At 46.3% G+C, this 134,168-nt stretch overlaps 2 protein-coding genes across 2 annotated transcripts; one reads left to right on the top strand and one right to left on the bottom strand.

The window, feature by feature from the left end:
* Window positions 1-54,028: 54,028 nt before the first annotated feature.
* LOC144102610 (uncharacterized) lies at window positions 54,029-105,024 on the bottom strand. Its single transcript, XM_077635836.1, has 8 exons — window positions 104,751-105,024; window positions 98,578-98,800; window positions 95,026-95,179; window positions 87,397-87,506; window positions 87,074-87,212; window positions 66,807-67,001; window positions 57,805-57,936; window positions 54,029-54,193 (listed from the first exon to the last, which is right to left on the bottom strand). The coding sequence occupies exons 1-8, from the start codon at window positions 105,022-105,024 to the stop codon at window positions 54,029-54,031; spliced, it is 1,392 nt and encodes a 463-aa protein (XP_077491962.1).
* Window positions 105,025-119,824: 14,800 nt separating this feature from the next.
* LOC144102609 (uncharacterized) lies at window positions 119,825-120,889 on the top strand. Its single transcript, XM_077635835.1, has 2 exons — window positions 119,825-119,938; window positions 120,569-120,889. Exons 1-2 carry the CDS (start codon window positions 119,825-119,827, stop codon window positions 120,887-120,889), a joined length of 435 nt encoding a protein of 144 aa, XP_077491961.1.
* Window positions 120,890-134,168: the final 13,279 nt, after the last annotated feature.

Here is a 134,168-nt window from a genome sequence, read left to right as displayed (position 1 = left end):
GGAGTCACGGAGACATTCGTTCGTGCTTGCTGCATGACGTCACTTTCCGTGGGCATTTCCTGCGTGGCGACATCTTTCACGTAGAGGTCCTGTCACGTGACCTTGCACTGGCATAGTCTTGTTCATGACAACACATTTTATCTTGGATTTTCTGTCTCCTGATGCTTATAACTAGTTCAGTCATCACTTCTGTTGTTGACAACATTGATCACATTATCCGGTGAATCCGACTAGCCAACCTTTAGTAATCCGAGACGAAGTGAATGACTTTTGATGTATTAATTGTATATTCTTAGTGTATTTTAATGTAGCGTAAGGTATTTAATGTATATTTTTAGTATACGTTTAATGTATTTAGTGTATATTTTTAGCATATTTTTAATGTAATAATTGTACAGTTTTAGTATATATTTAAATATTGAATGTGTATTTTAAGTATATTTTAATGTATTTGTTGTGTATTTTAGTATATTTTTAATGTATAATAAATATATAAGTGGACAGAAGATGTATTTTTGATGCATTTGTAAGAATGTTCAGAATTGTACTCCTAGCATACTTAGAAAGCATTCATACTGCAGTTTTAGCATAGGGACAAAAATGCGGAATAAATACGAAATTAATAAATGTGTTCGAAATGAATTTTTAGCGTAGCCTTTTTCTGCTAAGGGTCCGGAAATCGAAGATAACAAATTCAAGGAGAAGACGGCGATTTATAATAATTACCTTGTGGGCAAACCTTTATCAACTCGTAGCACGAGAGGCTGAGGAGATCACAGAATGGTCTAGACATCGGACTACGACGCTACGTTGTTTGCACCGGCGATGCTTTTAATAATACCCAGGGGTGTGTTATGCCAGAGCTTTCTTGCGCCTCCATCCATTCACTGAAAATAGTCGAGGATTCTTCAGGCAGGTGCAGCTTTTTGTGAGCTTCGTGTTCGGCTTCATAGCGAGCTTCAGTTGCACGGCTATTTTTGGACAACGTCAAATTGAGTTTGCCTGAAGAAGGCGTTAAAGATATTGTAGATTTCTACCGTTGGCCACTGCGATGTTCTTGCGTTTAAAATACACGCTCGTGTGAACAGATTGAGAGAGAAACCTCAAAAGTCGAGAGGGTGGACTTCCAAGGTTCAGTCGTCCCTCCAATTGCATCGCTTCGTGGTGTCCCGCTGGATGACGCCCTTGTTTTTGCCGAGTGAATATGATGAGTTGTGCTTTTTAGAAAAGGCATATTGTTGTTTTTCAGTAATCCATTCATGGCGAAGTTAAGAATTCTGAAAATACTCCGTGAGCGACACGGAACAATGTATACCTTTGGTCATAGCCACAGTGCTAATAATGCAATTTTATGCCTTGTTTTGGAAAACAGGAGAAAATAGCTTTCCTATACTAGCCTGCGACGTATGAAGTGATGCACCTATCGAAGATCCTTGAAAGCATTACGCGAAATTTGATTGTATTCAATACGGCTCGCAAAGGTGCACTTTTTTATGGTCGCGAAACTGTTTTCTTGACGCATCGCGAAAACAGCATCGGCTTCATGCTTTTGGGTGATGTAACTAATACTTTGAGAAGCACCGAAGTTTTCATCATTAGCCATCAAAGTTTTTGCACATACAGAGCTGAGTTTAAGTGCAGTGCAGTTTCCGATTCACTCTCCTCACATTCTTGCCGTGAAACAATGGTGGACATTTTGCTCTCTTCAGTGAGTTTTGCAGAAATAGGATCCCGAATAGCTACAGTCCACGAATAGTTGAAATAAGTGAAGAAATTAAATGCACTTCAGCCACATCAAGGCTGTGTATATTAGTCGCTTTTCGCCTAAGTCCCTTTTTTACTAATTAGCATGAAAAGCCTAAGCGAATTTTAGAAACTTCCAAAAGTTTTGAAAAGCATAATGCCAGATTTCGCTTAGATGACGTCTGAACACTTGCGAAACGCGACTGGTTCGCGTGGTTTATATGTTAAGCTCTCCTGTAAACTTCTAGTTTGCTTATAACGGAAGGTCCGGGTTAGGTTGTACCCACAGGAGTTCAATTAACGGCAACGAAGGTCCCAATGCGAGAAATGTTTTCCGCTTTAATTATATCGTAATGCAGCCGCTGTGTCAGAGATTGAACTTGGGGCTGAACGAAAAGCCCTATTCACTGACTCACCACAACAGGCCTTGTATGTATTGGATTTTAACATACCTCAATGCTCTACGGTATACAGCTTGCTGAAAGTTTTCGTTGTGCCTGCAATGAGAACATGTTTTGTATTCACGTATATGAATAAATATATCAAGAAATGTTCACGATAACTAAAAAAATTGCGAAACACAATGAACCCGTCATTCAGCTGTAATGATATGAAACTTAGAAATTGGCGGAAGTAAGCTCCGGAGTTCATGTGTTATGAGCAGTTCCATTCTGTCAAGATATCGTGGGCGGCTGTGGTGTAGGTTGGCGCCGAAGTTACAATTAATCGGGCCAACCTGCGCACCACTGCAGTCTCCGTAAGTTCGGAGGGGGAGGAGCGACAAACTTCTCCACCCCGCGTGCGAAAGATTGTGATTCGACTGCTGACCGCCGATAGGGGCCACGCCTGATTAGTCGTTGACCGGAGGCATGAGGCGTAGGCAAGTTCCGTAGCGAATAAATTTAATTAGGCAAACAACAACCAAGTATCACAATATGCCCGACAAGGTAGCGCCGTACACTGACGTGACGCCAATAACACAAGCTCCAATTGAACACGTTAACACAACAATTAACACAAAGAAAGAAACCATTGTCAGTAAAGCAGCTGAATGGGCTAGTTGGTTTTGCATCTTGGTGAAAAAACAGCGCACAAGCAGACACAGACAGAAAGAAGGGGACAAGCTTGTCCCCTTCTTTCTGTCTGTGTCTGCTTGTGCGCTGTTTTTTCACCAAGAAGAAAGAAACATCAGGGCTATTGCTATAAAAAAATGTTACGAGACGGAAATACAGTACAAAGGATTACAACGAGAAATACAGAAAGCAAAAATACAAAGACAAAAGAGTTGAAGTGAGTGGTGAGAAACGATGGCTTAGCTGCGGAGTGGCAAGGTCCGGTCGCAGAGAGCGTCGGGCTGCGGTTGCTCGTCGCGGGGCTGATGGGGGCTTGAGGATACGGGCGAACTTGGGCCTCGCGTCTTCGGGACCACCGTCGCCGCGCTCAACGCGTCAGATCTCCGCCTAGGCTCCTTGCCGACCACTTCCCTGGCTCACCTCACTCATGACCGCACGCACCGAAATCTCCAGACCAACTGGCAGCGCGCGGCGTTCCCATCGCCCCCTTCGCATGGCAAAGAATGAAAAAAAACAACAACACAGGGAAAAAAAAGACTCTTCAGGAGCCACGCACAGAGGAATGCAGCTCCCAAAAAGAAAAAAAAATAACACATGAAGGAATGTCAAAAGAATTCGGCACAATGCCTTAATCCTACGAGGAGTCATTGGGGGCCGCGAACAGTGCCAGGGCATTCAATCCGCTTCTGCTGTTCCCAACACGTGCAAGCGCTTGCCACCTGTATGGCAACAATGCTAGGAGGGGGGTAGTTTTGAGTGACCCCTCCAGCGCTATGGTGAGAATGCCGTTCCCCCGCGGGGGAGGGGGAAAAAGTCGTCGACGCCGCTCCGCGACATGTTTCTGGGAAACAAAGGTCAAAGCTGGACAGGGCAGGCATGAACTTCGTGACACATTCTTTTTCTGGGATGTGAACCCCCCGCAGTTTGTCATTTTGCCTCGTTTTGAGCAGTTGCTAATTTTATCGGGAGATAAAAAGTAAGAGTGCTTGAAGTGTGATGAAAAAAAAATCTCTCTGGCTATCGAATGCCACTGAAATGTCTGCGGCTTCTAATATGCTGCAGTTACTCTCCACCAACAATAAAACAAATATTTCCGTTACCTAAAATCTCTACATAAGTAAAAAAAACGAGGCCACTTTTCAAATTTTACGAGCCATACATAATATGCCATGGTTAATACGGGTGTACCAGTAATGATGGCCACCAGAAGAGCTTTCTCATCCAGTGAAAGGTACTGGTGAAGGCTGCTAGCTGTTTTCCCTCAACTTTAAGAACTCTCTGACAGATAAGAAATTGTTCCAGGCCAAGAACATTGTTACCGACACTGCGGAAAATAATACCCATTTAAAGGAGTTTTCAGGTGTCTATAACTCGCACCCTTGCACCCGGCCCAGATGGGAGTCTTGGTGTTTTCATACACCTTGCACGCGGAGTGTTTCGCGCCGAAACACTCCGCGGGCTGGTTACCAGCCCGCGGAGTGTCATTGTGGTCAGTGTTGTCATTTTCGGGCTGGTAACCAGCCCGAAAATGACAAGTGACCTAAAGGTGTTCGGGCGGCTCGAACGCTATTACCGCCGAGCCATTTGCATTTTAGCGCTTCTTAAACACCTACACCCTACAGGAAAAATGCGCGCGATGGGTTTGATATTTTGTTCCCACTTTCATTGCTTGTCTTAAGTGTTCTTTAAATTTACCATTATAACACTTACATAATGCAATATGCCTATATAACTGGAGCGCTTCATAGCAGTAGACAGGCTTTGCGCCAGCAAAAACCATTTATTGACTCGGAAATCACAATACTGCAGAAAGGTGGAATATTTTTATTGTCAGAACAAAGACATCCACAAAGCACAAGAACTTTCGCCAATGAATTCTTTAATGCCATCCAAGGAACGACTGCAGCATGGCTGCTTTATTGGTGTTATGGTGCTTCAGAAATACAAGTCAATTGCAGTTACATCTACCTCTTAATTTTTTCAGAGGAAACGATCAAAAATTCATGCCTGTGCATCATTATTAACCAGCCTGAAGAAGGCTTGGACTGTGACACTAACTCCCAGGATTAGCTTCTTAGCTTCTACACAAACATAAGGTAGCTTATGCTGAACATCCATAATCTTGACAGTATGGCAGTTGTAGAGTGAACCGCAGCGGTGAGCCTGCTGAGTAGTCATCCTCCCTCGACGAAGTGGTTCTCAGCCACTTCAGGATTTCGTTCGCAGAACTGCATGCATGGTGCTAGTCGGCATTTTACACAAAAAGAGTACATTTCATACGAGTTTACATTGCTACATGATCCTTATAAAATGCCAACATACTTCTCATTAATGATGTGTGATATTATGCATGCTAACGCTAACAGAGGGTAAAAAATATGCCCATATGGCAAGCAAGCGCCAGCTATTATTTCCTAAACCATTCCAATGAGGCCATTGTGGTTTGAGAGAAAATAGCCCTAAACGGTAGCTAGAAAGCGACCTGTTAGGAAATGAATTGAAGGTAATCAGGTGATGCAGTTAATTCTGCACGAATTGCTACAAGCTAGTGCGAACCCTTCGCCTTGCTGGAGAGTGAACTGATTATAAATGGCGCAAAACACCACGACAACAGACGAAAATATAGGGCACTTTATGCTTTACAATCACACCAACAACAAGTCAGGTGTAACGTTCACTGTGACAGAAGAAAATATAGTATCTGTGTCAAAGTCAGCGATGCAACCCTTTCCATGACAGTGGTCCGCTTCAACGCAACGCAAAGCATGCATTCATCATTATACCAAGTATGTGATAACTCGAATGGCTCAACAGTGCCAAGTTAACATATCTTTTGTGTCTGCAATCAGTAAATTTAAAAGCCATTAAGAAAAATTTGCACAAGGTCACTAAACTATTTCACAGAAAGGCGCCGGGGCAGTTGGAGCATGATTTTTGGCAAAACCGCGCAGGGTAACAGGACACCTGCGACAAGATGACACGGATACAGCGCTGACTAACACCTGAGGAGTTTATTGCGTTGCTCACAATAAATACAGGAAACGCCGCCCAAAATACCGAGAACGAAGGTCATGGAATCAACATCTTGTGACTTCTCTCGTGATTATTTACCAATATGTAATCACGGAATATATCCGTGACTGGATTATATATCCAGTCAATTTCTTTGCTCATTAACATTAGGGATGATGTGCTTACGTAGGTTGAGACATTTCTGTATACGATACACACCTTACATATCTCGCGCATGAGCTAGTGATTATATTTCCTTAAAATTTGACAACATCGAAAGTGCGGAATGCATTCACTGTACAACACGTGTCTTGCTTGCTTGCTTCCATATCCTGTCTGTGTTGCCGAAATGCTCTATTAGACAAATGTTAACATGCCGGCCTTTTTTTTTTCAAGATATGATGCTCTGCATGACAAACGCATTTTGTAAACCAATTCACTGTCGCATCCTGTGAATTTCTCTCTTTGCTTCGTCTTACACTGGGCGGTCTTTGAAGCACCTTTGCTGGGTGCGTTGCATATTAAGTTCACAGCATCCCGACTGACCACTTTCTTTAAGGCATGGCTGATACCGTGCACATATGGCATGACAGCTAACTTCCGTCTTCTTTCTGAAGCCTCATTGGGGTAGATCAGCAAATTTCTTTCATTAACTTGAAGGCAAGGCTGCAGATGAGGTCATCTGGGAAACTAGCTTCACGTAACCGTGTCAGTTGGGCCTCGACACTTTTCTGCTGACTGTCAATACGCAATCTATTTAGGACATTTTTCAGTGCGTCTGTAGCCACAGCATTTTTTTCGACGGCAGAAGATACCACAAGCATATATGGGCCTCTGATGTACAGTCATAGATCGAGAAACTGAAACTGTACCTCCACTGGCATTTCTTAGGTCAACTCAAAGTTGGCAAGAACTTCGGAGGTCATAAAGATATCATCAATGTGTCTGTGTTGCCCTTGGTTAACTTGAGGATTACTGGGAAGGTGCACACAAATCGGAAGGTCGTTTTCATATTCGTGCCACGAAAAGCTTCTACTAGTTGACGATCTTGACATGCAGATCAGCAAAAGGTCACTGAGAATTGGTGTTAGGCAGGAACAGGTGCGTACTCCTTGCCACTGAATGTACAGATCATCAATAAACTTCACAAAGGTGAACACAAATAGATGGTTAACAACTCCAGGAATCCATCCGCATTGTTTCTGGAATTGTACTGCTCACATGGAATCAATGCCTTCTCTTACCATGTCAAACAAGGCGGTATGTGGCAGCGTGTAATGTGTCTAAGTCCTTGATTACAATGGAGTAGACACTTCTTCTGGACGGCTGTTCGAGAGGAATGCAGACGTTTCTGGCTTCTTTGCCAGGAAAAGATCTACAACGGTGAGCAATGAGAGAAATTCTTGCAGATACCACCCTAAGAGTTGCTCCCACGATCCTTGTTCACAGGCAATTGCACCAAAAGGTCAGTTATCCTTTTGTGTTTCTGCCGTAAAGAAGGCATAGGCCCTCACCCTTCTTCACAACAGGCCCTAGTTTGGTCAATTTGTTGGCTTCACACAAGTTTTTGCGCTTCGTTCTTCAATGTTTGGCACTTGACCTTCTTTTGCAGCTTGTAGAATTTCTTTACAATGGCTTCATTTGTTTTCGCAGAAAGTAGCTGAAATTAGTATGCAACACGCCCAGCAAAGGTGCTTCAAAGAGCCCCGTGTTAGACGAAGCACAGAGGCAAATTCACAGTATGCGACAGTGACTTAGTGTACAAGATCTCACTGTCATGAGGAGCATCATATGTTGGGAATTAAGGTCGGTGTGTCAACATACATCTAATGGAACATGTCGGCAACACAGACAGGACAAAGCAGCAATGTAGCAGTGCACTTGTCAGACTATGGGTGCCATCCACAATTTCTAGAATGCAAAATTATGAGGAGATATAATCGATAGCTCACGCGCGACATATACCAGACTTACATCATGCATAAGAATTTTTCAACCTGCGTAAGCACATGGTCAGTAATATTAACGAAAAAATAAATTGACTCGCTGGATAAAAAATCACAACAGATGTGGCAAAATGATGATTCCATGACTTTCCTCCTCTGCATTTTGGAAGATGCTTCCAGTATTTATTTTGAGCAAAGCAATAAATTCGTCAGTTGTTAGTCAGCGTTATATCTGTGTCTTGAATGTGTCCTGTCACCGAGCGTGATGTTTCGCAAAGACTAAAATACTGTCACACATTCTTAAGAGACGAACTCTAGATCTGTAAAATGACAACAAGGGGTCCGAAGCAGATGTTTGCTTTCTGCACCCACTCTTGAAGAAATACATACACATAAACGTACGCATTTGGAGATCACACAATGCTAGCCGTGGCATCACAATGTTCACAACAAACAAGTCAGGCACATTTTTTACTCCACTAGTTCTGGTTTCCCTTTCTACATGCACCATATAGTGAACGAAAGTACGAACTAGAAATATAGAATAAATCAATTTACAAACATCGCTACTGTAAAATGGTGTTAACAAATGGCCACATTCATCCTTAGGAGAGATCTGCATTTCATCTGCCGTTACATATGAAACATGAAAATACCAAACAGCCGGATGAACGAATAAAATTTTCTCGAAAATTCAGCAAAGGTACATACAGTCATACCACTCCACTGGTTCAGTTGAGTATACTGCTCAGGAGCAGCAGTATCCGTACGGGGCGAATGCCTGCACCAAAAATTAGTTACAAAGCAATAGAAATTTGCACACAAGAGGCCAAGTAAACGGCATGATATGGAACCATTACAATTATGCAAGCAGAAAAAATTGCATTCTACCTACACTCCAATATGAATCAAGCTACAAAAATATCATAAAAGCGCCTTCAATCAGCACCCAGCTGGCATTTAAATGTAGTTTCGTCATTCCATGCCAACTGATCCAGACTTAGTACTCAACCATCTTCGATTTCTTTAAAAAAATAATGCCTTAGTGCATTACTATGACAAACAGTAGCCCAGCTTCTTTCTGGCAGAATAAATGTTTTGTGTCGCGGCCGCCATCTCACGTTTCGAAGTGGTAGCCAAACCTAGCCTTGCAAAAACTTTGCAAAAAAAAAAACATTGTTATGCATCACTATGCAACTTCTTTTATATAAGTAAAAATTATTGCGATTTCATATGCAGTAAATTGAACTTATTTTGTTTTCAACCAAACATGGAAGAAGGTACAAAACATGAAAAATTGAAATTGTATGTCAAATTTTATGCTCTCACAGCAGTTATTCCAACTACTTTTCTAAGCTGTCCAGAAGGCGAAAAAGGCGATAAAAATGTTTCAGAGAGCAAAAGACATAAGGCATGTCCGCAAAAGAATTCTAAAGTTGAGGAAATTTGCATCTTGAGACATTCAGCAGTCTATTCCATAATTAGGTGATCTTAAATTATGAAACGAAGTTGCACAATGTCATTTAATGGCATTTATTTCTAGAAGTTTAATACGAGCATTTTTGTTTTAAGTGACAAAACAATTTTGCAAGTTGAGTCCCTGCGTTAAACATCTGACATTTCTCCGTGCCTTCTCCTCACTGCAACATATTTTGCTACCGGCTGCAATTATACACATAACCAGCACTCCACTGCTCGAATATAATGGTGTGCTGGGGTTCAATGCCGCCAGGTTCGGCAATACAGAAACCTGCTGAAGGTACATTTACGAAAAGTAAAAATGAGGTGGCCGGATGGCAGAACTGCTATTATTCCTCAACACAAACAGTACTGAGCCGTCAGGCACATTTTGCGGTCTGTCCAATCAGAGTTAAAAACCTCCAATACCATGAAAATGATTTCAATTTTTGAGTGGAATGGACTTTATCGCCACGTCACATGCGAAGACTGCTGGTGACTGCACTGGAGGAACTGTGAGGCCCTTGGCAGCAACAGAAAGTATTCACAGGCCATACAAAGGTCAAATACTGCTCTATGAGCTGTTTACATGGGTGAACAAAACTATAAAGTGTGTTGCAGCACTCTGGGTGCTCCAACAAATGATTGAAGTAAATGAAGGTGGTCTCGCTAGGCAGTTTACAAGGGCACAATCATTAAGAGGTATATGCAAGTTTCACCATAGCGAGCCTTTATCTCTCTCTCAATGGTGCATGCTGCACTTACATCATGCTCGAGTTGAAAGTGACAAAATGTGAATTAAAATGCCAACGGACCTTTCAAACCCCAAATATGAAGAGCATCCACCTGGAGCACCATGCAGCGAGCAATGCTGGGATTGAACACAAGGACACAAATTGCAAATTTATTTCTTGCTTAAAAGAAAAATTGTTCCAATTAAACTTTCAGAAATAAATCCCACTGCTATTAGAAAACAAATGAAGACCACGTCCCCTTGCAACAGATGGCTGAATATGCCTCAAAAATAGAATTTTTTCGCTGACAGGGCTTACATGTTTTTGATCTCTGAAACATTTTTATCAGCTTCTTTGCCTTTTGTTTTTGCTGTGCTGAGTTTTATGGCACATAGGCAACTGAGGCCATCATGCGCCAAGCACAAGCTATTGGAATAGTTTTTTGTTGAATATTATAGAAATCTAAGAAGAATCATCCACATATTTGGCACTTATTCGTTTAATGCAGGGTTTCAGAAAACTACATTAAACAACACACAAATTTGTTTGCAACAATCCTGTGCTGACTACAAACTAGCAAGAATGTACAAATAAATGAGGGCACGGTTAGGCTATGTACAGGTGCCCCAAAAGTAATACGGAGCACGCGAGCGGCGGCCGAAATGGAAAAAACTGCATGCCAGCGGGCTCTATCAGCAGATGCGCAGTAAAGAGCGAGGGTACGTCGGCACATCCGTCGGACCCATCTCGACAACTTGATGCTCGCGTTATCGCTGCCACGAGCGAAGCTATGCTGCTACCGTCACTGCTCGCCAGGGGCACTTTCAATACATGATGCATGGGTTTGCTGTTTGTTCGCGCCGTGTAGAAAGTTGGAGTTCGGCAGCTTGCGCTTTTTGCTTTTTCAGGAATGCCACCATATTCAGCCTGCGGGTACCGCCGTGGCTCGTTCTTCGCTTCGCAGCGAGTTTGTGACAATTAAAACAGAGAAAACTTCACGAAGTACGCAGAACGGGAAGACGACACGCTGAGCTAACAACTGATCGTCTTCCCTTTCTGCGTCCTTCCCTCAGCACAGATTTGTTTTCGTACACTGGAGGAAAAAAAGAAACAGAACACGAGGTTGTCGCTTATTCAGTCGTCCGCGATCGGCTATATTTTGCGAACATGTAAGAAGAAAAGGGCAACAGGGTGGAGTCGATTAAAAAAAAAAAAACTTTCAAAGGCACTTTTTATGCAAACTTAAACTTTAATGCAGGGTAAAGCTCCCGCTCACGCTGATGATATCGGCCATGCGCCGAGGAAGGGACTCGTATAAAGAGTCGACTTATCCGGGTTGCTCTTGGAGGTTGTCCCATTCCGTCTTGACTGCCTCCCAGAGGTCATCTGGACGCGTGCTGTGATTCATACGCGACAGACTACTTTTCAAAGTTCCCCAAACGTTCTCAATGATGTTCATATCGGCGCCTTTTGGAGTCCACTCCAATAGCTGCACAGCCCGTTCCTCAAGCAAGGCCTTCACAACTCGCGCATTGTGGACGGGGCTGTAGTCTTGCTGCAGGAGGAATATTCCATCTTTAAATTGCCCGTCCAACGCGTACGGGATGAGATGGTGGTCCAGGACGTCGCAGTAGCTGGCTCCGTTAAACTTTGATGGCAGTCTAATAAGGGGGCCGAGGCCTTCTGCACTGACAGATCCCCAGACGTTCATGGCACAACGACCACTGCTGACTACTTGCATCGTGAAGTCGGGTAGGTACCTATGTGCGAAAAAATAATGCGTTGATCAGCTCCTACGCAATATATATTTAAAAAGACTAATTTACCTCAAAACCTCGATTGTCAGGCTATGGTAAAAGAAAAAACCCTTTTGGCTCATAAAACTTAAATAACTGCTGCAAGAGGACTAGCGAAGAAAAAGTTTCATTTCTCTACTTGTACTCGCACATGGCTTACTATGCTTTAGACCGCTGTGCTCTTTACTTCACACAAATCAGTCTTATTCGGACATACCTGCAATTGCATGGACGCCAAACACGCCGCTGCTGGTCCCATCTTGAAGAGAATGTTGACTCATCTGTAAAGATCACTTGTCGCCAGTCGTCCACAGTCCACTGCTCATGGACGCGAGCAAATGCAAAGCGCTGTTCCTTTTGTCTTGCCGTCAAATACGGTTTCTGCACCGCCACATATCCACTTAATCCGGCTTCCTGGAGACGGTTTCGAATGGTGTTCAGACTGATGTCTAGGCTGAGGGCATCTCGAATTTCTTTTGCACTTTGAAAGGGATCCGCAACGACTGCAGCGACGATCAGTTGGTCAGCCTCAGCCGAAGTGCACCGCTCGCGACCTGGATGGGGAGCATCGCCAAGGCGGCCGCCTTCATCCCTGTAAGCTTGTATTATACGATTAACTGCAGTCATCGACCTTCCAGTCCTGCGGCATATTTCCCGTTGCGGTACACCCTGCGTGCACAGAAGAACAATTTCGCGCCTAACTTCCAATGGAACTCGGGGCGGCATTTTTCGTCAAGTGGGGATTTCTGCAACGTTCGTTGATATATATGTGCGTGTGGGCGTGTCTTGCAAAATGCGTCTAGCCTTTTCATCGATTATCAAGGCGACAGCATTAACGAAGCCAGCTCCTGCGACGTTCTCGACCACAATCTTATCCCATATGACTCGGACGGCCTTTTTAACGATGATGTAGTCTTCCAGCATCAAGACTATAGTGCCGTCCACATTGCGCGAGTCATGAATGTCTTGCTGGAAGAACGGGCTGTGCTGCTGTTGGAGTGGACCGAAAGGACGCCGATTTGAAAAGTGAGGTAGTTTGGTGAACGTTGGAAAGCAATCTATTTCGTATCAGCCTCAGAACGAGTCCAGATGACCTTTGGGTGGGAGGCTGTAAGAATATATGAGACAACCTCCGAAAGCGACGTCGACTCCTTCTACGAGTCTGATGATAATGAATTTTTATGTAGCGAGAGCATCTGTGGCCAAAGAGTGCCATGGCACAAAGTTGTTTGTTCTACTCAAGGTGGGGTGAAAGACCCATTTCCCAAGCATTTCATCCGAAAGAAGCCGAGCACCAGGCAGGGGAAAGCTTGTACCGTATCACCGGTGGGTACCAAGCGGCGCTGGGGATCGAACCCCGCCCCCCCCCCCGCATGTGAGGCGGATGCTCAAACGACTATAGGCCACCGCTGCGGTGGTTATAAGAGTCTCTTTTTTGGCACTTGGCCTGTCGTCAACCTGCGGGTGGGCTTTACCGGTTATGAAACTGTTGAGTTTTCATAAAACGGCCCCTTTGGAGGCTTTTTTTAATCTGTTTCCTTCCTGCCATTCATTCCTACATTTATTCATTTAACTCTTTGTTCTCTAGTGTAAGAAAGTCAATTTGTCTTGAAGAAATTGGTCTGGAGTTATTCGCCCACTTGCTAAGTTTTGAGCACCTATTTTTATCAAAGACAGCACTTGCATGCCATTGTTTTTTTTTAATGCGTTCCCTAGAGCGAAGCAAAATTTACACCGCATTTAGGAAAGCGTTACACGAGAGTTTGTACTCGTCAGCACACAAACTCGCCACCAAGTGAAGCGCAAGCTTCGGCTGTCATGCAGACAAAGATGATAAAATTCCTGTTGAAGCGTAAGGCGCACGGTGCCAACGGCAAACATTTATGCATGGCCCGGACGAACGACAAAGCCTTGCATGCGTTATTGAAAGCACCCCTGGCGAGCCCGTGGTGGCGATAACGCGAGCATCAAGTTGTCGAGATGGGTCAGCCGGATGTGCCGACGCCCCCTCGCTCTTAGCGGCGAATCTGCTGGTAGAACGCGCTGGCATGCAGTTTTTTTCATTTCGGCCACTGCTCGCGTGCTCCTTATTACTTTTGGGGCACCTGTACCCTGTTTCATGAAGCCGCTTGATGAAGAAAAGATGGGAAAGTGGCCCAAAAGAGAACCTAACATACAACATAAAAAAATCTTGGTGCAAAACTTAAACGCACCATTGCTTCCATACTGCTCATGAATATTTCCCAGTGGCAACAAGGTGAAAGCTGTGGGCTCCCATGCGGATGTTTCCCCTGCAGACATACATTTAATACCATCATGAATAATTACGTCACTATGGCCAAACAATGAACTTTTAAGAACTTGAAAACGCAAGCAAAATATACCTAGCTTGAACAGCACAGGATTCCTTAATATCGGTGTCGTTCTAAAACAACTACAAACCAAAATAGATGGCAGCGTCAACAAATTGCAAGGCTGCCTGATGCACAAAACGACCGGCAGTCAGCGTCTGTGCAGCTGACAAAATTAAATGTTTCTAAGACGACACGCTTACGCAATGCATTTTAAGCAGAGATAACGTACAGTCCCTACGCACAGCCGCAAAAATTACTACACACGAATAAACCGTAGGCCAAGAAATTAGACGAAACGGCTTTAAATTTGACAGAACGCGCATAGTGGAGCTCTTAAGCAGCATGCGGCACCATTCTGCAACATTCGTCTCGTCAAAACAAAAACAGAGCTGTGTGCACAATGATTCTCGGAGAACTCTGTTCAGCGCTGCTTCTCTTCCTAGGATACAAGGAAAGAGCGGCCTGTCACACTGCAAATCTTGGCACTTAGGTACTTAGAAACGGCAAGCCGTGAGACCGCTCTTACATAGCATATGCTTTGTAAAATGGGAACCAGCATGCATAAAGAAATAGGATTGCTTACCATTCGAGGCAGGTGCGTAGTAGTGCTAAGCTGCTGTACGTCTCCACATCACGGCAACGCTTGTCTTTTTCACTAACGCCGACGTAAGGACAACGATTGCTACATTGCAAATACATTCTGGCTCATGAACACGCGCACATAATAACATCGCCCGTGCTTTCTGACTTAAAATGTTTACAATGTGAGCGAGCGCCGCCCTTTCTGCCAATCTAAAACAAAGAAACGCATTCGGCAGAGCGGCTGCTTCTGTCCTGATACGTCGTATACGGTACTTGGACAGCAGTGAACCAACCTACACACTTTTTCAGTTATATATGCACTCTAAAAACACCTCAGTTCACTACGGTACCTCAAAAAACGCGGTCAAAAATGCGGTCTCGTGCACCGCTGAAGTACACATAGAACGACGCCATAACGTGCAGGCTGGAAAAAATAAAATGGCCAGGCTTAGCTTGGTTAAGCCAAGAATGCGTTGCATATCTCGATGGAGTTCCGTGCTGCTCCGTTGACTCGATAGGCTATTGACTCGATCGCCATTGAAACTGCCCGTGTAGCAGCGCTCGATCGCCTTTGAGTCGATAGACTATCGGTTCGAAGGCCCTCGAAATGTCCGTGTGACAGGGGTATATATAAGACTGTCCCGGCGAAGGAGCGCAGCTCTTTTATACATATGCCGTGACGTAAATCATAGCGCAGCGCCCCTAGCGGGAGGAGCGGGAGTCAGGTGGTAGCTGCGGCCGCGCGCGACCGCGCCAGTTGGGGCCCAGCTTTTCCTCCGTGACGTCACGCGCCGGCGCAGCGCCCCTAGAGGGAGGAGCGGGAGTCAGGTAGTGGCGGCGGCCGCGCGCGACCGCGCGAGTTGGGGCCCAGCTTTTCCTCCGTGATGTCACGCGCCGGCGCAGCGCCCCTGGCGGGAGGAGCGGGAGTCAGGTGGTGGCTGCGGCCGCGCGCGACCGCGCGAGTTGGGGCCCAGCTCTTCCTCCGGCTGTCGTGACGTCACGTCACGTGGTTGCGCTAAAGGTCAATGGTGGCTGCCCGGCCGCGCCCAAGGGCTGAACTGAGTGATTGCAATATGCAACGCATAAAAATAACTCAGCAAACGCCCGACGGTACCGGTGGCCGCCTAGCGGCAGAAATTCAGTTTCGCTTTCAGTTTTCACTTCCAATGTGTACGGGAGCTGGAATGCATTTGCAGCATCGGAGCAGCATACACAGCCATTGCTAACAGTTGCCAGTTATGGAGAATAAGAAGCGATTAAACATGCTATATTTCTTCGGATTGAAATGTTACCATGAAATGGCCCCCTTTCCGATTCTTTTTACTTTCACTCCAGCAGCTGCATTTCGAGGGTGGCAAAATATACAACAAAAAATTGTAGCCTATGTCATCGAAGAAAGAGGAGGGGAGCATAAAATGTATGGCAGGCAAAGCTTAGCATATTCTAGGACGGCTCCCTCCGGAACCGATATCCCGGAATGCTCCCGCAGAAGTTGGGACGTTGTCTTCGGAAGGGGTTCCTTCACAAGTTCGACATATTCGGCGGCTGTGTTTTTGTAGTGCGGTCCTACGGCAGCGTTCGTGCGAACACGCATAACATGGATCTGTGGCATGGACTAAATGGCGGTTTTAGGTACTCTTTCATGGATGCGTCATGTCTGTTTGCTGTTTACCGCAAGCCGGTGCGCACGGGCCTTCTCAGCGTCCCGTCTGCACGCACGTCTTCCTGGCACCGCGGCTCGAGTGGAGAGACCGCTCGGCTTACGCGCTGCGCTTGTAACCGAGCAATCTTCGAACGTCCGCGCAAGGCATTCGTGGTGACGTGGTTCAGAGAGGCGGGAGAGGGTCTGGAGGGTGCCGTGGTTTATGTTATATAGGCATAATGCCTTTAGGTTTGCAGCATTGCTCTTCATAAAATTAAATGAATCAACAAATCGCAGCGGTGATTGACAGCAACGCGTACCGAAGAGAGGGCAGAATGCGGACTGCAGGGACGGATAGAAACCATCGAAACGCTCGACAGATGTTTCTGCGGTCCAGTAGACGTAACAGTAGCTTGGTTTGGGCTAGTTGGTAACAGTTCTTAGAAAACATTGAAGATGGAATAGCCTGCCTCAAGAGTAATGAAAGGCACCTGATCAACAAAAAACCGCCGTTTCAAAAAGTGACTGCTTATCTGCATCAACAGAATCTGGTTGCTTTGCAGTGCGACAAAGAAGGTGGCTTTGCCATCTTACCAGCAGCGATGTTTAAAGAAAAAGCCCTCTCCGCCATCCAAAAGAACTTTAACCAAGTCAAGTTTGACCCGAAGCGGTGCCGTCGTTCTGGAATTCATCTTCTGGGAGAACTAGGTCTCGACACTCTTCGTAAAGCAGTGGAAAAGACCAAAAATGGATGCTTAGATGTATTTTACACTGCGAAAACGCACAAGCCTGCATGTCCGTTTAGGGTCATAGTGTCCGAGAACGGCACCTGGCAAAAGCTTGTTAGCTCCTACCTTCAACGGCACCTTAACACCTTGAAGACTGAGGATCCGTTCCTCATCCGAAGCTCTAAAGAATTGGTCGTCAACCTCGAGCAGGGTCCTTTTTGCGACGTGAATGGTTTTTCAATTGACATAGAAGACCTTTATTATTCAGTACCTCATGGAGAGTTGCTCTCAGTGCTCCGAGAAACAATATGTGAAAGCGGGGAAATAGCCTTCCAGAACGGCGCGGGAACCAGCAGCGATTCTTTCCTGTCTTTGCTGGAATTCTACCTTGCGTCCACAGCTATCTCTTCAGAAGGACATTTCTATATTCAAAAAAGAGGCATTTGTATAGGTTCCTCTGTTGCGCCTGTGTTATGTGACCTATTTTTATCCGCGATTGACAAACGCATTCAAGCTAATCTTTCTGACCTTCCTGTTTTAAAAGTGTTCAGATACGTTGATGATTTCCTTATTATTTTTAGAAAATGTAATGGAAGAAAATGCGATGTTGACAAGGAAGTGTTGAGAATTTTTTCGGAGCACGGTGCCGGGTTAAATTTTACGTGGGAATCACCTACAGATGGCCGCATTCAGTTCTTAGATATTGAATTAGATTTCACCAACCGTAATATCTGCTGGATGTACCATCCACGAACCAAAAAACGTCTGTTACGCTTTGACAGCGCGCACTCTAAAGTTGTTAAGCGGGGTATCGTGTCTTCATGTCTCCACGGAGCAGCTACAAAATCCTGCACGCACCGTATGGCCGCCAGCATCCATGAGCAATTCAGGCGCCTGCAGGAGGCTGGATTCCCCGTAGTCCTTCTACTGGCAGTATGTGAAAGCCTTCTGCAAAAGCTGAAAGCCCCCAAGGTTTCTTGTAGTGAGCAGGGGAGTGAAGAGAAAAAAGGCAAGACTCCTGTCCAGGTAATACCATATTATCATAGGTTTTCACATAATTTCAAGAAGCTGGCAGCGCGTTATAATGTACAAGTAGTTTTCTCTGCCCCATGTAAGCTTTCCAAGGTCTGCACTAAGAAAATAGAAAAACGAGATGACTGCACGACGAAACATCAAACAAAGTTTACGGAATGTAAAGCGAACGTTGTGTACAGAATTCCTATCAGTTGCGGGCGTCATTACATTGGGCAGACAGGAAGATGCTTCAATGACAGGGCCAGAGAACATAGATCATGCGTACGCAACAAATCAGGAAGTAACCTGGCCGACCATTGCAAAGCATGTGACGCAGAGGAAAAAAGTGGATGCTATCCAAAAATAGTTAAAACAGAATTCTTGACATCAGCTAAAGGAAAAACGGAGCGTGAAGTCATGGAGGCGTATTTTATAAGAAAAGCTGGGAAAAAGTGCGTCAGCGCACCTTCTATTCAATTACTGGACAGTGAAGTTGAATTCCTTGATGGCTATCTGTAGGTGTGAACCATGTGTCAAAAATATTTATGGTGTTGTGAACTGGAACGGTTCCGCTTTTCCTTTGGGTTTTTCCTGCTGCTACTATTCCTTGGCATAATATTGACTTTTACTTCAGTTGTTATTTCCTTTCTCATATTTGCCCCCCCCCCCCTCGTTGTTTTAGCGTGGAGCCCTCTACACTCGTGTTTTTATACTTCTAGTTTTATCCTTTTTCTGTTTAGGTCTTTCTGTATTTTTCATATACTATATTTTCATTGTTTCCTAGTTTCAAACTTTTTCAATACTTTTTTCATTTGATTTTGTATAGTATCACAGCCCTTATCTGTTTTGGCCTTAATTTCTGCTATCCTTTACTTCCATTGCCATGACCCATCAATGTTGTTTCCCCATTGTCATTCTGTCTTTCTTCACCACGTGCTTGTCTCAGTGTGGAGCCTTGTACACTCCCCTCATCTTTTAGTCGATCTGTTTATCTCCCTTTTTGCCGCGTTATCTGTTTGGTTCTTAACATTGACAAGCTTGTAAAGCGCTTTTTGCAGTAAGTTTCGGTACACGATGTCTCTTTTCTTTCAGTGTTCCCCCGGCACCGTGTTTTCATTTTGTTATTGTATCGTAATTTTTTGCTTATTTTTCACACGCCGCATTCCTGATTGTGCTCTTCTTTGCGCATGCTCATCGCTTGATGGTGGTGATCGGCTCCTATATATTAGACGTGGTGGCTTTTCGAAATAAAAGTTGCAAGTTAGCGCCTGTCCTGTCCACTTCTGTGTCGTCCGTGTCCTTTTTGCGCTATGTTTTCTAAGTCCAGTAGACCTTCAGCGCCCCTTGGCACCCTCTCGGCCCGCACAGCGTGCTTGCACTCGCAGCGAGCCGGTACCGAATTGAGTGCGCGGACGGAAAAGTTCACTTCAGGTTCTAGCAGTTCTAGCTCATGTTCTCTGCCCGGTACGCTGCGGCGAATAGACGATGTACGCGAGTTTGCTCAGAACGGGGGCTGAAAGCACAAAATGCCTGAAACGCCCGTGTGTTGCGCATTGCAAGTGCACGTTAAAGGACCGCTGATTGCCGAAAATAGTATGGAGCTTTCCACTACAGCGTCTCCGATAGCCCATGTTTAGCTTTCTGACATGAAACGCCGCATACCACAGCATTTACTTTTTATGGGTTGTGAAGGCACCTCCTGCTACTCGTTCAGTCTTGGGGAGCTACGTACGGCGAGGCAATATAATATTTTTTTTTGCCAACTTTGCACTTGAAGTTTCTGCAGCTCTTCTGGGGACCTAATTAACTTCAGGTCTCCACAGCTGCCTTTCTTTCAGTTGACACAGTAGTTGCTTCAAGAAATAGCTAAATTTGGTCTTCTGTCTTGTGCGTGATTTGGTGTAGAAAGCAGAATGATTTGGCGCAGACAGTACTCCGATTGAAGCGCATTGTCGCAAGACGTCAATGTAATGATTTCTCTATTCACTACGGTGCAGTCGTAACTGCTTTGCCTTGATATGGATTCACCACAGGAGCACGTTATTATCAGAACAATCAATGAGCCTCAATATTCACGGCATTTGTATTATTCCAACAATTTTATTGGCATTTGTAATAAACTCACTCACATTTTTTATGGTGCAAGTAAACCAAATTTTTCTTTCCGCTGCATTTATGTTCCTCGGCTGCGAAAGATTGAAGCCATGCCTCAAAGTAAAATCCTAACGAGCGCATACTATTGGCACCATCAGCGCGTTTGTACTGCTGTCACAATTAGTTAAGTTTTATCGCCATGTGGAATGTTGCATTCGCGTCGATGCATTAGTAAAACGTGGATAAAATGCCGAACATGCATGTTACTGCTTCACATGTGCATGTGATGTTGTCACAGGAACTGCACTAGCATATTTTGTTCTGTAAAGCACGTGAGCTAGGGCTATATATGCAGTTTTTTTTTTTCATGTTTTCTTCCTCATTTAGCTGGACATTCAGCACTGAGGTGAAGCCAGCTTTACATTTTGGAGGGGAACACCCTTTCACCCCGACGGCACTATCGGGAGTATGGTGTTAGAATAGGTTAGGTGTGTGAACGGGCCGTCCCGCGACGGAGAGCAAATGGCGACAACGAGGAACGAATTTCCGCCGGCCACCGAGAGATGGCGCGAGGCGGTTGGGGCTTTAGTGTTCCTGTATATGCTCCCGCAGAGAGCATATACAGGAACACCAGGGGGCTTGGCTTTAGGTGGCAGGGCCGGCGGGTGGCCGCAAGGAACGTGTCAGTTCTTGTCTTCTGTCGTCCGCGTCGTTTTTCTCTCGTGCACGTGCTCGGTGCCTTGCGCTGATACCCACGCTCCATCATTTTATTCGTTTTTGGTGCAATCTGCGTTCGAGGTGGGGAAAAAGTGTTTTGTGTCACGCTGCAAACGGGCTACAAATACTTCAAGGAAAAGTTTTCGCTGTTTTCGGCGCCGAAAGAAGACGAACGGCTGCAGCTGTGGCGGCGGGCCATACCAAGAAAGGACCGAGCTCTACAATCAACTGACTACGTTTGCGAGAGACATTTTGAGCCCAGTTTTGTGTCCAAAACCTGGACGGCAGAGTACAATGGCCATGTGCTGCAAAGCGTCCCGCGACGCGCGTTTTTGGCAAAGGACGCTGTGCCCACGAACTTCCCTGACTGCCCTGCCTACCTTTCGAAGACTTCAAAAAGTAGAAAACGACCCTCCGAGAGGCAACCGCTAGAAGCGAAAAAAATGAGGAGCGCCGAACCTTGTGTACAATTGTCAGAAGCTAGCATGAGCTCCTCGCCGACTACCGCTGAGGCGAGCAATGTGACAGCGGTTGAAGAAGAATCCGATTTCAGCTCAGCAACAGCGGCGATCTCAGCATTCGCAAGCTTGTTCGAAAATCCTCCACTCCCGTGCCTACCGTCTAAATGCTGGGGTTTTCACCGGCTAGAAACGGACGAAGTCAAAAGTGTAGTCTTTCTTCAACTTAAACGCTCCAAGACATCTGCCAACCAGTTGCTGTCGGTTACCTCACGTGCTGCATCAGCGGGCGACATGACCGCACCAGACATGAATGAAGCAACGTGCTCGTGGGGCGGCATCTGCCCTGCTGCTTCTCTGATGGCTGCCAAGGGGGTCGAAATTGATGAAAAAATAGAGGTGAGAGTAGTGGATATGGGCAAAGGTGTTTCTTTGGAGGTTTTAAAATTTACAAGCACTGTGAGATCTTTGGAGGACGTTAAAAATATTTTGGAGCATGTAGACAAAGTAAGCCTTTGTACTGGAGGACCTAGCGTCAAAGAGTATCCTAAGGCTTAGCCGCAAAGTGCGTTCCTCGATTCTGATAATAAATGGCGGCACAAAATATGTCCACTAATCCTCAGTGCCGGTGGATCGGTCTGCCAGAAGTGCTTCAGCCTCTCAGACTCATTCCGAATTCGCAAGAGGCTAATGGAGAAGCATCGGAAGTTGAATTCCAGTGGTGCTCGTTTCTCCGCGAAAAACTTGCAAAACCGTGAAAAACTTGCAGCGCTCAGGCGTGCTAACTATGCCCTCAAAAGATCGAAGTATCGCCTTTGCAACCGGTTGAAGATGCTCACTGCCGAGCTTAAGCAAGCTCGTGAGCGCCTGCAGACAATTTCTGGTGAAGACATTGAAGCGAAGCTTTCCGAAGCTGAGCTACCAGGAATACAGCTGACGGCAGCGAAAGAGTGCTTGGCAGCTGCCAAACTCGCAAATAAAAAGAGCCGGCCCTACACAGAAGACTGGCTTTTGCTGTGTCTGTTGCTGCACATTCGCAGCCCATCGGCTTATTCCTTCCTCCGAGAAAATGATGTTTTACCGCTTCCTTGTGTCACAACAGTTCGAAAGTATTTAAGTTTGGTGAGAGTGAAGTGCGGATTTGACACGCGATTTTTTGCGGCACTTAAAAAAAAATGGCCACCTAGGACGAGTTTCAGCGACACGGGATTTTAGTGTTCGATGAAATGCAGGTAAGGAAAGAGATGGGAGTGCACTCAAAGTTGATGACTTATTGTGGACTCAGCGGTTTTGGTGACAGTGCGACGACCAGAGATGACCTCGCCGACCATGGACTGGTGTTCACATTTCGAGCATTTGGGGATCATTACTCGCAGTCGGTTGCTGTCTTTGCGAGCAAGGGTCCTACAAAAGGCACAAAACTTGCACAGCTCATACTAAAAGCGATTTTTCTCCTGGAGGAAGCTGGCGTGTTGGTCGATGGGATTGTGTGCGATGGAACAGCTACTAATCGCTTAATGTGGAAAGAGTTCGGAGTGAGTGGGGCTCTTCGGCACACTAAACACTCCTTTACTTGTCCTGTTGACAACAAGCGCAATGTTTTTGTTTTTTCTGATGTGCCCCGCCTCCTGAAATGTGTGCGGAACCGCTTGCATCGACAAAAGATTTTGGTTGTCAATGGTGAACGGGTTCACTGGGCGCACTATTACAGATTGTAGAAGATTCGAAGCAACCAGGCCTGGCGCGTGTCTGTCCTAAATTAACATTTTCCCATATTAATCCAACAAACACTGAAAAAATGCGTGTTAAGCTGGCGACCCAGTCGTTCAGTCAGAGCGTAGCAAAAGGTATTAAGTTTTATTCGAGGAGAGGCACGCAAGGATTAGAAAATGTGAAAAGTACGGTGGAGTTTACCATGAAACTCAATGACCTCTTTGACGCCCTGAATCGAAACTGCCCGCGAGAAGGCATTACTGTAGGGAGCGAAGATCTACGAGTTTTAGCTTCTTCACTGTATTGGCTAAACAGGTGGGAGCAAGATGTACTACCTGAAAAGATTTCTCGTAAAAATCGCCTCACCGAGCAGACCGCAGAGGGACTGCGCGTGTCAATTTTATCGGCACTGGAACTCTCTCGGCACCTGCTCAAGGAGTGTGGGTTCAGGTATGTCTTGATGGGAAAGTTCAGTGAGGACGTGCTTGAACGTTTCTTCGGAATTATCCGACAGGCAGGTGGCCAAAATGACCACCCCTCTATGCCCACTTTCCTGCAATTATATAACATGCTCTCAGTGTATAGTTTGCTCAAGCCGCCAAAGTTTGGCAATTGCGAAGTGCAAACCGCCGATAATACACATACACTAACACTGACTTACGTTAAGCTTGCGTTTAAGGTTGAAAATGAAGAAAAGACAACTTCAGCTACTAAAACAAAAACTGGATGGCTTAGTGGACGCGGAAGTTGAGTGTGAAGAAGTCTTTGATCATGTATGTACAGAGCCAGAGGTTATTGATTGTATAATTTATTACCTGGCTGGTTTTATGTGTCGAAAACTTATGAAGAGTACAACATGCTCAAAATGTAGAGAGTGCCTTATTGGAGAAGCTGGCACACAGTCTGTAAAGGAAAGTGCCTTAGTTCAGTGCAAGACTCGAGATGGATTACTACACCCCAGTGGGACCATTTTCCACCTACTGCAAGCAGCCGAGACTGAATTTCAGAAGCACACCTTTCACAGAAATGTCTATGAATTGACAGTAGAAAGCATGCTAGAAAGCTACCATTTTTCTTTTCCTTGTTTGGAACACAAAGAAGAAATGATGGCATGTCTTCTGCATCACTATATAGCAATGAGAATGCGGCAGGTTTGCAAGCAAAGAAAAGCTGATGAGAAAAACAAAACACAGCAGCTGCGGAAGCTTGCTAAACTTATTTAACACATGATTTTTTACTCGTCTGTATTTTTTATGCCACACATTTTTGTGTGAACTAAACAGAAGATAGCGCAATGTAGCCGTATCTGTTGCGACAAAGCGGCTGCGGAAGCTCTCCCAAATTTTACGCAAAATCTGTAATAGCTGGCCTCTTTTGTGACTGCAGATGTGTGTGTGAAATAAATGGTGATGCAGCATTGTGTTTTTCTTTTTAGAGCATGAAAGCAACATTCAGCGCCCGAAACCTACGCGGAAACTTGCGCACATAACTGCAAACGACAACACAAGACACTCGTTTCCGGACGCCAGCTTCCAGAAGACCTCTGTGGGCAGTTTTACAGACAGTGTTTTGCATAATTAGACGCAACATCGCTCACATTATAACTAAATATAAGGACAAAATATTAGGAACACCGAGACGTATCACAGAATAGCTGCTGTTACAGCCCGCGCCAATTCTAACTTTCAGTGCGAACGAGAGTGAACAGCTCTTTTGTGGCCTGCGATTTTCACGAGGAGCATTTAATATAAAGCACCACAAGTTGTTAGGTTTATTACGACTAAGGCTGAATTGGCCCTCCTAATATATTGCAAGGAGCCAGCAGTGCGCGCGTTCAACCTAGCCGATTGTTCAAGGACGCTGCGTCGAAGGCGCCAAGTTTGGGGCGCCGCCTGCCGGAGGACGGGCACACTACGATCTGCGGCGCGCCGCGCCAGCGATACTCGTTCATACACCTATTCTATTCTAACACCATGACCGGGAGTATTAGGGCCACATGCACCCGTTCATGCAAACTTCCAAAATTCATGGGTGCAGGATGGGAGCATGTGTAATAGAAAGTCCTAATTTGTCAGGTTCAACGGTGTGCATGTAATTGTGCTCCCTATAAAAGTGTGAAATTTTTTACAGTGTACCTCAAAGCTTAAAATTACGCCCTCGGTTTGACGAGAAGAACAAGGAAAGGAGCGCCGGAAAAAATTGTAAAAGGATTACGTCAGCTTGGTTTCTTCTTTCCTAATATCCAAGGAGTGAAGAAGTCGAACTTGTATATGGCTGTTCTAACGCTGTCCTCTCAAGGCACTTATTGAAAACTTACTCTTTTGCCGTGTTTCTTTTTGATAGTTTCATTCCTCAGCCATGTGTCGTCGTCCTTTCTTAAGACTCTGAGACCAGCTAGTGTTTGCCTAGCTACAGCGATGCTGCTCATGCAGCATCCCAATCACTGCAAATCTGTTAGGAATTGAAAATTTCCTTCCCCGATCCTGATGCACATAAGCGCTGGCATTGCTGTCACAAATATATTCCACATATAAACACCCAACATGATGGTCGACCAGGTTCTATAATGGATATTAGAAAAGATAGTCAACTCTGATATAGAAGTGGTAGACACTGTAAAAACATTGATTTTTCAATCAGAAGGACCTGAGCTGGAACACTCACATTTGCTTCATTTATCAAAGATATCGAAGTTGCTTTCAAATTTTAGCAAGGTTTTGCTCCTATCTATCCATATCGGTTAAGTTATTATTATGCAATACATTGTTGACATCGCGTGTCTACTGCTTTTTGCATGAGGCTGCACTACTGGAAACTAACCTGTGCAAAATATACACACTGCAAAAAAAAAGCAGTAAAAACGCAAATGTTGAGTATCTTTCAAGACTCGATGAAATGTTATGTGGTTGCAAAATTTACCAATTTATAATAATATATGTAGAACTTTTTTAGGCAGTATGCAAAGAACTTGTTTCTCACTGAGGTCATAATTTTCCACAATTGTCATCTTCAACCCACACTCAGCGCCTTGCATGTTGCGAAAACAAGTACACTGGAATATTCCCTTTTGCCACGAGCAAGACGGCCGACAGATTTTACGTCATGCTGTCCCAAGGTGACTAATTAAGCAAATGTTTAAACGTTTCCCTGCAAGAATGGCTAGTAGACCGTCTGCAAGAATATTGCTTATTAGCCCCTTTGTATTTCAATTGAGCAATATGCGGAGTGTGCATTTCTGTCCACGCACTGCATTTACAGTGAAGCAACTGTTTTGCGTGTTGTAGCACTCTATGGACAGTTGTTATACGAGGTTATAGTTGACACTATCTTCTATTTCGTAGTTTGTGTGCAAGGTTTTTATTTCATTCCCCTTACTCAATGCACTTCGCATACGCCGTATAGAGGCTTGGGCTCTCTCAAGCGAAAACCGGCCGCTTTTGTGCCCTTAACCTACCAGTATTCATGGTGAAAGGTAGCGCGAAAAGAAGGACCAAAGGAAGAAGCAAGACACTACACGAGCACTTTATTATTTATTTATTTATTCTTAATTCAATAATTACCCCGCATTTCCCGAAGGCGTTACCGCAGGGGGGTTACAAATATACAAAAAAGACATCTTCATTAACAGAGCACACTTGCACTTCCGATAACAGATTCCACTGTTGCACAGTTTTGACAAAAAATGAATTGGCAAGCAAATTTGTCCTGGCAGGGCTCTCTCGAATTTTGCAATAATGATCATGTCGTTTTGAAACGTAAAAGGGCTGTTTAAAATAAATTTCCCGATTTATGCCGGTTCTATTGTGAAATATTGAGAAGAATAATTTTAGCCTTAACTTCCTTCTACGAGAAGAAAGGAATTTTCATTGCAAATATTTTTTTCATTTCCGTGCAGCTATCTCTTCGCCCGTACCTTCCCAAGACAAACCTTGCTGCCCTGTTGTGGATTCTCTCCAGCATGTCAATAAAGGATTGCTGATTCGAAACTAAATCTTTATTGTAAAGAACACAAAATATGTACCCAGCTCGTAACAGGATAACGAAAAGGATGACACTATGGAAAGCGCAGGGCAAAAAATTGAAAACATGGCAATGCTGAGTGACAAGATATATGATACATAAAGAAGGAAACACCACTGTCACATTCAAGGAAGACAAAAAGAAGCTTCAGCCAATCGACATTACGACTGATTCAGTTTTCTGTGTTGGCCCTGATCTGCTTAGGCCTTTTCCCGCATCGACTGCCGAAAACAAGTGGATTGCCGTAGCGACTGATTACACTACTCGGTACTCTATCACTCGCGCTAACCCGATCAGTATGCCTCCGATGTCGCCGACGTTTTTTCTAAATAAACAGTGAAATACCAATTACATTTTATTCAAGGTAAAAGTGGACCAAGACGTCTTTGTTCGCCTACCGGTGAAGACCCAAGTTATCGGCTCAACCGACGAGTCCAGCCACGCTTACCTTAGGAGGAGAGTGGCTGCATAGATGCGAAAGTCAAAGTTTGTGTTTTTCGCCCTCCTGCTAATGTGCAGCATTTTCTGTTCATAGCAAAAAGCAGCACGCAGTTTCTGTAACTGGATACGCTTAAGAGTCACCGACATCTTTCGTTGAAGCCGCAATCTTATTTGATGTATTTCACGGCAGGAGTAATACATTATTTAATGTACCTCCATCACAAATGCTTGCTCTGAAGTCATTTAAATGCTTGGTATCCAAAGACTTCGTGCCATTTAAACTTATACTTTACTTCCTACTTGCAGGGCAACACGTTCTGCCATGGGTTCTTGTGGTTGTTGTTGCCTCAAATACGATAAACTAGAGCTATTTTGTTCTTTCTTCGTAAGAGAGGGTGTAATGAATACTCACATTTAGCGTTTGCGAGGCGTTGAGTGTCAGACCAGTACGAGTAAAGCATGGAAAGAAGTAAAGAAGGCTGAAACTAAGGGTTCATGAAAGGCATAAAACTTCAATTTCCGCCTATACATTTTCCTGCCCGGCCCAGATATGTGAGTGGATGCTGCTAAAATTTATTTTAGACCACAAGACAAAACCTTCTACGTTCCCGGCAAGCGTAGAGTTTTGCCAAAGCTCATGATTTAATCTTTTCTAGCTTTCTCTGGCAAAGTCCCAGAACGGGGCTCTTATTCCTTCATTGAAAGAGCACAGATTTAAAACTTCCCGGTTGCCGTTCGCGTGCCTTTGCATGCTCTGAGAAACCGAGCCCATACTTGTCAGTGAGGAGTGAATGAAACTCTTCTCCGGTTTTTCATACGAAAGTGTGTTTCCTCTATCTTTGTGTACAGTATTTGCCAAAAGTAGCGAGGCTACGGCTCTGCGGTGACGCTGTAGTCAGCAGCCGAAGAGCGCTGCTTACTAGAGACTTACCACATAGCCGCCTAGAGCTACCGAGCAGAGCGCCACCGCGCTGCCGCCAACCGGATTTTTCTTTGGTCATTGCAGCCTGGATATTTTTGGAAAGATGGTACTATTGATGTCAGTTGAGGCGCGGCACTTCTATCAATAACATGTCTTCCCACACATTTGCTTGGTTTTATTCCCCTAATTAAGAATTTAGTTTTCAATTGCTTTTATGGTATACCTTATTTCAGGCGACATAAAACAGCAATAACTCCGCAAAAAATGCGGAGCTTTCAGATTTGTTTTGTTTGTGGGAACGAGCAAAAATTTTTTTTCCTGAATATTCCTAGATGTTAGACGCTTCATTTTTGGCTTAATGCACAGCATTCTTTGAAACACAAAAGTTCTACTAACGCTTCCACTTTTAAATATTTTAAAAGTAAACAAAACTTACACGGTCGTGCAAACCACATCATATTGCTTTGTTCCCTGCCCTGTCCATTCGCTTTGCTGGTGCGTCCGTGTAGGATTTTCCAATAACCACACTCCTATCTTTTATTTTCATACGCATGGCACACAGAACAATTTAGATTTTACTTACCTTAACGATACGCCATTTAGTTTTATTAAAAAACAAAAATCGCCAGGTTGTACAGAGTTCATAGAGACAACAGTACATGCCGGAAAAATTTTGATGTTCTATATGCTACACTTTCTTTTTGGAACACACGTATAGCCCGCGTCACGTGGCGATGAAATTACTTCAAATAAATTGAATGTATTGGCCTGCCGCGCTCAAGGCTCGCGGGGGCTTAGGAAGAGTAATCTGGGTCTGAGAAGCTCCACCGGCAAGTGTATATTAAACAGCCACCTGCCGGGGCAGTGGCACAGTGCTTAACTGATGCACCACTACACCACTCTAAGCACTCCGAGTAGCAGTAGTACGAATGCAGTGAGGGGTTCCAGACAGCACCACATGGCCACTAGTGGAGCAATCACCGGGCATAGCGAAGTTTGAAAATCTGAGTTTCTCCAAACTAGGAACCTTGGCCCCTCTCAAAATTTCTAAGGGCCTCAAGAATTTAGGAAATAGGCCAACCGCGAAAAATATATTAGCTGGATTAGTGGGTCGAATTGGTATAGCCCCATAAGACATTCAAATGAATTTTACTCCAGCATTGAGACGGTGATGACTAATGCATACCTCACAATGCCAATGGAACCAGTTTCAAACGGGGTTTTTGGACAGAAAATGCAAGAGCAACAATAGACACTCATTGTAGATAGCATAGTAGCTGCCGCAATTTCTTCGTTAAGAACGCGGTTTAGAAGGCGCCGAAGCTTTTTTTCTCTGTATGTTAAAGGGAGGAAAAATCGTAGAGTTAAAGGTTTTGATGCCTTAATGGCTCCAGATACACGAAACAGGATAGACAGATTACCGCATAACTCCTAAGTTGTCAGTAGAGATTGTCCAAAAAGAATAATATCTCTCTACCCTCGCTTGAGTGCAGCAGTCTCTTCATGTAATAGTGCAAACCGTCCTGTTGAGAAGGTTGAGCAAGCATCCTGAAGTGGGCGATTGTTCATAAAGATGTGCTGGCAATGCACATTTATTACTCACCATTGTGACTACCTTCTTTTTCCAACTGACAGCAGCGAGGGAATCTCTTTTCACTCAGAGTCAATGACTTTTCTCGACATTGCGACTGCAGTGTGCTGTTGGTTGGTTTCGCGCAGCTGTAAGGAGTTGCAATATTATATGAGGAGAAATTGTTAAATATAAAGTTATTTGAAACATTTTAGCTACTCAGGCTGGATTTCTGAGCAATACACCACTAGCACCCAGATATTCAGACATGGTGCGCCTGCTTTACTGACGTAAGATTGTTGAAATCACTCCACCACACAAACTAAGTGAACACAGCAGAAAGCGCAAGTAGACGTTCACTCTTTATTCCAAATTGCTGTCCGTCCGTAAAAGGGATTTCAAGTTTTCCAAACCAACTGCATCCCGTAGTGGCAAAGGTCGTTCAAGATAAAAAAAAAATAGAGGATGGCCTAGCTCTTTTAGGCAAGGATGTAAGTAGCAAAAGCGCGGCGACATCTGGTGCGGAAGAGTTAATATATGAAAGGCGCCCATTCACTACATGCGCCTTTATTCATGATTAAACCTCGAGCCGTCGCGGCGCAGTGGTAGTGTCTCCGCCTCAAACGCCAAAGGCTCTGGTTCGATTCCCAGCCTCGACATCATTTTTTTATTTAGTGAGAGTGCGGGGGTTTCGGTCGCTCCCGCCACCGACCACGTGGTTGGTCACGTGGTGCGGAGAACCTGCCGTTGGCGCGGTGCCGTGGCTGGTAACGTGGTTCTTCACGCTGTTGGTCACGCTACCAGTCACGTGGTTGGTCACCTGGTGTGGTGCGATCAAGGTGGGAATGCAAGCACGGGGAAACTGAGCTCGCGGTCAATGTAGCTTTCACTACAAAGGTATATTCTTCATCCAAGTACAATTAGAAAGAAAAGACAGAAGTGGGCGCGTCTCTCAGCAACACCCCAGTGGTTCTACCAGTGAGCCTGCTTTGTAAAGTCTTCGAACGCAATGCGGTCAGTACCGCCATGTTGTTCGAGTGCTCTCTTTGTGAGCGGACGAAATATTTGACCTGAATCACTCTCGGCGGAGAGTAACCGCAACGATAATAACGTTACCACGGCAGCTGCGTCAATATGCAGATCACCAACACTCTCTTGTTCCTCGTCCAGGTATCGCTTGGGTTGCTTCCGGCAATGATAAGGCCTGAACTGGCCTGCGATGCGCCGACGGACCGGCTTCAATTTCGCTGCGGCGTTCACGAAAATCTGATACCGCCTCTAGCTTCAGTGGATCAACGTTAGTACAGCATCGTTGCCGTCAGCGGAACTCTGCTGGAAACAGGAAACTGATCACCAGCGGTACCAACATTTGGCTCTATAAATCAAGGCACCGACCGTCTACTCGGCAGTGGGCACGGGAGCTGCGTCAAGATGGAGACCACCAACCCTTTCTTGTTTCTCGTCCAGGTATCGCTTGGGTCGCTTCCGGCAATGACAAAGCCTGAACTGGCCTGCGATGCGCCGACGGACCGGCTTCAACTTCGCTGCGGCGTTCACGAAAATCTGATACCGCCTCTAGCTTCAGTGGATCAACGTTAGTACAGTATCGTGGCTGTCAGCGGCACTCTGCTGGAAACAGGAAACTGATCGCCAGCGGTACCAACATTTGGCTCTATAAATCAAGGCACCGACCGTCTACTCGGCAGTGGGCACGGGAGCTGCGTCAAGATGCAGACCACCAACCCTTTCTTGTTTCTCGTCCAGGTATCGCTTGGGTCGCTTCCGGCAATGACAAGGCCTGAACTGGCCTGCGATGCGCCGACGGACGGGCTTCAATTTCGCTGGGCGTTCACGAAAATCTGATACCGGCTCTAGCTTCAGTGGATCAACGTTAGTACAGTATCGTTGCCGTCAGCGGCACTCTGCTGGAAACAGGAAACTGATCACCAGCGGTACCAACATTTGGCTCTATAAATCAAGGCACCGACCGTCTACTCGGCAGTGGGCACGGGAGCTGCGTCAAGATGCAGACCACCAACCCTTTCTTGTTTCTCGTCCAGGTATCGCTTGGGTCGCTTCCGGCAATGACAAGGCCTGAACTGGCCTGCGATGCGCCGACGGACCGGCTTCAACTTCGCTGCGGCGTCCACGAAAATCTGATACCGCCTCTAGCTTCAGTGGATCAACGTTAGTACAGTATCGTGGCCGTCAGCGGCACTCTGCTGGAAACAGGAAACTGATCGCCAGCGGCACCAAGATTTGGCTCTATAAATCAAGGCACCGACCGTCTACTCGGCAGTGGGCACGGGAGCTGCGTCAAGATGCAGACCACCAACCCTTTCTTGTTCCTCGTCCAGGTATCGCTTGGGTTGCTTCCGGCAATGACAAGGCCTGAACTGGCCTGCGATGTGCCGACGGACCGGCTTCAACTTCGCTACGGCGTCCACGAAAATCTGATACCGCCTCTAGCTTCAGTGGATCAACGTTAGTGCAGTATCGTGGCCGTCAGCGGCACTCTGCTGGAAACAAGAAACTGATCGCCAGCGGCACCAACATTTGGCTCTATAAATCAAGGCACCGACCGTCTACTCGGCAGTGGGCACGGCAGCTGCGTCAAGATGCAGACCACCAACCATTTCTTATTCCTCGTCCAGGTATCGCTTGGGTTGCTTCCGGCAATGACAAGGCCTGAACTGGCCTGCGATGCGCCGACGGACCGGCTTCAACTTCGCTGCGGCGTCCACGAAAATCTGATACCGCCTCTAGCTTCAGTGGATCAACGTTAGTACAGTACCGTGGCCGTCAGCGGCACTCTGCTAAAACAGGAAACTGATCACCAGCTGCACCAACATTTGGCTCTATAAATCAAGGCACCGACCGTCTACTCGGCAGTGGGCACGGGAGCTGCGTCAAGATGCAGACCACCAACGCCTTCTTGTTCCTCGTCCAGGTATCGCTTGGGTTGCTTCCGGCAATGACAAGGCCTGAACTGGCCTGCGATGTGCCGACGGACCGGCTTCAACTTCGCTGCGGCGTCCACGAAAATCTGATAGCGCCTCTAGCATCAGTGGATCAACGTTAGTACAGTATCGTGGCCGTCAGCGGCACTCTGCTTGAAACAGGAAACTGATCGCCAGCGGCACCAACATTTGGCTCTATAAATCAAGGCACCGACCGTCTACTCGGCAGTGGGCACGGGAGCTGCGTCAAGGTGCAGACCACCAACCCTTTCTTGTTCCTCGTCCAGGTATCGCTTGGGTTGCTTCCGGCAATGACAAGGCCTGAACTGGCCTGCGATGCGCCGACGGACCGGCTTCAACTTCGCAGCGGCGTCCACGAAAATCTGATACCGCCTCTAGCTTCAGTGGATCAACGTTAGTACAGTATCGTGGCCGTCAGCGGCACTCTGCTGGAAACAGGAAACTCATCGGCAGCGGCACCAACATTTGGCTCTATGAATCAAGGCACAGACCGTCTACTCGGCAGTGGGCACGGGAGCTGCGTCAAGATACAGACCACCAACCCTTTCTTGTTCCTCGTCCAGGTATCGCTTGGGTCGCTTCCGGCAATGACAAGGCCTGAAATGGCCTGCTATGCGCCGACGGACCGGCTTCAACTTCGCTGCGGCGTCCACGAAAATCTGATACCGCCTTTAGCTTCAGTGGATCAACGTTAGTACAGTATCGTGGCCGTCAGCGGCACTCTGCTGGAAACAGGAAACTGATCACCAGCTGCACCAACATTTGGCTCAATAAATCAAGGCACCGACCGTCTACTCGGCAGTGGGCACGGGAGCTGCGTCAAGATGCAGACCACCAACCCTTTCTTGTTCCTCGTCCAGGTATCGCTTGGGTTGCTTCCGGCAATGACAAGGCCTGAACTGGCCTGCGATGCGCCGACGGACCGGCTTCAACTTCGCTGCGGCGTCCACGAAAATCTGATACCGCCTCTAGCTTCAGTGGATCAACGTTAGTACAGTATCGTGGCCGTCAGCGGCACTCTGCTGGAAACAGGAAACTGATCGCCAGCGGCACCAAGATTTGCTCTATAAATCAAGGCACCGACCGTCTACTCGGCAGTGGGCACGGGAGCTGCGTCAAGATGCAGACCACCAACCCTTTCTTGTTCCTCGTCCAGGTATCGCTTGGGTTGCTTCCGGCAATGACAAGGCCTGATCTGGCCTGCGGTGCGCCGTCGGACCGGCTTCAGCTTCACTGCGGCGTCCACGAAAATCTGATACCGCCTCTAGCTTCAGTGGATCAACGTTAGTACAGTATCGTGGCCGTCAGCGGCACTCTGCTGGAAACAGGAAACTGATCGCCAGCGGCACCAACATTTGGCTCTATAAATCAAGGCACCGACCGTCTACTCGGCAGTGGGCACGGGAGCTGCCTCAAGATGAAGACCATCAACCCTTTCTTGTTCCTCGTCCAGGTATCGCTTGGGTTGCTTCCGGCAATGACAAGGCCTGAACTGGCTTTCGATGCGCTGACGGACCGGCTTCAACTTCGCTGCGGCGTCCACGAAAATCTGATACCGCCTCTAGCTTCAGTGGATCAACGTTAGTACAGTATCGTGGCCGTCAGCGGCACTCTGCTGGAAACAGGAAACTGATCGCCAGCGGCACCAACATTTGGCTCTATAAATCAGGGCACCGACCGTCTACTCTGCAGTGGGCACGGCAGCTGCGTCAAGATGCAGACCACCAACCCTTTCTTGTTCCTCGTCCAGGTATCGCTTGGGTTGCTTACGGCAATGATAAGGCCTGAACTGGCCTGCAATGCGCAGACGGACTGGCTTTAACTTCGCTGCGGCGTCAAGAAAAAATGATACCGCCTCTAGCTTCAGTAGATAACCGTTACTACAGTATCGTGGCCGTCGGCGGAGCTCTGCAGAAACCAGGAAACTGATCGCCAGCGGCACCAACATTTGGCTCTATAAGTCAAGGGACCGACCGTCTACTCGGCAGTAAGCAAGGGAGCTGCGTCAAGATGCAGATCACCCACCCTTTCTTCTTCCTCGTCCAGGTATCGCTTGGGTTGCTTCCGGCAATGACAAGGCCTGAACTGGCCTGCGATGCGCCGACGGACCGGCTTCAACTCCGCTGCGGCGTCCACGAAAATCTGATACCGCCTCTAGGTTCAGTGGATCAACGTTAGTACAGTATCGTGGCCGTCAGCGGCACTCTGCTAAAACAGGAAACTCATCGCCAGCGGCACCAACATTTGGCTCTATGAATCAAGGCACAGACCGTCTACTCGGCAGTGGGCACGGGAGCTGCGTCAAGATACAGACCACCAACCCTTTCTTGTTCCTCGTCCAGGTATCGCTTGGGTCACTTCCGGCAATGACAAGGCCTGAAATGGCCTGCGATGCGCCGACGGACCGGCTTCAACTTCGCTGCGGCGTCCACGAAAATCTGATACCGCCTTTAGCTTCAGTGGATCAACGTTAGTACAGTATCGTGGCCGTCAGCGGCACTCTGCTGGAAACAGGAAACTGATCACCAGCTGCACCAACATTTGGCTCAATAAATCAAGGCACCGACCGTCTACTCGGCAGTGGGCACGGGAGCTGCGTCAAGATGCAGACCACCAACCCTTTCTTGTTCCTCGTCCAGGTATCGCTTGGGTTGCTTCCGGCAATGACAAGGCCTGATCTGGCCTGCGGTGCGCCGTCGGACCGGCTTCAGCTTCGCTGCGGCGTCCACGAAAATCTGATACCGCCTCTAGCTTCAGTGGATCAACGTTAGTACAGTATCGTGGCCGTCAGCGGCACTCTGCTGGAAACAGGAAACTGATCGCCAGCGGCACCAACATTTGGCTCTATAAATCAAGGCACCGACCGTCTACTCGGCAGTGGGCACGGGAGCTGCCTCAAGATGAAGACCATCAACCCTTTCTTGTTCCTCGTCCAGGTATCGCTTGGGTTGCTTCCGGCAATGACAAGGCCTGAACTGGCCTGCGATGCGCCGACGGACCGGCTTCAACTTCGCTGCGGCGTCCACGAAATTCTGATACCGCCTCTAGCTTCAGTGGATCAACGTTAGTACAGTATCGTGGCCGTCAGCGGCACTCTGCTGGAAACAGGAAACTGATCGCCAGCGGCACCAACATTTGGCTCTATAAATCAGGGCACCGACCGTCTACTCGGCAGTGGGCACGGCAGCTGCGTCAAGATGCAGACCACCAACCCTTTCTTGTTCCTCGTCCAGGTATCGCTTGGGTTGCTTACGGCAATGATAAGGCCTGAACTGGCCTGCGATGCGCAGACGGACTGGCTTTAACTTCGCTGCGGCGTCCAGAAAAAATGATACCGCCTCTAGCTTCAGTAGATAACCGTTACTACAGTATCGTGGCCGTCGGCGGAGCTCTGCAGAAACCAGGAAACTGATCGCCAGCGGCACCAACATTTGGCTCTATAAGTCAAGGGACCGACCGTCTACTCGGCAGTAAGCAAGGAAGCTGCGTCAAGATGCAGATCACCCACCCTTTCTTCTTCCTCGTCCAGGTATCGCTTGGGTTGCTTCCGGCAATGACAAGGCCTGAACTGGCCTGCGATGCGCCGACGGACCGGCTTCAACTTCGCTGCGGCGTCCACGAAAATCTGATACCGCCTCTAGCTTCAGTGGATCACCGTTACTACAGTACCGTGGCCGTCGGCGGCACTCTGCCGGAACCAGGAAACTGATTGCCAGCGGCACCAACATTTAGCTCAATAAATCAAGGCACCGACCATCTACTAGGCAGTGGGCAAGGGAGCTGTGTCAAGATGAAGATCACCAACCCTTTCTTGTACCTCGTCCAGGTGAGGAAATGCTGCGGGAAATCATTTCGTAGTAACAGTGTTTGCTTGATACTGCTGCCGTGCCCGCAGCCACTAGTGGATGTACTCTTGTGCATCCGTTTTTCACTGCGATTTCTTCTGTTACTTGGAGGTGACGCTGAATCTAACCCCGGTCCGGAGGACTCTTCGCTTGCTGATCAACTGAAGGTCATTGCGAATGATATTAAAGAAATCAAGGCGGCGAAAAGAGTCACTAATTAGAAACTAAGCGCAATTGACTAGAAACTTGAGAAATTAACTGGGCTCGAGAAACAAGTATCGGCTTGCTCAAAGAGAGTAGCTGAGCTCGAGAAAAACCTTGCAGCTTTGACAAAAAATATTGAACTCGAAAATATAAATCATCGTTTTGACGTCATTGTGTACGGCATTGAAGAAGATGCGAATGAATTTACTGAAACGCGGCTCCAATCTGCTAAAGATATCGTATTTGAGGGTCTTGTAGGGCTTAATATTTCAGGGGTAGATAGAATACACCTGGTTGGAAAACCAGACAAAGATGATCCAACAAAATGCAGACCTGTAATCATGAAACTCCTCGATTACCGCGATAAGGTCAGCATATTCAAACAATGCTCGAATTTGAAAGGCTCTGGCTTTTCTATTAGTGAATATTTTTCACGTGCTGTTCGTGATATCAGAAAAAAATCTGAGACCATAGAGAAGAAAATCGCGTCAGCAAATAAAAAGTATTCTTAACCTGCGATAATGTGCGAATAAGTGGACAACTGTTTGCTTGGGATAACCACCGAAACGACATTGTAGAAATACAAACAAAAAACGAAACACCGCAACAAGTATCTCGAACGGCCAGAAGCATAAGCCGATTACCTTCCTCAAATTGAATGCACATAGCATAGCTAATAAGGTACCCGAACTGGAGGCTACTTTGCTGGCTATTGAGCCTGTCATCGTAACAATCACTGAGACATGGTTGCATCCTGGCATTTCAGACACTTAATTTGTCCCTCCCGGATATACAGTTATTTTTAAGGATAGACAATGTAGAGGTGGGGGCGTGGCAAGCCCTCTTAAAGAAGCAATAGTATACTCCATCATGCCGGAAGTGGCAGGTGTTGAGGCTGTATGGTGCAAGATCCATTTACCCGATGGCGTTGTTCACGTTGGAGCTGCCTACAGGGCTCCAAATGCCGATGCAATGTATCTAGAACCGTTGTTCGGCTACATGCTTAGACATGCTCCCGGCCGGAAAATTTTGATAGCTCGGGACTTTAATCTACCAGAAATTAAATGGAAATCTCTTAACCTCACAAGTGCTACAAAACCAATTATGATATATTTCTTGTTTACGTTCAACCTTACGCAGATTGTTGACACTCCGAGTCGTGTCCATAACCAAACCAGCTTTCTTGTAAACCTATTCTTTGTTTGCGATCACTTTCCAGGCAGTGCCATAACAATAGTAATAATTAAGGGCTATCAGACCATGAAATAATACTTTGTAAATTGCCTATAACTAACCTTGTTAACCCGGATCGTACTGAAAAACGCGTGTTCGCATTTGTAAGGGCCAATGATGATGCTGTTGACTTATCTCGTCCATGAATACGGAACTTTTCCCATTTATGTCTCGATAAGCAGTCAAGTATTGTCAGCGTCTGACAGTTTTTTAAAAATCTTGTTATGCATTGCATGGAAAGCTTCTTCCCAACAGTTCGAAAAGTTGTCAAAAACCAGAATGACTGGATCACGCATGAAATAATTCATATTAAACGAAAGATCAAAAGACTCAGAGAGCTGAACAAATTTCGCACCATCGTTGCCTACCACTCTAAACTTAATTGATTAAATAGGCAAGTTAAACATGGAACTCGAAATACAAAAGAACATTTCTGCAACACTACATTACAAAACTTTATTAAAACTGCACCAAGCAAATTTGGGCGTTACTTGAGCAATAAGCAAAAAATAGGTCTTCCGATGTCATCTCTGGACGGTAAACTTAAACGGAAGCTGAGACGGTTTTCAAATCGCATGAAACGCTGTGATTAGGAAGAAAGGACCTTGAAAATCATGTGTGTAAATTTTTTCTCGGTTCTGTCTGGAAATAGAGCTGCAATCGCTTCTTAAAAACCCGCCGCCGGAACGCCCTCGTCGTTTCCGGAAGCGCCAGGTGGGGGTCGGCAGAGGAGAACTGGCGGTAGTGACGCCATTCACTGAGAGTCGGCCGGCTGTCCGGCTGCGCTTGCTTCGCTATGGCCCGCGCTTTGCCGAACCACAGATCAACGTAATCTTCTGCCAGTGCCGTTTACTTTCTCTCGTTCGGGCGTTCCGTGTGATGCTTGAAGCCTGTACATAAACCAGTTTTGGCATGGTACTTCTTTCGAACAACGCTCAGCACATAGCTTGGTAGAATCCGTTGGTTAGAAGAAGAAGACGAAGTGTCCCTGCTAAGGTGGCTGCACAACGCTCCTGTGAAAAATCCCGCCATCCGCATAAATACGTTCCTTATATCAAGAGAACTGACTTCGCACCATCTGAAGAAGCTCCCGAGGTTCATGCGCTATCTGACTGGGAGGCAGTAAGCAAATGTCCTTCAGTCATCCCGGCAGCTGGACTGGGCTCCGAGGCTAGGCCTAGAGCCACCGGTGGCGCGCTGGCAGAGGTGGCTTCGCTGGCGTCGGTCCCTGCTCCCGGTCCATCAGCGGCAGCGCACATTCCGCCTTCTCCAAACGCACCTCAGCCCGTGAGCGATCTGCCCTCTGGGCGGAACTCGGCAATAGCTGCCCAGCCTCCACTGCTGGGGGGGGGGGGGCTTCAACCGTGCAGCGAGAGGAGGAGAGCTCTCCAATGGACCTGTCTTCAGCACCTCCATCCGTGCCACCGGCTTCCCGCAGTTCTCAAAAAACGCCCATCAGGAGACACTGCGCAGGATTCGTCTTCTGCCAACTCCAACTCACAAGGCAAGCGTTCCTGCCCAGCGTATGCCAACCATGTGGCTATGCCGACATCGGGGTCGGTATCGTATAAGGTGGCCATTAAAGCTCTGGCAGCCAAAAGCCTGACAGACATTCCGAACAGGATTCTTCAGGAGAACCTGGACGAGTGTCTTGGGACCAAAGGTTTTCGTGGCTTCACGTCTAACGAAATCTAATACCATCGCTGTGTGGATCCCGACTTTGGCTGCTGTCGAGCGTCTGCAAACGCTCAAGTGCATATCTATTACAAGCGGGGTCTCGGTGCCGGTCCAGGTGTCCCTAGTAGAAGGTTCGGACCTACAACGCTGTGTTGTTTACAACGTCGACGTTGCCGAAGACCACACGACCCTCCAGCGTGAGCTGTACTGTCCAACCCACCATGTCATCCAAGCGCGGTATATGGGAAAGGGGCGCTCGTGTATCGTCACACTACAGGGCCCACCAACTCTCCAAGAACGACTTTACTACTATGGCTGTATTCTGCGGCCTCGCCCTTACAAACCGAGTGCTGTCTATTGCTACAGCTGTTTCAGACCTGGCCACATGCGCCGATCATGCCCTTTTGCAACGCAAAATGAGGTTCGGTCACAATGCACACCGTCTTACAGGTGCGGACTTTGCAAGACTGACGACCACGAGATCACCTCTCCAACTTTCTCAACAAAACTGAAAGCAACTGAGAAGGTTCGGCGTGGGATCCGTAAGCAAGTGCCTCCGATTGAAAACAGAGCCCCGGTACGGACATCCAACAGGTTTGAGGCTCTTCAGTGGGATTAAGACGACTGGCCGGAGCTTTCTGAACCCAATCCACCTGCAGCCCCTGCCCATCCGTCGCACAGCGATAAAGTGCGCAAGGATCGCCGTCGCCTTCAAGGTACACAAAAGCACAACATACTGAAACCTCTGCTTGAGGACAGGGCAGCAGTTTACGACCAAATTGCACGCCTTTTAGCCGAGGTCTCTAAGCTACGGCAACGCCGTGAACTGCTTGCTCGCCGTAGACAAACAGTGGAATCCCACTCCACGCCAATCAATGCTGCAGCGCCTTCGACTACGTCCAGCCCTCATGCGTTCTTCGCAGACTCTACCAGGTATTCTGCAGCACTGCAGGACAACTCAACATCCCTCCTCCGATTTATGGCAAACCAGTTATCTAACCTGACATCAGTTCTATTACAACGCTTGGAAGTCTAATCGAAAATGGCGAGTACACGTTGTTGTGGTGTGGTCCAATGGAACTGCAGAGGCTTCTCCACAAAGCTCGGAGACCTCAACTCTCGGCTTCGCATGAACAAGCTCCAGGTGTGGGCCCTGCTACTGCAGGAGACCAATGCCTTGCCATCCATTCCGGGGTTTAATAGATACGTGTCTCCTTCAATGAACGACCGTCGTGTGCACACTGCTGCCCCTCCGGGAAAGACGGCGGTGTACGCTGATGCGCGTTTTCCTCAAGTTCGCCTCTCTCTAGAAAACTGGTGCACCTGATATCAAGAGGTGGTCGCAGTGGCTGTGAAGCTTCCCAAGGCAACTGTTGTGGTCGTGTCATACTAAGTAAGACCCGCCTGTGGAGCTTCCTCCGGCATTAATCTGGGGTGGTTATTAACTCTACGACGACTGCACCCAGGGTGGCCTGTTTTAGTCGGTGGTGACTTTAACGCCCCTCATCCGGACTGGGGCTACCGCACTTCAAGCCCCCGTGGTAGGCGTGTGCGGGACGCATTCGCAGATGCGCTGTTTGTTTTACTCAACCATTCAGATTCAGCAACGCGGACTGTGCGCCATGCTCGCAGTCCAACTTATGCTCCGGACCTTACGTAGTGGCCAAGACCCGGGACTGCATCGTGGCACCTGGAGGCAGACTGCTGGGGTAGTGACCACCATTCTATCATCATCGGTCTCCATCCATCAAGGGCCCGCCGATTACGCCATAGGTGTTCTGTGGTCATTTGGTACAAGTTTCGCACCACCGTCGAAGATTTCACTCTGCAATCATCTACACTTCTTGTGGACTGCTTACAAACTGCGCTGAATAAGGCTACTGCTGTCACCTGGACGGACGTGAATCGCCCGGCTCCGGATGTGGGTCTGATTAACCTGTGGGCTGCTCGCCGACAAGCGGAGATGGCAGCTTCCCGAGACCCGACTTCTGCGCAAGCACGGACAAGGCTGAATTACCTTACTGCCAAGGCTCGCAGATATGAACGCGATCTCTCGCGGCGGCAGTGGCATGCATGGTGTGAGCAGTTCTCGACAAAGTCATCGAATGCTGCTCTCTGGCGAACGTTTCGTGCAATGGAACATGGTTCCCGTCGTCCTGACGCAGCGGCCACAGCATGCTTCGCAGCTAACTTAGGTTCGGATGATTTCGCCAGAGAGGCAGCGCGGAGGTTTTTTCTCAAATATGACGTGTTGCCTCCAAGGGTCATAGGAGCCCCCTTGACTGCCATTCCAGCATGTGTCGATAAGCTACCATCTACAGCCGACGCCGAGGAAATTGCAAGCCCATTTTCAATGCCCGAGTTGCTAGCAGCAATAAACGAGGCCCGTCGGAAGACTGCGCCCGGTCTGGACTCCATTCCGTTCGAGGTTTACAAGAACTTAAGTTCCGCGGTACTGCCTCAACTCCTCGCCACCATTAACAAGGTATGGATAGAAGGCGTCGTACCAGAAACTTGGAAATCGGCTATTGTGATACCCATACCAAAGCCGGGGAAGCCGCCGGCAGACCTCGGAAATTTCCGGCCTATATCGCTTACGCCAACATTATGTAAGCTTACCGAAAAAATGCTTGCCACACGACTGTCGTGGTGGCTTGAGCACCATAGTTTCTACCATCACTCCCAAATTGGTTTTCGTACGTCCATAGGTACAGAAGATGGACTGGCTGTCTTGGCGTCAGCAGTTCTGGCCTCAACTCACAGCCGCAATGTACGTACTGTGCTGGCCATGGACGTTGAAAAGGCGTACGATAATATCAGTCACGTTGCCATCCTGGAATCGCTTGACATTCTGCATTTCCCCGTTAGAGTGCGCAATTTTGATAAATCCTTCCTTGAAGGCTGACACTTCGCCATAGGCCTCAGTGGTGAGGCCATTGGATCATTTGTGCCTCTTCGCAGCGCTCCTCAGGGATCGGTGTTATCGCCAACATTATTTATTTTTGTTTTTTTCCCCTTGCTTGGCGCTTGCATGATGTCTCCGAGATTAAGTTCTTATTGTATGCTGATGACATAACGGTGTGGGGCACTCACAACGACCTGATGGCCCCAGCAGCAGGCCTACAATCAGCCATAGATATTACGTCGACTTTTGCTTCTTCAAGTGGTTTGCAGCATTCAGTGAGCATAACCACGTTCGTGTCAGTCGCCAACCGCTGGGGGCGCCATAAACTGGCTGCAACACCAATTCGTCTCCATCTATCCGGAACTCCAATTCAAGAAAGTTCAACCGTAAAAATATTGGCTTGACAATGCACGAGTCAGGAAGAGGTACTGCTTGGCTTTCTCGGGCAAAAAAGCAAGCAATTCAGGCGTTGGGTCTGATTAGACGCATTGCTCCCAAAACAGGCGGAGCCCGCTCTCATGTTGCACGACAGCTGGTTCGGGCGGTTGTGCAACCGCGCCTCGTATACCAAACCCAATTCCAGCATTTGACGAGGGCTCAATAGGATCGCCTAGAAGCTGTTAATCGAGAGGCAATGAGGGTCATCACTTGCCTTCCCCGCATTACCCCGATCGTGGCGCTCCAAGAACATGCGCAACTGAATACACTAGATGAGCTGGTGCAGCAACGACGCGATGCTCGCCGCTTAAAGTCAAGCCTTACACACACCACGTGTGCACTCAGGGCATATGCTTCATCGCACTCCATTCTAGAGCCGCCTCCGCCAGTTCTTCCTCCCTTACGTTTTGTGCAGCTAAGCGACAACAAGCCAACTGATCTACGTCGGCCATCATCTACTCGCGCGGCATCATCATTTCGCGACCGAATTACAGAGCAAGACGCCAATCTGCCGCATGGCTCCATCGTTATGTACGTTGGCGCAAGCATTCAAGCCTTCGAAACAACAACAGCAGTTTACTGTCCTTGCAAGCCTGCTCTGAACAAAACGTCAAGGTTTCGCCTCTCAGAACCTCCTTCCTCCTCCTGTGCGGAGAAGCTTGCGGTTCAAGAGGCACTTTGCTCTGTGGCCGCCGTGCCCATGCTACCCACGGCCCGCATTGCCATTCGCACCGACGCCCTTCACGTCACACGCCTACTACGACGAGTCTGTCGCACCCCAGAAATCGGCCAAGACATCCATCGTCTAGCGCACGAATCCCGCAACAAAATTGTATTGAGTGGGTCCCGTGTGACCTCCTGAGCGCACAAAGCCGCGCAGATTCTGCGACCCGCCATTCGACCCCAACCTCGTCTTTGCCTTGAGTCCTCACTCTGGATGACACCACCCTCCTTTTAACAAGAAAGGAACACCTCCGGCGCCGCACACGTGTTCTAATCCCTCCGTGTGCGGTAACCCTCCCCCGTGGTCTTACCTGTGCAGAGGAGGTTGCGCTTCGGAGGATACGGGTAGGGGTTGCCCTAACTCCAGCTGTGACAGGCAAGTGGCCGCATTTCGAAGATTTATATCCCCGCCCCGGGTGTCCAGTCTGCAAGAACAGAGACTGTAAGGCGGATATTCACCACCTGTTGGGGGACTGCCCGGCGCTGAAGCCGACGAGAATTCGCCACCTGGCATCAGAGAGACTCTCACCGGACAATCCGGATTCATATATTGCATGGACACAGGGTCCATATCATCTTCACTTCTTGATTTCATCAGATGAGCTCAACTTTTAAAAATTTATTTAAGCATCTTACTCATCTTTCACTTCATAGTTTTTATGCCCTGAGGCAATAAACATCGCTTCAAAAAAAAAAAAAAATCCGTCGGTTGTTCTCCGCTGGCCTCTTCCACGTTAACCAGACAATCTGGTGGTACGCAGCCTGCCGAAACTGCCAGTACAAAATATGTGTAACAATATTTCGCTTTTCATTATATTAGTTTCTTACCTGTTTGTAAACTCTGCTTTTTCCAGCTGGTTCACATCCATGCTGAGCTAAGGCCACTTCCAGCACTGTCTTTAAGGCACACAGTCGTGAACTCTTTTGAGCTCGTTATGCACTGTGTGCCCCTTTGGTTTTTCTGGATTGCTTGCACGTCCCCCCCCCCCCCCCCCAATCGCAACACAAGCAATTCTCTTAATATTTCATCAGCACGCAGCAAACGCAGCTGCACCTCAGTGAACAAAAAAGCTATTACATAAGCCCAGTATGCTTGAACAAAGCCAGCATTTGCATTCATGAGCGCTTGGTCATGGCTGACGATCGACAATGAGCGCTTGGTCATGGCTGACGATCGACAATGGCACCAGAATTCGTGCTAATTTGTCCTTGAGTCAGAACGGCAAAGTTGTCGAGCCGCGTTACGCATACATGCATGTCATCCTTAAGCAATTCTGCTGGTTATCCCGATACGCAACAGCAGCAACTATATCTCGCAGCACACTAGTCTTGATGAGCAGCACTGCGAGCTCCGAAACGCAGCCATAATTATTCTTCAAAAGTGTATTCAGCATGCAAAAATAAAAAAAATAAAACGCACGGGGGTAAGTGCAGGCGTTTCAATGTTTGAACAGTAACCCGAACATGTGAAAGAAGGAAAGCGCACACGGGAGCTTCCTCCCGGTCGCCACGTCTCTTCGCGCTGCAGTACAGCAGTGAACCCACTCCAACTCATCTAGTTTGGCATTATTTTGTAGTTCTAAAAGGAAATAGGCAGTAATAAGGCAAGTAACTATAAATAAATGAACAAACAAATGCTTTAACTCGCGCGACTGGTTTAACTCGCGCGACACTGGTAGGACGTGAAAGTCCTATACTGGGTTAACAAAATTTCCGGCTTGCAGGCGCCGCCATGCGGTCGCTTCTATATTAGCTTCTTATCGGGCGGTGGCACCAGTTTTCTGTTCAGTCTGTAGTTCTCAGCGATTTCGAAAAAGGTTTGCGCGCGCTCGTCCAGGTTCCGACAGTCCGGTGGTTCCGCGGTTACCCGGAAGCAAAGAATATGGGAATGCGCTGACTACCCCGGAGTTGACGAAGATACTGATGACAGAGAAAGCTGAGAACCCCTGCTGCGCAGCGAAGAACCCGCTCGGCAGAAACAAGCCAATCCGCCTGGCGGCTGAGGCCGCGAAGAGATAAAATCTCTTTGTTAGCCTTTAGTCACGGAGGCTCCGGCCCCCGCCCTCCAGGACTGCGTGCCGGGGGCGGTGAGTAGGAAGGTGTCTCCACTTCCGGTGGAAATAAAAGCTGTCATCTATTCATCCATCGAGTCGAGATTTCCAACTCGTGAAAATGTCGCGACTTGAGTTTCGCTGCCTGCGCACTCCGCGGCGTCGTAGGTTCCGCCGTTTTCCCAGGCTGCTGAAGGCTCGAACATGCATATTGAAAGCCAGCTGAAGCAATGCGCTACGCAGCAATGCCGTCGGTGCCGGCCGGAGATCCCCGTGGATGACGTCACGACAGTCCCGGCCAATCGCGGGCAAGAGCGGCGTTCGTTCGGCCCCCTGAGGCGATGAGGCGCGTTTTCTTCTAAATAACAGTTTTTGCGTTTATTTCCGCTCTCTTTGAATGAGATATTCTTTTTAAGCGGACTAAAAGCTATAAAATGACGTACAGAAATTATTTTTTTTTCGAAAAGTGCTCTAGCTTCCCTTTAAAGCAGATTCGTTCAACGAATATTTTCAATCAGTTTTCACTGTTGATAAAAACCACGTTGGCCAGATTGCTCCAAACAATATGGCCACGGGCATCTCTTCGGTGCGCCTACAATTTCTGAGGCTTCTTAATATTGATGAAAAGAAAAGTAGCGGCCCAGATGACATTCCTAATGGTTTTCTGAACGTTAAGCCGAAGCTTGTAGCAAATATCTTTGTCTTCTTTTGCAGAAATCAATTCGCGACTGTGGTATTCCCTCTGAATGGAAAATCGCCAAAGTAATCCCTGTCCACAAATCAGGCGATAAACACTCCCCGGATGATTATCGACGCATATCTCTGACATGTACATGAGGGAAAATTCTGGAACACATTATCCTAAATTTCTGACTGAATACGTAGAGGCGAAAAAGCTAATTCACCATTGCCAGCAAGGTTTTAGAAATGGGCTATCCACTAACTCAAATTGTTGAATTCATGCACGATCTCGCGCAAGGTATTAACAATCAGTCGCAATTTGATATAATTTTCCTTGCCTTTACAAATGAGACCGTTTGTAGGCGATTGCGTTCTTTATCAGGAAATTAAACATCAGTCTGACCAGATCAAATTAATAGCGCTTTGAATAAAGTTTTCCAGTGGTGTCATGATTGGAGTATGGTCATTAACAAAGACGAGACTATTTCTATGTCTGTCACAAAGAAAAATTTTCCGCTTAAGTTCACTTATGGTTTCGATGACACTGCGCTACGAACGGTTAAGAATACCGATATTTGGGCATCCTTATCTCATCCGACCTGAACTGGACAACGCACGCTCAGAATGCAGCAAATAAGGCAATGAACAAAGTGTTTTTCCTCAAATGTGCCTTGAAAAACTCGCCTCCTAAAATAAAGTTTCACTTCACCTTATTACCTTAAAGGCACCCGGCATTGGGTGTGTTACATAAGAGGTGGGTTGCATCTATAAATCAGATGTAATAAAACAAAGAAAACACGCAAGGTATATAAATTAAAGCTTCTGGCATACACTACATTTATACGCCCGGTATTAGAATATGCTAACATTACATGGTTTCTTTATACAGGCACTAGCGTAGCCGCACTGAAAAGTGTGCCGCGAAAAGCTGCGCGATTTATCTTTAACCAGTACCGAAGCACAGATTCACCTACAGAATTTTTGCGTCGCGCAGGACTTCAGCCTTTATCTATCTGATCGAACCTGCACCGCTTGAAATTACTATACTTACTTCTGCACAATTCATTTAGGCTTAACTCTGAAGACTTCGTCAATATAAGCCACTCCAGAATCACCCACCGCAAACATCCTCTCACACTTTGTGAATTTTTTTGTTGCAATAACATATATTATTTTTCCTTTTTTCCGCGAGCAGTGCGCGAATGGAATGCACCTGACGTTTCGATTGTAATGCAGCCGGCAGTCCTCAAATTTTTGGAGGCTGTCGAGCTGAGTATATTGCCACAAAACTGACTAAATATTGTTAAAATGTTGGTGATATATACTTTGTTCTGTATAACTGATTGCCCCCCAATTTGTTTGTTCTTGTCTTCCATTAACTATACTCATCCTTTTCATTGTACAACTGCTTACGGTACTATAACTGTTTTATCTGGAGGTTGTGTATATCTTGAAGTGCGCCCACCGCTGTAAAAACCCCGGTTGAGGTTGACAGCATATCGAACAAAAAATATTTAGCCTTTTTTGTGCACCAGGCACAAGAAACTATGCCAGCTAACGAACTGCTTGCTGATGACGGAGACAAACTTCTAACGCGCTCAAAAGTGGGCGATTCCAGGGCCGCTACTTCTGTTCCCAGTGACGAGGACACACGTCGCAATGATAAGTATTTGTCACTCACTGAACTTCCTCTTCGTGTGCAGACAAACATCTATAGTTCAAATTACAACACCAGATTTTTTTCAAGGCTCTTTTTAACCAAGCAAATCAATGGGTCGTTCATGCTGCTAGAGTAGCATCTATTTTTTCTGCATGTTTACATTCGCAAAAAGGAATTCCTTAGTATATTCAAAGCCCCACCAAGCGGCTAATCTGTAATTGTTTTAGTTACAAAATCGTAATCAAAAACACTTTTCTTAGCACTCCGCTAACCCCAGTAATAAAGGAACCGCGCTGCACCGATGCTATACATAAAAGCACCGGCGTTCAAGGTATGTCCATCTGAAAGACTGCAAGTAACTCGGGTGACCACAGTTACTCCACTGGTAAGCTTCTGGGTTTTGCTAGCTACCTAACGATTGTTATTAATAATTAAGGAAGCATTGCGAGTTTGCGTAGCAGTCAATACCATTCTCAGTTTTGTGTCAGTTTTGTACACAAGTCACGTTTGTCACCGAACATGTCGTGGCCACATAGCTTATGCTTGAAACACTGATGGGAGAACGCATCCAGCATGCTTAGCCTGCTGACCTACGGCTTCGATTACAGTGTATTAAGGCGAATAAATATTTTCTAGCGTGAGCTACATTGGCCGAGGTTGTGTAGTTTTGAGTAGGTTTGAGGTTGAGCAGCGCAGCACGGCTCCTGGAGAGCCGTGTTGCGCATGCGCGAGGAGCAGTGACGTCACACGGCGCACAGCTGGCGCTCCGGAGCTACAGCCGCCGCGCGCGCTCGCCTCGCCGGTCATCAGAGTGCGTCATAGCCGCGGCAGACGCACTGACGCCAGCGCGTGCCCAGCTGTGCGCCTCCGTTGCGCAGTAGCCAAGTCTGATGCTGCGCCGGAGTCGCTTGATAGTGCCTCTAATTTTGTGCGCATGCGCAGAGCCATATAGCGTATATGTTACAGGTATATAGCGGGGCGTGTGCTGGTGTGGTATAACCATGGAGAAGGAGAGCGAAATTGCTGCTCACGCTACGTATATCCTGGCATAGCCGAGCTAAGCCACTGCTAATTTTTTTGTTTCGCATTGCTAGAACACTTCATGGTGCAGCGCGGACACTGTAAGATCCGCCTGCCTTTATGTGAAACATTACTGTACTTCACAGGAACGTTCCGCGATTATTTAAGCACACGCATGCGCATACGTCGAGTGGTGCAATGACGGCTCTACCACCACAGCTCTAGAGAAACAGTCCATTTTGGGGACATTGCGAGGTGTGCAATAAAGAGTAGCGTCCTCCTCGCCCCTCTAGTGATCGTTTACCAGGAGCAGGGCTGGAAATAAGTTGTCATTCTTCGCAGTAACAGTGTCTGTCCTGTGAAAATTCTCTGCTGGAAGGCGGTTTTTCGGCAGCCCGTAACGCATAAAATTCGACAAGTCAGCAGGGGCACTTGATGTATTATACAAAGGATAGCACTCATTACTGTAGAGAGGAACATAATAAATTGTCAGTAAAGCTTTGTAGGGGGCTAGTTGGTTGTGCATAATGAAACTGGGGAGCGCTATAATTAAGACAAAGGGACAACACCGCATAAGAACACCACAAGACACGAGCGCGAACTTTCAACTGAGTTTATTTTCGACATGGCGCATATTTATATGCATCTAATCATGGGACACACAAACATAAAGCCGTTAGAGCCAGGCAAGATATCAAAACAATTACCTACACCATGCGAGATATAAGCTATCCTCGCAAGTCATGCATTTCACATATGACCGGCTAAAAACAATTTTTTTTTGTTAAAACCACAGACGGGTCGTTAACGAACCCAGCACCTTTCTTTCCCGAAGCCATGCAAAATGCTTCTCACATTTTCCTTGTGGTCTTGTCGTTTGATTTAAGAAGAATCGTAGTGTTGCACGCGTTTTGAGTTTGTTTTTCTTAGTGTTTTCGTTTCTTATTGGCTGTTTTCTATTAAATAAAAAATACTGCTTCGTTTGGTGTTTGATTTGATGTCTTGTTCGAACCTGCACGCGATAGCGTTTTTCTTCGGCAATCGGGATGCGTTACAAATTCGCGACACCGTATCCCCTCGATTGCCAGCGGCTCCGAACTACACAGCCAGTAGCGTTACGTTATGCGTTCTTCTCATTTAAGGGGTTGATGCTCACCTCGGACACGAGCATCTCACCTCTATATGAAACGCGCATGCGCATTCTTGCATAGAAGTGTCTGCGTCTGCTGGGGTATTTGTCGCAGGAGCAAGATTTCCGTGCGAGAAAGAATTGAAAGAAAGCTACCGTCTATTGTGCGATACTTCAGTGACAGAATAGTTAGCAAATATATGCTTACAGCTCCTCCGTGAACTTTATATTGAGAACATTTGTCGCTATTTCAGCTTTAGATACCCCCTCACGTCTTCTGGCATCCGCTTTGACTACAGCTAATGCTGAATTTCAAAGGCCCGTAGTTTTGTTCCAAAAATGAAAGAGTGTGAAATTGCGGTAGTTGCGCCATAACACAACAGCCTGTACTCAGTGTCGAAGGTCCACAGGAAACTGTGAGGGACGGAAACTTAACACGCGCCTACATGGGCACAGACTTCAAAGTGACAGGAAGGCCAGAATACAACCTGCTCTCAACAATCACCTCGTCTTACTTTCTCGTTGGCGCCCAGTGAATCTTCACGGTAGGTTAATTCCAGGTGTTCTTGGTGAGTTACAACTCCCATTATTCTCTCACGTTATGTGGACTAATCTCACGGGCAAACCAAGAGGGGAATATTCTCAGTCGCCGCGGCGATCGTCGACCGTGAAGGCCACATTTATAACCCCACATTCCTTACGCGCAGTGCAGTATACAAAAACGATGTATTCTCCAAATTGACCTCTTCGCATCTCCTCTTTCCGCTGCTCTCGAGACCACAAACACGAGCTTAAAGGACGGTGAACATTGGGTCACGAAGCAGATCAAGAACAAACTGAAATTACGTTTAGGGTCCTATACAGAGCCCTTGTTTGCAATAATATAGCGTCGGAAATAAGGATGGCTATAGTACCAGTGCAACTTTAAGAGTTCGATGTTCGGCTATTTGGATTTGCGACAAATTATACATTTTTTGCGCAATCAGAACAAGGACACTCGTGTCGTGTTTGTCTATGTTGTTCCTGTCCCTGCCCTGGTTGCGTAAAAAATGTGGAATTTACCAGTGCAAATCTGTGAAAATGCCGGCGTCCCTAGTGGGCAGGCTCTGCGAGTAATGCCGCCGCCGTTCAAAAGCGCCGCCAACTACCAATACAACTCCTTCCATCCTCTACAAGGCCTGAACCCAATAGAAGCCCACTCCACAACGGAACTAAAATCCGTTCGTGAAGGACAATTAAAAAAAGTCAGCGAAAGCCAACTGCCTTAGGGACGCATTGCGCATTAGCCACCTCCATACAACAAGATTTCCTCTAGCGGCGGGACTTCCTACCTGCTCACCGAACCGTTACCCTTTGAAGCTCCACCGATGTTCCAGGTTCCTCCACCTTAAGCAAAAATCTGTCGCCTGTGTGAAGTCTCGGCTTAGAGTGAACGCATTCATTAAAGTTAAAGGCTTGCTATTCGTGAGGCTCTCAATTCACCAGGGAAGTCTAAGACCGGTCGTGACCCATGGTTGCCCTCTCCACATGAAGGCCCTCTGTGGTGACAAGGAAGGACGGCCTTCGAGGAGTGAAACGGAGAGGAGATAAATTTGACACACTGATAGGCAGTGGGCAAAAAAATGTAAGCACTTGTGTTCACGCTAGAATGAAAGTCAGAAGCAAGCAAGCAGGCTCTGTTTCGTCTTATGCAGAAATGAATGAAGGAATGAATGAGTGAATGAACGAAATGTGTCTATTTAATGCGGCACATTAAGTAATGGCTAATCAGCTTGACACACGTGTCTTCTTTGGGAGCCACTCTCCGCAGGAGGCGTTAACGGTGCTCATACTCAGCCACTCCGGTGGCGAGGTACAGCACTTCAGGTAGTAATGACGAATTTTTCCCAGTTGCCAGCACCCTCACAGCCCTTCGGGTGGCGCTAGAGGTCATGCACCAGAGAAGGCATGCCAGGCCCGAACCAGTCCGCTCTTTAATTAAGCACGACTTCAAAAAACGTTCCAAATTTTGGAAATGCTACGGCTTTCGGTTCGCAGTTGTCCTTTGAAAAGGAACCTTTTTTTCTATTTGCCATGGACGTTCTTCAACAGAGGAAACAGGGGTGCGTTGGTCTGCCACCGGTGCTGTCCGGCCGGCGTAGTCAGATGCCAAAGTGTGCGAACTGCCGAAATTGCTCGGTGGCGTGTAAGGAAATCATGCCTGCTTCCCGCAAACAACGAAGGGCCTTTTCGCTGTCGCCGCAGCTTTCGCTGTTGCTGCGTGAGTCAATGCCTTGACGAAGAATCTGTGTTGACATGTCTGCTGTCAACTCACGAGAGAGGCAACGTGAAATCTGACCAGTCTGGAGGTGCCATATCTAGGAGAAAGCAAATTAATTGTAGCCACTATATCCAACCGGTATCGCAGAATTTCGTATCTAGTTTCATGGTCACCGAATCTTTTTTTTATTCTTTCGCGGCACGCGAGGATCATTGTTTACAAAATCCGCTTACAGGGCGAACGTTTTAGACACGAACATCTCTCGATCCAGAACAACATCCACAGAGCTTCTAGTTTTTATTGCTTTCGGCCGATCAGCAACAGAGCCTCCGTACCCAATCCTTTTTGCTGGGGCAGGGAGGCCGCTTCTTATGACAACACGAGGACGAAAAAAAACACACGCTTAAATCGAGAATTGAGTAACGTAATAACCCGAGTATGTTACTTGCCGCAAAGCTGGAAACTGTAATATGGTTAAGGATGATATCAGCGTGGCAGGAAAGACGACGTCAGCCGCGCACATACAAGAAGGCAGCCTCTTTAGAGTTTGCTCGAGAAAGCAGCAATCGACGGTTATTCTTTTTTATACAAGTGCGCCTCCAGAATCATGCATGAATCCTGCACGAAAAAACAGTGTGGAGACCCCTGACACTCAAATCATCAGGCTTGCGAGCTGCACACCAATATTAGAAGCGCAGCAACATAACTCTCTTGTAGATTTCTGCACTCAAGATGAAAAAAAGCAGCGATGCACAGAGAGCCTGCCGAGTTAAGTTTAATAACCGCATTCGTGTGGAGTCTACTCATTTACTAAGCACTATAGCGCATGATTTTGACGTGCTTGGATCTGCGTTGGCAAAGTAGACTGCTTTTCCCCCAATCCCTCCTTTGAAGATAAAGGAATTACTGAGGTTACTTTTGGAATGCCCGTTTAAACAGAAAACGACCGAGACCGCAGTAATGCACTGCCTTACGCTAACATCAGGGGAAGTCGCCATGCTTCTTTCATGTCAGTCTGCGCACATCAGTCTATTGACTCATCACGAAACGTGAAAGAGGCGAAATAAGACACAATGAGCCCATTGAGTGCGCAAAGTTTTACTGTTGAATGGTGAACGTTAATAATCTCTGCCTGAATCTAGGCCACTATGAGGAGTAGAAGGTAAGTACTGTGGAAGCGCTCTTGTGCGCTGAGCACTGTCTTCTAGCGTGCGATGAAGAAATCGTGCACGTCGCGCAGCAGCTTTACGCGCTCGTAGGAGCCAGCGATTGTCAGCTCGGGGCACACCCTTGGCGAGCTGTCATAGTCGATGCTGTATGCTGCAAGCCCGTACTTGATTGTCACAGAACTGTGCTTGGACTCGTATGCCTGCAAAACGTGAACCTCAAGATAAAAACTTTTTCGAAAAACGAATCGGCATGAAGCGCGCACTAATCTGCGCAAAACACAGTGCCTAAGAAACAGGGCGGAACACGCTGAAGTGCTGCCGATTTTAAAATCTAGACCTATAATGTTCTTTCTCCTCAACGTGAAATAACCAATAAAACACCGTGGCTGGGTTTTAATTCACCATTTCTTATCTCGATGTAGTCGGAGCGAGTTATGAAAATCGCTGGATAAAGAACATCAAGGATTTTCAGAGAAGGCGCTCTAGGCGTAATTATGCGAAGAGGCGTTTGAATTTCGTGACGAAAAGCGCAGAAAGCGGCAAGGACCAAGCACAAGACGACGGGTAGCACAAAAACGGCATACACGCAATGGCCCTTCTGTCTTCACCTTTTCGCTTTTCGAGATTTTCAGCAACAAACCAGGCGCTGTTCGCATTAACTGTTCGCATTAACTCAGTTACCTCTTCTCCATCGAACAAGGTTGTTCAAGAATAGCTCTTTTTTTGGCATTTGTAACGATACAGTGCCTCGTATAACTATTGTTGCCAAATTTGGTCGTTTCATGTTCGGAAAACGCCTATATAACACACGGTGTTTATGCGCCATTTGAAAATTGCAAAATACGTTTCGTATGAATGGATGGGTACGAACTAAGAAAGTTGATTTAACAAGGAACAAGGAAGAGTATGGAATTGTTGAGCACCATGTTTTAAAGTTGATGAAAAATCTCAGAGTGCATAAACTCCGGAGGGAAGACCATGCCATCGATGAGATTGTACACAGCACCACTTTGACAATTAGAGACTGCGTTTAAATTGAAGCAGAACACAGGAGGAGAAGCTTTGGCTCACAGTTACAGAGCATATTTTGTTGCACACATGAATCATTCTATTTCTGACGATGTGACTATGCCAGAGGAATTAGCAAGGTACATCTAAGAGTTCAAAAACTTTATCGTCGGCTCCTTGTGCTCAATTGCCGAGAGGGCAAATCACATTTTCGTGCTCAAAAGAAAATAAATGGTTCAAGTGAAAGTTCTTAAGGGACCTGAGGGAATGGAGATCAACGCACTTGTATCCTAACCTTGTGTAGTAGTAACAGTACCGCCGTGCTCTCATAGTAATCGAATGTTCATGGCCTAAAAATATTGCCACGAAATAAAAGGCAGCTGCACAGAAGAGGATAGCGCTCACTGCCCCATCTCCTCAGTCGCGAACTCTTGGCGGTGTTGTACAGCCGAGGCTTTTTGCCAACAAAACGCTACTCTCATTGACTAACTCACAACAGCATATATATTATTCGGAGAAGGGCAGACCGGGACTCGCTTTTTATTTGAGGGCAGTAAGGTTCCGATCTAGCGCAGCACATCATTAGCTGCGGCATGAAAGCTTTCACTAGTATAGTTCGGTGATATATGGAACTTTAAGCAACACATACTTTCGCTGTTAAGGTATTTATACATGCCGTGTTCGGCATAAATCCATGAGCATGGAGAAAAGCAGAAATGAGAGGCTGTACTAGGAGATCATCATCAACCTCTACGAAAGCCTTCCTGATCAGTTGGTTGGCTTGAGTGTAAGGTAGCCTTGACTCTTAGCAATTACTTTAGTGAACGCCTTGTAGGCAAAGGAGAGTAAGTTGTTCGGTCAATAATTTTTCATGCCCTCGACATAGCCTTTCTTATGACTTAAGATGATGTTAATGCTGTTTCAAGCTTCCGATTTGGTCCAGGCTCTAAGGCGTCGAGCAAAGAAGGTGGCTAGTTTTGTTAGCACAAACTTCCCGCCGTCCTTCTACATATCTGCTGTTACCTGATCCTCCCCTGTTGATTTCCCCTTTGTATTGCCACTAAGATTTTCTTTACTTCCTCTTTCGTTAATGGCGGGAGGTCTCATTCTTGTGCGCTACTGCCTCTCATTAACGTCCTAAATAAATAAACCACTTTATAGAATTGCGTAGTAATCTTCGGCTACTTTAAGTAATTTATCCTTATTGCTACTTACGTTGCCCATATGGTCTCTTAATGCGTAAGTCTGATTTTTGCCGTCACGTAGCTTTCTCTTTACCTTTTATAGCATGCTCGATTCTCTCCACATTAAACTTCCTTATGTTGGCTAATTTGCGCTCATTTATTAGCTTTGATAGCTCTGCCAGTTGTATTCTTTCTGCGGTGTTAGTGGCTTTAATGCTTCCGCGTTTGTTAAACAGATATTTCGTCTTCTGAGATAGCTTGCCGGTCTCCTGTCTAACTACTCTGCCGCCTAATATTACCGCGTACTCCGTAATGACAGCTGTGAGATTTTCGTTTATTACCTGTACATTAAGGTCGGCGTCCTCAATTAGAGCCATATATCTGTTCTTCAGCGATATCCGGCATTCCTCTACTTTCCCTCCTGCCGCTAACTCGTTGACGGGCTTCTCCTAACATAGCTTCTTCCGTTCCCTCTTGAAGTCTAAGCTAATTCCAGGCCTTACGATAATGTGGTAGGAACAACGCGCCTTTCCGACGACCTCTATATCCTTCACAATGCCTGGGTGCGCGTGCTATGCCTGGGTGCGCGCGCTTTGCAAAATCTATTTCACTTTAGCCCCTCCATTGGGGCTCTTCCAGGTCCATTTCCTGTTCTCCCGTTTGCGAAAGAACGTATTCTTGATCTGTAAATTATTTCTCTCCGAGAACTCTACTAATAACTCCCACTTACTTATCCAAGAGCTTATGCCACAGTCGCCCAAGCCATTATCTCCTGATTGCTTCTTGCTTACCTAGACATTGAAGAGGCATCAGTATAGTTTAGTGTTTTTTTTTACCTCTCACAGTGCCAATTTGAGGTCCTAATAGAAGCTTTCTACCTCTCGCTATCGCTACAGGATTCCTCTGTGTTGCCAACTATACTCTGATTTATGAGGAACCCCGCACCCAATTCTGGTCTATTCGCTAATTTAGTGTAGCATAGTATGTGCTCGCCCTTTAGGACTGTACGCACCCCCCCCCCCCCCCCTTTGTCCTCGTAAACTCACTAAACCTTACGAGATCCCACTTAATGCCAGGTAGTCCCTAGAACAGTACTGCTAGCCTAGCGTCATTGGATAAGGTTCTAGCGATAAACGTTGATATTTTCAGTTTCCAATGGCGACCTGTCCGCTGCCCGAGATTTTTAGCCCACTCCGCTGCGTCACATGTCTGACCGCCGCCTTGGTCAGTTGCTCTGCAGCCGCTGGGTAATGAGGGCCGAAGGTTAATTTGTGTAACCATACAGAAGGTTGTGACCAAGTACTACACCAAGCTTGCCTAATCTTGTTAGGTGCGAAATTGCTTTGTTTGGGGTAGCCACCGAAGTAGGCCCGCCGCAGGACTGCTTATGCATTATTCCATTGATTCGCGGATTTTTTAAAAGAATTGTTTTGGAGATTTGCGCAGCACCGGAATTCAATCTCTGGACCTCTTGTACGCGAGGCGGATGTACTACCTCTACGCCATCGCTGCGTTCCTGCGTACGAGATTGGCTGCATCAAATACACGCAATTTTGTATGGGGTGGAGGCTGCAACGGGAATAATGGTTTCGTAATCGGGACAAACGAACAATGCTTACCTTGGCCTGTAGCGCCCGTTTACTGTCAAACGTCATTGTTTGTCTTTCTCTTTGGTTGTATGTCAATGACACAAGCAAGTCGCTGTAATAGCGGTAGTTGTCCCAATCGCGGTCTCCGAAACCCGGGCACATCTATAAATTTCAAAAAACGGTTTCAAGCGGAGTCAGAATAAGATACGGAAGGATCTCGAAAACGCGATTCAGTGATATGACATCCGGATTTGCAAACAATTAAGCCGATACCCAGTGTTCGAGACGTTTATAAGAACGGAGATTTGTTGCATACAAATTAATTGGCTTTTGCATTTGTTTTTAAGAAATGCAATTTCTATTCAAAGTGATGCAACGGCTCGAATTCACCTGCACCGCCACTGCCGTCAAAGACCAAAAATTGAAAGAAATAGTGGCAGTAGCGAGAAACTGCAGCAGTGCAGATCTCTTTCACCTGCCACTGCTGATAACCTGCGGCTTTCAAGGCAAATGTTGCCAGAACGTAGTTAGTACTAGTACCTCTCCGTCAATAACCGTATAAAGCATACATACTGCTTACTCAGTGCAGGTGAAAATGTACGGCGCAGTACGTGCCATGAGTGTGACTTCCAACCTAAGCTCGGCAAAGCGGACACACCTGGTTATAAGGCGCAAGTTAGCCAGTACTACAGACGTTATAGATCATATTCAGACTGTCAATCAGGAAATGGAGAAATGCGCAGAATATAACAAGCCTTTATATATAACCTTCATTGATTACGAGAAAGTATTCGACTCAGTGCAAACATCAGCAGTCATACAGGCATTGCGGAATCAGGGTGTAGGAGAGCCTTATGTCAAAATACTAGAATATATGGTTTGGTTTGGTTTATGGGGGTTTAACGTCCCAAAGCGACTCAGGCTATGAGGGACGCCGTAGTGAAGGACTCCGGAAATTTCGACCACCTGGGGTTCTTTAACGTGCACCGACATCGCACAGCACACGGGCCTCTAGAATTCCGCCTCCATCGAAATTCGACCGCCGCGGCCGGGATCGAACCCGCGTCTTTCGGGCCGGCAGCCGAGTGCCATAACCACTCAGCCACCGCGGCGGCTATACTAGAATATATATATATATATATATATATATATATATATATATATATATATATATATATATATATATATATATATATATATATATATGCCAAGCCCACAGTGTTTGTTTGGTCTATTATGTGACTGTTTACATGTGATCAGGTTATTGCTACTAACATCCGGAGACATAGAGCTAAATCCTGGTCCTACTTCTGATTCAGAGTCTGAGACACAGTTAAACAACCAATTACTTAAGAAAATTTTGAAAGAGCAAACAAAGACTAATAAGACTCTGGCTTCGCTGACTAGTAATCTGAAACAGGTAGAATCGACAGTCGAGAATATTCAAACCAGGATTACCAAAATTGAGAAAGAACTGTGCCGAATTGAGAATTGTGAGCAAAGGTTGCAGAAAGTGGACGAAGCTTGCAATAACACGAACAAACTAGTTCTTGAGTTAACCAAAAAGGTAGATGATCTCGAAAACAGAAGTCGTCGCAACAATATCGTAATATATGGAGTAAAGGAAGATGCAGAGGAGGACTCAGTAGAACTGGAGCGGAAAGTTAACGAAGAAATTTTTAAAAAGATTCTAGGTGTTGAAGTAAACTCAATAGAGCGTATTCACCGAATTGGCCTAAAACATGCACAGCGACATCGTCCGATCATTTTGAGGTTTTTTAACTACGTAGACAAAACAAAGGTTATGTCATCCTGCTTCAAATTAAAGGACACAAAAGTAGCTATATCGGAAGATTTTTCAAAAAACATTCGAGATATTCGTGCAAAATTATGGCGTTCAGCGGCCGAAGAAAAGAACAATGGTTCTAAGGTTTCCCTTCGTTTCGATAAGCTCAAAGTTGATGACAGGCTGTACGTATGGGACGCAACGCGCAATCGCAGAATAGAGTTGTCCAAATCATCTGCGCCTGCCCAACCCGAAACTTCCTCTCATCGACCCACACGTGCGAACACGCGTAAGCTAGATAACAAATGACGGGAATCCGTCAAGACGCTACGGCTTGTTTCGTTGAACGCACGCAGTGTACTGAATAAGATCCAGAGCCTTGAAGATATAATTCTGACCTATCAACCACACGTCCTAGGGGTAACTGAAACCTGGCTGCATTCCGATGTGCAAAATTCAGAAATAATGCCTCCTTCGTACACGCTTATCCGTAAGGACAGAGGATCAAGGGGTGGCGGAGTCGCAATTGCAATAAAGAATAACATTAAATTCACACGCTTAAACGGCATCAGTGATCATGAAAGCATATGGTGCAAAATAAAGTTTTTTGGAAAAACTATATTACTAGGAGGGGTCTATCGGCCTCCGAATGCTCCTCAGGAATACTTAGATTCCTTATATGATTATTTGCTGCAAAATACAAATTCGCGTTCCAACATCCTTATAACAGGAGATTTTAACCTTCCAGGAATTAACTGGTGCAGCCTTTCACATGACGGCAAAGATTCCAAAAATGCTGAGTCATTACTACTAACTGCATTTACGTTTTCGTTAACCCAGTTGGTTTTGGATGCTACAAGAATTTCCAGCTCTGCTGTACTTGACCTTGCGTTTGCAAGTAGCTCGCTTCCAGACTGCTCAGTCAGTGTCAAGGACGGTATATCTGATCATCAGTTACTTGTTCTTGAGTGTCCTATTTCTGGCTTGCGATCGTATGTCAAACCTTCTGACACATTTGTAAGAGACTATACGCATGCTGATGATGACGGAATTATTAGTTGTATTGAATCTTTATTCCCTTCCTTTAATGAGACAAATGACGTTAATGTACTGTGGACAAAGTTTAAAGACATAGTCATGCACTGTGAAAGCACCTACGTGCCTTTGAAGAAAAAGCGCATCAACAGGGAGTACCCGTGGATGGATCGTAATCTGATACATCAGAAACGCAAAATAAAACGCTCTCGAAAACGGGGTGACAGGAAACAACTTGCAAGTCTAGTACGCACTTTCAAAGATAAAGTGCGTGCTGCAAGAGATCAGTTCTTTTCTTCCACATTGACTTCTTTCATGTCAGAGCAACCAAGGAAATTCTGGCAATATTTATCTAAAGATAAAAGCGGCATCACAGAGATCAGAACATCTGGCACAGGCATTGACGATCCTTTGACCATTGCTAATGAATTTAGCGCCTTTTTTCAATCGGTCTTTACCATAAACGCATCGCACGCGCACTTGCAACCTTACACGCTTCGTAATCCGATGCCCGAAGTAGACTTAAGCAAAAACGGCATCCTTAGTCTTTTACGTAATCTAGACATAAAAAAGTCATCAGGTCCGGACAAAATATCTAATGTTTTCCTTAACAGATACGCAATCTGGGTAGCAGAGTACTTATATGTAATATATAAAACATCGTTAGAATCCTGTGTGATACCAGATGACTGGCGCCTTGCAAGGATAGTTCCGATTCACAAATCTGGATCCCCTCTAGAACTAAATAATTACAAACCAGTTTCCTTAACATCCACAACTTGTAAACTGCTAGAACATATTTTATTTAAAGCGATTATAACACATTTAGAGAATAACCATTTACTTCATGCAAATCAACATGGATTTAGGGCTGGTTTATCCACAATAACACAGTTAGCTGAGATAACGGATGATTTTATGAATGAGCTGAATATGAGGGGTCAAATCGATGCAGTGTTTCTGGACTTTTCCAAAGCGTTCGATGTAGTTCCGCATGCCGATTTAGTAACTAAACTGCTCTCAATGGGCATTGAACGCAATATCATCCGTTGGATAGAATGTTATTTGTCCTCAAGAAAACAATACGTTGCTGTTAAAGACTGCGTTTCTAGTACACTGAAAGTGCACTCAGGGGTGCCACAGGGGTCAGTCCTCGGTCCCTTGTTGTTCTTAGTTTATATCAATGACATCTATTTATCTGTTCAATCGCCTGTGAAGATCCGGTTGTTTGCGGACGATTGTGTTATTTATACTAATGTAAATCATCACTCCGACCAAGTAAGACTTAATGACGCGTTGCACTCAATTAGCGTATGGTGTGAAACATGGGGACTGAAGCTAAACACTTTGAAGACGGCAGCTATTACATTTACCAACAAGAAAGAACCCTTAGATTTTGCTTATATTATTAATAATTCTTATATTCATAAAACCCAGCGAGTGAAGTATTTAGGTGTTACACTCACAAGCAATTTAAGTTGGGAACCCCATATAGAAAACGTTTGCAGCAACGCTCTAAAAAAGCTGGCATTTTTGAAACGGAAATTGCGCCGTACTTCATCAATCGTTAAGTTAACAGCATACAAAGCTCTTGTCAGACCAAAATTAGAATATGCGGATTTAATCTGGAGCCCTCATCAAAAATATTTGATCAAGAAAATAGAAAGAGTGCAAAATTTAGCTTTGCGGTTTATATACTACACATACTCGCGTTTTTCAAGCGTGTCCGTTCTTCGCGACAGGGCGAAATTGAAAAAACTAGTTCATCGCAGAATTGTATCTCGCATCAAATTTTTATATCAGCTGTACCATGGTCACTACAAAATAGCGCGTGAATGTTATTTACCCGAGCCCCCCATGCGCTCTGCTCGTACAAACCACAACAAAACAATTAAGCAACCATTAAGTAACCTTACCATCCATCAATATTCTCTTTTTCCCCATGCAATTTCACTATGGAATAAATTACCCGAAGAAGTAGTTAACGCTAATTCAATAGAATCGTTCGTTCAGCTTTCAAATAACCTTTTCTTTGACCTCTAAAATTGCCGCAATGAGAGCAGTTTCTTTTGCGTCACGCTTTTTCATTGTTATTTTGTTTACGTTTCTGTTACGTATAGTGTTACAATGATGTATGTACATGTTTATTGTGTTCTTAATTGCTAATTGGCAATGGCAATTTACGTGTTGTATGTACCCACTCCTGCTTGGGCCCGAATAGGGCCTGCAGTATTTGTAAATAAATATATATATATATATATATATATATATATATATATATATATATATATATATATATATATATAATCAAAAATTGAGGAAACATATATATATATATATATATATATATATATATATATAATCAAAAATTGAGGAAACATAATAGGATTTATTTCACGACATTTCGGCTGGAGGACCAGCCGAAACGACGTGAATTAAATCCTGTTATGTTTCTTCAATTTTTGGTGATTTTATACTATATTGACCAAATCAGCTGCCAAGAAATATATATATATATATATATATATATATATATATATAGCTACTGCACAGCTACCATAGTCCTCCATAAAGTAAGCGATAAAATTCCAATAAGGAAGAGCGTCAGGCAAGGAGACACGATCTCGCCAATGCTATTCACCGCCTGTTTACAGGAGCTGTTCCGAAGCCTGGATTGGGAACAGTTAGCAGTAAGAGTCAATGTAGGATACCTAATAAACTGTGACTCGCTGATGACATTGCCCTGCTGAGTCACTAAGGAGGTGAACTGCAAATCATGACCAATGAGTTAGACAGGCAGAGCAGAATGGTGGGTTTAAAACTTAAAACGCAGAAAACGAAAGTAATCGTCAACAGTATAGCAAGGAAACAGCAGTTCACAATGAACAGCGAGGTGATGGAAGTGGTAAAGGAATACGCCTAATTATTGCAGGTAGGGACAGCTGATCCGGATTATGTGAGGGAAATAACTAGAAGGATAAGAATGGGGTGGAGCGCCAATGACAGGATCTCTCAGATCATGGATGACAGTTTATCAATATCCCTCAAGAGAAAAGTGTACAACAGCTGTATTTTACCGGTACTCACATATAGGGAAGAAACGTGGAGGCTAACGAAAAGAGTTCAGCCCAAGTTAAGGACAATGCAGCGAGCCATGGAAAGAGAAATGATAGGTGTAACGCTAAGAGACCGGAAGCGAGCAGAGTGGGTGAAGGAAAAAACGGGGGTAATAACATTGTAGTCGACATCAAGAGGAAGAAATGGGCTTGGGCAGGGCATGTGATGCGAAGGCAAGGCAACCACTGGTCCTTAAGGGTAATAGAGTGGATTCCAAGCGAAGGCAACCGTAGCAGTTGGCGGCAGAAAGTTAGGTGGGCGGATGAGATGAAGAAGCCTGCAGGCATAGGGTAGGTGCAGCTGGCAAAATACAGGGTTAACTGGAGAGACATGACAGAGGCCTTTGCCCTGCAGTGGGTGCAGTCGGGCCGGTGATGATGATGACAGACGTTACAGAGAAAGAAGCTGCTATTTTCATTACATGAGTGAAGCGAAGCAATGTCTGCTACTGCTTCAAGCCAACTGCCATCTTTCCTCGCTAACTATTCTCAAGCCCGCATAGACAATATAACCCCTCGAGGCATGCTAAAAAACCGTGGCTGAATGCAAATACCCATTGCCACTAAGTATCTACCATATAAGTTCACTGACTCGTTTGCCAAGTACTCTCCTGACGGGGATTGTGTCATCTAATGCATAAATTCCACAGCATAACTCTGAAACGATGGCATCACAACCGAAACCGGGCTTAAAATAAGAATGTCCAACCAAACAGCCCTAAGACATTAAAAGAAATATGCTACCCACTAGAAACAAGTATGCAACGAAGGTGAAAATAAATGTTACTAGATAAAGCAGGCAGCTCTTCGCCCAGCCCTCCGCGTCCTATTTAGGGTGTCATGAATATAATGAGTTTATATTCGACACAGAAATGATTCAAGTTATGCGTTTAAGACAGATTTCACCGGTTAATGTCCAATATAAAGCAGGGACCTGGGATCCGTTCTGATTATTACTCAAGCCACTATGTGCTTCGGTGCTTGAAAACCAAGTGCGAAACAAAAGTCGTTGAATAGCATGGCGGACACGTTTGCGGATTCAGAAATGCCTCAGTTTTTTTACGTTCTTCATAACGGCTATTTTTAACTATTCAGTTTTTTCGAGCACGAACTTACACCAATCTCCCAATTGAACGTTCCGCTAACAGCAGTTAGACATTGCCGATTGAGAAAAAAACCACCAAAAAGGGGGTAAAGCAGTCAAACTCATTGCTGCACATGCACAACGGTATTCAGAGAAAAGTATCAAACGGAACAAAGTTGCGGCGCGAGTGGTGACCACACGATCGCAGTTCGTGTTTTGTAGACGTCGCTTTGCTAGCAGATGATTTTGAATACAACTGCAGGCATGGTACCGAGAAAACGAATTATAACTCAGTGTAAAAAAGAATTTCTCTCTCATCCTCTCCATCAAAGAGTGACATGAAAAGGTGGGCCTTAATCATCGTCACAGTCGTCATCGTCAGCCTGACTATGCCCACTGCTGGACAAATGCCTTTCTCATATCTTGTGCTTGGCACATGGCGGCCTCAGCTGCCCATGTGCCATTAAACACAACAGAACGCCTTTCTCATATTTACCGATTAGCCCTGTTCTGTGCCAACCGCGGCCACCTTATCCTCATAAACTTCTTAATCTCACTAGCACAAATAACTTCGTGCTGCTCCTCCTAGGCTGGCCTTGTCCCGGAATGCAGTCCGTTACCCTTAACCGCCATCGGTCCCCTTGCCTTCGCACTGCATGGCCCTTCCCAAGCTCAATTGAGTGTCTTAATTCAAGTGCGTTTGTTCTCTGACGCACTTAGCTATCTTCCTGTCCCTAAGAATGAAATCTATACACTTTTTCCCCACGTGCCTGATTCGGCTTCCTTCCGCCAATGCAGCCGTAGCGAAACCCACAAAAATCCGTATGCAACTTTTGCGACTATTTAGAGGGTTCTGCTTTTCTAGACAATAGATTGTAACGCAATTCAAATCTCCAGCTCTGGCTAATTTAGAGAATTTTCTTAGCACTGAAGTTCAGAACAAGTAGTAAAGCAGCGGCAAGAACCTGCTGACGAACAGACTACTTTGTTTTTTTGTAATATTCTTAATCCACGGTTCTATTCTTTACCTTCATCTCGGAAACAATATTGATACATATTCATGCTAAAAAACTTGGCCACGAGCTTTTGGGACTTCTGAAAGTTCCTTTTCCATCCAGTGCTGTTCAGTGGTGTTTCGGTAATTGTTTCAAAACTTCATAACATTCCATTACTGCAATCAAAATCGTTTTTGAATAAACTCCTTGAAACCGTTCCACACTTGCAAGAAGTCAATGGTACAGCCTATACTCGGTTTCATACATCAGGTACAACGCTGTGAACGGTAAGGAGGTAGTGCGCATGAAAAATTAAGGAAGACCGTGACAGTGCGCATTTCTTTTCAGAAGTGTTCTAGGAATCGAAAGACGCACCGACTGTTGCACCTTTTGGCCGACCCTTCCCCTGCGCCTCGAGGGAAGGGAGAAACGTAGGACTGAAATATGAGAGAGATGGGGATCTTTAACGTGCACTCACATCACGCAGCACACGGGAACCTTTTGCGCTTTGCATCCGCCGCGGTGGCTCAGTGGTTAGTGCGCTCGTCTACTGTGCCGGAGTACCCAGGTTAAAACCCGACCGCGCCGGTTGCGTTTCGATGGCAGCGAAACGTTGTAAGTGCCCGTGTGCGGTGCGATGTCGGTGCACGTTAAAGATCCCCTGGTGGTCGAAAGTGCTCCGGAGCCCTCCTCTATGGCATCTCTTTCTCTGTTTCTTCTTTCACTCCCGCCTTCGTCCGCCCCCTTACGCCGCGGTTCAGGTGTCCGCCGAGATAAACACTTACTCGCATTTTCCTTTTCCCAAAAAACAGTTTTCATTACAAACAGTTTAAAGTGGAAACCATGTTGGTTGCAATAAGGGTGCCCAATAGCGCTGTGAAAACGGCTCTGAGAAGAGAATTGTACTGCACTTCAAAAAATAAAATCAAACACTGTGAAGCTCCTTTTACAATTTGAATATGATTATGGTTTCAGGATGCGCTATGAACGCTGTTTCAATACCCACACGCACTTACTTCTGCCGGGGAGCGGCGCTGCTCGTACTGACTCTGAATGCATGGCATAAACGGGCCAGCACCACCCGTGCCGCTGGTAGTCATGGCCGTGTGATTAACATAGTAGTACAGCCGAGCTGCCAGGTCGAAAGAGAGCACCAGATAAGGAAAGCTGCTGGCCTGGGCGATGTGTTTTACAAGGTCGATTGAGTCGTTCTGCGAAACACCACGTGAAAATTAAACTGAAGTGAGAGAAGCGCTCAATGCAGTGCAGCTTCATTCATGTAATATTTTCTTTTTCAGAAATTTTCAGCCGAGCACTGAAATGGAGAACTGGAAAAAGACACTTTAAAGGCAGTACAAAGAGCAGTACGAAAATTAAGCGACGCTGTTTGCTTAAGTTGCTACGAGCGGTTTCGGCAAATTACTGCGGTCAATCTTCGACAGATCTGATGCGACAGTTGTTTGGGCTGCCCGCAGAACATTACTAGAATGGGAAAAGGCGGTTGCATTTCCGGTCGCCTCCTACACTTTCATCTCTACCATTTCTCTGTGCTAGTCTTTAAGGTGGACGCGGATGCAGCGCTGTGTCTGGGGACGAGTTTTGTTCACGACGCCACTTCACAAGCAATACGTGATACTGCACGGCTTTCCTTTTAATATCATGTTCGCGGCGACGATCTTTCCGTTAGGTTATATATAACGGATTGCAAGGTGAAGTTTTTCTTTTGTTCGAAGACTCTAAGGTCCACTGTTAGCATATTTTCGAGAAAATATATCAGTCTTACTAAGCTCACAAGAGCCTCAGTCAATATTATTCCGTGGCATTAATTTAAATGCCAACTTAGCTCTCTTGCACTTAATAGGGCACTTTCACTGAATAAAACTTGTGCGCTTCATTGCGAAGCACTCATCTTATCAATTTTTTTTCAATTGTGCGGTGTAGTAGAGAAACGAACTCGCTGAAAGCAACATAGCAAATTTCTGCAACTTGGCCTTTGATGATCGCAACTGATAGCACGAGTAATGAACAACATACTGTACAACAAATCTAGGACAAAATCTGGAAAATGTTCATACCGCCGCAGGAGAAAAGTGGCCCAGGTATATGTATTTTGAGTTTAAGTTGAACATTTATTTTATGGGTACAGAACACCACTCCTCAAAGTGAGATTAGCAACAAAAAAAAACGAAAGCCGACATGAATATCTCTCCCGAATGTTGCGAACTCTTGACTTCATAGCACTTTATGAAAAGGGACATGACAAGTATAATTGGAGAAGTATGCAAAATTTTCCGAGTTCCGTAGGGCGACTGCCAACAACATGAAGCCTTTTTCGCTCGGCTACAGGTTATACTTTACGTTTTTAGTCTTTGGCTCATGTTATCTCGGACAGAGGGGTATATACAGATGCCAAAGATGTAACAGGCCCCTCCTTCGGCTTCTGGACGCTTGAAAAGAAGGTTCCTATCATATATCGTAGGGGGGGGGGGGGGAGGCAGGGGGCAGGAAAGGGGGCGGGGAGGAGGTTTCAAACTCTGGAGACGCTGTGATGCCCCTTTTTAGTCAATTTATTGGGTAAATTCGTAGATAAAAGCACCTTTCCTGATTACGAGGAAGGGGCACGTGTGCTTACAATTTATAAGTATTAGCCACGGAACTTAGTTTTTACCTGCCGACCTGTATCACTGGCAAGTATTACCTGTGAAACATTGAAACACATGTGATGCACAAGCATTATGGCTCAGGTTAATATATATTTATCGCTTATATCCAAACAAGGCAATTTTCGGCATGATATTTGTAGTGTTTCTAATATTTTTCATGGTTTAGGGTGTTTGAACGTCCAAAAGCGACTCAGGCTATGAGGGACGTCTTAGTGAAGGGCTCCGGAAATTTCGACTACCTGGGGTTCTTTAACTTGCACTGCCATCGCACAGTAGACGGGCCTTTGGAATTGCGCCTCCATCGAGATTCGGCTTCCTAAGTCGGGACCGAACCCGCGTCTTTCGCGTCAGCATTCAAGCGCCATAACCACTGAGCCACCGCGGCGGCTTGTTAAGGATACCCATGAGGCCGTAGACCATGGTAGTAGGATAGACTACATTGTAAAAAAATTTTAAAGGCCTTTTGATGAAGTAAATCATGCGCTGTTGTGTCACAATATCTGCCACCTCAGAAATGATGAGAATGAATTACCTTTTATTTAGAATTGATAAGCCTCAGGAAGCAATTCGTAAGTACAAATGTTGTGTCATCCGACGTATCTGACATATCCTCACGTGTTTGGCACAGTTTACCATAGATACCACAATTATTTTGCATCTAATCAGTGCCATATCGAACTCTGTTACCTCATTCATGTGCTAATTCTTCAACGATTGTGTTGTACACAGAGAAACGAAAAATGTGCGCGATTATGCTCACCTGCTAGATGACAACAAAATACAGCATGAAACGGGGGAATGACAGATGAAATTCAATTACTTTAGAAAAGCTTTATGCGCATATTCCCAAAAATAAATTTTCAAATAAAAGCTACATCATGAATTGGTATGCACACCAATCTGTTACTGAATGCAAGTACCTTGGAGACACTCCACCATCTGAGATATGCCGGAATTGCAAAGTGGATTTTATAAAAGCGAAGTTGTGTGAGGAGGAAGAGTAAAGACCTTTATTGACTCCAAGAACTGGGTCATGTGAGGTAGGTCAGCTAGGAGAAGTGGAAGGCGGTGGGCCCTCAGGCCGCTCTATGTGGACGAAAGTGCTGGGGCTTCGGCGACCACCATGGCCCAGCGCACGATCCGGGTTTGATCTTCGGCCCGTGTAGCTGGCAAAGCAGCCTCCCATCGCTCCTGTCTCTCAAAGGGGGGAGTAGGGTTGTTAGGGCAATTATTATAGGAATCAAGTCTGTTCACGGGATCGAGCTGAAACAATGGCGTGAAGCGTCACCTGGATGATTTAGGGAATTATTGTAATGGGACTGCATAGTGCTCATTTGTAATCAACGTCAAACAACCTGCTGGGCCTGGAAAAGGGATTTATGAGAGGGAGGGTAGCTGGTGTGAGAATTGCGGTAGTGTAAATTAATTCCATGGTACGTGAGTAGGCGTTCACGTGCGCTTCGAGAGGAAAATAGACTGTCCGCTGCACGGTTGACGAGTGCTCGGGCATGTCCATGGGCGGCTGTATTTCCGCGGTTTACACAGTGCGCTGGAACCCATTGGGTGGTATCAAGGCGTTGGGAAGGCGGGATGAATTGGAGGATGCGGTGAGCGGGTGCGTGGAATCAGCGCATAGCGAAGTTACGAATCGCCGTCTTTGAGTCTGAGGAAATATATTTAGCCTTAGTGTGAACAGTTGCCAGAGGAATGGCGGTTTCTTCCGTCTCGATTGGTTGAGGTCGAGTGCGGCGCAACAAAGGAGGTTGCGGGCGCTATCCGAGCTTTCCACAGCGAATGCAGGGCGGTGAGAGTATTCTGCCGCGTCTACATAAGCGGCACGGGTCGAAGGTGGGTAGCGCTTATGATGCACATTTGCCGTGGCTAGCCGATGGTCGTAATTGTGGGTGGGATTTGTATTTTTCGGTAAGAGTGGGATGCACAGACTGTCGGTATAGTCTGGGAGTGACGTCGTGGGGCGGGGGGGGGGGGGGTGCGGGGGCTTCAAGGCTAATTTTGAGGTATTAAAGGAGCGGCCTTCCTGGTTCTGACAGGGAAATACGATTATACTCTCTAATGAGGTGTGCTTCAACCATTCATCTTGAACTGTTCAGCCTTTTACACAGGCATCCAAAATATTTCCCTAGATGCCAATGACCTCCCGCACAAAATTACTTTATTCCGTTCACGAATGTAATTCCGCTGTGTGGAATCCACTGACGAAAAAAATCTTGACAAAAACAGGTCGTATAAAGTTCAAAGTTCAGCAGCGCGATATGTATCTGGCTGTTGCAACCTGTTTGCAATGAGACCCCATGTAAATCATGTATCGGTGCGGGAGTGTCTACAGAGACTACGAAAAAAATTGAGGCTGAAAATTTTTCTTATTATTTATAATACTCGGATTTAAATTTAACACTAAAAATATACCTTCCCCTCATATTGGAGAGCTTAGACTGTTGACCTTGTACACAAGGTGCACAATTTTAAGCTGTATACCGCCTTGTCTAAATATTTTTCCTTCCAAACCCTGTGAACGATTGGAATAATCTCGCCGCTGGCAGCTAATATTATCATGTCCAATAAATTTTTAGTAACCGAAAAGCATGAAATATTGAAGGCAATGGTCCATTCTTCTGATGTTTAGCAATATCTTTCGTTTGAAGTTTTTTCCACTGCTGGCATCCAGCAGTAAAGGCCGCCATAGAAAGGCAATTGTGAACGCTTTTGACTATAGTAAAAAATAGTAAATAGCAAGAAAAAATGCACTCCTACCGAGGGGAGATCTGCGAATATATGATTGTTAGAGGGAAATCTTCCAATGTATGAAAAATTGCGTTCATAAACTCTCTCCAGTTAAAAAATGCTTTTGTCCATAACTGTCAGGCATGAATTAAAAAAAGTTTGTAATAACTTTACAGATTTTTATGGTTTAGTTTGCGCGCTCGCTGACCTTTGACTTTGTGTTCTAATTCTTCTTGTATTGTGGTTCCTCTCCCTTTCCCTGTATTGTCAGACATGGCGCTGCGGGAGATAAACGAATGAAAAAATTCAGGGGGCACTTTGTTGACCTATAGTGCGGTGAGGCGAAAGCATTTAGAAGGGTGTGGCTGCTTGTGTCACTATTGTGTGTTTAAGATGTTAATAAGCGTACAATTGTTTGTGAATATTAAATGCTGGGGACACTGAAGGGCATTTGGGGCTCATCCGTCTCATTCGAGGCCTTTCTGCAAACACTCTCCAGCGTTCTAGACAAGAAGAACTACATACGCGTTGGCAGGAAGTAGCGTAGTCATTAGCACGCTCAGCTGTGGAACGGAAGGATGGTGGTTCGAATCGCATTGTGCACAAAGATTTTTTTTTTGTTATCGAGTTGAAGGGTGTGTCGCGGTGTACGGACGGACGGAAGGACACCGCGAGTATGAGCCATTAAAGGCTTTCGCCTTAATAAGTACGAAGTGTTCCTCTTTCCAAGATGACCTTTACGTCGGCGGGAAGCCGCCCGCGCAACAACTTTAAAAGCGCGATCCAAAGATAAGCTGCCAAGGCAGTTCACACTTTTTAAAGCGGTAAGGCTTGTATGCATAAAAAAGGCAGCTTCATCATACGATCTTTGAAGAGCTGTGGGAGAAATCGGGCGGCAGGGCAAGACGTAGACGAAAGACAAAACAACACGCTAGCTAAAGTGTGTGTTTTCTTTCTGTCGTCTACGTTTTTCGCGGCCGCGCCGTTCCTCCTAGAACATGTCGCACGAACTTGACCAAACCTTTACGATGAAAAGCTGGAGATTGTAGTAAAAACTCTGCTTGCACTATGCATTGATAAATATACTATAAACTCTCGTGACCGGTAGGCCAGCCTGATTCAGTTGAGTCGCAGACAGCTCGTAGCAATACAAAAAGCCACAGGATAGTTGAGAGATTCAGCGAGAGCATTAGACATATTAGTTTCTTTCCTCTATGACGGTTACCGTTCTCCCAGTTCTGCCCATGGCAACCACCGACCGAGAGTACATTCCTTCGCTCTCCTCATACGCTTTTACTTCCACGGTAACGAATCTGCTGATGAGGGCCACAGTAAAAAGTGGTAGGATTTTGGCGTACTTAAACCGCGTAGACGCGCGGAGTCATGCGTTTAGCCTGACCGGCTCGTAGTTTTGTTTTTCTGGGTTCTCGGCACGTTTCTCGACGATGTTAGACTCAGGTTAAGCTCTTATCGAGGTTTAACTGACGTCAGTTGAAAGTGCAGATGAGGACGTGCAATGCACAGCGCGACAGTGCGAAGCAGTTAAGCAGGAGGCGTGGTCGGCTACGGCATTAGCAAAGTGCTCTGATTCATTGGCTAATGAAGCTGATCTGTTCGCGTCGCAGCGGGTTCGAATCCAGTCGCGGCAATATTTATTCTATGTATTATTTATTTCACACTCGAAGAAACGTGGCGTCGCTGTTGCCAGGGGAGGCTTACAGCCGTAAGATCGGTTGACGAGGTTCGTGGTCGGGGTTTATGAGCGCAGTAGTGCTTCCGCTCTGATACCTTCAGGTTACGACCTTCGCTCTTGCCATTGTCACTTTCCGTGCTGACCACCACCCACCTCTGGTTTCGCATTCCCACGCTCCCGCCATACTCGCCTTTTAAAACGGGCGCTAACCGGAGGGCAGCTCCCTTGACATCCACCCATCGGTTCCGCATTCCTCACATACCCGTCCCACGAGAAGACTCTTCCGGCGGTAGCCACGCCATTCTTCCACCTTTGCCGTCTTTATTCCACGGTAGCCACCCTCTCGGTGCATGCTTGCCATGGAAACTAACCACCGGTCACGCCAACTGCGGGGACTACAAATACTACTCCACCGACGCGAAACCCAGGAACGGACGCTTAGCAGCTGGCGCTGTAAAATGACTAAACAGCTCCCGCGTTTTTTGTGCGGCAATTGAGGGGTGAGGGGTAAACGAACAGCGACTTGGTCAACATTTTGGTGAAATTTTCACGCAGAGAAATGCTACTAGTGTTCATGACCTATCAGTTTAGCGTTGATTCCTATTTGCGTTCGTGCATATGTTACTCGCGCCTCCAGAATAGTAAATTTGACCCTCTCTATAAAAAAAACTACATGAAGAAAAGATGAATTTAACGAAACAACTGCTATTCCCCTTGGAAGCTTCCGTAAGTGCCCACGTGCCTCATATCTGTATTTTCTCTAGCCAAAGCTTCCTGCAAATGAATATCAAGGACCTCCAGCACGCCTCACTGGCCTTTTCTAGCTTCGCATGTACGTGAATTTCTATGGCGTTCGAAATTACCGCACCGCATCGATGTCGCCAATTACGTAACCCACGTTCTCCAGCCTCCTCGCTGCTCACGGGCCACTACTGCCGCAATATGCTTTACTGGTTCCATACACAGCCTAGTGTCCGCTTCTGCACGGTGGTCGCACGGTTAAAACCAAGCGAACATGCTGCGTGCTGTGTTGTGTTGGGTTTTAAGGCGCATATGCAGCCTAGACCTTAACATTCCAAACACAAGTTTAAAAGTTTGTTGTAATAAACAGACTACAATTTATGAAATCAATATTTTGTTAAAGACAACTGCTCTCTTGAAAAACTTGACACGTGACAAATAAACAAACGCGTCTTCACCCAAGAGCACCATTGTGTGTAAAGGAATATGTTGATTGTAATTTGGAGCCTAATATATTTTTCTGAGTGTTTCAAGCCTTGTCAGCGAGAATAAGACGTGGTTTACTGTGAGTTCATATCCACATTTTTCAGATAGAGGTTTGTGTTGCCTCTGTACAAAAAATAATCCGTGAACTGTGTTTCCAATGCGAAGGCGACACAAGATAACATCTGTTAAACGTTCCTTATGCCTGTATGATGTCCATTCTACCAACATGAGCTTCATGCAGTTTGTTGTTTACATTATTGTCTCAGGTCGCTTGCTTGTATCCTACAATTAAGTGCGTATCAACTTCATGCTGCCGCTATGGGCCATGTTCATTTTCTTGATTTCACCGCTGAAAGGTAGTCAGGCACATGTGTCTGCTCTCTCATTTGCCTCTATCCCGACGTGGCTCGGAACCAATCAGAACCTTATCATGTGCCCTTGTGTTGTGATTTTTCTGCACTATGTCTAAAGCTTCGAACTAGGGCTTCAAATGCATTTATAGTATGCAGTACATGGAGTAGGCACAGTTAACCAGTGTACACTATGCTGTTTTCAATATTGAACCTCAATATTCTGGCTACAGCTACACACACCACATAACATTGAGCAGTGATGCCCAATTGGGCAGTCCTACTATTTCTCCATTTTCCTTTTACTGAAGCACTCACTATATTATTTGTTGATTTTGAGACATATGTGTAAACTTCTGTGAAGCAAGAATATCTTTCTTGAAGAGCAAGATACTCCTGAAGTATGCGTTCATATGGCGTTTGTTTTTACGAAAGTGTGTCAATGTCAGGTCAGAGACAGGGAAAGGCTTACCATGGCGGCAGTGTATCGTGTATTCGAGCTATTTGAGGTAGAACATCTAACATTCGTAACCCGTGAGATTTCTCTTCAAAACGTAGTAACAATCCTCTGATCGATTGGGGTATATTTCTGAAGCGTGCCTTGCAGGCGCGCTTTTTATGTGTTAACCGAGCCGTTTGTGTAGAGATTTTAAGGAGTTAACGCGCATCAGAATAGTTCTATTTGTGAGGAGCGGTTCATTTATTTACACGTAAAAACTAATTACGGTATGTTCTGCATGTGCCATTTGAGAGACGCAAAACTAGGTTTTGTACTGGTCCAGTCGTTTAAGGCAGGACGGTATCACTGACCCATTCTATGCACATCCATAATCTAAGGTAGAGCGTAGTACAGAGCGCAGAATTTCAGTGAGACATGTTATATCATATCCCCAGTGTTTTCGTGTGAGCATTTTGCAGAACCTCAGAGATCGGGACGTTTTCTTTTGAGAGTCTTTTGTGAGGTAGGAATGTGATATTTTGTTAAACATAATGCCTAAAAATTTATGCCATTTTCTTTAGTATAAGTGTAAGGTACCGTCGGCGTGTAGGCCTCGTTTCATAGAGAACAGAATATTGAGTTTTCTGTGTGCAGAAACGGAATCCATTTCTATCTGATCATGCCACTAGTTTGCTCATTGTGAAATGTATTAGCGCCCCGCAAATTGCCTCATTTCAGGCTATTTGAAGATCATCCAAATATACTGAATACATAATAGTGTTAAGCATCATTTTGACTGTGAAATTAATTTTTGTACGCAACAATAAAGTGTCGCTTAAAATAACACCTAAAACACTTCACTTTATGAAATGATGTTTCATGAGAAGGTTAATTGAGACTGTGTGCATGAAAAGGAACGGTTGGACAGCGAGTATTTAAGGCAATTTAACATCCCTCCGCGCAGGCCTTAATCTACTAGGTCGCGGATAATTCTGTATTTCCAGGTTCTGTCGCAAACCTTCTTCATATCAAAGAAGTTTGCAAGATAGTGTTTTCTTAGAATGATCGCTTCAGAGAATGTGTTTTCGAGTATAATAAGATGGTCGTTTGTAGAACATGCGTTTTTGAAACCGCACTGATGGATTTCAAGGAGCTAATGCAGTTGAAGCACAAACGTTGGCCTAATATTTAGAACAATTTCGAAATATTTGACCAGACAACAGGTAAGGTTTATGAATCTATAACTGCTAGATGTAAGCGGCTTCCCGGATTTCAGAAAAGGTACGACATTTGCCTTATTATAAGCATAAGGTATTTTTCCTGGCGTAAATATCTTCAAAAAATTCTAATAGCATCTCTACGGCAGGCTTGGAAAGATGGGCCAGCATTTCATAGTGCATTTCGTCGGGGAGTAGGGCAGTTTGTTTGCCTTCAAACAGTCCGCTATTGATTTCTTCAACAGAAATTAAACTATTGTATGGTTCATATGTGCTGCCGCTAGTGCGGAAGATGTTTAGCAGTCGTGTTTCTGTGTGTAAAAAATGGCTCTGCATACTGTGAAGAACTAGATACTTCAGCGACGTCTTCGTGTATACTTGCTTGAATGTTAGGAATTGTCAAAAGCGGTAAATGTGAATGGCAAATAGTTCCTGTTTAGCATATGAACCTGTTGCCACATTTGTTCCGACGTGGTTGAGTTGTTTATGGATGTCGCAGAATTTTTCCAGGATATCATTTCAGCTTTGCCACAGACATGCCATACTTTTCTGGCGCTTTTAAAAGCAAACGTTCTTACCTGCATTACCTGCATTTTTTGTTGTTTTTTTCTTGCTTCCTTGCATTCTTTCGTCCACGAAAATAGTGGTCCTGACACTTTTCCTGAGGACTGAGCGATGGCTAGGCTGATAGCGGCAAGGATACGAGTTGTGAATAGCTCGCTTAATCTATCGACGTTGATGTTTTCAGGAAATAATTCATGCAGACTGGCTTTTTCTGTAACTAATGCCAGGTCAGCTAAATTCAGCTTCCAACACCGTGGTTCGGTCAGGATGACTGCAGGTAAAGATGATAAAATGATAAAAACAGCAGGTGATCAATTAAATAGTGACTATCTTAAACAACACAATTAAAATCGCTAAAAACAGACGGCCAACTGAAAATTAAATCTAAATAGCTCATTTTCTCCGAGTGTGGGGGCGGCATGTAGGTTTACCAGGGAATAGCAAACAAACACTTCTGCATAAAATATGTCCTCTATAATTTGACATCTGGTATCTTTTTTCTCACTTCTAACCAAAAAAGAATATGGATTAAAATCGCCAACTACCAGACAAGGCTCTGGTCTCTAAGATGAGGCTCCAAGGTGTTTTCTTACTCTTGTGCGGTTGCACTGACATTTGGGTCAAGGTATAGAGATTCTACTGCAATGGTTATATATATAAGGTCAGCGGCTGCTATGCTACAGCTTCGAATTTAGCTGTTAGTTGGCGTTCACGAGGTGAGATACCACTTTGCACTATGATGGAGGCGTGTGCAGAAAGCCGCTCACATGAAAATTGGTTTCTGGGGAAAAGAAATGACGCAATATATGTCTCGCATCTCGGCGCACACCTGAACCGCGCCGCAAAGGATGGGATAAAGGAGGGAGTGAAAAAGAAAGGAAGAAAAAGGTGCCGTAGTGGAAGTTGGATGGTTGGTAACAACTTTAAGCTTCTGCAGAGCTTTAGCCGACGGGGCTTTAGGTCTTCCACGTGGGGACGTCGAGGCGTTGCCTCGCCGTCGCCTCGCGGGCCAACTGGACGGCCCTGAGTTGGTCACCGAGGCTGGGGCTGCGCAACGCAGCGGCCGTCCGCGGCGGGAGGGTTCCGGAGTTAGCACTGTGCGGGCTTTTGTTACAGCTCCAGAGCATGTGGCGATATCCGTGTGGCAGACCTTGCATATATTTGTCGGGTATGTGCCAGGGTAGAGCCTGTGGTATCGTTCCGGGTAGGGGTACGTGAGCGTCTGCAGTCGTCTGAGGGCCACCGCGTGCGCCCTGTCCAGCTTGTCGCTGGGCGGAGGGAAGGTTCGGCGGGCCAGGCAGAGGGCCTTGGTAATTTCGTTGTAGCTGCTCAAGCAGTCTTTGGTGCTGTGCCATGGACGACGGTCGCCGGCGCAGTTCGCCAGCTCACGCGCCTTGGCGTGTGCCGTCTCGTTCCGGTTGCGATATGTCTTCGATACTTCTCCTATGCGCGCCGGGAACCACTGAATTCTGGTTTGAAAATCTACCTCCCGTTGGACTTGTCGATCGCTGAGGACTCAGGCCGCGCTCTGTGAGATCCATCGTTTGGCGAAGTTAAGGACCGTTTGTCGCGAGTCACAAAGAACCGTGGTGCACGTCGGATCCGTGAGGGCGAGTGCCACCGCCGCTTCCTCCGTTTCTTCTGCGCGCTCGCACGTTACACTTGGCGTTATGCGCGTTTTGCCACTTAAATCGATGACCGCAACCGCGAATCGCGAGCGTTCAGCGTATTCCGCAGCGTCAACGAACCTCGTCCCCGTTTCGTCTCCGTGGCTGTGTAGGAGAGCTCTGGCCCTGGCTGTATTTTGTTGAGTGCATTTAGATTCGGGTATGAGCCTGTAGCAGCCTCCAGGCGACGGCGTCTTCCCTGGAGAGAGATTTATGTGGTGGGATGTACCGTTTCCTGCAGCCCTTGTAGTAGTTTAAGATTGCCGAGTAATCTCTAGGGACAGGTTCGGCTTCCTCGATGTCGCTTGTGGGGGGAGCTCGGTAAAAAGTGTACCCTCGAGCTACCCTGTCGACCGCTTGGTTGCCTTCAACTCCCGCGTGTCCCGGCGTCCATACTATCGTATGTTTTATTGGTTCTTCTTGTTCTGTGCTTTGTTTGGGTCGGTCCCCAGAGCGGATTATGCGGAGCACTCTGTGACCTATTTTGCCTAACATGAAGTTTTGGCATGCCGTTTGAGAGTCAGTTAGCATTGTTAAGGATCGCTTAGTCCGGTAGCCCTCCGCTGCCGCTAGAGCGACGGCCACTTCTTCAGCCTCGACTACAAGGCAGCCCCGTAGCGACGCGCTGATGATTTCCCGCATGTGCGAGTTTATCACAGGCGCTACCGCGTCGGCGTTGTTTTGTCCCGTCCTTCTGGAGTATGTGGCTGCGTCCACATACACCGTTGTTGCCTGGGGGCTAGTGATGTTTGGATCTACTCGGCTCTCGCCTTTCTGCGTTCTTCGTGTAGGTTTGGGTCCATGTTCTTGGGGATGGGGGTCACTCTAATTGTGCCCCGTATGCCGTCTGGGATAGTCGCGGTTCGCTGGATTCCTTGTATTTGTTCGTTGCATCCCAACTTCTGCAGAAGCTCCCTGCCAGACGGAGTCTGATGTAGTCTCTGCAATTGAGCGACGTGTTGTGCCTCTTTCAGTTCTTATGAAGTCCTAGTGCTAAAAGTTTCTCTGTGGATGTGCATTGCGGTAGATGGAGTGCTATTTTGTCTGGTTTGCGTATAATCGAATCAATTTGTCTGATTTCGAATTTGATTGGGTTGAAGTATGGAAGACTGTAGTTGCCTCGGCTGATCACCAGGCTCTTTAACAGCTTTAGCGTGTCTTCTCGCATGCCCGAGCGTTTATGGGAGACGCGCGTGATCATGCGGGAAACTTGTAGGGTGGAAGCTTTGAGTAGAGCAAGTGCATGTCTACACCTTTGGTTTGGTTGTATCCACATACCCATGATTCTTATGAGTGTTTTCTCGTGTATGGGTTTTCCCTCTAGGTAGACGTTGAACCTAAGCTCGTCTCTGGTCGGGACTTTGCGGTTTTGTTTCCCTCTCCAGACTCCGAGAAGGATTTTTCGGTGGAGCATGCTAGCCCTCTCGCTTTTACGTAGTTATCTACGCAGGTCGCGGCCTCCTGTAGTCTTTCTTCCTTTTCTTTTAGTGAGCCCGTATGTGTCCAGATGGTGATGTCGTCGGCATACATGGCATGGTGTATTTCTTCTACTTTCTTCAGTTGTTTTGCAAGGCTGATCATTGCAACGTTAAAAAGCGTAGGTGAGATGACCGAGCCCTGGGGAGTTCCCTTGTTAGGGGTGTGGAACTTCTCCGAGCGGAGTTCTCCCAGCCCTATTGTCGCTGTTCTATCTGAGAGGAAAGCTTTGACGTAACCGAAGACCCTCCTGCCGAAGTTCAGGTCGTCCAGGCCTGTCAGGATGGCTTGGTGGCTTACGTTGTCAAAAGCTCCTTTGATATCCAGTGCCATTATTACGTTCTCTCCATCCCTAGGGACGTTACTTAGAACTACTTCTTTGATTTGTAGAAGTACGTCTTGGGTCGACAGCTTCGCTCTGAATCCGAACATACTATGGGGATAGAGTTCGTGATCCTCCATGTATTAATGTAGCCTTAATGTTACCACTCTGTCGTACAGCTTACCGAAGAATGATGTGAGGGAGATGGCTCTTAGGTTTTCGATTTGTAGCATTTTACCCGGTTTTGGAATCATAACCTCCTCTGCATGCTTCCAATCCTCGGAAATGGTCTCCGCTGCCCAGTGCTTATTGAGGAAATCGGTTAGTTCTGCGACTAGCTCCTCACTGAGGTTGCAGATGAATGCGTTGTTGATTTTGCCCGCACCCGCTGCCGTATTCCTAGTTGTGCTTCGAATTGCTGCATATACTTCTCCTGTGATGGGTCTATCTAGGTTCGAAATTTATTTCCCCCGATAATCTCTTGCATAGGTTCTCGGGTTTGTGTCCCCGAAGCACTTGATGCGTACTTTCTCCAGGTATTCCTCATCGGTTCCTTCGAACTGGTGGTTTAATCGGTATATTGCTTTATTGTTTTTTGCTTTGGTTTTGGTCGTATCAATGAGCGCTTTCAGGATATGCCATGTCCTAGCTGTGCTGAGTTCCGTTGAGTTCCGTTGAGGTTTTAGGCATGTGGCTACAGAGCAACGGCAAAAGCAACCACACGATAAACCTCCTTAAAAAATCAACGGAACAAGTTGGCCGCATGATAACCAGAGTATCATTCAGAAGATACGGCATGAAGGAGTGCGACATGCTGAAACTAGTGAACAGCCTAGTCATCAGCAGAATAATCTACTCACTACCATACCACAACATGCTCAAAAGCGAGGAAAATCAGACGGAGGTTCTAATCAAAGCAGCCTACAAAACGCTCTGAACTTACCAAGAAACCCGTCAAACGACAAGCTGGCAGAACTGGGGCTGCACAACACTTTTGATGAGCTTAGTAAGGCACAATTCATGTCGCAAATACAAAGGCTAAGGAACTCGACAACAGGAAGGGCCCTTTTAAGAAGGCTGAACTATAAAGAAGCCTTGGACATCGAGGACAGGTCGGAAAACATCCCAGATGAAATACGTCGAACCTTCCATGTTAGTCCCATACCCAGGAATATGGATCCAAACCTCCACGCAGCAAGAAGACAGGCAAGGGCTAAATATGTAGAAACGAATATAGCCACACAAGATCGAGTAGTGTACACTGACGCTACACTGTATCCATGGAATCGCAGCCAAAGCATCAAGAAAACAGTTTCGGTTGTAACAACGAAGGAAGGTGACCTCATCAGCGGTGCATCCACGAGAGATGGAACGATAGCTGAGGCAGAGGAGATAGCCGTAGCCCTAGCGGCAGCCGAGGGCTATCGCACCAACAAATCTCTCACAATCTTAACTGACTCCCAGGAAGCGTGCAGACGCTACATGGCAGGAAGAATCAATAAGAAAGCACTAAAAGATACTCTTGAAAACGAAGCGAACCAATGAAAATATCCAACATAGGATCTACTGGGTACCAGGACACGCCGGAATCAAAGGAAATCTGAAGGCAGACAAGCTAGCTCGCGAGCTCACTACCCGAGCTGGCGCGTCAAATGCCTCGGACGGCCCGGGGATGACGGTGGAGCTCACGTACGCAGCTATCCTCAACCTCATTAAAGGCAGAAGGCGCAAATACCCCCAGCCACACCCTCAGCTAACACAATACCAGGCGACATGCTGGAGAAGACTCCAAACAGGGACCTTCTACAACCTTCATGTCCTACATAAGATGTATCCAGAGCAGTATAGGGATACATGTCCGTGGTGCGGGGCAACCCCCACGTTATATCATATCACATGGGAATGTACACACAATAAAGCGTTCCGAAATAATAAAGACCCAAATGCGGAGCAGTGGGAGGACCGGCTAACCAGCAGCCAGCTTAAGGTCCAAAGGGACCTAGTGAGCCACGCATGCCGGATGGCCAGGGACAGTGGTGCCTTGGTCTAGGGGCGCCAACCACGCTCAGCCTGGAAGACATCGGCAGACTCCGGGCACGCAACCAAACCTCTCAATTGGAACAATAAAGTTTACTCTCTCTCTCCGTTGAGGGAGTCAGTGAATTGCTGCCAGTTCGTTTCCGCCAACTGTACTGCGTACTCCTCTGCTTTCGTTGTAATTTCTGCTATTTTAAGTTTGAGCATCCTTTTGTGTTTTTGTTTCTTCCACCTCTTGATTAGACCACGTCTGGCTTCCCATAGCCACATAATACACAGACAAATGCCCATGGTGCCATGAAACACCCACGCTCTATCACATAACTTGGGCCTGCCAGAAAAAAGAGGTAGCAACAAAAAAAAAACGAATCCGAGTGCGGAGCAATGGGAAGGAATGCTCTCCAGCGACCGTCAGTACGTCCAACTTGGGTTGATCCGGCGAGCACAGTCGGAAACAGCATCCAGCGGAGCCCTGGACTAGGAGCAGACGACCATTGTTAAGACGGACGACACACCTGACTCCGCCAAATTGCTCACCTACTCTCTAGAGCTCAATAAACGTTTTCCTTCCTTCCTTCTGGCCCTGGCTACTCTTCTTTCCCGGTTGTGTTCCGGGTTAACGTTTCGTGGAATCGGATCCACTTTTATTCTTTGTTTGATCGCGTCTGGAACGGCTACTTTCTGGCCTTGCTGTGAGTGGTAACGAATGCCGAGACTTTCCATGATCTGGCGTCCTGCTCTCGTGCCCGGTAATCTTTCTAGTCGTGAAGTGCGCTCTGCCTCGGCTCTTTCGCTAAGCGTGTTGTGAAGCCCGAGCTGGAGCAAGCGGTGCGTGCTGGTGGACTCGGGTAGACCCAGTGCTATCTTGTACACCCTGCGGATGAGGATGTTGACCTTGGCTTCTTCGCCCTTGAACCAGTTGCGGAATGCCGCGACGTACGCAATATGACTCATGACGAAAGAGTGTATGAGTCGTGTGAGACTCGCCTTCCTCATTCCGTTTCTTCTGCTAGTGACCCTCTTGAAGAATCGCATGGCGTTAGTCGTCTTGTGCTTTAATTTAGTGATCGTTTCGCCGTTGACGCCGCTGGCCTCGATTATCATGCCGAGGATCCTAATTCTGTGCACTATTGGGATGGTTGGTTCGTTGCTTGTGCGTAGTTTGATCTCTTCGTATTCTCGTCTAGTCGTTGCCGCATTCCAACCACCTCCGGATGGTCTGCCCCTCTGCGTAGGGCGGTTGAGTAGGAGTTCCGACTTTTCATCGTAATCCCGTACCCACAAGGTATTCCTCTATTGTCTCGATTGCTAGCTGCAGTGCCGTTTTAATGTGACCGTCGCTGCCTTCGTGCACCCAGCGGGTTATGTGGTCGGCGTGTATGGTGTGCCGGACGTCTTCGAGTTTTTGTAGCTTTTCTGATAGCCCGAATACGACTAGGTTGAAGTGCGTGGGCGAGATGACGGAGCCCTGCAGTGTGCCGGTGCTTCCCAGTGTTTGCTCTTCTAGCTGGAGGCCCCCTGCCACTTAAACAGCTCACCTGTCTGTCAGAAAATCTTTTACGTAGTTGCACGTGCGTACACCTAAGTTTTGCCGCCATATCTGGTGTAAGATCGCCGAGTGCGAGATTCTGTCGAATGCGCTTTCAAGGTCTAGGCCGACTTTGAAATTGGTGAAAGTAACGAAACTTGTGAAAGTGAAAGTAGCGGAGGTCTCCCGAATAATTTGGACCACCTGGAGATCTTTAATGTGCACTGACATCGCACAGCACACGGGCGCATTTGCCTTTCGCCTCCATCGAAACGCGGCCGCCGCGGTCGGCTTCGAACCCGGGTGCTCCGGATCAGTAGCCGAGCGCCCTAAACACTGAGCCACCGCGGCAGGTGCCGCTGACATGCTCTCGGTGACGGTGGAATACTTTCCTTTTTAGCACATTCGTGCACTGAGGACCTAGGTTAGTTTCCTGGAAACACAATTCAAGAGAGGAGAATAAATCAAGGATGTCTTTGGTATCGCTGAACTTATTTAAAAGTCCGCTTGGTTAAAATGTGTTATACCTACAAACTTATTATATCTATGTGGGCAATGATACTAGGCTAGTTTTGGCGCCATGATTCGGGACTTGTATCTTCCTGGATGATCGAGGGAGTTCGCCGTTGCTAGACATCGATGGCATAAAGCTACGGTGGACCGTGTGTATTACTTCTTAAGTGCTGGACTATCGTGCAGAATGCGCATAGACCTTTGTGTCAGACCTGAGCGCTTGGGCAGTGGCTTTGAGGCCCGCAGACATAAGGGGCAGCGTAGCCTCCTTCGGAACTGGTGGAGTAGCGTTAGGTACTTCCACCAGGGGCGAGTGTGGGACTACCGGAGCCTCACTGCGTGTGTTCTGGGCAGGTGCCGAAGGCCGGTGTGATCCATCGCCTCGTAGCACCACACGTGCGAAGCTTGTGTGCAGAGTGACAATTTGTTTGCTATTTGTATGCGTGATCTTGCCTATTTAAATGATATGTTTTCGAACGTTATCAATGTAATTCGCTTTTTGTGTGTATATCAAGATGGACAATACTTGGAGTGGCCAGGTTACTCCCCTACACAGCGCACCTGGACTCAGTTTCGCAGTTTTCAGCGCTATGTCTCTTTAAATCGCAATTCAAGGCAGGTATAGTGGCCGCGGCAGCTCTGGGAGCCACGGGCAAATCTTTGGCACTTGAAAAAAGTGAAGGGTTTCAGACGTACAGGGGCAACGGAAAGAAACGCGAACAGCGCGGAGCCTTTGCACTCCGCTGTTGGCATTTATTTTGATCACGCTGTTACTTCGGTGGTAAAAAAAGGACTCTAGAGCCACCCGTGATGTATTCTAGGACGAATCTAGCGTCTTTTGCTCACCACTAAGGTAAAAGCACCAGTAAAAAAAATTCCAACAGAGGAACGCTTAGGCGCCGTGCTGTTCACGTTTCTTTCTATGAAGATAGTATGTGCGCACTGAAATCTTCGTGTACCCCACTTAAGTAGAGTCAGAGACTGTGCAACAAGTGGAATTCCGAACAAGGTGCTTCTTTGGAATTTCTTTATCTTACCTTACTTTGAGCCGCGGTGACTAAGTGGTTAGGGCGCTCGGCTACTAATCCGGAGTTCCCGGGTTCGAACCCGACCGTGGCGGCTGCATTTTTATGGAGGCAAAACGCTAAGGCGCCCGTGTGCTGTGCGATGTCAGTGCACGTTAAACATCTCCAGGTGGTCGAAATTATTCCGGAGCCCTCCACTCCGGCACCTCTTTCTTTCTTCTTTCACTCCCTCCTTTATTCCTTCCCTTACGGAGCGGTTCAGGTGTCCAACGATATATGCGACAGATACTGCGCCATTTCCTTTCCCCAAAAAACCAATTATTATTATTATTATTATTATTATTATTAATATTACTATTTTGATTCTTTTGACTTTTGTGACACTGATCGGCGAGCCCATGCGGCATTTATTCCTCGGTGAGACCCACAAAATGAATTCCTGAAATCAAACCTCAGGCTGTATTTAGCGAGCTGTGAGGTGCGACAGACACTAATGTCCCCTAATAAGAGAATGTTGCGAAATTTAGGTACTTTCACTTTGTAACGGACCTCTAGCACAAAGTCAGCGCTAGCCAGTTTTGTCACTTTGTAACCGGGGCCCAAGGCTTCTTGAGGAGGAGGGGGAGGAGGAGGGGGAGGAGGAAAGGCAGAGAAGTTAACCAGACGAATAGCCGGTTTGCTACCCTAAAAGAACGGAAAACTGGGCGAGTTGTTAGGGAATCATGTTTAACTGCGCAAAGAAACGAAGACAGAGAAGAAGAAGGCACGACACGAGCACGACACGAGCGCTCGTGTCATTCCTTCTTCTCTGTCTTCGTTTCTTTGCGCAGTTAAACATGATTTGCTACCCTGCACGGAGGGAAAGGGGTGAGGGGAGTAAAAGATGAAGGAGAAAAGAGTTGCAGGAAATTAAAGTCACTATGTAAAGTCACAGCATTCAGTAAAGTCACATCCTGTTGTGCAGGCCAGAAGTGCTCAAATAGATTTAGCAACTACGAATGGGGATAATTTCTTTGCTCGTTTTTTTGGCTCTACTTTAGACCACTTAGTATTTCGCAATGACTACTTCTGTTTTTGCATGAACTGATGGATTAAATCGGTCCACCCTCTGTGGAATGGGCGATCACTGAATGAAACAGCTTGATACATAGAATTTGTTCCTTTTCTGCTACGGTGCCAGCCGCACAAAATGGAGCCCAAAGACTGGGCGGGACAGGAACTTGAGAGCCCTGCACACGCCAGATGTACGCCCTAACTGAAACTCAAAGTTGCGTAACACAGGACAGTTATCCATACAAGGTTAAACATAGCTGAGAGAAGAAAAAAGGGGCCGAGAAAAGAGGGAGAGCAGGAAAAGGGACTGCCGATTACACCCGGTCGGGTCAGTCCGCAGGAGCCGTCTACAACGAACATGCTGGGTGAGAGATCGGTAGATTAGGAACCGCATGTGCAAAGGTAGGGACTCCAATATCTGATAAAAGAAAACTTACTGCAGTCTGGTTTTGCAGTGAGTGCAAATGCTGCTCATAGGATTTATGCGCCTATATGTTTCTTCTCTGTGACGTCATATGTGATCTTATTTACGAAGCAGTGTTAAGTGATGTTTGAAATTTTCTCGTAGAGTTACGCCTTAACATTTCAGGCGTCTACGCTAATGAACAAATTTCCCGAAGGAGTGTTTCACAAAGTGGTGTTTATGCCTCACATTTTGTTATGGCCACGTTCATTCACATGCGACGTTGAAGTACGGGGCCTCGCAGTACACAAGAATTATGCCTAGTCGAGGATATGCAGCCAAAACCAAGGCATGAAGTCCTCACCAAAGTGTGTGCGTACGGAAGCTGGAAGCCGGGCGGCAGTTTCGATATTGTCGGTGGCATGATTCTGCAGTTCCGCATTTCGTTGTCTGGGTAGGAAATATGCCCGATCGCTACGAAGACGTCTGGCATGAATGTATGCCTGCGGAAGACAAAAACCAAAGCAGTCTAAAGCGTCTGGCAACTTCGTTCTGGCCTCCTTATCACACACAATGCTCTGATGTAATGTCGATCACCCGTTAAAGTGTTGTCACGTGTAGAAGATTTGAACCGCGCTAAGACAGGGAAACTTTCCGTTTTCATGACGTGCAGCGCAGGACACTCACAGCATAAGGTCTCCGTAGAAGCGGAAATACGACGGGTAGTTCGGCGCCACACCTAGCCACGTAAAAACATCCCTAGCTCTGTCCTTGAGTTTCAGGTAGATGTCCATCTTCTGCAGGAAAAAGAGAACAAAGACAAATTTGGCATGAAATTTGGCAAGAACCTGTCTCTTCGAAGCACCTGAAACCTGTGCCATCGCTTAGAAGTAGGTAGCAGCCAAAAATAAACGAGCCGTAAGAATAGCAGCAGGCTGTTATACCGAGTTTACGCCGTATAGTGTATCTTGGACATCCTTATCTGAGGCAACCTATACTAAGCAAATGTCGCTTCGAAGGACAGCTGCGGGGTTGTGTTGAACATCATATCTTGACTGCATTACTGTCATTACGCCGCTTGTCTTCGTTACCTAAATACGTATCCCAGCGAGGCCGTTCGACTCCAGAGAGGACGCGGGGGAGGATCAAACTCTTGATGAGTTCCCGAAAAAACGAAAAAGTGAACTTCGGGTCGACTCTAGGAGATTAAAAGACGTCGCATCGCGAATACCTCAGTGGCTCGCGCAAGAGCCCGGGTTGAAAAGCCAGGTCCGAGATAAGCAGTGCCGCCACCCATTGCTCAAAAGAACTAAGCTGCACCTCTCGGTATGGGATATGAGCGGGTCAAGCCCAGGGTATGCAAGCTATATCGGCACGTTGACCGCACAGGGCGCAGACAGGGCTATAACGGCCGGGAACCATGGCGGCATACTGGACCGGCGTAGGAAGGGGCAGCGATTAAGCCTGTCAACTGCATATAAAGAAATTATTATGCGATTCTTGGTGGATCGTTTGAATGCGTTACCTACCAAACGTCCGTTATATCCGAGGATGACATATTACAGTTTGCTATACGCGATATGGTACGCATATGTTCATTATATTGTTACGTAGTGGTGACTGCAGTCCGGCGAGCAGGAAGAAAGCGACAACGGCTTCTAAACGAAACTATTTATTTCGGCTTACTTGTGCCCGCAAAGAACTCAGTGACTTAGCGGAGGCGTAGCATAAAGCTCGACAGTCGTCGAACAGAATTCCCGCGGCTCTCGACCATGCTCACTTTAAAGCTGATAGCGAGTTTCCCAGATACGGCGCGCAAAGTTACCACGGCACTCTGGAACGATGTAAAAATCGCCTCTGCTTGGACACGAGAAATTATCATAAAACTGGTCGCGTTCTGCATCACGAACAAAGCGATAAACCCGCGTGCAGGGTGCTTTAAAGAATGAACAAACGAACAATGCAAAGATTCGCAGCGTTACTCCCTCTCAAAGAAGCATGGACTGCATGCTTTAAAACAAATAAAGCACACTGTGCACAGTAAACATCCAGCATAGAAACAGAGCGCCCTTTAGCGTGCATAATAGGGGTTTAGACGGACTACATGGACGATTTGTGGTCGCAAGCCGCGCAGCTGGGATGCAGTCATTTCGTCAGAGACTTCATAGTCCAGTTCACCTAGCCGACGAGTAACCTCCTTTGGGCCGAAATAGAGGCGCAAACGCTTTTAACTCAATCCGCGCCGGCCAATGGGCGCCCAAACCCACACTCGATCTCCGGGCTTGTATTCTGCGTTGAATCTTCGTAGGTAGTAGCGTCTGGCGTCGGTCCCTTGCTGATCTTTGATCCGCAATCGGGCAGGTCCTCGGCCTTCTTCATCGCGCTGAAGGCAGGTGGCGACGTCGACGTTATCTTCTTCGGTAATGTTAGGCAGCATGGCGTCTAGCGTGGTCGCAGCCTCCCTGCCATGGACGAGCATAAAGGGCGTCATCTGGGCGGTATCTTGCACTGCGGTGCTCTAGCCGAAGACGACGTAAGGTAGGTTACCGTCCCAGGTCTTATGTTCGGCATAGATTAGCATGGCGAGCATGTCGTCGATGGCATTTTTTCAGGCGCTTCGTTAGTCCCTTGGCATGTAGTTGTCCTCCGGTGTCTTGTTTGGCTGTAGCGCAGGATGGCTTGCATCAGTTCCACCGTGAACGCTGTTTCTGTGTTCTTTATGAGCACATCGGGGGCACTCTGTCGCGTAACAATGCACATCACGAAAAATTTGGCTACTTCTGTTTCGTTCGGTAGGATTTTGCCTCGCCGTAGCGGGTGAGGTAGTCGGTCGCTATGATCATCAACTTATTTCCGGGTGTTGGCTTCGGGAAAGGGCCAAGCAGGTTCGTGCCAATCTGTTGGATGGGCCTTGAGGGTGGTTCAGTAGAGTTCAGAAATCCTGCTGGTCGGGTAAGGGGGTCTTTCGTCGCTAACCATCTCGGCAAGTTTTCACATAATGTGCGAAGGCAGCAGACAGTCGGAACCAATAATACCTGCCTTGAATGCGGCGGAGGGTGAGAGAAAACCCGGGACGTCTAGATGTCGGCTCGTTGCGTGAAGCCTGAAGAACAACTTCTTAGCGCAGAATGACAGGCACAACAAGGAGGTAGGCTGTTTTGTTCCCTGGGAAGGACATCATTCGTGAGGACATCATTCTGTACACAGAACGAAGACAAACGTTGCTTGAACGAGGTGGGTGGTGAAGAAACCTTGCCTTCCAAGTACTCGATGAAGTGTTTTAGGAGGGGGTCCGAGTTCGCTGCTGTGCAAAAGAGCTGGAGCTGATGGGTCTCAGGAAGGTGTCCTCATTGTCGTCCGGCGGTGGTGCATCTACAGGGGCTCGTAACAGGCAGTCGGCGTCAGAGTGCTTGCGTCCGGACTTGTAAACGACGCAGGCTCAGACGCAGGCTCCATCGAACGAGGCGGCCGGAGGGGTCTTTCAAACTGGAAAGCCAGCAGAGTGCGTGGTGATTGCTGACCACCTGGAACGCAGGTCGTCAGTACAGGTAAGCGGAATTCGGACATAGCCTAGATGGTCGCAAGGCACTCCTTGATAGTGGTTGAATACTTAGCCCTGGCCTTACACAGGGAACGGCTACCGTATATAATGACTTTTTCTACTTCATCGATTTCCTGAATGAGGAGGGCACCTAGGCCGACGCTGCTCGCGTCGGTATGAATTTCAGTCTCGGCGTTTTTATTAAAGTGCGCGAGGATCGGTGGGAACTGTAAACGACTGAATTACCTTGAAGGCTTCTGCTTGAGGCGATTCTCATATAAATGGCACGTCTGCCTTTGTTTGTCGCGTCAGAGGCTCGGCGACGAGCGAAGAGTTCTTTACAAGTCGTCGGTAGACGCGCACATTCCGAAGAATCTGAGTAGAGCTTTCTTATTGGCCGGCGGTGGAAGCAATGCGATAGCTTCTGTTTTCTGCGGATCTGTGCGTGCTTCCTCCTTGCTAAAGATGTGGCCTCGAAACAGCAGCTCCTCATAGGCAAAGCAGCAGTTCTCTGCTTTCAAGGTTAGGCCAGAAGACTTTATTGCGTCTAGTACTGTTCGAAACGTCTTCAGGTGCTCTTCAAGTTCGAGGCGAAGACAACGATGTTATCTAAATATACCAGACATATTTTTCACTTCAGGCCTGCCAGCATTGCATAAATCACTCCGTCAAACGTCCCTCGTGTGGAACAGGGACCAAGTGGCATCACCCTGAATTCGAAGAGGCCATCTGGAGTGAAGAATGCGGTATTCAGCGGTTTCTTTCACCTACCTCAGTTTTCCAGTAGCCGCTTTTGACGTCTACAGATGAGAAATACTTGACGTTGCAGTGCCGGTTCATTGTGTCGTCGATGGGGGGTAGGGGGTAGACATCCTTCTTTGTTATTTTCAAGCAGTGGTAACCGACGCAAAACTGATGCCGATTCCTTTCTCTAGAAACAACTGCGTGTTCCCCTTGGTGAGTTCCATATTCTTCACATCCGTGGCACTTACGGGGACCACGATGCTTGACCGGGGTGGGAGGCTCACTTGTTCATCCAGGGCACTAAGGGAAACATGCTGTTCGATGGTTGTGATGGAGGGTATGGCCTCATCCGCTAAAACCGTGATCGGCTTGGATCGCAAGTACATGATCGCCTGGGGCTCATTAAGGAAATCCATGTACAAGATCATTTCGCGGAAAGATTGCTGTAGCCCAACGAATGTCGGAGGATAGTTACGCCCTTTGAAGGTCACTCGAACTGTGCATCGTCCAGATGGCGTAATGAGGTGGCCTCCTGAGGTGCCGATTTGTGGGCCGTCCCAAGCGTTTTTAACCTCCCTCTGCTGTTCGGTGAATGTTCCGTTCATGACCGAATAATGAGCTGCTGTTTCGACTAGTGCAGTAACTGTGCGCCCATCGATTGTCGGATGTCCTAGGTCTTGCGTGGCACGTTGTCATCGCCGTCTGGTCCCAACTTCCTAACGTATGTGAATCAAGGGTAGGTCGTGTCGGCGCTTTTCTGAGTAGCGGTCTGATTAAGTCGGATAGCGCCGTGGTTGAGCTCCTGTTTGTATGCGGCATCGGCGTAGTGAGCACAGCGTCTTCATACGGCGTGGTCGCTGGAGGAACTTCATTGTTTCCTCTGCAAGCAACCTGACCTCACAGTTTGTTTAGTTTCCCCTACAGGGGCTAGGGGCCTTCCTCGGTCAGCCCCGGCGGAGCTACGGCCCGGTGATGCAAAACTTGTGGCGGACGGCGTCGGGGAGCGGGACAGGCTCATTTACGACACGTACTCTCGTCTGTGCCGGCAGTCGTGGTTTTCCAATGGTCGCTGGCTGGGAAGCGGTCGTGCGGCATGGACGACGAAACCCCGCAGGTCGATGCATCTGTATGGGCAGTGGCGAAGCATGTGCCCGGCATAGCTACGATGGAAGCCCAGCGGGCGGTTGTCGGGAGTCCTCCACTCCTCGCATTCTCTATAGCCATTGCGTCGCTCATAAGGTGGGTGTGCGGGAGCTAGGGGCCGTCGTTTCTGTACAGCTGGTTCTCGTCGAAGAGGGCCTGAGAGGTTTCGTCGGGGCGAAGGGCTGCGACATTGGTGTCGGCGGTGAATGGGGGCCAAGCACATGCTCTACTTCTTCATCGAGGATGTCCGTGAGCGACGCCACCTGAGTCTGCTACGTTGCGGATGGCGCAGTCGGTAAAATTCTTCCCGAACAATTTCGCTTATTAGATCTCGCAGGTTATCTCCGCTTGTAGGGGTATCATATGAGGGGCTTGCTTTCAGCACTTGAAGTGGTTGGTTGTACTGGCGGGACCGGGCGTCAAGGTCTTTCCGACGGCAGAAGCTCCGACCACGAACCCAGCGATGGTTTTGGAGGATACCGGATCAGGCCGCCGAAGAGTTGCTCCTTTATGGGACCCATGAGTTAGGTGGGCTTATTTTCTTCAGTCATGTTAGTGTTGGCGCGACTGAAAAGGCATTTCATTTCTTCCGCATACGCAGTCATGGCGACGTCTGGGCGTTGAATTCGTGGCTGCAGCAGAACCGCCGCTTTTTTTTTCCGCACGAAGCTAGTGAGCGTTTTCAGTAGCTGCCTCTTGAAGGTCACCAGGTCGTGAGGGAAGATTCGTGGCTTTCAAACCCCGTTCTGGCAGGGCCATTCACTGCAAAGTAGTCTTACGAAGCTTAGCACTCTAGTTCCAGGTGTTGAGCGCGGCCACACGGTCGTGTACGTCCTGTCAGCCTTCTGAATATTCGTGCGGTTCGACCTCAATGGAACGTCAGTGGCTCACGTGGCTGGCGAAGAAGGACAGGCGTTCATTGTGCAGCAGGGTCCATCGTGAGTGGCAGAGCATGATGCAGGTCAGCACCTCCACCACATGTCACGTAGTGGTAACTGCAGTCCGGCGGTGAGGAAGTCAGCGAAAATGGCTTCCAAACGAAACTCTATTGGGGTTTACTTGCACCCGCAGAGGACATAATGCCTCGGCTGCGGCCTAGTAACAAGCGTGCTCGCCGGTCGTCGAAAGGAATGCCCGCCGCTCTCGGTCATGCTTAATTTAAAGATCATAGCGAACTGTCGAGATACGAGGGGGGATCAGAGTAAAAAAATTAGCGGCCCCCACTCCCATCCTAATACCCATAACCCGTTTCACCCATTCTTTCCTCCGCTACGTCCCTGGGGAGATCAGGGAAGTCTCCCCAGGCCCGCTTCCTCGCTCCCGACAACCGCCCGCCGTGCTTTCATTGTGGCTATGCCGGGTACATACTTCGCACTGCCCATACAGACGCATCGACCTGCGGGGTTTCCTCATCCCCTCCAGCGGCTCTCGGTCGCCATGTAGCTTTTACCCCGTTTTTCCCCACCTACGCGTGGTAAAATTATATCATTGCCTTCATTTATCTTCAGGTTGGATTAAGCAGGTTGTACATTAGTGGTGCAGGCAGGAGCTTATTATTTTTCAATTTTTTTAGGTTGCCCCAACCTAACGAACGTGGAGACAACGCGTGCAAAGTTGCAACATTGTAGAACAACGTAGAATCGTCTCCCCTGGACGCGATCAATCGAGGTAGATCTGGTCGCGTCGTGCATTACGAACAAAGCGATGAAGCCGCGTGCTGTCAGCTTTGAAGAATCAGCAGTAGAATGATTCGTTGCAATATAAGAGGCCAGCACATAATGGTTCATAATATCTCAGGTTAACACATGAAAACTCATTATGTTCGAGATGCCATACTTAGGTCGGACATGTCCGAGAGAGAGCCAAGGATTTTTTAAATCGGATCCGCCCAGCACATAACACTCCTCGTAACACAAACAAAAATCGTCGTCCGACAACCAGGCCTCATCGATAGCTCGGATGAAACTGCAGAAGAATTCCTTGGGGTCGTGGGGACGGGGACCAGCTGGGCACGAAGCCTCATATCAAATCCAGTCAGCGCGCACGCAGGGGGTCATGCGCCACCGACTGGTCCACTAGAGCCCCATAAAAATGGGGGGTCAACATAGTAAAATACTTTATATCCGATGTAGCATACTAAGGTCCATTGTATGGAGGCCTACGCATGAAAGGGTCTTATATCAGACGTGGCATACGTAGGCTCGTTATATTAGGGGTAACACGGGAAAGTTCTTTATATCTGAGATTAACACATCAAAATTCTATTATATCCGATATGGTATACTAAGGTTCCGTATACGCGAGCTTAACACACTAAAGCTCGTTATATCGAAGATGGTATATTAGGGACCTTTGTATAAGAGTAGTGTACTAAGATCGTATATGTAATATACGAAGTTCGTATCCTGGTGGACAGGTTGTCATCGGCCCACCGTGGCAGGTTGCCACATGTCACTGGCTAATGGCAAATGGCGCTTGGCATTTCCGCTTAAAGGGACATTTCTAATGTTACCGCATCAATAATGAGTATGGAGAAGATCATTATAGTCAATCTTTCGTTAGTATTTTTCTCTCTGTAAACCCCCAGAGTTGCGCTTTCAGCGCAAAAAAATGAAGGTCTTCGGTCCTCGACGACACGAAACCAGTGCGGCATTGTTGTATTCGCAATGGTAACGCTGGGCGGTCTCTAGACGTCATGTTTCTCACGCTTCGCCACAAAGTCACGCGACCTACGTGGCCGTCCTGGCCCATATTTTGCGCATGTATGCATTTTTCTTGGACTTTTCGCTCCGAGTCACCGACGCCGGCGACGACGCTGGCTTTTCCGCGCTAGGAGCCCCTTAACGCTGTTGGTTAAAATATATCACCGCGAGTTTTGCGTTGAATACCTTTAGTATGTAAAGCGCCACATTTATGTTGCCGGGAAGACTGTAGCTGAGATACGCATTCAGAATGCCGACGTGCGATATTTTGCTCCGCCAAAGTTCGTCCAGGCCGGTGTCGAAAGTCGTTGTCTTGTATTCGTTCTCGAGGTCAGAGTTCCTGAACGGGAAAGAGAATACACACACCGCTTGCCTGAGCAATGAATAACCTACCTGGGTGTTTTTTTTTATTCTTCGCGCAATCAGAGTGGTATAAACATGAATACACCGGTAAGCGTTATGAGGAAATTTTTCACCGTGAAACACATTTTCTTCCACCAAACTGAGAACGCCGCTTCCGTCTTCGATATCGCGGCTTTGGCCTCATCCGAATGTCAAAGTCGCTGAGTCTCCAGCATTGATACAAGAATAACAAGTCACAAAATTTTCATTTTTTAATCTCTGAAATCGAAACACTTGCTCTATCTCAACAATGTTAGGAGTTCAAACATGCCGCCTTCTCCTGATTTACTTGAATCCACTTTTTTCCCAACAGCGGATGACGTGTTCTTTCTACAAAAGCTGCTTTAATATCCAGTGACACAGTTAGGAAGGATACTCAAGAAACACGATAAATGGTTGAGTCTTAAGTTTTTTTTTCTATTTGCAGTAGGCTTTCCAGTTGGTAGCCTTCAGTTCTCTTGGCACTGTTGCAGTTAGTTTCGAACAGGGATTTTTGGCGGAGAGATAACGTACCTTGACATGCAATAAATGCGCATGGGCTGTGAGACATGCGACGAGAATGCCAACTGAATAAGTTTTGATCTTCCGCAATATTTTAACGTGAATGAAATTTGGTTCAGTGGACGCTTTTCTGTCGCTTTGCAGTCACTGGTCGCCTCAACAATAACCTGAAAATAAATACGTCACCTCCAGGCCAAATGCCTCTTCCGTTGGTCTTCAAATAATCGCGCTCTGCACATGCTATGCAGGACTCATCTTTCACATGATATGTACCCTATGCATACAAATATATCTATAAATACGAACACGTATGACGAATGCAGTTGCATGAATGAGACCAACTGTTTATTCTAAGGTTTTGGCCAGGGCACGGCCTTCATCTGAATTGAACTGTGTTACATAGGCGGACATCTTCCGGAACGTTGAAACATGGCACTTCCTTTTATTTCTGCATCTGCTTTCTACGTTGGGTTAAAGCAAAATTCCGGAGAAACCGGCTCATTTATTAAGAGTAGGAAACACAGCGCAAAAGAAGGAGTAGAAAGAAGTGACGAGACAATGCGCTATCAACTGATTCGGTTAGTCCCGGATATGTACAGAAAAAAGGTTTTTCAGTAGACTTGGGTAATTAGGCCAAATGCGGATGAGTGCACTAGCATCACTTAAATTGTCGGATGGAGCTACTGCATACTAGGTGCTGCCAGGCTACCACCATATTACTACCTCAACTTCTAATTCCCTTTAGCTACTGTGCAAGCATCATTCGAATCACGTTCTTCGACTAACCGCTGCTCCTCATTCGGCTTAGTTCGGTGCGCTTAGGGGCGGTGCCGCGTAATTAGTGCCCCAGGTTCTTGTCTGGTTGCAACCGGCAAAACCTTGGCAAGCAAGCCACCCGGTGAGCAGGTGAGCAGCCTGTCACAAAACCGGATTCTGGCCAACAGACAGACACAACGCCCAAATGGAATAAAGGGAACTATGAGTGCTAGCGCACTAAAATAGGAGAAGACAGATATTAAGCAACAAAGATTAAGACAAGCCAAACGATGAAAATTAAACCAACAAAACATTGTAGGGTCCTTCGCACAAGTTATACAGATATAAAAAAGGCGTTTTTTTTTTGTCCGAAACGCCTTCGGAGAGCACGCTTATGCAAAACGTACCTTTCTGAAGCATAATGAGCGCCTCAAAGATCTCCCTTGCTCACCGGATTCTTTGAATAGTTTATTGAAAGGTTGAACAATTTTATTGAAAAAGAAGCACAGTTAAGAGGTACATAAATTAATTATTACAGAAGGGTCTCAAAGTGGAAACTGTCAGGGGGACATCCTGTTATTAATTGCATATATGAAGCAAGATAAACATACGGCAGATAGCAACTACATAGCCGAAAACAGGTGCAGTGGATATTGATAATCTCTGCAAACGGTTTCATTCACCATACTAAAGTTTACAAACACATTTTGCAAACAAAAGAAGAAAACACAGTACTCTAGACAAGCAATAAAGCAATAGAAGTCGTAGGCAATAATTACAGAGTTCATTGCCATGGTTATTGAAGGTACTTAAAAAGTACATAGCTTTTCAAGCTTTTTTTTGGAATTGTGCTTCGGTGCGGGATGAATTAATGATTGCGGGTTGCGAGTTCCAGACAGTGATTGCTGAAAATAAAACGGACTGTTTCCCATAATTAGTTCTGACTTTCGGAGGCAAAAGATTGTGTTGTTCTGCCAATCTAGTATTATTGACGTTATTCAAACAGGAAACTTTAAAGATAGGAATAGTAGTGCAAGTGTGACGGGCGCGATAAATTTAAAAAAAGTTAGTTTCAGTTGGAGCGAAAAAAGGAGAGGTAAAATAGAGCCCGCGGTAAATGGGAGCACTGGGTGTAGGTGTATGAGCTGAATGTCATTATTCTAACAGATTGGTATTGAAGATCACGTAGAGAAGACAAATGGCTATACTAAGTGTTTCCGGGTACACGATGACAAACAGTAATTGAGGTGGCCATGAATGAATGCATAATAATGTGAACGAAGAAAAATGTGTTTTTGAAAATAATAACGTGTTCTGTTTAGTAGACGTATATGAAAAGCAAGTTTTTTGTTAATATATTTAGTGTGAAGGTTGAAATTTAAATCTGAATCGAACGTCACACCATGGAATGTTACAAAACTTGATTGGAGAATCATGTGGTTATCTAGTTATACATCAGAAACGATGAGAAGTCGTTTGTGTTCTAGAGAAAGGGGGAGCTGTCAAATATAGACGTGCAGGCTTTCGAAGGGAAAGCCTCGGGTGCGGCCAGATTAGTGTCCGCGCTTCTTTTTCGTGAGACTTAAATGAAAGGCTGCACCAGCACGCCACGCCGCTAGAGACAGGCACTGGCAAGTGTGTCATTATAGTCGTTTATTGCAAGGCCTTCCATTCCGTAAGCTGTACTCCTAATCTTGACAACACTCGCGTCCTCAAGAGGTACAAACCTCTCGAGCAATGGAGATACTGTTATTGCTCGAATACAGGGCGGCCATGATTCTAAGCCCGCGCCCGAAAGTTGAAGGCCGAGTAAAAAAAGAAGCTTTCCTCGAATGTAAGCCGGCCGCAAAAACAAGCGAGAACGACAGCGAAGACAGCGCGCATGCGGAATTTATTTACACCAACCTGCTGCCGCTCACTCTTCCGCGTCATCAATTGATTGGAATGCTGCACTTTCGGAACTAGCGCGCCACCACGCTTTCAGGGAATGTTATCCGGGCCGCAGCGATTTAGCTACCTACTACTCCTTGCTACTGCTGTTGTCTACTGCGGTGCAGAAGTATAGGGAGAGCTACTCACTCCATTGCGAAGGACATGCCGATTTGTGTCTGAGTCATCCGCGTCGCCAACCCCAGGAAATACCTCGCCTTGGAGTGATTCTCCACTGGCAGCTTGCTTGCGTTCTCCTTGTACAGCGAGTCGTAGAAGAGCACGCCGCACAAACCGTCGAGCGGCATGGGTGTGAAGGCCAGGTACTGTGCGCTGACAGTGCACATGAACGAGTTGCGCACGGTCCACCGGCCTTACATTCCAGAAAAAGATGAAAAACCAGTGTATTGGAAAGCATATATCGTTTTACAGTTAATACTACATGGTTATCGTTTTCGCTCATGACATACACATAGAGCAAGTTGTAAAAAAGGTCTGCCTATGTGCGGTAAATATAGCATGCTTTATAGCGATAGCCCTGCGAACTGCGAACTGTTTTGAAGACCCGTTCATGAGGTATTACAGAATGAGCCACAGACAGCCACGTTCTCTTAATTAGCCTTCGGGGCACGCGGGGCCCCGCAGTCGCAACAAATTGGAGCCGACTATTGCTGCGGTTGTCGAGGAGTCGAGTGGTTTCGTTCTCTTTCGGTTAGCCCGCGTCGCATTATACATCCTAAAACGCTATCGATGGCTCTAGAACGATCCAACCCCTCCAGCTGGTTTCAGGACTACTGCCCATCAGCCCGTGTGGGCATTACATGTATGCATATTTCGTTTCGACGAAGTGTCCTTAGCCTCACGGCTATGGCTGAGTGGTCTGGAGCGTAAGCGAAGCAGGTTGTTGACTCCTCCGAAGTTGCCGCCGAAGCCGGGGCCGAAAGAACTACTTTCAAAGCAATTATATCTGTCTGAATAGCTCCCGGAAGAAAAAGCACCATCACACACCTCAGGGTGGAAACGAACGCCAGCAGAATTCGAGCAGATTCGTACCCCTACGCGAAGGACGACTCGGTCATTGCAGCAACAACGCGGCTGTATTTTATTCAGAGGCTTTGCGTGCAGCTGAGGGGAACGAAACGCCACCCGGCGCCCTCCGCGATCGGTGCATGCACAGGGACGGCTCGCGGTTGCATTAGGCTGCTGTGGTGGAGGTACACGCAGTATTAAATGTCCCTCATCGTAGGCATCATAGATTGCGCCACGTACTAGCTAATAAATCAGCGTAACAGATAGCGCCACTCTGACTGCGTCGTGCAGCTACAAAATATATGGCGGAAGTTGATATCGTGAAAAATCCCGCCTGGCCGAGTTGGAACACTTGAAAGACAAACAGAGACAACGACGTGTAAAAAGTACGCAGTTCTGGTGATGCTTGCGTTTTGCGTTTTCAACAAGGCCTCCGTGCTGGACGTCGAAGTGTCAAAGAAGTTTTTTACTTGTCGGCGTTTCTATTTAAGCTTGAATCAAAATGTATTACGAGTGATGGCTAGCAGGTACGAGCCGCCGCAGTAATAAATAGGCTAATTTTTCACGCATCCGTGGCAGTTGCGACACGGAAGCAGAAGAGCATATATCGAACACGTCGTAATGTGTTGAACTAGTCCTATGTGCACTGCAATGGACAGTGACAATTGTGCTCTATCTATGCAATGCAGCCAGGTGAGCCAAGAAATTTGAAGCGTTTCTTAGAAAGGGAGCGCTACGAGGTTTTGAAGAGAGAATTTTGAAGGAACGCTGAGGACGCTGCCAGAGCTCGAAGGAGACAAGCAGCTGAACGCGGCACTGCACTAAGTCTAGTGGTATGGGAACGGGCCCGGACACATTCTGAGCGCGCAGATAGCGCCAGCAGTGAGCACAGCTCGAATTTCCTAGGCACGACGTGCGTTGGATTGCACGCTTGCACCGGTTGAGTTGATTGAAGGATCGAGTTAAAGGTCCCGTTCAGCGCTCAACATGACACAGTAGACGTCGTTTCCAATGTGTGCGGAAAATCCGGATTGTTTGAAAGGGTTGTGATGTCACATGGGGTGCTGTACAGTAAAATTTAACTAAACCCTACAAAACTTCGCATTAGAAGCTGACAACCTGACTTACATGGCTTCGGGAGATATAATTATACCGAATAAATTATTGGTGCTGAAAATAAGGTAATTACTCTGGAATCAAATTCCTGACTCCTCGGTTGCCTGTAAGACACACTACCAAGAGACCATGCGGGGTTGTTCGCACGGCCTGTTAAAAGAGAGGTGTTATGCATGCGGTGTGGTATTCTAACAACAGAAAAAAGTGTCACTGTATGCGTGGGAAAAATGAGCCGCTGACGGGAAACATCAATGCTACAGAATCATACCCTTAAAGGCGGAGCCTATGTATTGCCAGTCTTTTTCTTTACATTTCATTTCATTGTTACCACCCGCCTTATATAACCAAGGAACCAAGATGGCTGTGAAGTGCGTTGTTTGACTCGCGGAATATATGCAGCAACAAGGGAAACCAACTTGAACCCCATTTTAATATTTTAACCAGCCCGATTTAATTTCTTCAATGCTTTCTAAACGGACGGACCTGGCGGATAAACTTTGATTCTATTAAGAGACAGAGAAAAAACCACTGTTCCACTCAAATGCCAGTCGCTCTCTCATTTCCGGGAGTGGAACTCAAGCTCGGCTTGTTGTTGTTGACGGGGATGCCGTGGGCCGTGGCCACAGCTGTGGCCACAGCTTTTGGCGCTGTTTTTCAGGAGACGCTGTGCCGCCTCTTCCAGGAATAGGCTTTACTGAGGGGCAGGAATGGGCGTGAAATGCAGCGCGGTCACTGAGGGACGTGTGGACAGTTCCACTATCTTTGTATATTCACGCAGCGTTAAAGGCCCCGTTGTCCAGAATACCCGGCATCCGCATTGTGAGCGAAAAGGGCAGCCACCGTCTGGAAGACGTTCAAGTAAAGAGCGTGAGCTGTTTGGTTTACTGGGTGAAGAAATGAAGAAGGCGCCGCCCGTCTCGAGAAACGGAATGTAATACCCTCTGAAACGGGGTGGATGCCACCATGCTCGGCTACGCGTGCACGCACGCCGCCTAGCGGAACGATCAACGCCTAGCGCCATCTATCAGAGAAATTACGATGCACGTCTACCCATTGTCGATTTCCACCCCCTCAACATACATCCCGAACGGAATTTGCTTGGTTTGGGGGGTCAAGGTGGGCCTAGAATTTGGCTTGCGGTGCGATATGGTAACGCTTCTATTAGTAATTTCATGTATAGAATGTTTACCTATTATGTAATTGTGGTTTTATTTCTATACCACAACCCATAGGGCATTATTTGCATACCAAATTCGAATACAACTCTCCCCGGATCGGTGCCTGTTGTTGTCGGGGTGTATATAGAGGAACTAATGTATACATGTCCGGACCCGTGGAGTATCTGTTAGGGGTCTAAGTTGGACTTATTTTTGGAAATATGGCGGGGAGTTTGAACGATGCTTCACTCCCGCCACCAGTTGGCCCGGTATTGCACTACCTCCGGGATCGGCATTGTCTTTAGCGCGTCTATGCATGCTATCCTGTCTTTCTATCCCCTCTTTCAACTCTCCTTCTATCTGCACGTGGTAGCTATTGTGGCTCGGCTTGAGCCAGTGAGCAGGCCTGTGCAGTTTCCTTCCTTTCTTTCTTCCTGGCAGTAACAGACAGACTAATGTATACATGTATAGCGGTCCTGTAAAGGGACACTTTTCTTACCCATTTAGGATATTTTTGGTGAGAGGGGGGAAGGGGTGAGAGGACACAACCAACTTTAATGGCCGCCATCTTGAATTCGGGCAATTGAAACTATGCTGCCGTTTCGTCCCTGACGTCATACTCGCATAGTTCCACCTGTAATCACCATATTGGGCCGTCGCGTCATCATTGACATGCGGCAGGCGGTTGTTTGTACAATGCTGTTGTAGATGGCGCAACAAGTCTCAATGCGACATGCGCTGTTTTCTAGTTGCAGCCACAGATGGCGCTTTGATCTCAGGGTGGTACTAGAAAGCTGGCCAGTAAGTTTGCCAGACACGAGGAAGGAGAAAGAAAGAGCATTAAACGACAGGTTAAAAACGTCGAAGGTAAAAATGGGATAGATTCAATGGAATAGAAGCATAGTGTAGAACTATATTGATGCTGGAAAAGGCAGATCAGGAAGGAAACGTTTTATGATAATTCAAGAGGCAGTGCCCTACTCTTTGAAGCTAGGTCAGGGTGTCTCAAAACGCGCAGCTCCAGAAAAAAATTTAACGACGAAGATGACACATGTGCTGTGTGTGGTAAATCTGTAGAAACAATAGAACACCTCATACTAAAATGGGATGGTATCCATCCCGATGTCGATGCAGGCACAGTCACTCTTCCTGAGGCTTTAGGGTTTAGAGATAACAATAGTCATGTAAATAAATCTGCGGTGGAAATTAGCAAAAAGCGATTGTAGGATTGGTGGTACAAAAGCAGACAGGTGACATAAGTTTTAAAGTGTAGGAAGACGTTTTTTAAAGGAAATGGCGAATTGTATTAACTACTTACAGCAAAGTAAACAAAAATAAAGCAAAAAAACTGAGCATAGTGGCAACAACCACTGCCCCGTTTCAAAGGGGATGCTCCTACCTTCCATCCATCCATCCGGTAGCCGACTACACGAAATCTCGAAACTTGATGAGTGAGGGCTAACGCTCTTAAAATGAACAGCACGACTGGCAGGTACGTAGTACCAGAGAGCAACCTAGGAGGAAGGTTGGCCACCTAGGTCACGTGACTTTGCAGCGATATCAAAACCTCTCCACCGGATAGTGTAAAAGACTTTCAGCCTTCAGAGGTGGCAGTTAAATTAATGACTGGTCGCTCAGGATGAGCAACCTTCGCCGCACAAGGCTCACCGCTGCGATCACCTGCCATCGCAGGGCAGTAGCGCATTGCTGAACTATTGCAACACTGGGCCAGGACGGGTATGAGGACTCCCAGTATCTATGAAAGTAAAGCAGACTACGACATTTTGCATATATGTGAATTAACCCATTACGTTTATGCGTCATACCCTTAAGGCATACAGAGCTTAAGTGTTCCCTCCAATTTTTCTGAGATAGGTGCCACATGCCTGTTCTGATATCACGGGAAGAACTAAACTTTGCAGTTAACGTCGTGCGCGTTTTAGAAGTGTTTCTTTTCTGCAGCGAAGTATGACATCCAAGCTATTTCGGCAGCGTGTGCAGTCGATTTCTGTTACCCATAAAGGGAGGACGGAGGCAATCTAGATCTGCGACTTTTGTGGCTCTATCCCAGCTAGTGAGAGTCGATAAAGATTCTTTATAATGCGGCTGAGGGGCAATACTTCATGCGCTGTTAACCCGACTTTCCTAATACTACACGTCACGGCCATAAGAACTAGCGTCGTTCTTAGCAAAGAACACAGATTTAAGAAGATACCTTTCTGGAAACATCAGTTGCGTAGATTGATTGTATGAAGAAAAGGAACCAGTAATGAATAGCTGATGGACTACTTATTTTACACTATTTCTCTCTTCACATAATGGCGAAAGGCAGGCGGCAAATGAAACGCGTGTGACACAGTTATAATTGGACGAAGTAAACAAAAATATATTTTGTTCATGTAGACTAGATACTGTGCACTTATTTTGAGCTCAACGTCTGAAACACCGTTAATTGAGATCGGTAATACCTGACTTGCATTTGTTCCGCAGCAGTTAACATTTTTGTGTGCTTGTGGTCTGAGCTGAGATATTCAGTTCTCGTCTGAAGTGCAGCGATAGTATAAGTGCCGCGGAACATGAAACCTGTTATATCCACAAGGCGATGCTGCTGCTTACGTATCGAAAGAATGCGGCACCTCTGCCTTTGGTAAGGTGATATATGACCACCCAGTGTGGAGTGTTCAACATTTATCCCTTTCCACGCACTCGCGCGCTGACCATGCAGATACAGAAGTCTCCTCGTCTTCTTAGCTCATCGTGCGCAGCCACAGTGAAAGTTGTCTGAGGATATTTCGATTCACGTCAGTACGATAGCCCACGTGCCTGTGCTTTGGCCTTTTCAGTCGTACAGCAGAATCATATTTCTACAAGCGGGACAGCTCCACGCTGACCATAGGTGTGACAGGTGGCATTGAAAGAAATACCTCGAAAGAAGGTTTTTTCACCTCACTACGCTGTACTCTTTAAAAACTGAGGACGAAGGAAAGACTGATGAGATGCATTCGTATTACACACACTCACTCGACGTGCTTGTCGCTGTGCTGGTCGAGGGTTCGATGGTTGTGTGCACTCCGGAGGTCCCAGGCGGTCTCCCAGTGGCCGACACTGTCGGCTGCGTGAATGTTGGGATGGAGCCCTGGCTTCCTGTCGGCGTTTCTGGCGGCTGCACTGAATGGTCACCAGGTGACCTGATCGGGTTCCTCCGGACGCTCTGCTGTGGCAGCCGATTTTGTGCACTGCTGCCATCCTCTTCTCCATCGCCAATTTCTGTGTCGTCATTTCCCTCTGCGCACATGTCACACCGGGAGGCTCTATATGTGATGGAAAGAACACGCCATGTACTGGCATTTAACATTGCTGAAAAATTAAGGGTGGATGTTGGGCTCGTACCCCACACATTCGTGTTCGCTTAAGAACGTTGCGGTTCAAAAAGCTACTCTATGAATAATGCTCGGATATCGGCGTATACCACTCCTCGGAATGCTTTATAAACACGAAAACTTCGTCACCCAAGCGAAAAAGATTCGGTCTTACTGTCCACGGGTGGCTTCGTACGCTTCAGTGGAGCGTGAGCTTTGCTTTCTGCTCTTAAGTGTAACTACAGGATGATCTACGGGAGCAAAATATGTCGCCACTGTTGAAGATAGTACCATGCGTGAGACGCCATTGGATTTTAAAAGACGCGGCAAAGGTCATAGGGGAAGAGTAACTTCCCGAAGCTGCATGTGCGCTATGAGAGACACCGCAGTCGTGGGCTCCGGCCTGCTGGAATCACTCGGCACAAGCGAGTTATCGCATATCGTTTCCTTCGAAATGAGGCTGCCGAGACCATGGGACGCCCAGCCAAGCCTACCTAGCCACTGACGTGGGTTGACGCACATCAACGATAAATATAAGGAACCATTCTGTAAGACAACGCACAAAAACAGGATTCTTGGAAAGCAATGGCCGCGCGCTAAAAAAAATGAAACCATTACCTGAAAGTACCTGGTGCTTTGCTGTACAGTGCAGAACAAAGAAAACGCCACACAACACACTGAGCCCTGAGTTTTCTCACTGTTAACCGCGGTGCTAACTAAGCTTAAGTATTTGATCCATGGAATGGCGTACGCTCATTCATCACAAAAAGTAAAAGACGGACTAATAAAATTCAATCACTCTCAATGTCTTCTGGATTTGCTTGCCTTTCTGCACTAGTTCACGAAAGTGCAGTGCCAGTGCAGTGCCAGCTCTTGAGGCGCGAGTGTAGCCTGACACTACTGCTCTCGGTGCATAGGCCACATCGAATGCAAAGGTGGAGAAACGTTCGTCGACGGCGGCTGTGGATTCTGTCACGTGGTTTCACGTAAGCTCGAGGTTGTCCTATTTGTATTGAACGCTGTGAATTTGTTGGAAGTGACGCATCTCATGGAGCAGTAATGAAATTTGCTCATTGCACAAGTGATGAAGAAGTTGACACCGCCCTTACCGTTGGGCTGTATACGACGTTTGTCCGTAAAGTTTCGAGACTATTTTATTTTCTTCTCTAGAAATGATTCTCCTAAACATATGTTGGTGCATATGTGTAGCGCCATATTTTCAGGGTAACCTTAGAAATTTATGTTAAGGGCTGAAGGACCCGCTAGATGGCAATACATGCAGAAAAATACATTGTCACTAGCCATCTGGGCATTCTGTGAGTGAATGTGGAGAGATGGACGTCCACCTTGAACAGCGTGTAAACAAATTTCTCTGTGAAGCTTGGCAAGACAGCCACACAGGCGTATGAACACCTTCGTGACGTTAACGGCAACGAGACGTTATCGCGGGCGCGAGTTTTCGAGTGGCACAAGAGGTTTGTTTAGGGGAGAAAGTCGGTGGAAGAGGACACAAGGCAGGGGCGCCCTTCATAATAATAATAATTGGCTTTGGGGGGGGAAAGGAAATGGCGCAGTATCTGTCTCCTATATCGTTGGACACCTGAACCGCGCCGTAAGGGAAGGGTAAAGGAGGGAGTGAAACAAGAAAGGAAGAGAGAGGTGCCGAAGTGGAGGGCTCCGGAATAATTTCGACCACCTGGGGATCTTTAACGTGCACTGACATCGCACAGCACACGGGCGCCTTAGCGTTTTTCCTCCATAAAAACGCAGCCGCCGCCGTCGGGTTCGAAACCGGGAACTCCGGATCAGTAGTCGAGCGCCCTAACCACTGAGCCACCGCGGCGGGGCCCTTCAACCTCACGGAATGAAAACAATGTGGTTTGGATCAGGGAAATCGTACAGCAAGCCCGCACTATTAAAGTGCGCATGCTATCAGATGTTCTCGACATTAGTAAGAAAACATGCCACCAAATTTTGCACGAGAACTTGGGGAAACGAAAGCTGAATGCCAGACTTCTGCCGCACGTCCTCACACAGGACTAGAAGGACACGCGGTCATCAGTGAGCGCTGATTTGCTTTTTGAGGCAGGCAAGTATGCTACATTCGTCGACGGCATCATTGCTGAGGACAAAACAGGGTGTTTTCAATACGATCCTCAAACAAAAAGGCATAGCGCCGAATGGCAGTCCACAAGCTCTCCGGCGTCTGGTAAGGTACGGCGACTTAAGACCAAAACAAAGACGATGCTGATAGTTTTTTCGATGCCAGAAGTGTCGTACATCTCGAGTTCGTCCCACAAGGACAGACGATGAATCAGGAGTTTTATATCCGCGCGCTCCAACACATGCATGATATACTGCGACGCCGTCGCCCTGACTTATGGGCATCTGAGCAATGAAGCCTTGTAGCGCAAGACCGCACACTGCTCTAAGCGTGACGAAATTTCTCGCCAAGCACATCATTACTGTACGTCCACATCCGCCACACTCCCCTGACCTCTCCCTATGCGATTTTTTCCTGTTTTCTCGTGTGAAGAGAGCCCTGAAAGGTCGCTGGGTGGGGAGCATGGAGGCCAATCAAGATGTCAGGACAAAGGAGCTCACAGGCCTGCCAAGAGTAGCGTTTTCAAACTGTTTCCAAGACATTCACAAGCGCTGGAAGGTTTTTATAGACTGCAAAGGAGACTGTTTCGAAGATGTCCTGCACAAATGATTTCTATTTAAACGCATTTTTTAACGAACTCAGTCTCGGAACTTTACGGACAAAGGTTGCAGTTAGCGCGGGTCGACCGTCACGGATTCAACAGGTACATCCAAGAGGCAACAAACGAAATACTTGTATTTTGTTTGGTTTGGTTTATAGGGGTTTAACGTCCCATGGCGACTGAGGCTATGAGAGAAGCCGTAGTGCAGGGCTCCGGAAATTTCGACTTTCTGTGGTTCTTCAACGTGCTCTGAAAACGAACAGCACACGGGCCTCTGGAATTTCGCCTCTATCGAAATTTGACCGCCGCGGCCGGGATCGAACTCGCGTCTTTCGAGCCAGCAGCCGAGCGCCATAACCACTCAGCCACCGCGACGGCTACTTGTACTTTGAATTCGAGGCGTTTAGACTCTCGCTGGAGACAACCTTTGGCAGTTTGTACATGTTGAGCAAGCTGTCGCCGTTCTATCCGAAAAGTATTCGGAATTTTTCGCCAATAACAGCAGAAAACAGTTGTCTGGTAACTTATTTAAACTCTACAACTTGTGTTCACAGTTACCCGATTATGTAGGCGGAGTCATTTGCAGACTGACTGTCAGGTGAAGGCGTAGACTGACATGGCGACCTCGAAGCCAGTCAGTATTTGTAAGCGGAGGAGCGGACATTATGTCGCAGGGGGTCATCACAAATGTTGTGCTCAGCCAACATGTTCAAAAACACCTCACCTGCTGTCTCTTGTGCAAACGCTTCATCGTGCTGCATTTGCGACAAAGATATGGTGCAAAGCAATGCGCGAGGCTGGACAGAAAGGTGACTACACACACGCTGGTTTAAGGCGAAAACCTTTAATCGGTCATACTTGTGGCCACGAGCCTCTCCGTACGTCCGTTACGCTCTTGAGCAACTCGATAAGAAAAGCTTTTTTGTGCACAATGTGATTCGAACTACCATCCTTCCGTTCCACAGCCAAGCTTGCTAACGACTACGATACTTCCTGCAAACGCATATGTAGTTCTTGTCTAAGACGCTGGAGAGTTTTTGCGGAAAGGCGTCGAATCATACGGATCCCTTTCAAGCGCCTTCCAGTGTCTCCAGCATTTAAGATTCACGAACAGCTGTGTACTTAATCAACATCTTAACCACACATCAGTGACACAAGCAGCACCACCGCGCTTAAGGCTTTCGCCTCACCGCACTTTAAGTCAACATAGGTGCCCCCTGAATTTTTTTATTATATTTATTTATTTACTTATTTATTCAATATTGCCAGCTGCCTTCTGAAGGCCAAGGCAGGAGTGGCACAGGGATACGTCCTTGAAGGTATTGGTGAGCGCTATCAAAATATGGAAAGGGACGAACACATTTTGATCTATTTGATGTATGATATATTTTGGAAGCGCTCACCAATACCTTCAAGGATGCATTTCCAACTAGCCCCAGCTGTAGCTCTTTTGAGGGATACGTCGGTGTGCATTGCAATGCAACAAAGGAAAGGAAGAAGCGAGCACGGAATGAACATAAACAAACACACTGCGTTTCCTAAAAATTGAAAAGAAAAGGCGTAAGATGACCGAGATACACTACGCTTGTAAAATTGCATGACAGCAGATATGAAAGACGCATGACTTATTAAGCACACCATGTCACGCAGAAGCCCATTCCATTTGGATATCATCTTTGAAAAAAAAGGAAAACTCGTCAGTTTTCGTTCGACACTGTGGCAACCTGAGCGTCAAGTTCTGTTTGCTGCGTGTTGGACGCGATGTGTTTTATTGCGCGTAGTCATCAAAGTTCACTTTTGTTTGGTTATTGATAACACTAAAAAGCATTTTTAAGCGATGCCACTTACGGTATTATTCAAGTGTCTGAGGTTCAGATCGCCTCAATATATTAGTAATTGAAACGTGTCTTCTATATGCGGTGTAGATAAGTTTTATTGCTTTCTTATGAACTCTTTTATTAAGATTTTTATCTATTTTTGAGTGCGGGTGCCAAACGACGTTAGCGTATTCCATGAGTGGGGGAACTAGTGCAGTGCAAGCTGCTAACTTCGTTTTACATGTGCAGTGCTTGAGCCGATTCCTTATCAGCCAAAGCCTGCTGAATGCCTTTAAAACTATATGCTCTATGTGTGAGCTCTAACCTAAGTTACTGTTAAACACAATTCTCAAGTATTTGTACTAATTTACAGAACTTTACAGAACTAATTTAGCTGCGCCATTAATTTTGTATGTGTGATTAAGAAAGCACTTTTTGTGTTATTGACATATTTGAATACTTGGAGTAAATATATTTGCCGAAATTGAAACCGCTTGGAAACCTCTGACAGATAATCTTGGAGTATGCAATGACCCTCTGCTTTTGAACTGGTGGGTACAGAGTGCAGTCGTCTGCGAAAAAGCGGCACCGACAGGGGAGGAGTCATTTAAATTATTAAGAAAAACAAGTGGACCAAGTACGGAGCCATAGTTGACGCGTAAGAGTGCTGGAGGCGGTGGTGAATTGGAACCAGATATCTAAACATACTGGTGTCGTTCACAAAGGTAGGAATGAAGCCAATGGACAGGACTCTGATTTTGAAGTAGATTCCAGAAGTTTTGCCATCAGCATGCAATGCGACGCGTGATCAAAGGCCTTCCCGATGTGGAGAAACATTGCATCAGTTTGTCCGCGCCTATCTAGACATTTTACCAAACCGCTCCGAAATCCAAGTTGGCTACTAGAAAAGAAGTTGCTGCTCTCTAAAAAAGAACCGAACAGATAAACAAGGATGTTGAGTAGCAATACTACTTACAAATGATATCAACTATGATGTTTTCTCTCATTTTTTATATGCAAAGATGCTCAGTGTCTGAGAGTAGTCTCGGACAAAACTGTGTTTTCTTTTATGTATCGATCGACCACCGGATTCTTCGGGTCGATGCCTTTATGTGTCATTTAGGTCGCTTGCTGAATTATGTGAACGACCATCGCCTGAACATTATTCTCAGTGGCGAGCTTATTATTGACTTACAGAAGTATTCTGCTGCTCAAAAGACGCTTGTATCGACGGTTGAGTTTGGTTTATGGTTTATGGGGGTTTAACGTCCCAAAGCGACTCAGGCTATCAGAGACGCCGTAGTGAAGGGCTCCGGGAATTTCCACCACCTGGGGTTCTTTAACGTGCACTGACATCGCACAGTAAACGGGCCTCTAGAATTTCGCGTATCGACGGCTGAGTCCACGTGTCACGTCATTTTAACTCAAACAGCAACCCGCGTCACAATGCAATATGCTACACTTCTTGATGTTTTCATAACTAATTTCCATACCGACTAAATTCTATCCGGGACTTTATGGTGTGATATCAGTGACCACTACCCAAATTTTCTGTTTCTAAGCGGCATTACAACAAAAACAAATGCTCTATCCGCAATGAAAACTTCACAGAGTGTCACACCTGGTAATCTTGAAACATTTTGGTTGCACATTAATAATCAAAACTGGAGTGATGTGTTTAGTTCCGGTAAAGCTGACGAAGCATATCAGAGGGAAAGTTCTAGGTTTAGAAAGTTATACCACGAACACTTTAAAGAAAAAGCTGATAAAAAAGTCCAAGAGGTGCAGTCAACCATGGATTAGCCATGAATTACTGAAAATGATTAAAAAGAAAACAGAGAACATTTCTAAAATCGATAATGTTGCACGACCTTTCAGAAATATAAGCAGTATCGCAATACACTGACTTCTCGAGATGAGAAGAGAACACTACATAATGAGTTCATGACCGACCACTGTGATGTAGGTGCCCAAGTTTGGGTAAAAGTTAAACTATTTCTTCGTATTTAAAATAACACACACATTGTGGTGTCCGGCCTATCACCGCAGTCGTTAATGCGCACGCGCGCAAAACGAATAAAATGCGTGCGCCACAACCTGCGCGCGGGCTTATCTCGACCAGCCACGCACCGACGCACATGGGGCAATAAACGTCGCTTCGCCCCTGGAAACTTGTCTATTCTTTCGCATGAACCACGCAATACAACCACTGGCGACGCGGACGGGATTTGAAGAATTCATTTTTCAGATTGGATGGCAAGTGTATTCGAAACTCACTCGGTGAAGAAGACTGTCTTTTTGTAGTGTGCGGAGCCTGTTACTGTCATGACTGGGGCCGAGGCAGCAGTGACGCACTTCGCTGGGCGACTGGGCCAGCTGGAACCCTTCGACGAGTCCGCCAGCGAGTTGGCTTCGTACGAAGAGCGGCTTCGTCGTTCCTGATTGTCAACCGAGTATCCGACGGCGACAAGGTACACGCCTTCTTGAGCATTATCGGTCGGAAGACATACGGGTTGTTGAAGCCATTAACTTCTCCAGAACTGCCTTGCCTTCTACGAAGTGTTTCGAAGCCAAGAAAGATATGAGCGACCACCTGCCACCGAAACCGTCGGTCATTGGAGAACAGGTCAAGTTTTACCGGAGGTGTCAACGAGAAGGCGAGTCCTTATCTAGTTATGTTGCCGAGCTTCGTAAACTGTCGCAAACATGCGAAAGCGCCCTTGACGAGTTCCTTCAGGAGGGCTTCGTGTACGGCCTGCTACGAGAAGACATTAAGGGAGTGCTTTTCACGGAAGATAGCAAGCTTACGTTCCAGAAAGCGGTGGAGCGGGCTCTTGAAATGGAAGCGGCTAAGAAGAGTGCTGCTGAGGCACGCGGCACCGACGCCGCAGTCGGCGATGTGCACAAGGTGCAAACTGAGCGCAGAAAACATGCAAAAGCTGTTTTCGCTGTTGTTCGCCAAAGCACAAGAGTGAAGCTTGCCCTCACTTGGACGCAACCTGTTTCAGTTGCAACAAAAAAGGGCATATCCAGAGAGCCTGCCGAAGCAGTGTTAAGACTTTTATCTAAGAAAGAGCAGATGCTCACGATTGTGTCGCGGAAAGCTTCGACCCTCAGTCTAAACGGCGTGTGGGCAGCTCAGCGCGACCGTGTCACCATACAGATAACCATCGACGGCGTCTTGGTGTGGTGAACATGGAGCTAGACACGGGAGCGGCTGTTTCCATCATGTCAAAGACGCAGTTGCGTCAGCGCTTTCCTTCGGCTGTACTGGAGCCTACTACAGGTAAACTGCGGACCTACACAGGAGCACTGGTACGACCGCAAGGGGTCACTTCGGAGCTCCAGCGACTACGTCTGAAGCTAAGTGCCTTTTGGTGTTTGCGCTTGTACATGCTTTCGGGCAGTAGTTTTAAACCGAGTTAAGGGTAGAAAGGCTAGCGGAAGTGTGTGTGCCGAAGGTTTTTGCGTAGAAATTTTGGAAGGCTTTTACCTTGCGTATTGCTAAAAGTTTTTGGTGTAGGATTTTTGGCGGGCGTTTACGTTGCGTAGTGCCGAAGGTTTTTGTGTAGGAATTTTGGTGGGCTTTTACGTTGTGTAGTGCCGAAGGTTTTTTGTGTAGGAATTTTGGCGCGCTTTTACGTTGCGCAGTGCCGAAGGTTTTTGTGCAGGATTTTTAGCGGGCTCTTACGTTGACTAGTGCCGAAGGTTTCTTCTGTAGGAATTTTGGCGGCCTTTTACGTTGCGTAGTGCCGAAGTTTTGTGCAGGAGTTTTAGCGGGCTCTTACGTTGACTAGTGCCGAAGGTTTCTTCTCTAGGAATTTTGGCGGGCTTTTACGTTGCGTAGTGCCGAAGTTTTGTGTAATATTCTTGGCGGGTTTTTACGCATAGGAATTTTGGCGGGCTTTCACAAGGCGTAGTCGGCCGGACGATGGGTCGGCAAGCTAGGAAAGTTAGGGAGGACAAGGACGGGGAGTTAGTACAGTGCCAGGAGTGCGACCGTTGGTGTTACTTAGATGAGACAGGGTTCGGGAGCTTAGCCGAGGCGGGTGAGGCTAGCTTCGTGTGTAAGATGTGCAAGCGGTTTGGGGACGCCGTTCATGCGTTAAAAGGGGAATGGGAAGCTGGGTTTAATGCACTTAATGCGGACCGGCAGGTCGAACGAGAGGATCGGATTAAGCTGGAAGCTCAGGTCGCCGATTTGATTAAAAAGGAGGAGAATAATGCCGCCCTGTTGAAGCGAATGGTGGGCGAGATTAAAGAAGAGCGGGAAAAGCGGGCCCAGCTAGAAAAACAGGTTGAAGCGCTCAGGTCGCGGCCGGCTGGGCACCCCAGTTCGGAGAAGTGTCAGGTGGAGGACGAGGCTCGTCGATCGTACAGTGCTGTAGTGCAGCGAGCAATTAGTGAGAAAAATGCGAACGAAATGAAAAAGGTTAAAGCGGGCATGGAAACTCGCGACAATAGCGTACAGCGGCAGGAGAGTCAGCTAGAGCGATCCGGAGGCCAACAGATGGAATTAGGAAGCGAACGTTTGGGGCACAGGAGAGTTCTGGTGGTCGGGGACTCGAATGTAGCGAGGGTTGAGGGAGGCGTTCTGACGGCAGTGAAGGCAGACAGGCGGGTGCAGGTGGAGGCTCAGTCGGGAAAGTGCATGGTGGATGCAATGGCCAGAGCCCGGGAGGTGGTGGTGGGTAGCATGGATGGCGAACACCTTGTGGTCATCCATGCTGGTCTCAATGATGTACTGCAGGGGAGGAGCCAGAATCTTGAGACGCAGTTGGAGGTGGGGATGCGTAGGCTTAGAGAGGCCTCTGAGAGTGTGCATGTGACCATATGCACAATCCCAGAGGTCCAGAGGCAGGCTCGCGAAACGGAAAGGAGGGTCGTGGAGACTAATCGGGTAATTAGGCTATTGAGTCGACGACTAAGATACGAGGTGATGGAGGTCAACAGGGAAGTGTACGAGGTTAGGCCCCACCCTTTTGCACAGGATGGCATCCACTACGGTGGTGCCACTGGCAAGAAGGTGGGTAGTAGGATAGGTCGCCAGGCAACAGCTTTTTTGGGGGGACCCAGAGCTCTGAAGGAACCAGTGTAGAGAAGGAGGAATTAAGATCAAACGGACAATGGAACCATAGGGGAAGAAAGAGACGCAAGCGCCAGGGCCAAGTTAATTCAGATATAGGTTTCATTAACATGCAAGGTGGCAGGAATAGACTGAAATGGGAGGAAATAGAAGAACAGTTAAGACAGGAGGAATTAATGGTATATGGTTTAGCGGCAACACATCTTAGAGACATGGAGCAACCACCCTGTAACCCAGACTACGCATGGGAATATTGCAATAGAACAGAGGGCAGCAGAAAGGGAGGTGGAATTGGGGCATTCATTCATAAAAGTATGAATTTTCAAAGGGTTAGACTGGGATGCAGGGAACATTTATGGCTAAAAGGAACAGTGGCAGGCAAGCAAACACTCCTTGGCTTTGTATACCTGTGGACAGGGGTTAATGCCAAAGAGGAAAACAGGAAAATGTTAGAATGTATTGCAAGCGACATTGATGAGCTAGGAGGACAGGGCGAGATAATTATATTAGGCGACATGAATGCACACATAGAAGACCTGGATGGGTACACGGATTCGACAGGAAGCATGCTGCAGGACATGTGTGACAGGCATGATTTAGTTGTATGCAACAGCACCGAGAAGTGTGAAGGGCTCATAACATGGGAGGCGGGGAGTCTGCACTCGACGATAGATTATGCACTAATGTCACAGAGGATGTATAACAGATTAGGGGTAATGAGCATAGATGAAGATGGTTCCAGAAGTCTAGGTAGTGACCACAAGCGTATCAAGTTGAGCTTCAGAAGAAAAAGCAATGTAGGACTGAATCAAGATAAACAATCAGGGGGAAATTTTTACTCAGAAAAGCAATTGGAAGTAGCAGCCAAACAAATCGAGAAAGTAATTTTTGAGGATAGTGAAACAGAATGGACTTATACCAAATTAACTCGATTACTGGAGCTAGAGCTAGCTAAGGTGGGAGTAAAGCTAAAAGGGAAAAGATGCAAACCCAAGAGTTGGTGGGATGAGGAGGTCAAGAGGGCAATAGAAAAGCGCAAGGAAGCATCCAGGGAACACAGATATTCCAAGAAGAGGGGGGAACCAAAACCCGAAGTAGACAGAAAATGGGATACCTTCATAAAGTGTAGAAGGGACGCATCCTGTTTGATTAATGAGAAAATTAGAAGAAAGGGTGCCCAATGGATGTCAAAAGTAAATAAAAAGGATAGAAAAGCAGCCCAAAAATTCTGGAAACATCTAAATGCAATGAGTAATAAAACTAGGCTAGAACAAAGGTTTATTGTTACAGATGAGGGTATTCGACTAGAAGGGGATGAAGCAATAAAACACATAGGAACAAGGATGACGGAAAAATTTTCAGCAAAGCACGTGGTACATAATTTTTCGAAGGAGGATAGACCGGTTACAGCAATAGCTTCACTTGAGCAAGGAGAGTGGGAAAGGGCAGAGAAGAAGGTTCCCAGTGGCACATCAACAGGACCAGATGGTATCCCGATTATGTTGATAAAGAAGTTAGGACCAAAATCCAAGCAAACACTAATACAGGTAGTGAACAAAATGATAGTGGATGAGAAAGTCCCCGATGAATGGCGATTAAGTAGAATGAACATGATATATAAGGGAAAGGGGGACAAAGCAGACGTAAGTAACTATCGCCCCATAACAGTGACGTCTGTGGTTTACAGGGTGGTGATGCAAATTATAAAGGATAGACTGCAGGCTTGGGTGGAGAACGAGGGGGTGCTAGGGGAACTACAGAATGGGTTCCGGAAACAAAGGAGGTTGGAGGACAATCTATTTTCATTGACACAGTGTATAGAAATTGCGGAAAAGGAACATAGGCCCTTATTGCTAGCATTTCTGGATATTAGGGGAGCCTATGACAACGTTACTCAGGAGCATTTGTGGGACATATTGGGCACATTGGATGTGGAAAATGGAGTAATTAATCTTTTAAAAGATATATATAGAGGTAACAGAGTGCTCATAAAATGGGAAAAAAATGTATCAGGGCCTGTAGAGATACAGCGGGGGCTTAGACAAGGATGTCCTCTGTCCCCTTTGTTGTTCATGTTGTACCTGCAAGGTTTGGAGGCCAAGCTAGAGGGGAGCGGACTAGGTTTCAACCTATCTTTTTTCAAGCAAGGGGAATTGATTAAACAGACATTACCGGGACTAATATATGCGGACGATATAGTGATAATGGCTGACAACAAGGAAGACCTGCAGAAGTTGTTAGACATATGCAGCACAGAGGGAGATAGATTAGGCTTCAAGTATAGTAAGGAAAAATCTGCAGTCATGACATTTAATGAAGAGGGCGGCGAGCATAGAATACAGGAGTTCGCGCTAAAGGTAGTGAATGAGTACAAGTATCTTGGGGTGTGGATAAATAACAGTGTTGAGTATCTGACAGAGCATGAAAAATATGTAATGAATAAAGCTAGTAGGAATGCAGCTGTCATGAAAAATAGGGCACTGGAAAGGGGTCTGGAAAGGGGTGATGGTCCCTAGCCTGACCTTCGGGAATGCGGTCCTGTGTATGAGGCCAGATGTTCAAGCAAGGCTGGAAATTAGGCAACGGGGAGTAGGGAGGTTAGCTTTGGGAGCACATGGCAATACACCAAATCAGGGGGTACAGGGTGATATGGGATGGGCGTCTTTCGAGAGCAGAGAGGCTAGCAGTAAGATAGCATTTGAGGAACGATTGAGAAGGATGGAGGAAAAGCGGTGGGCTAGGAAAGTTTTCAGATACCTGTATATAAAGAATGTTGACACGAAATGGAGAAAGCGAACTAGAAAATTGACAAGCAAATATCTGGACAGCAGTAAGGGGGCAAATCAGCAATTATCGGTTAAGAAAAAGGTTAAAGGAACAGAGAGAGCTTTGTGGAAAACAGGGATGCTGACGAAATCGGCACTAGAAACATACCGGACCTTTAAACAGGAAATTGTCAAAGAAAATATCTATGATAATTGTAGGGGAAGTTCTTTGTTGTTTGAGGCCAGGACTGGAGTTTTGCGGACTAAGAAGTATAGAGTCAGGTACCAGGAGATAGACACTTTGTGCATTGCATGCGGAGAGGAGGAGGAAACGGCTGAACACTTGATACTTTTCTGTAAAGGGCTTCACCCTACAGTGGAAGGCAGCGGGGCTGACTTACCCAAGGCATTGGGGTTTAGGGATAGTGAAGGGAAAGTGGATTTTAAGAGGTTAGAAGTAACCAAGCGAAGGTTATCTGATTGGTGGCTAAAAGCAAGACAGGAGTAAAATTTCACAAGACATGGCTAGGTGGCTTGAGCCACCGCCCGATGTAAAGGGTTCAGCCGTATCCATCCATCCATCCAGCACGGCGACCATTCTTCAATTCATCCACTCTACGTCGTAGACCACAAGGGGCCACCTCTACTGGGCCGGGAGTAGCTCCACGCCGTCCGGCTGGAGTGGGCGAAAATCTGGATCCTGAAAAACATTACAAGTTCACACTCCTACTCATATCAGCGTCAAAAAGAGGCTTGACGCATTGCTGTCGTAGTACCAACACCTTTTCAAAGACGAGTTAGGCACGATAACGGAAGAGCGCGCCGAACTTTTTCTTAAACCTGATATGAAGCAGAGATTCCTAAAAGCTAGGAATGTTCCATTCGCGTTGCAAAAAACTTTCGATGCTGAATTGGCTAAAATGGAGCAACTGGGAATTATATCGCCGGTTACGGCGTCAGAATACGCTACGCCTGCGGTACCCGTAATCAAGCTAGATAGTAGCATACGGATTTGCGGCGACTGCAAGTCGACCGCTACCCATTACCGAAGGTGGACGACCGGTTCATAGGCTTGTCGGGAGGTAAGCATTTCTCGAAGATTGATCTCAATCGGGCCTATCAGCATGTGGTCATGTCTGAGTCATCAAAACAATACTTCACGTTGAATACGCAGAAAGGATTGTTTGCTGCTAATCGACTCGCGTTTGGAATTTCGTCCGCACCTGGGATTTTCCAAAGAATAAATTACACCATGCTTAAGGGCTTACACAGAGTTTTCTGCTTCCTAGACGTCATTCTGGTGAAAGGTAAAAATGAAGAGAATTTCATCAATATGGTAGCTGTGTTAACACGACTTTTTGAAAGAGGCGGTCGTGTCAAGAAAGAGAAGGGCTCATTTTTTCAACAGGACCTTCGTTACCTCGGACACAGAATCAGCGCACAACGCATCTCGGCAACGACGGAGAAGGTTGACGCACTCATCAAGGCTCCAGCCCTTAAAGAGGCAGCAGCTGCCGTCGTTACTGGGAGTCGTCAATTTCTACGTCAAGTTCCTTTCTTACCTAGCAACGGTGGCGCTACCATTTTTCAGGTTGCTACGTAAAAACGCGCCGCGGTGCTGGAATGAGCGTTGCCAGGAAGCGTTCACCCAGATAAAGAGCTTGCTAGCCTCTCCCGCGACTTTGGCTCACTACGACCCGTGCAAACCGTTGCAGCTATCATGCGACGCATCGCACTATGGTTTAGCGCTGTTCTTTCTCATGTTTTGGATGATGGCAGCACAAAGTCAATTGCTTTCGCATCGCGTACCTTGAACGATGCCGAAAATAAATACATACAGCTTGCGAAAGAGGCCCTTACAATAATATTTGGTGTTACGTTTCATTTCTACCTTCATGGCCGTTCGTTCACATTAGTCACCACCGATAAACCGCTTCAAGCAATCCTTGCGCCCAACAACCAGCATCCCGACTATCGCAGCAGAACGTTTGCAGCGCTGGGCCGTCACATTGTCAGCTTACCGGTATTCGCTTATCTTCAGAAAATCAAGCGAGCATGCTGAAGCCGATTTCTGTTCTGGACTGCCGCTATCAATAGTGAAAGACGAAACACAAGAAAGAGGAAACCTTTTATTCATTGCGGTTGCAATCAATGCCAGTTTCAAGCCAGGCCATTGCTCAAGCAACAGCTCGGGACCCCTGATGTGTAAACTGATAGATTTCATAAATGTGGGGTGGCAGGCGTCTGTGACTGAAAAAGATTTGAAGCCTTTTGTTGACCGACGCTACGAGCTCACAGTTCACCAAGCCTGCATCATGTTCGGGATGTGAGTCATCGTGCCGGCAAAGTTGAGCAACTTGCTGATGGATGAACTCCACGAAGGGCATCCAGGCATCGTGCGCAGCAAGCAACTGGCTTGCAGCTACGTGCGGCGGCCGTCCATCGAGGCGGACCTTGAGCATCGTGTCAAGGCCTGCGTAAGTTTTCAAGAGCAACGTTGCGGGCCGCGCACAGCCCCGCTTCATCGTTGATCTTGGCCGACAGCACCATGACAGCGCGTACATATTGCACGCCATGTTTCTTGAAGTCGTGGACCCGCACTTCAAGTGGCCGGAAGTGTTTCTTATGCGCTCGAATACATCGGATGCTACAGTTCACAAATTGAGAGAGCTGTTTGCGCGGTTTGAGTTCCCTGAAACCGATGTCACTGATAACCGCCCGCAGTTTACTTCCGAAGAGTTCAAGCTTTTTGTAAAATAATGGGTTGTCGTCACGTGCTTACAGCACCGTATCATGCCTGCTCAAACGGGCTTGCAGAGCGTTTTATTCAGACCCTTAAGAACGCTCTTCGTAAATCTAGCGGAGCGGACACATTACATCTGAGGCTTCACAACTTTTTGCTTACCTATCGCAACTCGCCCAATGCGACCACAATTTAGTCACCAGCAAACTTGTTACTAGGACGACGGCTGCGAAATCGATTCGATGTTGGCAAGCCAGCGGTGAGAGGAAGGGTTGCATATAATCAGTTCAAGCAATCCGTGACTCGCCCACGTCGTTATCGTGACATAACAGTCGGTGACCAAGTGATGCTCGCAATTGTCCAGGCAGACCAAACTGGGTCCCTGGTGTTGTTGTGGGGCAGTCCGGCCCTGTCTTTTACCGTTCGTGCTACCACACCCAGAGACAGTTCCACCTGGTGTCGTCCCAAGGACCAGCTGCTCGCGCGGACAACGGATCCGGACCGCGAGGCATCTGACCAGGAGGGATACTGGTTCCTGGCGTTTCCACAAAGCGTCGACCCAGGGACATCCTCCGCTCCTACCATCAGTGGCTCTGCCGCTTCGCAAGACATCCAGACAGCTGGTGCAAGACGCTACCCGACTAGAGACCGCCGACCACCGGACAGATATCAAGCTGGAGTTTAGATTTTTAAATTAGCCAATATAAAATGGGAGGCATGCGGTGTCTGGCCTATCGCTGCAGTCGTTAATGCGCAGGCGCGCAAAACGAATAAAAGGCGTGCGCCGCAACCTGCGCGCGGGCTTATCTCGACCAGCCACTCACGGACGAACATGTGGCAATAAACCTCGCTTCGCCCCTGCAAACTTGTCTGCTCTTTCACAGGAACCACGCAATACAACAAACATTACTCAGCTTACTCTTGAAAGCGGCAGTCTTGAGGGAACAGAGCTTGCAGAAAAATTCACGGAATTTTTTCAAGGCGCTGTAGTGGAAAATAATCATCGAAAGGTGTAAAACATAATATACATGCAAGAGATCACGCTATTTTCCTAGAAGTCACCGTTGAAAAGGAAGTTTGCAGCATTTTTGACTCATTAAATAATAATACGAGCTTGCGATACAGAAAATGTTCAAATTAAACCTACAAAATACTTCATTGATTGCATAGCTCCCATCCCTATAAAAAAGGAGACAAAAATATGTATAATTATCGACCGATCCCAATCTTGCCGGCCTACTCTATAGAATTAGAAAAAAATACCTTCAAAAGGTTGATGAACTTCTGCTTGAAATTCAGACTTATTTCTTCCTCATAACGTGGTTTTCTTTATGGAAAATGGACCGGAACAGCATTATTAACTGCAAAAGAAATTATATTAGCAGCAATTGAAAATGAAAAAATTCTGTATTGGAGACTTTTTGGACTATTCAAAGGCTTTTTATAGCCTCAGTCACTCTGTTTTATTTATTTATTTATTTATTTATTTATTTATTTCAATACCCTAAAGGCCCAATGCGGGCATGACATAGGGGGGATTAAATCAAAGAAAACTTGACAAATATACAACACAGGATATAAACGGCTAAAGATAGAAATAAACAAGTCAAGAAGCCAGGTACAAATTAATAAGAGAGGGGGAGGGGGAATGGCTAGGAATAGGCACTGAAAAAATGCACATGTAGCAAATCCCACAAAACAAAAAATCGCACCTTCAGAAGTTACAAAACATGGCATCTAACACTTCATGGAACGTTACGGCCGACACGCACACACTGAAGCAAACGAAATAAAAAAAACGCACATTATTCTACATTGGAATTTTCTAAGTATGACCAAAGAGCTGTTTGAAATGATGATGTTTCAACGATAGCCGCAATGCTAAAAGGACGCGAATTCCACTCTTCAATAGCTAGTACCAAAGGTGAGTATTTGTGTCGCTCTGTCCGAGCGAAAATGGGTTTAGTCTTCTTCATACGATCTACACGAGCCGATGTATGTGTTGCCGGGTGAAGATGTGAACTTGCAAATGGTGTGTCGCTGTGGTAGAGAGTATGGAAAAAAGATAAATGGCTGAATTTTCTGCTCATGAACAGAGGCGGGAGATGGAGCGATATTTTCAGTGCCGTTACACTTTGATACCGAGAGTAACGGGAAACGATGAATCGAGCAGCCTTGTTTTGCACAGATTCCAACATGGTAATACGATAGCTATAATGAGGGTTCCAGATTACTGACGCATATTCTATTGCAGGCCTGATTAGCATGTTGAATGCGTGTAGTTTTGTGTCCTGGTTGGCTTGGTGAAGTTGGCGTTTAAGAAGACCAAGTTTTTTTAAGGTTTTAGTAGTGATCAGTTCAATATGAGAGCTCCAGGATAAATTAGAGCTGAAATTAACTCCGAGGTATTTTGCCGACGCTGCAGTTTCAATGATAGTATTATTAACTGTGTAGGCATTAGGACTCGTGTTAGCAGCGGAAGTAAACTTGAGATGTTTAGTTTTATCTGCGTTTATTACCATTTGCCACCTGCCGCACAAATGAGTTAGCTCATCAAGATCAGTCTGGAGAGCAATGGTGTCGCAAGGGTTCGATATTACTCTGTAAATTACACAGTCGTCTAAAAATAATCGTATTGTTGATGTTATTTTTGACGTGATGTCATTAATATATATTACGAAAAGCAGTGGACCCAGCACCGAATCCTGGGGTACTCCTGAAGCAACATCTGTTCGTCTTGATAAGAAGCTCCCTAACTTAACTGACTGAAAGCGGTTTGTTAGAAATGCATAGATCCACTGCGTAGTACGTTGATCCAGCTGTAGGTTGCGTATCTTTATCATTAGGCGGTTATGTGGCACGCGATCAAAGGCTTTGGAGAAATCAATAAAGATGGAGTGAATGTAGAGGGAAGAGTCGATTGCTTGATGAAGGTAGGTCCGTTATTAACTCAAATAACTGTGTCTGACACGATAAATGTTTGCAGAAGCCATGTTGGTTGTTATGGAGCAGGTTGTTCTTGTTAAGATGAGTCATAATGTTAGTGTATATTATGTGTTCGAGTACCTTGCAACATATCGAGGTTAGAGAAATTGGCCTGTAATTGTTAGGAACGGATCTGTCTTCAGATTTGAATACCGGGATGACATAAGCGGACCTGCAATCTTCTGGCACACATGTCGTATCAAGTGACTGTTGGAAAATGAGAGATAGCAGGATATCTGTGTGCTGGAAGGTAATTTTTAACAGTTTCGCATTGATACCATCGGGTCCTGGGCTAGTGTGGTGAGGTAGGCGTTCAATTGCACGAGCCACACCAAGCGCAGATATGTGAATGGGTGAAAAGGGAATCTGGATATCGGCCTCAGGAAGCAGCAGTTGGTTGTAAATGGGCAATTCGTCCGTAAAATTTTCTGAGAAGTGGCCATTGAATTGTTCTGCATGCTGTTCTATAGCTGGGGGGCTGCCGTTTACACCCAAAAGAACAGGAACCGTACTAGCGCTTTTAGAATTAACAGTGTTCGAAAATTTCTTGGGGTTGGTATTTATCAAACAAGGCAGTGTAAAATTAAAATATTTGTTTTTTGCTTCGGAAATTTGTTTTTCAGCTATTTTGAAAATGATTTTGTAGTTTTCCCAGTCTATAGTTTCCTCTGATCGAACCGCTTTCCTAAATGCTCTTTTTTTCTTATTTAGTGCCCTATTTACATCTGTGGTAAACCAAGGATCATTAGTTCGTGTGCTTATCATTCGTTTTGGCACGCAGGAGTCTTCAATTTCTTTGAGTTTGTCACGAAACAACTTCCAATTTTCATTAGTCGTACGGTTATGAAAATTGGCCTGAAAGCTATTTGTGAAAGTTTCCAGCAACAGGTTCATTGTTTCAACCTGCGCACGAGCGTAGTTGTAGATAAGCTTTTGGTTTTTGTTTTGTCGGCCCGTGGAAGTAGAAGAGAACAGTGCACAACTTTGTGGTCACTTATTTCTTCCAAGGCGTGGATGTCTGAGATCTCAGGATGGGTTGTTAGGATGAGATCCAGGATATGTTCACCGCGAGTAGGCTCGTGAACAATTTGGGTGAGCTGGTGATATTGAAGTAAATGAAGAAAATTATTGTTCTCCTGTGGGTTACTATCGGAGCCAACAGTTAGCGTCGTCCAGTTAATCGCGGGAAAATGAACGCCACCTGCTAAAAATAGGAGGCAATTAGGGTGCTTTACAAGGATCTGCTCGATAGCGTCATTAAATAGTTCAATGAATTCAGGTTGGCTGCTTGGTGGCCTATAACAGGCGCCTATAATGCAAAACACGTGACCAAGTTGAGCAGAAACCCAGGCTATTTTTAAGGGGGAGTCGATAGGGATAAGAGATGCATGGAAGTCTTTGTTAATCGCAATGAGCACTCCTCGTCCTCGTCGAGAATCAGCCCTATCTTTCCTAAAAAAACAAAAAAAACGAACGATGATGGAAGCGCGATATCGTTACATGCAACGTCTTCGGTTAGCCACGTTTCCGTACCCACGATGATATCAGCTGAGCAGGTATGTGCAATGGCTTTAAGTGCGTCTACTTTGTTATGCATGCTGCGGAAGTTTGCCAAGACCAAGGAGATTGGTATGGTTTTGTTACGGTTGGCTTTCTTTGTGGTAGATTGTCAATTCTCGGGGGGGGGGGGGGGGCGTGTGCCTGGAAGGAAGTTTTTTCACGCTATCTGTTGCCGAGTCATACCGGTATACACCATTTTTCATGTGAAGCTTATCAAATCTTACAGAGTAACGCTCGTTTTCTGTGATGTTCGCTTTGGCGAAGTCGCGCAGCTTTTTCCTTGCATGTAGAACCTTCGGGGAGAAGTCTTCGTCTAGCCAAACATTTGGTTCGGTGAGATCTTTCAATTTATGTGCATGTTTAAATGCTTCGAGTATAGATTTAAAGTTCCGAAACTTATTACGGAAGCTGGAACTATATGGGGTACGTGGTACGCCACTAAGCTTAATAAAGTCTTATCTTCAATACCGGCTCCGAACAGTCGAATGATGGTTCTTCCTGTTGTCACTTGAATCTGTTACTGTTGGCGTACCACAAGACAGCATATTAGGGCCTTTCCTTTTTATATTGTACATAAATGACATAGTAACATTTCATGAAAATATATGCACGCTTACGATACCAGCGTCTTTCAGGGATCCTCTTTAGAAGTCCTTTTCCTGATTATCAATGAGGCATTAAATTGCTTAAACAGAGGTACTGCAAATAATGCACTAATATTAAATACAGAAAAAGCTAAGGCAGTATTATTTAGCTAAAAAAACTCAGCTAGCCAGAACCTTGTCATGAAGATAGGCAACTCCAGAATCGCATTGACGAATACGATAAAAACACTTGGAATACTTTTACACGGTGATATGAGCTGGGATGGCCAGTAGATTTTGCTATATCTCGTCTCTCAAAGTGATCTGGCATTCTTACTAAATTCCGGTACTTCCTTCCCACCCCAGTCAAGTTGAATATATATAACGCTCTATTTTTCTCCCATTTAAGCTTCTGTTTTTAGGTATGGAGTACCTGAACGGAAACAAATATTTGTAAAATATATGCTCTACAAAAAAGCAGTTTGTTTCATAGCCAATGTTGATTGCCATGGCCCTACCGACCACCTGTTTTCACAGTACAATATTATTTCAGTTGATAACTTGTATAAATAGTATTTAGCGACCAGGGACAAAAAAAGTTATTCAATACAAACTTCGAGGAGTCTTAGACATACTTTACCTAAAACAAACTACTCCTGCTTATGCTTTCTTGCATACGGAAAAATCGTTTATCCCTTTTTGCCGCACTAATTCTGAAAAACAGATGCTTCGTTTTAGAATACCAAAACTGCTGAATCACCTGAATCGATAAACATTATAGAGAAAAAAGTGGGCTATGAGAAATTCGTGGTGCTTTAACATTGAGGAATGCTTGCTGCGCTGTGAAAGTGTATCTTAAATGCACGGATGCAAGTTTTAGTACGAATATGCTTTATATTGTGCAAAGAGTGTTAACCATTGAAAAATCCTCTGAACGCTCTGTAATGAATGTTCTATGCCTTGTAAAAGGGGGGTCCCAGTTCCCCCCTCTCTACCAGGACCTACTCACATCTATCATATGAATAAATATGCATCTGAAACTGAAGCACACAATAGTGAAACTGGCCTATAGTTAGCTGCACAAAGTTTGTTACCGGATTTGTGAATGAGGATAACCTTTTGCAACCTCCCAGTCGGTTGGAACTTCTGAATTTAGAAAGATTTCGTTATAGATGATCATCAGGTATCTAACACAACATTCGGCGCGAAAAAAATTCATTTCGGATGTTGCCTGGACCTGGACACTTCCTTTTGTCTAAATTAAGTAGGGCAGCGACAACTGCTGCCTCAAATAATAATAAGTCTGGCAAGGTAAGACATGGAGACCGAAATTGAAGGTCACGCCTGTTGTCTTCTGTACCAACTGAAGAAAAGTAACGGTTGAAAACTGAAGCAATGCAATAAGGACCGTATATTTTGCTTTGGTTAGAGAAAATTTTACTAACTAGTTCTTTCTCTTCTTTTGTCATATAGAAATTACACTTAAGTGCCAAATCTAAGGGCCCATCCTGGGCGTACGCGCCCAGCGTGGGCGCTCTGGGCGTACGTTGGAGCGGGCGTCGAAAAGGGGCACGCATCTCCATGTTCTTGGTGCTGGCTGGCTTGCCCACTGAAGCCGACGGATAGAATTTAAAGTCGTGAAGAAAAGAAGCAGGAGGGCGCTGAAAGGACAACTTAAACCATGAAGAACCTGAAAGAACTTCAAGAGGACAGACCTTTGGGATAGTCGGTGCATTGCAATCACATACAAACGGAAAAAAACATGGACAAGGAAAGACTTAGACAACACGAGCGCTGTACAACAAGGACTTTAGGCCATGAATAAAAGAGCCACCGAGAGCCCCGCTGTCCTCCGACTGTCGTAAACCGGACCCAGCTTCCGTCACGTGTGCGAGCGCCCGTGCGCTGGCGCTGATATCTGGCACCAACAGATATCAGAACCTCGCCAAGGTTCGGTGGTGTCTTCTGCAGTGCGCATGCGCGGACCTGTTCTGGCGCACGCCAAGAGCGCCGATGCAGACCGCGTACGCCCATGAAGGGTCCTTGGAGTTGGTACTTGAGATTGTTTTATTTTCGTGCGCAGCTCTGCGCGAAGGGAATGAAATATAGTGTGACCTGCTGCCATATGTTTTGATCTTAGGCGCTTGATGAAACGTTATAACTGTAGGATTTGACATGTAAACATGTAAGCCAGGGACTAGTGCGATTAATTTGCTAAATTTGTTCTGCACGTATCGTGTGATATATTATTTCACAGTATTATTAAATTGCATCCATCCATAGATCATTCATATTGAGAGGGCCATCCGCGTGTTTTTTGATGTATTTTTCGTAATCTAGCTCCAAAATATCTAAAATGCTTGCATCAAGGGCATTGTTAAAGTCAAGGAACTAGTGCGCGGGCTCGTGCACCTTATTGTGCTCAAAAGAGCACCGCTTCGTGGTAAGACATTCCTGGTATATTGTGAACAGAAAAACCGAGCCTCCCAACGGCGTCGCTAATAAACGCAAGGTAAAGAAGTGAGCTTGACCCTGACGTAATACGAGTCGGTTTTTGTAATACTTGCTTTAAGTCAAATGCAAAGGCGGTTTGAAGCAAAAGACCACAGTGTTGACATGACGGTAGTGTGCACAATATTTTCCATTTGATTTCTGACAAGCTGCCATCGCCACACATCAATACATGAGTGGTTGCATAATTTCTCGGGAAAGAAATTATGCAATCACTCATGTATTGATGTGTGGCGATTGCGTGATTTTGTCCCCGAAAAATCTTGCAATCGTTCAAGAATCAAAATGCCTGCATCAAGAGGCCTGTGCAGGGAACCGATAAAATATATTCAAATGAAAGAACCACAGAAGCATTCAGACTGTATTGATGCCTCTATTATGTGGAGTGACTGTGTTCTCTAATTACTTTTTATAACAATGGCTACGCCCACTCCCCTCGTGCTGCCATCATGCCAAACTATTTCGTGGCTTTTAGATATTACTTCTGTGCAACTTATTGGTTTATTCAGCCATGTTTTAATTATGGTTGTGACGTCAACGTCGTGTATGATAAGAAGACCTTATAGTTCATCGCATTTATTCTATATTCTTCTTCTTCTGGCAATGATGTTCAGCAAAGAAAACGGGAGCCCAGAGCACGATTGTCTAACCGCTGACTAAGCAGTTCGGTAGTTTGTGCACGGCTCCCAGACCTCTCAGGGCTCCGACAGACTGGTCACTGAGCACCTACAGGTAGGGATTGAGGGCTCGGAAAAAAAGAACTTTGGAAAAGAGACTGTTCTTTCTGTTTTTCCCCCAGGGCATGAAAATCGAAAAAAATCAGACTGTCGGGTGCCAATCAGCAGAAATCTGCTGAAAATTTGTATCTGAACTATAATACCATGCTAAACGGTTGCGTCAAAAGAATCGCAGAAAAGGTGACCGCTAGAGTGCCATTCTCTTTTATTGAAATTACTTTGGTAACAACTACCTTTGACACCGTTTTATAAGAAAGCCTAAATAACTGAGGCGCGTTAGTATGCTGCGTTCTTGTATTGCCCCTTTCGCATTGCGTTCGTCGCGAGCGAAAACCTAACACAGTGAGCACTGCTGAGCTGCACTTTTTTGCACTTCCCCGTTTTACAAATCAAATTTACGCATAAATAATATAGCGCTTATTTGTTTTTATAATTAGTATACGCCTCATGCCGCTTACTGTCGCGCATGGTGATATTAGATTCAAAAAGTGCTATTGGCAACATCAGTCGTGATCTGTGCCGTATTGCGTGCCTTACTTTGAAGAAGATGGTGGTGCCAGTGTTAAGCATTTATCATCATATCTGTCAGGTGAATCAGTTCCGAAAAACGTACGCCTAAACGCAACACACAAAGAATGGTAATCCCGTGTTTTTGAAGATTTTATTGAACATTTTTGGTTAAAGCATTGGTTTAATGCCACAAGGTTGCTTTAAGAATGTGATAAATTTTCAACCCTAGAAATTAATTCACTGAGAGTATATATGGTCTGACTAGAGCGGGATAAGAGGAATAATACAAACAAATATGTTCAGAATTTTGCTGTCAGCTCAGATTACTCCGAATAGTTGCTGAAGTCATTTCCATCGACAGTCATTAAACCACAGGTTTTAAGCCCTTGGCTGGAGCGGACGAAAACCAGCACCTGCACTCTACGCCCCTTGAGCCTACTGCTATTCTTGGTGTGGACACTGCCGAACCTTGACCAGTTCCTTTCGCTGGCAGCAGTGGAGGGCTGAACTTGTAGAAGGCGAGACAATCTGGTGTCAGAGGCTCGGTAGCACAAAGGCCTTGTCACCATGTGGATGGCGAGACGTGGTTCGCAGAGTCGTCGAGGCCTTTCCTGGACCAGGCGCCTGAGCGGCTTCTATATCAGTAAAGCAGCTGAATGGGCTAGTTGGTTTTGCATCTTAGTGAAAAACAGCGCACAAGCAAACACAGACAGAAAAAAGGGGACAAGCGCTGAACTAGCAACTGAGGTTTTATTGAGAAGCATGGCGAAATATATACAGCACAGCATACAGCATTCAAAAAGCATATAAACAGCACAAAAAGGCGGATAAGAAGCCAGCATCCAAACTCATCGCTTAACGTCGCATATCCAAGAATTCCATCTCTTTTGTTGAAAGAAGGATAGACGGGGTGCTGACACATGAGTCCTCCGCTTTTGCTATCGCCCTAGCCTCGATAATTTCCCTTGTTGTCGTGCACTTGTTTCGTGCCAGGATTTTGCAGCCGTGAAGGTCGGGTATGCAGGCAGGTTTATGATTGCAACGGTGACAGTGCTTAGCCAGAAAACCTGATGAAGCAATGAATCTTACATTGTTGTTATGCTCCAGTAATCTTTCGTTAAGACACCGACCGGTCTGGCCGATGTATCTGCTTCCACACGGTAACTTAATTTCATAAACAACACCCTGATCACATGCAACAAAAGGATTCTGGTGGTTGATTTTGCATCCAGGACGAGGCTTTTTCATTGGATTTGTCGCTTTACACAGTCTTATTAGTTTTTCTGGGGCAGAAAACACAACCTTAACATCGGCCTTCTTGGCTGTTTTCTTAAGGTTGTGCGAGATCTTATGCATATAAGGGATGACCACAACTTTTTGTTTATCATCTCTTTGTCCCTTTTGTTGATTGCATCCCGTCTGCCCTTCCGCTTTTTTCTCTTTTAGAACACCTTCCGCCACTGACACTAGCAATTCACTGGGGTAGCCAGCCGCACCTAGACGGGCAGTTTGTTTCATTAGGCTTTCCTCAACTGTGTGAAAACACGACCTGTTTAATGCATTACTAAAGCATAGCTTAGCAATACCCATTTTCACCAATTTCGAGTGTGCCGAATCGTACGGAAGTATCGGATTTTTTCCCCTAAGATCATAAGTCCAACAGGTATGGTTGTTCGTAAACCGGAGGCTTAAGTCCAAGAAACGGATGCTTTCATCCAGAGGCAGTTCATTGGTCAATGTTGGGGGTTTAAACACTCCTCGAATATTCTTAGAATGCTCCCGAAAGTTTCGTCAAGAGGTCGGTCTGTCCTTTCTATTATAATCAGAAAGTCGTCAACATATCGTGCCACGTTTAAAACTTGGCAGCCGTCCAGACGTGTTAACAACACATTGTCACACTCAGCCAGAAATAAATCGCTCAACAAGGGCGCTATGCATGAGCCTATACACACACCTTGCTTTTGTAGATACGTGTTTTTTCCCCAGTCTACATATGTAGATGTCAGATAAAGATGAAATAGTTCCAAAAAGCCCCCTACATCTATACCCGACTCATTCTGGAATGCAACAGCTCCTGCCTTATCAATACACGTTTCTACACACGACATTAATCTATCATGCGGGAGTGAATAAAACAAATCCTTGATGTCAATATGCTTTTTGAATGCTGTATGCTGTGCTGTATATATTTCGCCATGCTTCTCAATAAAACCTCAGTTGCTAGTTCAGCGCTTGTCCCCTTCTTTCTGTCTGTGTCTGCTTATGCGCTGTTTTTCACTAAGATGCAAAACCAACTAGCCCATTCAGCTGCTTTACTGACAATGATTTCTTGTATATCGGGCTCTTTTATGTGTAGCAAGTTGGACCCAAGCTTCCTTATTTTACTCACCGCCGACGCAGCATGCAGAGCAAGAATTCTGTCTTTCTGCATCAGAAAAAAGGTTTTGCCACCAGACATACGAGCACTTTTCGGGTGCATAAATCCCTCCAGAGGGCACGCTGCCAGAATCTGCAAGCTTCTTCGTTCTGAATGGCAACGACAAGCACGTATGTACAAGGATTGCCTATACGCGAAATTAAGCACTCATGGGTCGCCGTCTACGAGGAAGATTTTGTGGTCACAGTGGAAGAAATTCCTGGACTGTACTACTGAATTCTTGTGGCAACCAGTCCTTCGCGGACTTCGGGTCTCATTGGCTCCAAGGAACACCACAACACGAAACCAGGTCCACACAGAGGACGGCGTCCGCCTTCCGGAAGGAGTTCGTTGAGTGCTGGAAAAAGGGCCGAAATTCGCTATGGAACCAAAACTGACCGCCTCCGAACAGTTGGCCTTAGTGAGACGGATTTCTCGAAGGGCAACGGACCGCAACATCGATGGGTGTATTTGGAGTGGCGTAGATGTGCTCGGCCAACACAAGCAATCAAACTCCAGGGTGCCACTTCGAAAGACGCTATCCTTCCTTCAAAAAGAGGCACTGTGTGTTCTGCCTGCCGATAAAGAAGGTGGGTTTGCAGTGTTTTCTGTGAGACCTTCTCCCGTAAAGCATCACAGGCTGTGACTGCTGCTTTTGACAGCAAAAACGTTTCACTAAAGAGAGCGAAATCAAAGGCTAAGAAACTGTGTAACAGGCTCAATCTAACAGGACTTGTAACCCACATAGACAAGAGTGAGAATTTGTCATTAGAAATGTTTTTCGCCGCCAAAACGCACAAGCCAGAGTGTCCTTTCAGGGTCATAGTGTCGGAGCGTGGGACGTGGCAAAAGAGCATTGGAATTTTCTTGCAGGACCAGCTGAGAAAGCTTACCTTTGATGACCCGTTCCTAATCAGAAATTCCAATGAAGTTGCTAACTATTTCAATTCTGTAGAAGGAAAATCAGTGACGGCCTTTTCTATTGACATCAAGGATTTGTTTTATTCACTCCCGCATGATAGATTAATGTCGTGTGTAGAAACGTGTATTGATAAGGCAGGAGCTGTTGCATTCCAGAATGAGTCGGGTATAGATGTAGGGGCTTTTTGGAACTATTGCATCTTTATCTGACATCTACATATGTAGACTGGGGAAAAACACGTATCTACAAAAGCAAGGTGTGTGTATAGGCTCATGCATAGCGCCCTTGTTGAGCGATTTATTTCTGGCTGAGTGTGACAATGTGTTGTTAACACGTCTGGACGGCTGCCAAGTTTTAAACGTGGCACGATATGTTGACGACTTTCTGATTATAATAGAAAGGACAGACCGACCTCTTGACGAAACTTTCGGAAGCATTCTAAGAATATTCGAGGAGTGTTTAAACCCCCTAACATTGACCAATGAACTGCCTCTGGATGAAAGCATCCGTTTCTTGGACTTAAGCCTCCGGTTTACGAACAACCATGCCTGTTGGACTTATGATCCTAGGGGAAAAATGCCGATACTTCCGTACGATTCGGCACACTCGAAATTAGTGAAAAGGGGTATTGCTAAGCTATGCTTTCGTAATGCATTAAACAGGTCGTGTTTTCACACAGTTGAGGAAAGCCTAATGAAACAAACTGCCCGTCTTGGTGCGGCTGGCTACCCCAGTGAATTGCTAGTGTCAGTGGCGGAAGGTGTTCTAAAAGAGAAAAAAGCGGAAGGGCAGACGGGATGCAATCAACAAAAGGGACAAAGAGGTGATAAACAAAACGTTGTGGTCATCCCTTATATGCATAAGATCTCGCACAACCTTAAGAAAACAGCCAAGAAGGCCGATGTTAAGGTTGTGTTTTCTGCCCCAGAAAAACTAATAAGACTGTGTAAAGCGACAAATCCAATGAAAAAGCCTCGTCCTGGATGCAAAATCAACCACCAGAATCCTTTTGTTGCATGTGATCAGGGTGTTGTTTATGAAATTAAGTTACCGTGTGGAAGCAGATACATCGGCCAGACCGGTCGGTGTCTTAACGAAAGATTACTGGAGCATAACAACAATGTAAGATCCATTGCTTCATCAGGTTTTCTGGCTAAGCACTGTCACCGTTGCAATCATAAACATGCCTGCATACCCGACCTTCACGGCTGCAAATCCTGGCACGAAACAAGTGCACGACAACAAGGGAAATTATCGAGGCTAGGGCGATAGCAAAAGCGGAGGACTCATGTGTCAGCACCCCGTCTATCCTTCTTTCAACAAAAGAGATGGAATTCTTGGATATGCGACGTTAAGCGATGAGTTTGGATGCTGGCTTCTTATCCGCCTTTTTGTGCTGTTTATATGCTTTTTGAATGCTGTATGCTGTGCTGTATATATTTCGCCATACTTCTCAATAAAACCTCAGTTGCTAGTTCAGCGCTTGTCCCCTTCTTTCTGTCTGTGTTTGCTTGTGCGCTGTTTTTCACTAAGCGGCTTCTATACTCGGCAAGATTTGAAAGCACTTTTCCGACTCTCAGATCGAGGCCCTCTGCAGCTTGTGTGATATAATAAAAGGCGTGTTATAAAATTTTCTTGACTCAGAGAGTGTCCTCTGTTCCTCGAATCAAGCAAATTTGCAGCTGCATGCGACGGACGAAAAATGAAATCGCGTCTGTTACGGAGAATTTTCACTGCAG

The sequence above is a fragment of the Amblyomma americanum genome, chromosome 8 (assembly GCF_052857255.1).
Source record: "Amblyomma americanum isolate KBUSLIRL-KWMA chromosome 8, ASM5285725v1, whole genome shotgun sequence".
Taxonomy (NCBI): domain Eukaryota; kingdom Metazoa; phylum Arthropoda; class Arachnida; order Ixodida; family Ixodidae; genus Amblyomma; species Amblyomma americanum.
The sequence above is the reverse complement of the archived record's forward strand: the minus strand, read 5'-3'. Positions and strand labels throughout refer to the sequence as shown.

Bases quoted from the DNA above. Each gene is read 5' to 3' on its own strand.
- LOC144102610 (XM_077635836.1), bottom strand. From the start codon at position 105,024: ATGTGCGCAGAGGGAAATGACGACACAGAAATTGGCGATGGAGAAGAG. The intron at 98,801-104,750 runs GTGAGTGTGTGT...CTGGAATGTAAG, and splicing joins CACAGCGACAAGCACGTCGA to GCCGGTGGACCGTGCGCAAC. The intron at 57,937-66,806 runs GTAAGTGCGTGT...TGAAATTTATAG, and splicing joins AGCGCCGCTCCCCGGCAGAA to ATGTGCCCGGGTTTCGGAGA.
- LOC144102609 (XM_077635835.1), top strand. From the start codon at position 119,825: ATGGATGAACTCCACGAAGGGCATCCAGGCATCGTGCGCAGCAAGCAA. The intron at 119,939-120,568 runs GTAAGTTTTCAA...GCAATTGTCCAG, and splicing joins AGCATCGTGTCAAGGCCTGC to GCAGACCAAACTGGGTCCCT.